The sequence below is a fragment of the Panicum virgatum genome, chromosome 5K, assembly GCF_016808335.1.
Source record: "Panicum virgatum strain AP13 chromosome 5K, P.virgatum_v5, whole genome shotgun sequence".
Lineage (NCBI taxonomy): Eukaryota > Viridiplantae > Streptophyta > Magnoliopsida > Poales > Poaceae > Panicum > Panicum virgatum.
In genome coordinates this window covers 57,823,084-57,961,436 of record NC_053140.1, presented here as the reverse complement: position 1 = coordinate 57,961,436, position 138,353 = coordinate 57,823,084, and the positions used below count along the sequence as shown (strand labels likewise).

General features: G+C 47.9%; 12 protein-coding genes, 2 long non-coding RNA genes and 1 pseudogene across 29 annotated transcripts; 6 read left to right on the top strand and 9 right to left on the bottom strand.

Moving 5' to 3' along the window:
- Window positions 1–14,183: 14,183 nt before the first annotated feature.
- LOC120710290 (phospholipase A1 EG1, chloroplastic/mitochondrial-like) lies at window positions 14,184–15,497 on the bottom strand. Its single transcript, XM_039995925.1, has one exon. It carries the CDS (start codon window positions 15,495–15,497, stop codon window positions 14,184–14,186), a length of 1,314 nt encoding a protein of 437 aa, XP_039851859.1.
- A 16,941-nt stretch (window positions 15,498–32,438) lies between these two features.
- On the bottom strand, window positions 32,439–34,106 carry LOC120710289 (phospholipase A1 EG1, chloroplastic/mitochondrial-like; the record flags this gene model as incomplete). Its single annotated transcript, XM_039995924.1, has 1 exon — window positions 32,439–34,106. A coding segment is annotated over one exon (1,170 nt), but the record flags the coding sequence as incomplete, so codon positions are not given.
- Window positions 34,107–43,386: 9,280 nt separating this feature from the next.
- LOC120710386 lies at window positions 43,387–49,996 on the bottom strand. Of its 4 annotated transcripts, none has more exons than XM_039996043.1 (13): window positions 49,601–49,996; window positions 48,611–48,749; window positions 48,214–48,433; window positions 48,027–48,127; window positions 47,593–47,714; window positions 47,429–47,520; window positions 46,985–47,090; window positions 46,730–46,884; window positions 46,273–46,400; window positions 45,891–46,042; window positions 45,274–45,371; window positions 44,393–45,172; window positions 43,387–43,998 (listed from the first exon to the last, which is right to left on the bottom strand). In XM_039996043.1, the coding sequence occupies exons 1-13, from the start codon at window positions 49,979–49,981 to the stop codon at window positions 43,911–43,913; spliced, it is 2,562 nt and encodes an 853-aa protein (XP_039851977.1). In that variant the 5' UTR covers window positions 49,982–49,996; the 3' UTR covers window positions 43,387–43,910. The 4 variants fall into 4 exon arrangements, with proteins under 4 accessions (XP_039851977.1, XP_039851978.1, XP_039851975.1 ...); XM_039996044.1 differs by having other exon boundaries at window positions 45,891–46,021; XM_039996041.1 differs by having other exon boundaries at window positions 47,429–47,714.
- Window positions 49,997–52,199: 2,203 nt separating this feature from the next.
- Window positions 52,200–53,076, top strand: LOC120710385 (annotated as a pseudogene).
- Window positions 53,077–62,676: 9,600 nt separating this feature from the next.
- LOC120710382 (AP2-like ethylene-responsive transcription factor BBM2) lies at window positions 62,677–67,157 on the top strand. The gene is made up of 9 exons (XM_039996038.1): window positions 62,677–63,022; window positions 63,120–63,816; window positions 64,136–64,218; window positions 64,373–64,381; window positions 64,499–64,587; window positions 64,755–64,828; window positions 64,949–64,999; window positions 65,135–65,211; window positions 65,839–67,157. The coding sequence occupies exons 1-9, from the start codon at window positions 62,887–62,889 to the stop codon at window positions 66,720–66,722; spliced, it is 2,100 nt and encodes a 699-aa protein (XP_039851972.1). The 5' UTR covers window positions 62,677–62,886; the 3' UTR covers window positions 66,723–67,157.
- Window positions 67,158–67,881: 724 nt separating this feature from the next.
- Window positions 67,882–71,152, bottom strand: LOC120710384. Its single transcript, XR_005689880.1, has 3 exons — window positions 70,998–71,152; window positions 68,396–68,484; window positions 67,882–68,218 (listed from the first exon to the last, which is right to left on the bottom strand). It is a non-coding gene; the product is annotated as an uncharacterized LOC120710384 (long non-coding RNA).
- Window positions 68,737–70,601, top strand: LOC120710383 (extensin-2-like). Its single transcript, XM_039996040.1, has 3 exons — window positions 68,737–69,003; window positions 69,156–70,158; window positions 70,354–70,601. Exons 1-2 carry the CDS (start codon window positions 68,775–68,777, stop codon window positions 70,133–70,135), a joined length of 1,209 nt encoding a protein of 402 aa, XP_039851974.1. The 5' UTR covers window positions 68,737–68,774; the 3' UTR covers window positions 70,136–70,158; window positions 70,354–70,601.
- A 1,856-nt stretch (window positions 71,153–73,008) lies between the features above and the next one.
- Window positions 73,009–78,326, top strand: LOC120710381 (uncharacterized protein At3g49140-like). 3 transcript variants are annotated; one of them, XM_039996036.1, is made up of 14 exons: window positions 73,062–73,332; window positions 73,654–73,775; window positions 74,007–74,116; window positions 74,200–74,425; window positions 74,636–74,738; window positions 74,827–74,891; window positions 75,403–75,522; window positions 75,631–75,726; window positions 76,358–76,514; window positions 76,599–76,661; window positions 76,745–76,854; window positions 76,944–77,096; window positions 77,430–77,525; window positions 77,610–78,326. In XM_039996036.1, the coding sequence occupies exons 3-14, from the start codon at window positions 74,040–74,042 to the stop codon at window positions 77,706–77,708; spliced, it is 1,365 nt and encodes a 454-aa protein (XP_039851970.1). In that variant the 5' UTR covers window positions 73,062–73,332; window positions 73,654–73,775; window positions 74,007–74,039; the 3' UTR covers window positions 77,709–78,326. The 3 variants fall into 3 exon arrangements, with proteins under 3 accessions (XP_039851971.1, XP_039851969.1, XP_039851970.1); XM_039996037.1 differs by lacking the exon at window positions 73,654–73,775 and having other exon boundaries at window positions 73,009–73,332; window positions 76,611–76,661; XM_039996035.1 differs by lacking the exon at window positions 73,654–73,775 and having other exon boundaries at window positions 73,047–73,332.
- Window positions 78,327–79,702: 1,376 nt separating this feature from the next.
- LOC120710380 (probable methyltransferase PMT19) lies at window positions 79,703–84,752 on the top strand. The gene is made up of 6 exons (XM_039996034.1): window positions 79,703–80,458; window positions 80,576–80,786; window positions 81,010–81,298; window positions 81,896–82,282; window positions 82,379–82,456; window positions 82,628–84,752. The coding sequence occupies exons 1-6, from the start codon at window positions 79,802–79,804 to the stop codon at window positions 82,839–82,841; spliced, it is 1,836 nt and encodes a 611-aa protein (XP_039851968.1). The 5' UTR covers window positions 79,703–79,801; the 3' UTR covers window positions 82,842–84,752.
- A 401-nt stretch (window positions 84,753–85,153) lies between these two features.
- Window positions 85,154–99,890, top strand: LOC120710378 (PTI1-like tyrosine-protein kinase 1). Of its 3 annotated transcripts, none has more exons than XM_039996032.1 (9): window positions 85,154–85,332; window positions 86,000–86,123; window positions 86,263–86,513; window positions 86,620–86,746; window positions 86,851–87,124; window positions 98,327–98,459; window positions 99,026–99,112; window positions 99,220–99,383; window positions 99,459–99,890. In XM_039996032.1, the coding sequence occupies exons 2-8, from the start codon at window positions 86,030–86,032 to the stop codon at window positions 99,370–99,372; spliced, it is 1,119 nt and encodes a 372-aa protein (XP_039851966.1). In that variant the 5' UTR covers window positions 85,154–85,332; window positions 86,000–86,029; the 3' UTR covers window positions 99,373–99,383; window positions 99,459–99,890. The 3 variants fall into 3 exon arrangements, with proteins under 3 accessions (XP_039851966.1, XP_039851963.1, XP_039851967.1); XM_039996029.1 differs by having other exon boundaries at window positions 85,167–85,322; window positions 99,459–99,867; XM_039996033.1 differs by having other exon boundaries at window positions 85,186–85,328; window positions 99,459–99,825.
- Window positions 92,088–97,213, bottom strand: LOC120710379. The gene is made up of 2 exons (XR_005689879.1): window positions 97,042–97,213; window positions 92,088–92,394 (listed from the first exon to the last, which is right to left on the bottom strand). It is a non-coding gene; the product is annotated as an uncharacterized LOC120710379 (long non-coding RNA).
- A 306-nt stretch (window positions 99,891–100,196) lies between the features above and the next one.
- On the bottom strand, window positions 100,197–111,232 carry LOC120710377 (CMP-sialic acid transporter 3). 4 transcript variants are annotated; one of them, XM_039996025.1, is made up of 16 exons: window positions 111,038–111,232; window positions 110,751–110,961; window positions 110,043–110,159; window positions 109,741–109,797; window positions 109,327–109,404; window positions 109,156–109,200; window positions 108,788–108,847; window positions 108,475–108,597; window positions 108,265–108,342; window positions 108,077–108,146; window positions 101,986–102,093; window positions 101,404–101,537; window positions 101,254–101,324; window positions 100,995–101,046; window positions 100,851–100,914; window positions 100,197–100,729 (listed from the first exon to the last, which is right to left on the bottom strand). In XM_039996025.1, exons 2-15 carry the CDS (start codon window positions 110,907–110,909, stop codon window positions 100,864–100,866), a joined length of 1,203 nt encoding a protein of 400 aa, XP_039851959.1. In that variant the 5' UTR covers window positions 110,910–110,961; window positions 111,038–111,232; the 3' UTR covers window positions 100,197–100,729; window positions 100,851–100,863. The 4 variants fall into 4 exon arrangements, with proteins under 4 accessions (XP_039851959.1, XP_039851960.1, XP_039851961.1 ...); XM_039996026.1 differs by having other exon boundaries at window positions 100,197–100,726; XM_039996027.1 differs by having other exon boundaries at window positions 100,995–101,043.
- Window positions 111,233–113,424: 2,192 nt separating this feature from the next.
- Window positions 113,425–116,137, bottom strand: LOC120710376. Of its 2 annotated transcripts, XM_039996024.1 has the most exons (3): window positions 115,504–116,137; window positions 114,074–114,096; window positions 113,425–113,988 (listed from the first exon to the last, which is right to left on the bottom strand). In XM_039996024.1, the coding sequence occupies exons 1-3, from the start codon at window positions 115,922–115,924 to the stop codon at window positions 113,977–113,979; spliced, it is 456 nt and encodes a 151-aa protein (XP_039851958.1). In that variant the 5' UTR covers window positions 115,925–116,137; the 3' UTR covers window positions 113,425–113,976. The 2 variants fall into 2 exon arrangements, with proteins under 2 accessions (XP_039851958.1, XP_039851957.1); XM_039996023.1 differs by having other exon boundaries at window positions 113,425–114,096; window positions 115,504–115,988.
- Window positions 116,138–119,651: 3,514 nt separating this feature from the next.
- Window positions 119,652–123,893, bottom strand: LOC120710375 (patatin-like protein 1). 2 transcript variants are annotated; one of them, XM_039996021.1, is made up of 7 exons: window positions 123,605–123,893; window positions 123,047–123,478; window positions 121,478–121,662; window positions 121,112–121,310; window positions 120,870–121,034; window positions 120,321–120,623; window positions 119,652–120,226 (listed from the first exon to the last, which is right to left on the bottom strand). In XM_039996021.1, exons 2-7 carry the CDS (start codon window positions 123,047–123,049, stop codon window positions 119,957–119,959), a joined length of 1,125 nt encoding a protein of 374 aa, XP_039851955.1. In that variant the 5' UTR covers window positions 123,050–123,478; window positions 123,605–123,893; the 3' UTR covers window positions 119,652–119,956. The 2 variants fall into 2 exon arrangements, with proteins under 2 accessions (XP_039851955.1, XP_039851956.1); XM_039996022.1 differs by having other exon boundaries at window positions 123,647–123,893.
- A 1,118-nt stretch (window positions 123,894–125,011) lies between these two features.
- Window positions 125,012–132,017, bottom strand: LOC120710374 (protein SEMI-ROLLED LEAF 2-like). 4 transcript variants are annotated; one of them, XM_039996017.1, is made up of 19 exons: window positions 130,975–132,017; window positions 130,805–130,879; window positions 130,407–130,522; window positions 130,209–130,323; window positions 130,000–130,128; window positions 129,630–129,677; window positions 129,038–129,195; window positions 128,758–128,954; window positions 128,322–128,614; window positions 128,086–128,235; window positions 127,617–128,000; window positions 127,350–127,499; window positions 126,937–127,012; window positions 126,655–126,782; window positions 126,312–126,500; window positions 126,090–126,227; window positions 125,844–125,978; window positions 125,564–125,755; window positions 125,012–125,435 (listed from the first exon to the last, which is right to left on the bottom strand). In XM_039996017.1, the coding sequence occupies exons 1-19, from the start codon at window positions 131,107–131,109 to the stop codon at window positions 125,289–125,291; spliced, it is 2,955 nt and encodes a 984-aa protein (XP_039851951.1). In that variant the 5' UTR covers window positions 131,110–132,017; the 3' UTR covers window positions 125,012–125,288. The 4 variants fall into 4 exon arrangements, with proteins under 4 accessions (XP_039851951.1, XP_039851950.1, XP_039851953.1 ...); XM_039996016.1 differs by having other exon boundaries at window positions 128,758–128,957; window positions 130,975–131,989; XM_039996019.1 differs by having other exon boundaries at window positions 130,407–130,556; window positions 130,975–131,988.
- Window positions 132,018–138,353: the final 6,336 nt, after the last annotated feature.

Below are 138,353 nucleotides of genomic sequence, written 5' to 3'. Positions count from 1 at the left end.
GCTCCGACAGGTGGTACCCACATATGGAATTGTCCATTTTACCCCTGATTCCATTTACCCAAGCAGGCGGCCAAGCGCCCAAGCTAAGCCAGAGCCAGACGACGCGATGCCCGACGCGATGCCGGCCTGTATCCGCGCCGCGGCGGCGCCGGGCGGCCGGGCGTCGGCCGCGGCGGCGTCGGGGTCCGGGTCGGCAGCCTCCTCGGGGGCGGGGACCAGCCTCGCCACGTCCGTCTAAAAGACGCGCCTCGGCCTGGCCGCGCTGTCCTGATCGCGCGCCGCGCTCGGGCTCAGCCTCCGCGCCGTGCTCCGCGTCTCCGCCGGCGCCTCGCCGTCCCCCTCCTCCGGCGGCTACGGGTGCGTCGCCGGCGACGGGATGGAGTACGGGGACGGGGATGGCGACAACGAGGACGGGGTGGAGGAGGCGACCGTGGCCATGCGCGTGTGCCCGTGGCTGCTGTGGCGGCGGCACGGGTCCAAGCGCTTCCGCATGCGGGACCGCCAGGTAGACCTGGCCAAGGACCTGTCGCGCGCGCTTCCCGCCCTCGTCGGGCTTCTTCGTCGCCGTCGTCGTGGACGGCGAGACAGCGGTCGTGGCGGGGGACATGGTGGAGGAGACCTACAAGAAGACCAGGGCGCGCCGCCCGCCGGGGCCGGGCCCATCCTCGTCTCGCGGCTGTAAGCATCTAGGCCCTCAAGGTATGTTTCGGTGATTAATGATAACCATTATTGTGACTAATGAGTTTGTGCAGCTTAATAGATCATTATCGCTCATTTGGTCATATGTCAAAAGAGGCCCCTCAATTTCATTATTCAAAAAGGCGATCTCGGTATTCAACTCAATTTTATGTCAAGACTAAGGATCTTTCTAGTCCTAAGTGTCATAAGGTTGAGAAGGACACTTAGGTTAGTATAGATTTTATAGTTTTGTAGTGATCGCACTATTAAGAGGGGTTAAGGCTAAGTAACTTGAGCATGGACATGATCATTTGAAAATGGATGCACACTATGGTCACTCAGGTTTCTAGAAGTTCAAATAAGTGGTTCTCAAACTATATCTCAAGAATATTTGGATTTCATTCAAGACTCAAATCAGAAAAGACAAAATCAGAAAAAGTCTATACACCGGTTTAACCGACGCTCTCAATTTTCTATACGTCGGTTAAACGAAGTCAGCAGAGTCTGGACAAATTCAATACACCGGTTAAACCGACGTGTTTGAAATTAACGTCGGTGCATTAGTCCAGAGTTGGTTTTTTCCAGGGTATTTCAAGTTCTATACACCGGTTAAACCGACGCTGTTTAAATCAAGACGTCGGTGCAATTGACCAGTGAGATGGTTTTTCAGAGGAATTCAAAAGTTGTACTCACCGGTTAAACCGACGATAGGTTTGAGTTAACGTCGGTGCAGTTGTCCAGAGACTTGGTTTTTCAGTTGATCAGTGGACAACTACACTCACCGGTTAAACCGATGATACGTCGGTTAATCTGCCCAAGTGGTAACGGCTAGTTTTCAGAAGTGGCAGTTTACATTCACCAGTTAAACTGACGCTGGCTATTGGAGGGACGTCGGATTAACCGGCGCTACGCAGTTTTCTGGCAGCTTTTCTCCAACGGCTCTATTTGTGTGAGCTGCCTATATATACTCCTCCAATGGGTCATTTCGCCCACTCTTGACACCAGGCAACATCCATACACTCATACTATAGTCAAGAGCCACCTTGAGCTTCATCATTCACATACTTGTGCATTCAATCAATCAAGAAGCAAGATTAAGGACTTGAGTAGAGAGAAGCTAGTGTGCATCCGTTCTTGGTGATCGGTTCTTGCTCAAGTGAAGGCCTTAGCTTGTTACTCTTGGTGATTGGCATCACCTAGGCGATCTTGGTGATCGAGGTGTTTTCTCGCGGAGCTTGCCAAGGATTGTGGGAGCCCGGAGAAGAAGATTGTATGTGGCTTGATCTCCACCACGCCGGGATGGTGAACGGAGACTCTTAGTGAGCGCCCTCGTCTCGGTGACTTGGGAGGTGACAAGACTCTTTGAGAGTGTCACAACGTGGATTAGGGGTGTGTGCCAACACATCGATACCACGGGAAAAAATCCGGTCGTCTCTTGTTCACTCTCTTTATTCAAGCATTTTCTTTCTTGCAATTTACTCATGTGCTTGACTTAGAGATCATAACTTAGCTCTACCTTGCTAGGCTTTACTTTGCTTTTATCTCTCTTAGCTTGTGTAGGTAGCTTAGTTATCCGGTTGGTGAATTGGTGCCCTACTAGCTTTGCATAGGTTAATGTTGCTTTACTTTGTTTTAGAAATTGAAAAAGGCCCAATTCACCCCCCCTCTTGGTCCATCGATCCTTACAGCGGCACGAGCACGTGTCCATGCGCAACGCAGGCGCCGGCCGCGGCCACCGGACCTGCCGCCGCCGCGTGGGCCGCGGGCGGTCGCTGCGGGCACCGGGCGCCGCCACCGCGGACGAGCCGCGGGCGCAGGGCGCCGCTGCCGCCACGTGCCGGAGCCGGCGACGAGCCCCTCCACGACGGAGCTGAACCCGGCATGGTTCACGGGCGGTCGGTGGCCTCGAGTCCGAGCAGGTTGCCATGGCGAGGATGGCCGGGGCGGGCCGCCGCTCCGGGACGGCCACGGCGAGGCACGGCGCAGCGCGAGCTCCACGGCTGGCGCGGGCCGCAGCACGCGCGAGCTCCGCGGCCGGCGCAGGCCGCCGCGTCTGTGCATGGGAGCTCTGCCTCGGGCGGGCCTCCGCCGCCGGCGCGGGCCGCCGTGGCTGCGCGGGTGCTGTCGCTGGCGCAAGCCTCCGCTCCGCGCCTGCGCGCGAACTCCGCCTCGGTTGGGCTGCCGCCGGCACGGGCCCCGCTGCGGGCAGGCCTCCCAACGCGCGCGAGCCGCCGGCGCCGCGCGCGCGAGCCAGGAAGAACCGGGACAGGGGGAGCAAGCGGAGCAACAAGTTCTCGGCGTCCCCGTCGCAGGCTCCGTGTCCGAGGACACCACCAGGGCCACCCCTGCGTCAAGCTATTGACGCAGCTCTCGATCGCCTAGTGGTGACTGCTGGGTTGTGTTGCGTTCTAACTTGACGAGGACCGCCGTCCGTGGCCTGCCACAACGCCACGCGCAACACCGCCGGCTGCGGCTCCATGGACCTCCCTGCCGGGGACGCGCGCCTCCGCCGCCACCCGAAGTTCCGCCTCGGCCGGGCCCCCACTGGCCGGGCCACCACCGCCGAGGTCCTCCGCTGCGTGCGAGTCAGGGAGAGAGAAGGAGAAGATGACAAGTGGGGCCCGCTAGTCATTGAGAGAGGGAGAGAGTTTAAGTAATTTTGAGCATCAAGGGTATAATGGTCTTTTTGCTGCTCTGATACCCTCTGTTAGCACCTCTTCCGTCCAGAATGGTATGGGGTCAATACGAAAAAACGCGATGATGTAGAGATATCTTCAAACTTTTTAGTGGTATAGATGTCGGAGTCATCTTTTGTGATGGTATATATGTAAAAGTCTCCCTCCTCCTCCTCCTCCTCTGCCGTGGGTCGGGCGCTCGGATTCCGTTTTTGTTTCCTTTCTCTTTTTTTCGGGGGAAAAAGGATCAGACCGGATTCTTCTTCCCGGTCGCTGTTGAGACGGCATTCCTCGCAGGGCAGGATTCATGGCCACAGGCAGATGCGAACTTTCTGTCGTTGCGGGCGGTCCGGTCATGCATGGAAGAACGCCGGGCGTTTTCGCAATTATGGACCGCAGTCCAACGTTGTTTCATCTGTCGGGGCTAGACTAGAAGGGTGGAGGACTAGCAAGGGAGATCCCAGATCCTCACCTCGGAAGGGAGAAGAATAGCTTTTCAAATTTCAAAAAAAAAAACAGAGAAGAATGCTGACGGTGGGGTGTGACGACATGATATTTAGATGTCTAGGGGCAAGTCATCGTTCAGCACATGCAACGGTATACCAGTTGTTTAATTCTTGTTGGTCCGCCGCCCTTGCATCACGCGCGGTAGGGTTGTTAGCCGGTTAAGTAAGGTAATTGGACGGAATGACGAGCTGCTGTCGGCTTATCTGAATCAGATATTATACTACTCCGTATTTGATTTGGCTTTTTTCTAGTGCCGGATCAGATAATATGCTAAAACTGTGGAATCCTTTATTTGACGACCACCCCTGCAGTGCGGCCTGCTCACAGTGTCACAGAAAGTGCATTCGTGTTTCACAGCTTCCAGTCTGGCGGCGCCTGCGGCCGCATGCCCCTGGCAGTGGCGCGCACGACGGCTGCGGGGGCAGATCACTCGCTCTCCCGCAGACAGACCAGGCGGTGGGTCATGGCTGTATTGGTCTCTTCATAGTTTGACAAAGTTTTTAAATATTTTAATTTAAAATTATATAAAATTAGAGCACAGCTCTTTTAGAGTCTAGCCTTTAAATTTTCTAGTTCAACTTTTGGTCACTTTACCATCACACCCCGCCCACAGGCCGCAGCCGGCAGCTCCCATGTGGGAAGAAAAGTGCGCGGCTGCCGGACTCGGAGGCAGACAGACCGAGCGGCAGCCGGCCGATCTAGCGAACAGTCAATGCGACGACGGCGGGCATGCTGTGGCCGTAGCGTGCGGGCTCCGGTGTGCACGCACGTGGCTGCCCAAGTTTTCTGTAGTACGTGCGTGGGTCGAGGTGAGGGAAACCGCAGCCAGTGCAAACTGGTGCGCGGCTGCCGTGCTCCATCCGTTTGCAATGCAAGCTGCGCTGCGAGCGCCAGCCAACTAACGCAAGTGGTGGAGATGGAACTGGATTAAACTGGCATCGTAACGCTAAACAAAGCCCTTGATCGCGATGCTCGCCGCGTTTAAAATTGGCTCTCAGCTGCCCCCAAATTGGCACGGCGGAGGCCACCACCAGCAGATAGACGCATGAGAGAGCGAGGCCCCCCCTTTTGCTGTCTCAAAAATTAGCCCGCCAGATCGATCTGTACGAAGTGCACAGGGCTATGCTGCTACGCTACTAGACAGCAGGCTTGCAAGTTGATCGATCGATCGATGAGTTGAACTCCTCCTCCGTCGTTTCTAAGAGTACGAGTCTTTTAGTTATTTATGTAATCACAACCTGTATGAATTTTGTATTTCTTCTTCTTTTTATATGATGCTCCTGCATTAAGTTCAAAAAAAAAAACTCCTCCTCTGCCCCATCCTCCTTGGCGGCCAACCGCCAAGTTGCTCCAGTCCCGCCTGCTTGCCTGGATGGCCGGGCGGGCGCATGTGGCGCGGCGCGCGGCATCGGATCCGGCGGCCGGGGAGCACGTCGGCGCATCTGCACCCTGGCACCTCTATCACGGGCCGCGGGGGTGAACGAGCAAGTGGTGAGGCGCCAGGCAATTATCGATGGTGGACTGGCGGTTCGACGTCGTCTAGTTGGAGAGGCTCATCATGGCGCGCCGCCGGCCACGTACGCACCACCATGGCCACGAAAAAGGTGTACGGCCGGGCTTAGATTTAGGCCCAGTTCCCACCTCGTAAACGCAAAAATACAAAAATTTACGAAGAAATCTTGCTAATTTAAAGTATTAAATGAAGTCCATTTATAAAACTTTTTGTATGGATGGTCTGTAAATCGCGAGATGAATATAATGAGCCTACTTTAATCTATGATTTGCAACAGTGATGCTACAGTACCATCTGCTAATTATTTATTAAATATAGATTAATTATCATCATTAGATTCGTCTCGCGATTTACAACGCATCTATGCAAAAAAAATTGTAAATAAACTTCATTTAGTACTTCAAATTAGTAAGATTCCGTCGCAAAAAAAATTTGCGTTTACACCTCAGGGAACTAAACAGGGCCTTAGATTGATAGATGGAGTAGTATTAGATAGATGGCCGGCTCAGCCTGCACCCACCCTGGGGTTTATCGAGTTCGAATCAAAGCTCGCAAAATTCGGTAGAAGCGTTTACTTGCTCATCAAAAGTCGTCTTGTCCTTGCATAAGTGTTCAGTACTGTTCAAAGTCAACCATCTCGCTCGAGATCAAAGGAAGTACTGTTGTTCCCAGTCGTTTATATGCGGTGGTCGGCTCGGCTCCCGAAGTTGACTTTGACAATTTGCCTTCCGTTCAAAGCTTAAAGTCAGCTCAGTTTTTCTTTTGCAAATAGAAAGAAAGTCAGCTTAACCTCAGCTAGGTGGCGACCTATCTGGTGGAGTACACGACTTCCGTGCCGACTTGGTGGAATTGATCTCTTCTTCTACTTTGGGCTGTGCCCGATAAAGATTCAAAGCCCAATACTCCAGGCTACGGCCCTTTAAAAAAGCCGAAAACTACAAGCCATTCAGGCCCATGAGGTCTTAGCTGTTGTCCTGCTGTCACCTCAGCTGCAGGTAAAAATGTCCGGCGCCCGGCCTGGCAGGAAGACAGAAGGGAAGGCCTCCCGAGTCGTAGCTTCGGCCCAATATCTTGCATGGGTTGGGCTCCGCCGGCTGGTTAGCCCAAGAAAGAGTAGACCGAAGCGCGCTGCCGTTCGTGCGTGCCCGCCAGTGCCAGATGTTCGGCGGCGAGCCGGCGAGCACCACCAGCGGCGGCGGCAAGTGAACCGCCGCCTTTCGCCGTTTAACCGCCGCGCACAGCGAGGTATTGTAACGCGTAACCCAGTTCAGTTCGGTTTTGGACCGTGCAACGAACACCGCCATGGCGCGAGGAGAGATCGGACATCAGAGCACGCACGCCGCCGGTCATCCTCGGCCGGTCGACCGCGACGCGCACATGAAACCGACATGTGTTATATTGTGATCCAAATTTTGATGGGAGAGTGTTGGAATTTGGGTTTGGCCCATTAAGGCTCATGTGGTGCAAACTTTTAATCCCACATTGCTAGTAGAAGTTGAAGAGACCACGTGACTCTCCTATATATCTAACCCATAGGCTTCACCGGAGAATATCAATCCTATTATTCCTCTTGTAAGCCGCCGCTAGGCGTTGTACACAAACACCCGATATAGTGAAGTTTTTGCTGGCTGGCGCCCGTGGTTTTTACCCTTCGCATTGGAGGGGTTTTCCACGTTAAATCTTCGTGTCTTTCTGCAGTTTGATCTCTTTCTATTTTTCATCGTTTTGTTCGCCGTCGCTTCTAACAAGTGGTATCAGAGCCGTGATTTCAAGTTTGGGTTTCGTGATGGCGTCGATGAAGTATGATCTACCGATGTTGGACTACAAGACAAGGTTCTCGCTGTGGCAAGTCAAGATGAGAGCTATTCTGGCGCAAACCAATGATCTTGATGAGGCGCTGGAAAAATTCGGGAAGAAAAAGAAGGATGAGTGGACCGATGAGGAGAAGCGCAAGGACCGTAAGGCTCTTTCTCTTATTCAGCTTCATCTATCTAATGATATTCTACAAGAAGTGCTGCAGGAAAAGACTGCTGCAGAATTGTGGCTAAAACTGGAATCGATCTGCATGTCGAAGGATCTTACCAGTAAATTGCATATGAAGTTGAAGCTGTACACGCTTAAGACGCAGGAGGGTGATTCGGTGATGGGTCACCTATCTGTCTTCAAGGAGATCGTTGCTGACCTAGGGTCGATGGAGGTTAAGTATGAAGATGAGGACTTAGGTCTTCTTTTATTATGCTCTTTGCCAAGTTCTTATGCAAGTTTCCGTGACACCATACTATTAAGCCGTGATGAACTAACCCTTGCGGAAGTTTGTGAGGCACTCCAGTCTAAAGAGAAGATGAAAGGCATGGTGCAGACAGATGGCTCGTCCTCTAGGGGCGACGCTTTGCATGTCAGAGGCAGATCAGAGCAAAGATCCTCAAGTGATAACAACGATCGTGGCAAGAGCAATGACGGTAGAGGCCGCTCCCAGTCCAAAGGTCCCAAGAAGAAATTCTGCAAGTATTGCAAGAAGAAATCTCATATGATTGAGAATTGCTGGAAATTGCAGAATAAGGAGAAGAAGAAAAATAAATCTGATGGTAAGGCTAGTGTTGCTTCTGCTGGTGAAAACTCTGAGTCATATTGTTTGGTTGTCTTTACTGGTTGTGTTGCTGGTCATGATGAGTGGATTCTTGATTCTGCATGTTCTTTTCATATCTGCACTAATAGAGATTGGTTCAGTTCCTATGAGTCTTTGCAGAACGGTGATTTTGTGCGCATGGGAGATGATAACCCGTGTGAGATTATTGGCATTGGCTCTGTTCAGATCAAGACCCATGATGGCATGATTCGCATACTGAAGAATGTAAGGCACATACCAGAGATGAAAAGAAATCTGATCTCGTTGAGCACACTTGATAAAGAAGGACTCAAATACACCGGTTCAGGTGGAGTTGTGAAGGTATCTAAAGGTTCTCTTGTATGTTTGCTGGGTGATCTCAATCCTTCAAATTTATATGTTCTCAGAGGTTGTACGTTGCATGGTTCTGTTTCTGCTGCTAATGTTGCTAATGCTGAACCTAGTAAGACTCACCTTTGGCATATGCGTCTTTGACACATGAGTGAACTCGGTATGGCAGAATTGATGAAGAGAAACCTGCTGGATGGCTGCATTCTGAGTGGCAAGAAGTTCTGTGAGCATTGTGTATTTGGTAAGCATAAGAGGGTCAAATTCAATACCTCTGTTCATACCACAAAAGGTACACTTGATTATGTTCATGCTGATTTGTGGGGGTCCTTCACGTAAGCCTTCATATGGTGGTGCTCGTTATATGCTTACTATTATTGATGATTACTCTAGAAGAGTCTGGCCTTATTTTCTGAAAAGCAAAGATGATACTTTTGCTGCTTTTATAGAATGGAAAGTTATGATAGAAAGGCAAACTGAGAAGAAGGTCAAGGTGCTTCGAACTGATAATGGTGGAGAGTTCTGTTCGGATGCTTTTGATGATTATTGCAGAAAAGAAGGCATTGTTAGGCATCACACCATACCATACACTCCTCAGCAGAATGGTGTGGCCGAGCGTATGAACAGGACTATCATCTCGAAGGCTCGTTGCATGCTGTCCAATGCCCATATGAACAAGCGTTTTTTGGCTGAGGCTGCTAATACAGCATGTTATTTGATCAACAGATCGCCTTCTATTCCACTCAACAAGAAGACTCCTATTGAGGTATGGTCTGGTACACCTGCAGATTATTCACACTTGAGAGTTTTTGGCTGCACTGCTTATGCTCATGTTGATAATGGAAAATTAGAGCCTAGAGCTATTAAATGTCTGTTTCTTGGTTATGGTTCGGGAGTCAAAGGATATAAATTGTGGAATCCTGAAACTAGAAAGACTTTTATGAGCAGAAGTGTTGTTTTCAATGAATCTGTGATGTTTACTGACAGTTTGTCCACAGATGATGCTTTAGTTGAGAAATTGCAGTCACAAGTTAGTGTGCAGGTGGAGCTTATGGATGACCAGGAAAATGAAGTTGTTGGTAATGATGTTTCAGATAGTGTTCCTGATACTGTTCAGCACTCACCTCCAGTTTCACAGTCTGATTTGCAGCATGAGGAGGATGTAGATTTACCTATTGCTCTTCGCAGATCAAAGAGGAGTTGTGGACCTCCAAACCGTTTAATTGAGGAGTGTAATCTGACTTATTATGCTTTGAGTTGTGCTGAACAGGTGGAGGATGCTAGTGAGCCAGCAACATATTCTGAAGCCATTGATTCAGTTGATAAGGAGAAGTGGATCTCAGCTATGCATGAGGAGATGCAGTCTCTTGAGAAGAATGGCACATGAGAGATTGTAAGCTTGCCTGAGAAAAAGAAGACTGTTCGCTGCAAATGAGTCTTCAAGAGAAAGGAGGGTTTGTCTTCTAGTGAGCCTCTAAGATTTAAGGCAAGGTTAGTTGCAAAAAGTTTCAGTCAGATTCCTGGTGTTGACTATAATGATGTGTTCTCTCCAGTTGTGAAGCATAGCTCAATTCGGACTTTCTTTAGTATTGTTGCTATGCATGATCTTGAGCTTGAGCAGTTAGATGTGAAGACTGCATTTTTACATGGAGAGCTTGAGGAGGAAATTTACATGGATCAGCCAGAAGGATTCATAGTGCCAAGCAAAGAGAATTATGTTTGCAAATTAAAGAAATCCTTGTATGGTTTGAAACAGTCTCCTCGTCAGTGGTATAAGAGGTTTGATTCATTTATGTTGTTACATGGTTTTAAAAGATCTGAATATGATAGCTGTGTTTACATTAAGATTGTTGAGGAATCACCTATATACTTGCTGTTATATGTTGATGACATGCTTATTGCTGCCAAGAGCAGAAAAGAAATCACTACAGTAAAGAAATTATTGAGTAGTGAATTTGATATGAAGGATCTTGGTGTTGCTAAGAAAATTCTAGGTATGGAGATTACTAGAGACAGAAAATCTGGTTTATTATTTCTTAGTCAGCATAATTACATTAACAAGGTTCTTCAGCGTTTCAATATGCATGATTCAAAGCCAGTTAGTACTCCTATTGCACCTCACTTTAAATTGTCAGCTGCTCAGTGCCCTAGTTCTGAGGAGGATGTTGAATACATGTCAAAAGTCCCATATTCTAGTGCTGTTGGTTTTTTGATGTATGCCATGGTTTGCTCTCGCCCAGATTTATCATATGCTATGAGTTTGGTTAGCAGATACATGTCTAATCCTGGTAAAGAACACTGGAAGGCAGTTCAGTGGATTTTCAGGTACCTCAGAGGAACGGCAGATTCTTGTTTGAAGTTTGGGAGAACTGATCAGGGACTCATTGGTTATGTGGATTCAGATTATGCTGCTGATTTGGATAGGCGCAGGTCACTCACAGGTTATGTGTTCACTGTTATCAGTTGTGCTGTGAGTTGAAAGGCTACTTTGCAGCCTGTTGTTGCTATGTCTACCACAGAAGCAGAATATATGGCTATTGCTGAAGCGTGCAAGGAGGCAGTTTGGCTGAAAGGTTTGTTTACTGAGCTGTGTGGAGTTGGTTCTTGCATTGATCTATTCTGTGACAGTTAAAGTGCTATTTGCCTCAATAAAGATCAGATGTTTCATGAAAGAACAAAGCATATTGATGTCAAGTACCATTATGTTCGTGATGTTATTTCACAAGGTAAATTGAAGGTATGCAAGATCAGTACTCATGATAATCCAGCTGATATGATGACTAAACCAGTTCCTGTAGCTAAGTTTGAGCTTTGCTCAAGCTTAGTTGGTTTGACAGTTTAGCCCAAGAGGCTATTTGGCGTCAGAAGTTCTGTTCTTTGTTGTGTTCAGGTGATGATTTTGATATGCTACAAGAAGGAATTTGTCTCAAGGTGGAGTATGTTATATTGTGATCCAAATTCTGATGGGAGAGTGTTGGAATTTGGGCTTGGCCCATTAAGGCCCATGTGGTGCAAACTTTTAATCCCACATTGCTAGTAGAAGTTGAGGAGACCACGTGACTCTCCTATATATCTAACCCATAGGCTTCACCGGAGAATATCAATCCTATTATTCCTCTTGTAAGCCGCCGCTAGGCGTTGTACACAAACACCCGATATAGTGAAGTTCTTGCTGGCTGGCGCCCGTGGTTTTTACCCTTCGCATTGGAGGGGTTTTCCACGTTAAATCTTCGTGTCTTTCTACAGTTTGATCTTTCTATTTTTCATCGTTTTATTCGCCGTCGCTTCTAACAACATGAACTCCGGCGGGGCCACCCAGCTCTCGACAGCGACACTGCGCGGGCTGCTCAACTTGAACATGAACCTGAACCGCGCCTACCCGCGCACGCCCCTGTCCGTCCATCCTTTCCGTTGCGGGTTGCCGTTTCCGGCAAAAGCGTTCCTGGCATCTCTAGCTAGGGGTAACCAAACCGGGGCCTTTCAGTGGATGACGCGGTGTCATGCCGTGTTCCGGGCAAGATCTAGTCTAGCGGCCAATTACTCGACCTATATTTTGGAACGAATGGAGATTAGTGGATGGAATGGAACTATTCCTGCCGAGGACCCCGCATGACGTGTGCGTCCATAGTGAAGTCAGAAGGCTCCTCCAACGACTGACATCTCCATCAGGCATGCCGATTTTGGGGGATCTGCCTTGTGGCCAAGGGAAAGCGCAGGTGGTGTGAGACTGACACTGACGAACACATCACCGAGCGGCGGGAGCTTCTGCTGGGACTTGCTCTGAGCACTCCACTGAACAACCACTTTGGTCTCACGCAACCGGGAGCTCGGGAGCTCGAAACCACACACTCTTTCCCACTAACGGCAAGCGAAACCGGCATGGCGGGTGCGCTGTCGGACGGGCTGATTTCATCGCGAGTCCCTCTTGGCCTAACTGAACTCTGAAACAACGCCGCCATCGCCAGCCCGTTCCATGGCCGATAAATATCAGAGGCAGGTTCGGGGCAGGGGATGTTGATCGACGTGATGTGGCCTGGGTGCGTGGATCTGGTGCTCGCTTTGTTATGGTTTTGCAGTTAGCCGAAAGCTGCCAACCTGAAGTACCCCTTCTTCCCAGATAAGAAGGCCACATATGATGGGAAGTTAGCTGGGAAATGTAGGTCATGCAATTAGGGAAAAAGATCTGGATGCTCTATGTTGGGCTGTTTGGCTGTGTTGTAATGATTTTGGTTGCTCTATGTCATTTTCATGTACCAGACCTGAGGATATTTATGCAAACACTGCGGTTTTCAAAGCACCAGTAAGACTGCCATGCAAATTTGGATTTTTTTCCCTCACGAATTTGTTGCTAATGGGATTTTATGTTTGATATTGGTTGAATACTTGAATATAACCGAGTTATAACAATCAATCAATTTGTGAACCAAATTTGACAGTAAAAAATGGCTATTTCGCAGTATGGCTAATGAGTTGACTTTATAAGAGCACAATGCTACCAGTACCTGTGTAGATGGACCAAGAACTTGATTAGATTCAGATACCTGAATATGAAACATTCATGCTTGATCAGTCTGATTTCCAATCTTTAACTATAAAACCAAATAACTAAGGTCATCCAACCATCAAAACCGGGCAACTGTCTTAGAAAATAAAAAAAATATAATTAGATCTAAAAAATTCAAATTTAAATCATTTAAATTAGAAAAATATGAAAGTAGTACCAACTTTTTTTCTAATAATGTAACCTATCTATTATTAATCTATTTGAATCTTAGTTATTAAAAAATAATAGGCATAACTACAAGCAACCAAATATTACGAACATAAGAAAATTAGATCCGAACAATGGACAAGTATCATGCCAATAGATAGGTTACATTTATAGAAAACTTTTGATACCTCTTAATTTTTTATTTAAATGAATTACTTATAATTTTTTAGTCTAAATTTGAATGTTTTTAGTTTAAATTTGCCCGATTTTAACTGTTGGATGACCTCTATTATATGGTTTCGTAGTTGAAGATTGAAAATTGGACTTCTGTTATAGTTCAGAAGTGTAAACCTAACTTTTCCCTTTTTTCTATCTTTTTTGTGGACACTTTTTTTATCGCCGCTGTCGTGTAATTGAAGCAAGATGTGGCAACTGCAGCGAGCCTAGATATGTTTGGTAGTTGAAGATTGAAAATGAGACTTTTGGTATAGTTTTTTTTAGAATATGGAGACTTTTGGTATAGTTGTGGAGTGTAAACCGTTTTTTCCCCCTTTTTTTATCTTCTTCGTGGACACTTTTTTGTCGGTGCTGCCGTGTAATTGAAGCAATTGAAGCAGGATTGTGGCAACTGCAGCGACCCTAGATATGTTTGGGCGCCCAATACAAATTTGGTGGCCGTTAGATAGGGGTCCAATGGCCATCTCGCTTTTTGATCCCGTGAGATAGGGATCCCAATACGAGTTGAGACCCTATAAAACAGTAACTTACCAAACCTTAAACAAAACAAGAAATACGTGCAACTCAAATTGTGGACCGCATCTGTCGGTCACAAAAGCGAGTGTTGAGTGGAGGAGTGCAAGGCTCCATCAAAACATATAGTTTTTCCGGAAAAAAGAAAGCACACTCGATGATCTATGAATTGGACATGGGAATCCGTCTTGCCTATTGTGTAGTATTTTATACATGGAAAAGAAGCATGTCTTTCCAACAAAAAGGGAGAAACTCTGGTTCTCACCAAAACTACGGCCTACTAGACGAAACAACAAAAAGGGACGTGACCGTGACTAACTGATTGTTAGCCCTCCAAAAATGATTGAGAAGAGGGTCAACATTCATTGGCCAGCAAAAAACACAAGCTCCTAGCCGTCAGATCAAGCCGAGGGTCTGCACCAGGCCGCCCATCTGCAGGGCGGCCTCCTTCCACACGAACGCGGCGGCGCGCTGACCCTCGACGAACTCCATCGCCCTGGCGAGAACGCCGCCGTCCGCCGCCGCATTCGGCGCCTTGCCGCAGGTTCCGGCCTTGATCGACGACACGTACGCGCCGAGGTCATGCACGCTCCCGAGGTCGCGGAGCCTGAGGAAGTCGAGGGCCAGCTCCACGCCGACGTGCGTGTAGCGGTCGCCGCCCCAGGCGGCGAGGAGCCCCTGCCTCGTGCCCTCGTTGAGGAGGGCGCCCGGGAGCATGGTGACCGGGTCGCGGACGTTGGCGACGCGCAGCACCTTCACGCCGAGCTCGTCGCAGCGGTCCTTGAAGGCCGCGTTGCCGACCCTCGGCCCGCCGAAGGAGAAGACGGTGACGGGCACGCGGCGCCCGGACGCGTCGCGGTTGAGGCCGAGCTCGGCGAGGTCGTACCCGAGCAGCGTCGCGAGGGCGCTGCCCATGCTGTGCCCGGCCAGCGTGACGCTCATGTCATCGCGGGGGTGGTCCCTACTGGAGAGAGACGTGACGAGGCGGGACACCTCGCGGAGGAGCTGGTCCCGGCAGCTCCCCATGCCGCCGGCGGACTCGGCGGAGGAGGTGTAGAGGTTGAGGAAGCCCGACTCGACCTTGACGTCCGGGTGCGCGCCGCGCGCGTCGAGGCGCGCCGGCTCGAGCGCGCTCATGAGGTTGGCCGCCCACTCCGCCCGCGTCACCGTGCCGCGGAGCGAAACGAGCACGTCGCGCCGGCCGAGCCGCCGGGTCATCTCGTCGGTGGACACGGCGACGTACCCGACCCAGCTCGAGCGGCGGCCGCTGGTGGACGGCGGCCCGGCCACGTCGGGCGTGGCGTAGATGTACCGCGTCACCTCGTACCCGGCCCCGGCCACGCCGGCCTCCTCGAGCACGCTCTCCTTGCCGTACTTGCAGCACATGTGCCGCGCCGACGACGGGTCCGCGTCCAGCACCTTGTAGCAGGCGCCGACGAGCTCGCCATACCGCGCCACCTCGTCGCGCACCACGGGGTGCAGCGGCTGGAGCAGGCCGTCCCAGTCGTGCGACCCCTGGACCTGCCTCCACATGCTTGCGACCGACGCCGTCCTCCGCGCGCACGCTCTATCGGCGGCGACCGGCGCCGCCGCCGCCGCGCTAGCCGTGGCGACCGCGAGGCGCGCGCGGCACGGTTTGGGACGCCGTGGGCTCGTGGCGTTGTGGTGAAGGCTGCTGCATCGCGGCTGGATCGTGGAAGTGGAGGCCATTTTTTCCTGGCTTCCTGCGCGCGATTGGTACTGGACCGGGAGTTCGGGCGCGCACATATTTAAAGCCAATTTGAATTGAGCATGGGCATGCGTGCCTCCTCCTCGTTGAGCCACGTCGGGGAGAAAGAAGAGCAGCAGCCAACCATGACAGTTGAGAGGTGCCAGCGCTGATACGCGCCTCCGCAGGTTGATGACGTACCTCATTTTGTTGCCGAACTATATAGATCTAGAAAAGATCCTGGACAACAACAGGAGCCAATGTAGTTCTTTTAGCAAAATAATAATAAACAAGGACTTTTACAAACTTGAAAGCATTTAACCTTCAACTTTAATTTCAACTTAGTAACCGGATTTACAAATTAGAAAATTACTAATGGAATTTTAAAAATAAAATAAAAAATTTTGGTATAGATTTAACTGACACGAGCTTATATACAAGTAACGTCCATACATCCCTTTCACCTTCGGTCATCCATGGTACATATTTTACTTCTAAATTAGCCATATGTAACAAAATAAAACTAACTTTATGATAAGAAGCTAGCGCGCACATATATCATATATAGTAGCGTCCATTTTTCGAATACACGCGTGCGGCCGTGTAGGTACATCTGGCACATCCGCACATGTCGAAACTAAACTATATATATTAAAGACAAACATCAAACCAGGCAAAGTTATTTAGGCCCTGTTTGGGACCGCGTCGGCTACGCTTAAACGCGAAACGCCAAAATAATCTCGCCAAACGAGTCGCGTCTGACGCGTGTTCGACAAACACCCCCGACGCAAAAAGCGAAAGTTTGAACTTGTAGGAAAAAATCACGTAAGTGACGTTCCAGCCGCGTTGGCGTTTTCGCGTCTCGCTTTGCTGACGTGGTCCCAAACAGGGCCTTAGTTAGATCTAGCATCGTCTCCTGTAAATGGGATATACTTTAGATATCTAGTTCAACTTCTCTACAAACAGGCCATTTCCATTCAGCCCACTTCGAAATTAATCTAAGGTCTTAATGTATCTAGCTCTCCTTTCCATTGCACTAATATACCAAAGATACAAGGCTTATTTCATTTTAGCCAGGTCTTAAAATTAGACTTTGACTGGGTTCTCACATAATGTATAATTTAATTTGCACCCACAGAGCAAACAATTGGTAAACTTTAAAATATGATGGGAGCTTTTTTTCCTGTGAAATAGATTTGAGCCTACGTGTCAACATAGAAAGGGCAATATTATTGGACACCATTAGGGATGCACAAGTTAGATATATTTTATATTCTGCGTAAATAATTTGCGAGGAGAAACAAACTAGAGTGGTATGCCATCGTAGTTAATTTGGGACCCAGCTGCATCCTTAGACACTATACGATGGCAGGCTCTTAATGCATGATTTCATTGCATAATTGCTTAGAGCAAAAACTAGATAACCGAGCCAGATGAGTGTTAGAATGAAACTATTCTTACATCCCGTGAAACTCTCCATTCCCTCTCTTATCCTACCACATCAGCAAACTTAATACTCATAAAACTCTCATAAAACTTCATAGATATTGGCCTAAATATCATCAAGTCCTACTTTTGTGCCAACGTATTATTATTGTAACCTTTTCCTTTTCAAAGAAAGAGTATGGAAACACTCTCTGCTCCGAATCGGCCTTTTCGCCCCCAAGAAGTAGAAGATGTTGGGCCCACCTGTCGACGCAAAAAGGAGGTGGCGTACTAAAGCAATGGGCCCTATGCATGGGCCTGCCGCCCGGGCTAACTAGCCCTTATATCTTATATGTAGTGTGAAAAGTTTGAGGAGGAGAGCACGCACGGCGACGGAGTTGAAGTGAGCTGCGCGCGTAGTAGTATTCAAGTAGGCGATGGGGATGGTTTCCTACGCGCGCCAACGGGGCAATCAATAGGGAAAGATTGATCGGAGCCGTATGATCTGAGCCCATGACGACGACCCCTGCCGCTTGTCCTGGCAACCCTACTCGGCTAGCTGTGACGGAACCGCCAAATTAAAACTCTAATTAAGCGTAATGGCCGTCATTTGAACACATCAGGCTCATTAGCTTAATGGCTTAATTTGGCGATCCTTTCGCAACCCACGTCCCGATCGAAACATCACCGATAGTCCCACGCGAAGGTGGGCGCAGATGGTACAAGCACGACACATAATTGAATATACAACAAATATACATAGAACTTGACCTTAAGTTTTACAAACCGAGTTTGAATAAATACATAATTCACAAACTTTTCAATACTGAAATCCTGGTTCGTCTAGAGGAACGGGGCCTACAGCTACCAAAAGTGAGCCCTAGAGAGATCCCTAACTAGACGTCCGGCTCCACGACCACCCATCCCTCTGCATCCCGGCGGATGAACTTGGCGCAGCAGGGACAGAAGTCTACGTCTGCGTGCCCTGAAATAATGTTGGCAACAAACCCTGAGTATTCTAATACTCAGCAAGGCTTACCCGACCAGTGGGTATAACTTAGCCCACATAGCTAGACATGCAAGGCTTTTGGCTGGTGGTTATTTTGCAGAAAAAGCAACTAAAGTAATTCCTTACTTTCATTATTTTAGCTTCAGATTCTATAAAAATTAACTCTCATCTCATATTCGCGAAGACCTACTATAGCAATCATGGTGATGCAAGCAAAATAATTTGGTGAGCTCAATATTTTATATAAACATTCCTAACTCATATTCTACATTTTTGCTACGGTGTGACAAAGAGACCAAGGCCCTCATAACCGCGAGACACGGCGAATCGATCCGATTTAACCTTGCAAGGTGGACCTAACCAACACGGCACGTATTTGCCCCGTCGGACTATACATACCAACCATTCCCCTCCCCGCCTCGAACTACAGGAACCAGCCCAACGACATATGGTCAGCCGAGCTCAACGTGAGACCACCAAAAGTAAACACATGCATCCCAATTCTCCGCGACTACTCGACTCGCCCCAGGAGTTGGGTGCGGGTTCCTGTACTTTCGAAGCAAGGCAGTACTCGGCTTACCGGTTTCGACTACCTCCTACTCCCGGCATGCGGTTAGTACAGTTCAATCCCCGATCAGCACTGCCACATCCACCGGTCCTTAATCGACACAGACGGGGCTAAGACACCCAGGAACCCTGTCCTGCTGCCATACCTATCCATCATCCCCGCCCGGTCTCACATTTCCATGTTCATTTCAAAACCAATCTCACATACTGAATCATATAAAGATAATAACGTATCTCGCGAGTAACCGGAAATTACTCGACTCCTAACATTCTACATCTCGCGAGTGCAGGAGACCACTCGTCTTCTACCGGTAACGCTAAGCTTAGCACAACTATCGTCCTATACATGCTAGTATAACTCCGGGAATCCTATGAATCATGCAACTAGGGTTCCAAACAATTCCTGAACTTAATGCACAAGTAGTAGAAACATACATAGGTGTCTTAATTTAAAATACTAGGATGTGCACCGGGGCTTGCCTTGCGCCTGCTGCTCAACACTGGGGCCAGACGGGCCTTGGGCCGGGTGCTCACACCTCTCCTCTTGGGCTTGCGTCGTTTGCTCTTGTGGTGCCGCGATCGCCTCAAAGACGGCTCCCTCAGATGCGGATGCTACACGTATGCATATGTATTAAATGAGTGCAGCCCAAGAATTGTAACTAGTTTACTTTAACTGAAATACCCTGCGGACTGTCCGCGCCCGAGTGGCGGACTGTCCGCCGCACTATCCTACCAACCCAGCAGAGGCAACAACGTCTCTGGAATTTTTTTTTCCCATTTTACCTGCGGACTGTCCGGCCACCCCTGGCGGACCGTCCGCAGTTCAAGTACTCAACCCACCAGAGACGAAAACGTCTCTGGACAATTTCCTAGACTCTACTGCGGACTGTCCGCGCCCTAGTAGCGGACCGTCCGCAGTTCACCCCTGCGAACCTCCAGAGACGACATCGTCTCTGGAACAAATTTGAGCCGCAATGGCGGACCGTCCGCTCCCCGATAGCGGACTGTCCGCAGTCAATCTTGCAAAAACAACCAGAGGCAACATCGTCTCTGGACAAAACTAACCTTACCTGCGGACCGTCCGCGCCCCCCAGGCGGACCGTCCGCGATAACTAATTCCTGACCCTCGCCCTAGGCGGCAGCAAGGGCGGCGGCGACGGCGGAGGCCGTGCTCCGGCGCCGGCGACACGCCATGGAAGGGGAAAAAGGCTGGGAAGCATAAGAAACTCACCACGAATCCATTCCCGCAGTCGGTTCGAGTGGAGGGCGACCGGAGAGGCGGATCGGCGGTGGAGCAAGCTTCAAGCACCCCCAATGGTGTCCGGCGGTGGTGGAAAGATTCCAGCCGGGGATAAGCCGGTTTAGGGGTTTGGGAAGGTGGAGGAGGTGACGAGGAAGGTTCCTGCGCGAGGAATCGAGGTCTGGTGGACGGAGGAGGGAGATCGAAGCAAGGGGCGACGATGGCGCGGGAGCTCGAGCTCCGCTCGGCTCTGGAAGGAAAGAGGAAGAAGAGAGGATTGACGAGTGGGTCCCACGCCCATCCAGATAAATATCTGGGCGACGCCTCGCGGACTGTCCGCCGTCACCTCGCGGACTGTCCGCGTGGTGGTTGTTACAATCCTACCCCCTAAAAGAAATCTCGCCCCGAGATTTAAGGAATAGCTAAAGGGAGAGTTATAAATTGGGGTGTACCTTGGTAGACTTGTAGCAATTCCGGACATTTAGTCCGAACAAATTCCTCCGTCTCCCAAGTAGCTTCCCGCTCAGAGTGATTGCTCCATTGCACTTTATAGAATTCACTGGTTTGATTCCGAGTGACCCTGGTTTTGTGATCAACAATTTTGATTGGGTATTCGGGATAGACAAGATCGGGTTCCACTTGTAGTTTCTCAATGTCAAGCACCTTCTCCGGAACACGGAGGCATTTCCTGAGCTGAGATACGTGGAATATATTATGAACCGCGGATAGGTGGGCAGGAAGCTCCAAACGGTATGCCACTGGCCCACATTGCTCAACAATAAGAAAAGGCCCAACATAGCGAGGTGCGAGCTTTCCCTTCACCCCGAACCGTTGAACCCCTTTCATTGGAGATACCCGCAGATAGACATGATCCCCTACTTGAAACAGGGTGGATTGACGCTTCTTGTCCGCATAACTCTTTTGTCGGGATTGGGCAATCTTCAAATTTTCCTGAATGACCCGAACCTGCTCTTCTGCTTCATTCACCATATCGGGCCCAAAGAAAGTTCTCTCCCCCGCTTCTGACCAATTCAAAGGCGTTCTGCATTTCCGTCCATACAAGGCCGCAAATGGAGCCATCTTGATGCTTTCTTGATAACTGTTGTTATAAGCAAACTCGGCCAATGGCAAGCACTCATCCCATTTCTGACTGTAGGTGAGCACGCAAGCTCTAAGCATGTCCTCTAATATTTGGTTTATTCTCTCTGTCTGACCGTCAGTCTGGGGATGATAAGCCGAGCTGCGGAGGAGCCGAGTGCCGAGGGCGGCATGAAAGTGCTCCCAGAACCGGGCAATGAACTGAGCACCCCGGTCCGAAATGATTGTTTTTGGAATTCCATGAAGACTCACAATGCGATCTATATATAGCTGAGCGTATTGCTTCGCCGCATGTGTGGTCTTTACCGGTAGAAAATGGGCCGACTTGGTGAGACGATCTACAATAACCCATATCGAGTCATACCCCTTGGAAGTTTTGGGTAGACCGACGATGAAATCCATACTAATGTCTTCCCACTTCCAGGATGGAATACTCAATGGCTGCAAGGGGCCGGCTGATCTCAAGTGGCTAGCCTTAACCCTCCGACAGGTGTCACATTCTGACACATAACTTGCGATTTCCCGCTTCATCCTTGTCCACCAAAACCGCTGTTTCAGATCCTGATACATCTTGTTGCTGCCAGGATGGATAGAATACCTAGAGAGGTGAGCCTCACCAAGAATTTGTTTCCGGAGTTCTAAATCCTTAGGTACCACCAGCCGGTTCTTAAACCATAACACACCCTCGCCATCTAGCTGAAAACATGCCACACGAGGGTCACTTTCCATGAGCCTCTGCCTAATCCTTTCCATGCCAATATTATCTCTTTGAGCGGCAATAATTTGATCCCGCAGTGTTGGAGTGAGGGTAATATGAGTAAATGTACCCTCAGCTACTATAGCCAAATTCAACTTCTCCATCTCTTGGCATAGAGTTGCATGCATAGGGGTTACTGAGATACAATTGCAACTTGCCTTTCTGCTCAATGCATCTGCTACCACATTAGCTTTGCCCGGGTGATAGTGGATTTCCAGATCATAATCCTTAATCAATTCCAACCACCGTCTCTGGCGCAAGTTTAGCTCATTCTGAGTAAAAATATACTTTAGACTCTTGTGGTCGGAGTATATATGCACAGGATTACCCAGAAGATAATGACGCCAAATCTTCAGAGCATGCACCACTGCTGCCAATTCCAAATCATGAGTGGCATAGTTCTCTTCGTGTCGCCTAAGTGCTCTGGAAGCATAAGCTATCACCCGCTGATCTTGCATAAGGACGCAGCCAAGGCCCGTACCTAATGCATCACATACAAACATCAAGGCCAGAATCATACCTGGCTAAGTCAAAGGCGGAAATGAGAATGCGGCCAAAACTCATACCTGATGCATCACAATAAACATCAAATGGTCGAGTGATATCTGGCTGAGCCAGGACAGGAGCAGACGTCAGAAGTCTTCTCAAGGTCTGGAAAGCCTGCTCACAATTGTTGCCCCAACTAAATCTCACTCCTTTCTTGAGTAATTCGGTCATGGGCCTAGCAATTTTTGAGAACTCCGGTACAAACCGGCGATAATATCCTGCTAGCCCAAGAAAACTTCGAATCTCAGGAACAGAGGTAGGAGCCTGCCAATCCAGGACATCCTGAATCTTGCTAGGATCAACCGAAATCCCTTTGTCCGAGATGATGTGGCCCAAGAACTGGACTTCCTTGAGCCAAAAATCGCATTTGCTAAATTTGGCATACAGCTTGTGCTCCCGCAGGGGCTGAAGCACAATGCGGAGATGCTCTGCATGCTCTTCTTCATTCTTGGAAAATATAAGAATGTCGTCGATGAAAACAACGACAAACTTATCTAGCTCGGGCATGAATACCGAGTTCATGAGGTACATGAAATGAGCAGGGGCATTGGTTAGCCCGAAAGACATGACCAGATATTCAAAAAGTCCGTATCTGGTGGAAAAAGCTGTCTTGGGAATATCCTCAGCTCTAATCTTTATCTGATAATAGCCAGAGCGGAGATCAATCTTGGAAAATACTTTGGCCCCGAATAGCTGATCAAACAGAATATCAATCCGGGGAAGGGGATATTTATTTTTGATTGTGACGGCATTCAGAAGTCTATAATCCACACACAGCCTGAGGCTCTCATCTTTCTTTTTCACAAAGAGTGCAGGACAGCCCCAAGGTGACTTGCTAGGACGGATATAGCCCTTATCAAGCAATTCCTGTAATTGTTTCTTTAACTCCGCCAGCTCATTGGGTGGCATCCGGTAAGGCCTCCTAGAAATCGGTGCCGTACCCGGTTGCAATTCAATGGTAAACTCCACGTCACGATCAGGCGGCATTCCAGGCAAATCATCCGGAAAGACGTCCGGATATTTACACACCACTGGTATGTCCTCTAGCTTCTTGCCCTCGGCGTGGTGCACCGCATGAGTCAAAGACGCTGGATCCCTCAAATTTAAAGTCATACTACCATGAATAGAGGAGTTGATGTGCACAGATTGTGAGGTCGTGTCCAGGGTAACTCCCTGACCCTCCATCCAGTTCATACCCAATATAATATCTATCCTTTGGGTTGGTAACATTATCAGGGCCATAGGGAAAATTTTTCCTTGCAACTGTAGGGGTACTTGCTTAACAAACTGATTGGTGATTAACTTCCCCCCAGGCGAATGAATGTGGTATGGCTTGGGCATGCTTTCAGTTTTTAATCCCAGTCTAACAATACACCCCTTGCTAATAAAGGTATGAGACGCCCCTGAATCAAATAATACTGTAACGGGTTGTTCATTTACTGAGAACGTACCCGCCATCACTGGAGCTCCCTCAGGAATACCCTCGAGGGTGGTGTAGTGCACTTGCCCCGGCTTGAAGTGGGCCACTTGCTGCTTCTGACCCTGCTGGCTCGACTGCTGGCCTTGCTTGGGTGGCATTGGGCAATTCCGTGCAAAGTGACCCGGCTGCCCGCAGTTGTAGCACGGAAACAGATTGGGGCGCACCCCCGGCTGCTGCACCCAGACCTTCTGCTCATTCTGCTGAGGAGCAGGAGGCCTGACCGTCCCCTGTGGCTGAGTGTACTGAGGGGGCCTGTATCCCCACTGCTGCTGTGGCTGGTGCTGAAAAGGAGCTCGCTGTGGGCCCGACTGCACCAAGCGAAACCTCTGAGGGGCACTGCTAGAGGACCCCGCTGCCGGCGCCTTTCTCTTCTTTTCTGCCTTGTGAGCTAGGTGGGCGTCCTCCTGTATGATAGCCCCGTTGACTAGCTCACTGAAACTGTCGAACCTGACCATCGCCAAGCGATCCTGGAGCTTGGTACTGAGCCCCTGCCTGAAACAGGCCTGCTTCTTCTCGTCAGTGTCCACATGGTACCCAGCATACTGTGAGAGAGTGTTGAATGCTTGGGAGTACTGTAGTACACTGTTATTGCCCTGCTTCAGGGCGAAGAACTCGGTGAGCTTCCTTCTAATCACCCCCGCTGGAATGTGATGTGCCCTGAAGGCTTCCCGGAACTGTGCCCAAGTGAAATGGGTGTCCGCAGGGAACATTGCCACATGATTGTCCCACCATGTGCGTGCTGGGCCCCTAAGCTGCTGAGCGGCAAATCCTGCCTTGTCCCCATCATTGTACTGGTGTAGGGTGAATTTGGACTCGATAGTCCGAAGCCAGCTGTCTGCCTCCAGCGGTTCATCCGCTTTATGGAAGAGCGGTGGTTGAGTAGCCAGAAACTCTGGATATCCAGGAGCAGGCGGCTGATGGTGAGGTCCAGGCTGCGGCGCTCTGCCCTGCGCCACGAGCTCACGGAGGAGTGCCGTCTGCTCATCGCGCCCAGTGAGCATGGCCGCAATGGCCTGGGCCAACTCAGGAGGGTTCGGTGGTTCTCCCATTCTGCATTCAACCATGACGAGGTTAGTTCCCTCATCCAGATAAATCAAGACAAAACCGATAGCAAATTAATCCTTGCAAGTCATGGCACAATGCAGAAGGTAGGGCTTCAAAACAATTCTGAAGGATACTAGCAGGCGGGGCCAGGCGATCGATCGGCGCCACCAATTGGTCTGACCGAGCTGCCCTGGTCCAGCCGAAATTAGTACGGCGGACCGTCCGCAGTACATGGGCGGACCGTCCGCTTCCCAAAATCCTAGTCGACCGGACTGTCCGCGGAGAGTCTGCGGACCGTCCGCCGTGCGCACTGTCAACCAGATTCAGTTCCACCCGGCTCTGGTAAATTTTTCTCAAGGTCTGGCGGACCGTCCGCGGGTCCTAACCGGACTGTCCGCTGAACATGCCTCGCGACAGTGCCTCCGGTCCGACCGACGATACTCTCGCAACCTTTTACGCCCCCCTACCAACCCTCTCGATCCGTACGTCATCTACAAAGGTCCTTAGGATCGTAGACTCACACCCCCACCAACTCCCACGGAAAAACCCCAAAAACCCTCCAAAAATGAGATGCATGCTCGCCCTACGCACAAAACCCATTTTTATATTTTTAGAAAAACTCGAAATTTAGTCATGCCTGTACCACCCTCGGTGCGTTTCGGCTCTGATACCAGCTGTGACGGAACCGCCAAATTAAAACTCTAATTAAGCGTAATGGCCGTCATTTGAACACATCAGGCTCATTAGCTTAATGGCTTAATTTGGCGATCCTTTCGCAACCCACGTCCCGATCGAAACATCACCGATAGTCCCACGCGAAGGTGGGCGCAGATGGTACAAGCACGACACATAATTGAATATACAACAAATATACATAGAACTTGACCTTAAGTTTTACAAACCGAGTTTGAATAAATACATAATTCACAAACTTTTCAATACTGAAATCCTGGTTCGTCTAGAGGAACGGGGCCTACAGCTACCAAAAGTGAGCCCTAGAGAGATCCCTAACTAGACGTCCGGCTGCACGACCACCCATCCCTCTGCATCCCGGCGGATGAACTTGGCGCAGCAGGGACAGAAGTCTACGTCTGCGTGCCCTGAAATAATGTTGGCAACAAACCCTGAGTATTCTAATACTCAGCAAGGCTTACCCGACCAGTGGGTATAACTTAGCCCACATAGCTAGACATGCAAGGCTTTTGGCTGGTGGTTATTTTGCAGAAAAAGCAACTAAAGTAATTCCTTACTTTCATTATTTTAGCTTCAGATTCTATAAAAATTAACTCTCATCTCATATTCGCGAAGACCTACTATAGCAATCATGGTGATGCAAGCAAAATAATTTGGTGAGCTCAATATTTTATATAAACATTCCTAACTCATATTCTACATTTTTGCTACGGTGTGACAAAGAGACCAAGGCCCTCATAACCGCGAGACACGGCGAATCGATCCGATTTAACCTTGCAAGGTGGACCTAACCAACACGGCACGTATTTGCCCCGTCGGACTATACATACCAACCATTCCCCTCCCCGCCTCGAACTACAGGAACCAGCCCAACGACATATGGTCAGCCGAGCTCAACGTGAGACCACCAAAAGTAAACACATGCATCCCAATTCTCCGCGACTACTCGACTCGCCCCAGGAGTTGGGTGCGGGTTCCTGTACTTTCGAAGCAAGGCAGTACTCGGCTTACCGGTTTCGACTACCTCCTACTCCCGGCATGCGGTTAGTACAGTTCAATCCCCGATCAGCACTGCCACATCCACCGGTCCTTAATCGACACAGACGGGGCTAAGACACCCAGGAACCCTGTCCTGCTGCCATACCTATCCATCATCCCCGCCCGGTCTCACATTTCCATGTTCATTTCAAAACCAATCTCACATACTGAATCATATAAAGATAATAACGTATCTCGCGAGTAACCGGAAATTACTCGACTCCTAACATTCTACATCTCGCGAGTGCAGGAGACCACTCGTCTTCTACCGGTAACGCTAAGCTTAGCACAACTATCGTCCTATACATGCTAGTATAACTCCGGGAATCCTATGAATCATGCAACTAGGGTTCCAAACAATTCCTGAACTTAATGCACAAGTAGTAGAAACATACATAGGTGTCTTAATTTAAAATACTAGGATGTGCACCGGGGCTTGCCTTGCGCCTGCTGCTCAACACTGGGGCCAGACGGGCCTTGGGCCGGGTGCTCACACCTCTCCTCTTGGGCTTGCGTCGTTTGCTCTTGTGGTGCCGCGATCGCCTCAAAGACGGCTCCCTCAGATGCGGATGCTACACGTATGCATATGTATTAAATGAGTGCAGCCCAAGAATTGTAACTAGTTTACTTTAACTGAAATACCCTGCGGACTGTCCGCGCCCGAGTGGCGGACTGTCCGCCGCACTATCCTACCAACCCAGCAGAGGCAACAACGTCTCTGGAATTTTTTTTTCCCATTTTACCTGCGGACTGTCCGGCCACCCCTGGCGGACCGTCCGCAGTTCAAGTACTCAACCCACCAGAGACGAAAACGTCTCTGGACAATTTCCTAGACTCTACTGCGGACTGTCCGCGCCCTAGTAGCGGACCGTCCGCAGTTCACCCCTGCGAACCTCCAGAGACGACATCGTCTCTGGAACAAATTTGAGCCGCAATGGCGGACCGTCCGCTCCCCGATAGCGGACTGTCCGCAGTCAATCTTGCAAAAACAACCAGAGGCAACATCGTCTCTGGACAAAACTAACCTGACCTGCGGACCGTCCGCGCCCCCCAGGCGGACCGTCCGCGATAACTAATTCCTGACCCTCGCCCTAGGCGGCAGCAAGGACGGCGGCGACGGCGGAGGCCGTGCTCCGGCGCCGGCGACACGCCATGGAAGGGGAAAAAGGCTGGGAAGCATAAGAAACTCACCACGAATCCATTCCCGCAGTCGGTTCGAGTGTAGGGCGACCGGAGAGGCGGATCGGCGGTGGAGCAAGCTTCAAGCACCCCCAATGGTGTCCGGCGGTGGTGGAAAGATTCCAGCCGGGGATAAGCCGGTTTAGGGGTTTGGGAAGGTGGAGGAGGTGACGAGGAAGGTTCCTGCGCGAGGAATCGAGGTCTGGTGGACGGAGGAGGGAGATCGAAGCAAGGGGCGACGATGGCGCGGGAGCTCGAGCTCCGCTCGGCTCTGGAAGGAAAGAGGAAGAAGAGAGGATTGACGAGTGGGTCCCACGCCCATCCAGATAAATATCTGGGCGACGCCTCGCGGACTGTCCGCCGTCACCTCGCGGACTGTCCGCGTGGTGGTTGTTACACTAGCTACGTGCACGAGCAACGGCCACGACCCCGGCCGGGGGTTACACTTCACTTACACGCCCCGCCCCATAACGACGACGGTACGGTGTGTATTGCATTGATTGCGGATCTAGTGGCGATCGGTATATGGTGCCGCCACCATCGTCGTCCAACGTAGGTAACGGACCTTCCTTTTGAGCTTTTGGGCTTTGATGATTGCATTGGGGGCGCGTTGGTTGGGGATCGATGATCATCGATGCGAGCTTCATTTGCTCGCGAAAAGTGGACCGAAAAGGACACGGAACCATACATTGATACATACATGCATACCCTCCGGATCAGATGTACTCCTACATGCATTACAGTATTATATACTTATAAGATCAGAGGGCATGTTTTGGTTGATGAACGCACCACCGATCAATCATCGATCGATGCCATAGAATGTCGTGGTGTGGTCGGTTTGTATGCAGTTGTTTTTCTAACTCTTTTTTCTTTTATTAAAAATTCGGCAAAACTCTTGCCGTCCTTTCGGAAAAAAAGCCATAGAATGTCGGTTGATGCACATGTCGTGCTCTCGCCTCTCGGCAATGCGGCATTCTCTGATTAACATGCATGGCTCGCTGGTTTCGGATCACCAGTGCTGCTACAGGCAACAGTAAATTGGAAAACCAGTCATGATCTCGACCGGTTGCGGAACCGTCTCTGAATGTACTCCCTCCTTCCCCATTTATAAGGCATGGTGGAACATGACACGGTCTTCTAAACAACACTTTGACCATTTATTTATCATATATTATATCACTTTTGATTATAAACTTATAATTATTGTAAACTATATTTGATTATGAATCCAATCATATGAAATTTGCATTATAAAAATAAAAATTTAATAGTCAAATTATTGGTCAAAGATGAGAAGGTTTGAATCTTGATATACGTGTATGCCTTATAAACGGGGAAGGAGGGAGTATATTCCTTCCAGAGAAGCCACTAGCATTGCCTATTTGGCTGGCTCAAATTGAGTAAACTATCGTGTTGGGCCGCATCACACACAGTAAAACGCAACAAAAACAATTTGGCATCCCATCAGTAGGCCGGAGAGGCAGGCTAGCTCGCCCTCGCTCTCGCGAGCCCTGATTGGAGTGGAGCACGCACTGGCCAATGGCGACCGCGGGGGACGCCGAGGGCCGAGAGATCGAGACGGCAGGATGCGTCGATCGAGTGAGAGCGAGAGTGAACAGTTGCTGCACCGAGCTGTCAGGGCCCGTCCCCCTCGACGGAGCTACCTACGCAGCTGACGGCTTCCCGGGCCGACCTGGCCTGCTATTGGCCACCCAGATTGCCGGCCGAGACCCCGTCGCGTCCTGTTCCGGCGACAGCCACGACCCGAAAAGGATCCCCCCATTGATTGCCGCGCATCCGTCGGCCTCGAATCCGATCCCCATGTGTGGGCCCGGACTGATTGGCTGATGACGACGACGACGACGACGACGACCGGCGCAATGGCAATCATACGCAGGCAGGGGCTAGCTCTGGCCTGGCTCGCCGGAAACCACCGACCGCAGCCGCCGTAACATCTCGCAACAGGGACGTGCCAATTGCCACCGGCGACGGCGATCCGTCCATCGCCGGCTGTCGCGTCGCGCGCGCTGGTGTTCGCGCTCCGCCGGGGTTTGTTCGGTCCGGCGGCGCGTCGTTGATCCCGGCTGGCAGAGATCGAACTGGACGTTCGGCACCGACGCTGACATGGTCAGTCCAGTGTACAGAACACTACCAAAAATATCCCCCGTGGTGTTGTCCAGCTGAATGCCTGGCTCTTCTTGGCTGTGTTTAGATCCCACGAAATACACTGTAGCGCGGGGTGAAAAACACTGTAGCGCACTGTAGCACGTTTTGTTTGTTTGTGGTAGATATTGTCCTACTATGACCTAACTAGGCTCAAAAGATTCGTCTCGCAACGTACATCAAAACTATGCAATTAGTTTTTTTATTTACCTACATTTAGTACTCCATGCATGGGTTATTTGCTACATTTAATGTTTCGATGTGATGGAGATGTGATGGGGATGTGATGGAAAGGGATGTTTTTGTGGGGGTTTTTGGTGGAACTAAACACACCCCTTGTCCTTTTTCTTTGACTGCCATTGCTGCGCTATGGAAGTATAGGCGGCAAGGGTCTACTCCCTTTTTCTTTTCATCAGCTTATAGCCCGATCGAGTAGTGGTTGTTGAGCTTGAATGCGGGAGCAGTGCCCACTGCGTACAACTGTATATGCAGCTGGATTGCATTGCAAGCCGAAAAGTTCACCTGCAACAAAAAAAATAGTGTCACGTCAACAATTTGACCAGATGTCGGGAGACTTTTCAAATACTAATTAAAAAAACTAATTTCAGAATTCATTTGGAAACCGTGAGACGAATCTTTTGAGGTCTTTCACTGCATCATTAGCACATGTGGGTTACTGTAGCACTTATGGCTAATTATGCACTAATTAGGCTCAAAAGATTCGTCTCGTCATGCACATCCAAACTATGTAATTAATTTTATTATTTAATTACATTTAGTGCTTCATACATGTATCAAAGAGAAAGTCACAAATTTCGAGATGAAAATTTTTGACGCGCCCATAGCAAAACAAAAAATGCCCCATGCCCCAAGCTGTCCCCTGCTAGCTAATAGTAGTTGAGAATCGGGACTCGGTGAAGGCTCTGCTGATATCGCTATCAACTCCAAAATTATCTCAGTTTTTTTATAAAAAAAAATCAAACTTTTAAAGATTTGCAATGGCGATGCGACTTGGATAGCACAAAGGATACGGAGAGTGCTGATCGACAAGGGGGTACTACAAAAAAAAACGAAGTCGCTGAACTGAATCGTCCCGGGTGGTGTGATGAGCAGAGGAGATCGGATTATCGCATTGTTTATTAGGCTTTTCCTGCATAGCTAGCTGGGATCGCAGGATTTTTGTCCTGCTCAATCAAGCATGCCACGCCAGGAGCGTGGCACGGATGCCTCCGAGATCCTGAGCATCGAAGGGGATCGCTGGTGGCGTGACCTGCTTCAGTTCGGATTTTGTGTTCTGTTGGATACGCAAACGTCCTGGCAATGCCTGCGTGTATGAACTGTCGGTCCGGATTAGAATAATTTTCTTCCTTAAGGTGCTCACTACTAAAACTCCAGTGGCATCTTCAAGATGAAAGCCCATCAGGACTAAGGATCACTTTTGCGGTTATGGAGCTAAATGGCCTCTCAGAGTCGAATTTTGATGACTTTTGGCCCCATCTGCGTCTGGAACACAGGGAAAAAATGTCCACTCTCTTCTGCTGGTTGTCAGCAACAGTATTTTTCTCTCACGTCAAATCAGCACCAGCCACCAGCCAACTAGCAGTATTTTTCTCTCACAGCAAATCAGCACTTGCCGCCAGCCAACCAGCACCTAGTAGAACAAATATGATAAGAATTTATGGTTCGTAAGTTATGGTATTTAAATACTCCCATAAAAGGAGAGCTGTGATATTTATGCAAGACATATCAGGTTAAAACGAAATGAAAATGTCGAAATATTCTGACATGACAGTACGATCTGTTGATAGGTGCCCAGTTAAATACTGACAACTTTGTTTGTCGTTTGCCGGTAAATATGCCGAGCTGGGTTTGGTGCAGACTGGTCGTTCGTTCTTGTGTCACATACCTATTTGTCATGTCAGTACCACGTCGATCACGATTCACGACAGAAAGGAACCTATGTGGCTCCCAGGGGGTGGACTATCATTATTGTGGACGCCTCCAATTCGAGTTACACATTATCATTTTCGACGACTTGGCATAAGATCCTCCTATGAAATGGGAAAACAAGCCGAAATGCGGCTGCGTGTTTGGTGAGAGCAGATGAGATGAAGCGATTGACCAGATAAGCTGCGAGATCCGCGTATGTTTTGGCTGCTCGTGCAGGTTCATGAGCTGCATTTCCTATGATTTTGTTCCCAGCGAATGCACCTAAAGAAACTGAAAAGGGCCAGGCAGTTTGCAAGAGCAGGACGAACAAATCCTGGTGGAAAGCAACTGGGAACTCCGGGATTGGATCGGCAGGAATCTAATCTCTCTCGGATAATTGAACAAGCAACTGGTGAAGATTAAATAGAATATTTGAAGTAAACCGCAAGTGGAAACAATAGGTGGTTCCCAATCGAAGCATGCCCGGATCCTGAAAAGCACAGCTTTCTCGAGGGGCCCAGGCGGGTTTAGGAGGCATGGCATCATATTTTCTGGTATTTCGAATTAATTTCCCGATTATGACAGTAATGCACTGGGAGCTTTTTTTTTTTTTTGGATCAAACTGGGTTGCAGGTTGGGTGTCCTTTTCCTGGAAAAGAACACCCCCCCCCCCCCCCCCCCCCCCCCGAAAAAATGAAGAACGAAAAGAAGCAAGAGCTCCATGAGCCGTCAACAAAATATACAGTGACGCACTTGGGACATGTCACCGCATCCTACTTTTAGCATCACAACCGAACGTGTCCCTCTCCCGAGCTATAGGACACTTGGGGTGGTGGTCATCATCCAGTTGCCGGATCGACGAACAAACTGGAGACCAGCGGCGACAGAGCAAGAAGCATGAGCAGAGGTCTGCTCTCCTGGATGAGTAATTGAACAGATCAGATGGGTTCTGTTGTGTAGTTGTCCACTCCGTTCGCTGGGCTGGAGCTGGAGCTGTTGACTGAAGTGGTGTGAGAGAAAAATACTATTGGCTATCTAGAGCTGGAGCTAGTGGCTGTAGTGGTGTGAGAGGAAAATACTGTCTAGGTGTTTAGCTGTACACGGTGTCTGTGCCAACAAAAAAAACGAAAGAATTCCTTTTTGATCGTGCTTCTACGACGACCAGGTTACGTTAATCGACGATCGATCGATCTACACAGAAGAAATCGGCTAAAAAAGCACCTGAAATCCTCCAAAAACTAAAGAGTATCCCTGGCCGGTTGGCTGATCCTCAGATAAGCCCCAGGGTCTGCACCAGGCCGCCCATCTGTAGGAGGGCGGCGTCCTGCCATGGCACGGCGCTCGCGCGCTGCCGCCCCACGAAGTCCATCACCTTGGCCAGCACGCCGCCGCCGTTGGACGCGGCGGCCTGCTGCTTGTCGCCGCCGCTCTTGAGCAATGCGACGTAGGTGCCGAGGTCGTGGACGCTGGCGAGGTCGCCGACCCTGATGAAGTCGAGCGGGAGCTCCACGCCGACGTGGGTGTAGCAGGAGGCGCGCCACAGGCGGAGCACGGGCACCCCCATGGTGGCCTCGTTGAGGAAGATGCCCGGGAGCTTGGTGATGGGGTCGTGGACGTTGGCCACGCGCAGCGCCTTGACGCCCAGCTCGTCGCAGCGGGCCTTGAAGGCGGCGTTCCCGACCCTGGGCCCGCCGAAGGAGAACATCGTCACGGGGGCGCCGCGGTTGAGGCCCAGCTCGGCGAGGTCGTAGGCGAAGAGCAGCGCCAGCGCGCTGCCCATGCTGTGGCCCGCCAGGGTGACGCTGACGTCCTCGCCGGGCCGGTCCCTGGCGCACGAGTCGATGAGGCGGGGCACCTCGCGGAGGAGCTGCTCCCGGCAGCTCCCGGCGCCGCCGAAGCGGCACGTCTTGTCCGCCGAGGTGTAGAGGCTGAGGAAGCCCGACTCGACCTTGACGTCCGGGCGCGGGTCGCAGGGGTCGAGGCGCGCCGGCTCCAGCGAGCTCATCAGGTTGGCCGCCCACTCGGCGGGGGTGACCGTGCCGCGGAACGAGACGAGCACGTCGCGCCGGCCCAGCCGCCGGGTCATCTCGTCGGTGGACACGGCGACGTAGCCGATCCACCGGCCGCGGCCGCTGGTGGACGGCTCCATGGTGGGCACCGTGACGTCGGGCGCCGCGTAGACGTAGCGCGTGATCTCATACCCGGCGCCGGGCATGCCCACCTCCTCCAGCATCCGCTCCCGGCCGTACTTGCAGTTGAGGTACCGCCGCGACGCCGGGTCGAGGTCGAACGCCTTGTAGCAGGCGCCCACCAGCTCGCCGTAGCGCGCCACCTCGGCCCGCAGCACCGGGTGCACGCCGGGCTCCAGCAGGCCTTCCCAGTCGTCGCAGCCCTGCACCTGCCGCCACATGCCCGCCACGCTCCTCCGCGCCGGCGCGCGCCGCTCCTCCGGCGGCGCCGTCGCCGCCGCGGCGACGCTGCCACCCGCCGCGCGGCACCGGACCCGCTGCTGCGCGCGCGGGGCCGTCGCGCCGCCGCATTGCCGATGGACCGCCGCCGCCGCCGCCGTCATTGCTGCTGCTCTGCTGGTGGTCGCGGCTGCTGCCAAGGCCATGAGCTAGCAACCTACGCGCGCTGGGCAGGCGGTGGGGACGCGAAGACCATAGATGGACGGCGATGAGGAGAAAATGATGGAAGAGTGCTGCATGGTGGCGCGCGGGGCGCGCGGCTTATATAAAGGAGAGCCCGCGAATTTCAATTGCGTTGCGGTGGCTTGCACGCATGTCCCAATCCCTCTCCCGTCACAGTGTCGCTGCGAGCCGAGCCGAGCTGCGGCCTTGGATGGAAGCTGCTGCGGCCGCGCGCGCTTTTGGCAATAACTTGCCGCCGCTGGAGCTGGGGGGCAGCGGCGCCACGGCGACCTGCCCTCGCCAAGCTGCCCCCCTCTGACATAATGGCGACTGGATATGCAAAACAAGGACTGGCAATCTGTGATTAGGAGGAGTAATCCACTGGGATTTCGATTGCTGGAGAGACCCGAAAGTGCTGCGATGATGTTGTTCGTCGGGAACGGAAAAGGTCGGGGGGCAAAAGAAAAGCAGGGTGAAGAAACTGGTTTGGCAAGTGATTGACCGGGGGACGGATGGATGAATTGCGCGGCCTGAATTCTTGAGATCTTTTTGGAGGGATTTGGTTGGGTTTGGTCGTGAGGCGAGATTGTGCTGGATTCTTCGTCGTGGGCGCGGGGATGGTCAGAGTCGGAGGTCGCGACTAGGGTCAGACCTGGGGGGATGGAATCTCAGGATTGCTGGATCCTGTCCTGCTGGTAACCGCAAGGGGAGCAGAGCAGGGATAGCTCTGCAGACCTCTGCTGCGTGCAAGCTGGTATTGTTCTGCTGGAGCTCTACGAGGAATTCTGCAAGAAGACACAGCAATTCCCAAAGCTAAAAGGCAGTTTTTTTTGTTCTGTTCTGAACTTCTGGATCGCAAAAGCGGAGTTCTGGTACGACGATCATGGCCGTACAATGAACATGCTTCGTTCGGAGGAGCATTCTGAAACTGTGGGATTCGCCAGTGCTACAACCTGCCTGCCTGCCGGGTCTGTACTGGCAGGTTCTGATAATAGGTTCTGATAATAGGCTACTGCCGGGTATTGTAGTTTGGATTTTGGACGCGGTCAGACAAGATCGATTGGGTGGAGTACTAACAGAGTAATTGGTGCATTCCGAGAAATAGCAGCAATCCATCAGTTTCAGAGAAGATGACAGTAACTGACAGTAACACAAACGGGTTGTCTCAACGCTCTCAGCTGAAAAGGACCACAACCTTCATTCAACATCAAAGAATCGAACCATGGCAGTACTTCGTTCAGATCAGATCTCAAATGCCAAAAGTTCAGTATAACACGGGTTTTCAGCACCTCATTATCGAGACAGAAAGAACTGATTTTTTTTTTAATCTGCAGAAGAAGAAGAGGAGGAAGAAGAAGAATCGCCTGCTCCGTAGCATTGGTTCCTGGCAGATCGGCACAGTATGGACGCCTTGAAATAGATTGGTACCTTCAATCAAAAATGAAAGAAGGGTACATACATGATCTATAGTACCATCGGCCCATACGTACAACATCAATACCCCTATACTCTTAGGAGCAGATATTTATGCCGAAAAGTTGAGCCAATCTGATGCCGATCAGCGGGCAATTAAGGGGGCTGGTTGGGGAACCAGGTCGGCCTCGGCCGCCCGCCCGTCCGTCCTCCCGCCGGCGCCGACGTGGCCGAACCCAGGCCGCGCCGCCCACGACGCGGCCGCCGGGAAGCGACGTGGCCGCCCCACGCCGCGCGCGCGCGAGCCCCGCCCCCTTTTGCTTTTGGGGACGGACTTGATCACGAGGGGGTGGCTGGTCTGGTCCTAGAGAGGGTGACGTGGGAAAAGCTCAGGCCCGGGCGCCCCGCAATTATGAGGGGTCGGACGGGCGGGCGGGCCCCACGGGGGACGTTTAGCGCCACTGATGCCGTCGTCGCTTTTATAATCCGGGGGGAGGAAGGGAGGGAGGGTCAACGCCCCGTCGTCTGTCGCTGCGCATAGTGTTTTTATTTTCGGCCATTAAATTGGGCGATGCCTGGATCCAACACAGGCCAACGCCATCAGGGCAGTGAAGATTTCTCACTCAGGTGCGGTTCGTAAAAAAGAAACTTCATCTTACAGTGTTTCGATTTGTTGAAAAAAAAGAGTGGTGACCGGGGAGCCCGTAAAACCCCTTTTAAGTAGTTGTTCCAATTTTAATCACTTAGAAATTATACAAGTTGTTGTACGTGCTACCAGCAAAAAAATAAATTAATTAAAAGATACGGTTCAGGGCCTGAATTTCTAATGTTTGAAAATTTGGAGCAGTTTGAATTTGAATCCTATCCTATATACATAGAGTAGTATATATGGTGTGTGTTTTTATCAGAGGCACAGTCCCGCGGATAATTAAGGCAACCGATCGACTGTGGGACGGTTGACCGGGCTCGCAGCAGGGGTAATAAAGAAGCGGAGGCATGCAGCTCGAGTGTTGACTTGGGCGCTTGCTCCTCGCTGTTACACCGCCGGCGTCCACACATCCAGCTCGCCGCTGCTGCAGTTGCGCTGTACGCATCGGTCATCAAGGCGTTGACGTATTCCTCTCTCTCTCTCTCTCTCTCTCTGCGCGTGCGTGCGGTCAGCACTGAACATTCCATGCCCTGATCACTGAAAGATACACACTACTCTTTTTTTAAACATTAATTTGAGAGTAGACGGGGCCAGGGCAGTACTGCCACTACAAGCCTACTGGGAGAGGAGCACGAGCAGGGTGACGTAGCGCTGCGTTTAGGAGGAAACCACTTCTGTGGCCCTCGTCTGTTGGCATGGGAACAGCACTAATTGAGCAAGCGCCATCTCTACTGCTCTTGCTTTGCTTGTCCAGTCGGTCCTCTTGTCTTGAGTGGCCAGTTTCTTCTTGGGGTGATCCGGATGATTCCTCCACTTTCCTGCCGGCCGCTTGCTTGACTCACCAAACCAGCAAGAAAAGGAGGCACATTCTAGCAAGAAATTGGCTGTAGCAAGTACTGTAGCGAAAATGATCTCTCATGGCATATTTCAATATATTGTTTTGGCGATTGATGACACACACAATACTTGGACTAATATGATTGTTAAGATGATCATTCTTAGGCTTTTAGGTTCAAGTGATGACAAAGAGAAGATAGGCAAAGTTAGGCACCGGAAGCACCGGAAGAACCGACGCATGGGCATCGGTGCATCCGATGGTTGTCGGAAGAACCGACGCCATGGTATTTTGGTGCAGAAGGGAATCGAAGCTAAGTCAGCTTATAGGCACCGGATGAACCGATGGTTCAAAAGAGGGCATCGGTGCATTGGGCGTACTGTGTTCCAGAGACGATGTAAGTCGCGCAAGAGCCAAGTCTTCAGCACCGGTTGAACCGGTGAAGCATCGATGCATACCATCGGTGTAATGACGTCAGCTGTCAGGAGTTCAACGGCTACTTCGGGTTATGAGTGACCGGATGAACCGACGCTACCCCAGCCAGAGGCATCGGTTCATCCGATGATACGCATATTTTCTGCTGACCGTTGGAGCAACGGCTACAAGACTTGGTGGCCTATATATACGCCTCACCCCGGCCATTTGAAGTTTGCTGGAGTTGCTGGACATCCCACACACACCCAAGAACATCTCCAAGCCATACAAGAGCATCAAGATCATATCCTTAGCCCTTAGCACACTTTGAGAGTGTTGTGTAAAGGTTAGCTCTTAGTGAGTGTGATTGCAAGGCCTAGAGCCTTTGTGCTGTGGTTCTCTAGTGAACCAAAATAAGAGCTTGGTGCGCCGGCACCTTGGAGCTTTGAAGCTCGCCGGCAACGTCATCAACCCTCCGACTTGGTGTGGAGCGGCGACGACACTTTGTGCGGGGGACGTGGAGACCCCATCCTTTGTGGAGAAGCTCCTTAGTGGAACCCGGGGCCAAGGTGACCATGATTGTGTTCACGGAAGAGACTTGGTGGCCGAGTAGCAATACTCTTAGTGAGTGCTACAACAATGTGGATGTAGGTGTACCTTTGTGGCTAACCGAACCACGAGATAAACACCCACGTCAAGAATTTGTTATCTCCTATCCCGCTCATTAAGTTTTCGTATTTCATACTAGCAATTTGTGTGCCATTACTTTCATAGAATAATTTATTGATAGGAAAGGCTATAGGTTGCTAAACTCTTTTGGGATAGTGGTTTCACACTAGAACAACCTAGTTGCACATCTAGATAGCATGTTTTAGTTTAAGTTTTGTGCAAACTAGTTGGAACCATAGGTCAAAGTTTTTATTAGTGCCTAATTCACCCACTCCTCCTCTTAGACTAGAGCACCCGATCCTTTCACGTACATACCTTAACTGAAAAGCGAGTAACCAGAGATTATATTATCTGCTTGACCAAAATATGGTGCTGCTCGTTGAATGTATAGGCACCACGGGCATTCTTTACTATAGGCAGCATGCTTGCAAGTTGCTGCAACGTAGTACGCATGCAGTGAGACATAAATATGTTAGCGCTAGCTGACTGTCTACACCATCACAAGTCAAGCTAGGTTAAAAAGGAGCAGTGCATGTTGTACGTGCCATCATCTGGTAATGTACTCCACATTAGTTAATACTAGTATATATCGAGAAATGACACGATGTACAACAACTCATTTTATGAACTATAATACTATATCATCTCTATCAATTGTAGTCTCCAGGGTGACGTGGCAAAAGCTTGTAGGCTGTTGCTATCTTACAGATTCAACTAAGCTCTTGCTGCTGTACCGCGCATGTCCTTGCTATCATAGTATAGTACTCCTACCTGCCTAGCTGCAGCCACGCTTACGCGATCGCCGGAGCTCGCGTTGCATGCGCGAAGGGTGAAGACCGGAGATGGCTGGGATTAATGGCATGACAGCGAGGTCGACGGGCAACGGGATCGGGAGAGGAGCAATGCAGGTCTCGGGCCGGACGTCGTGCTCAGCGCGCAGGGCCAGGACATTATTACATTAGGCCTTGTTTAGTTGGCGAAAATGGCTGGCTGACTTATCTGTGCGGAACTAAGGCTGACGCACAGCTATACAGACCCGTCGCCATGGCGTGCTGCTGGCCAGCCACTCGATCAAGCCCAGGAGGGCTCTGCCTCTCCCGCCCTAGCTAGCTCGCTATCATTAACTCCTCCCGCGGCGTCGTCAACCGAAAGCGACTGCCGCCGGCGACGCCGATCCATCATCCTTCTTCTCAACCGCAGCGCTCGCGCCCGCCGTCCTCAACACAACAGAGGAATGAATAGTCTCGCTCCCGCCGGCGCGCGCGGCGGTTGCCATCATCGACGGCGACGTGCGGCCGTGCGCGGTTATTTTCTATTTTCTTCCAAAGCGTATAATTAGGCGCGCCGGACAGGGGCGATTATTTCATTATTGACTACCAACACCGGCGGCGCCCCCTCCCCCCCCTCCCCCCCCCCCCCCCGGCCGGCAGATGGAGATGGAAAGAGGTCGTCGCCGACGACCACGACGGTCGTCTCCGGCCGGTCGAAGGTTGGCGCAACGCACACGGGGGCAGTGCGAACGAACGTTCATCATTCATTGGCGGCGCCGATGAGGAGTGCACCCATGCTGCATGCATGTCCGGCCGGCCGGTCATGGATGGGTGATATTCCGTGGCGTTGGACGACGACGAGGACCGCCTTTGGACCCGGCCGGCTGACGGGACCGGGTGCAATGTAACGTGGCCAGGCGCGGCCCCTGATAATTGTAAAGCGCTATACAAGGCAGGCTCCAATGCATGCACCATCCATCGTCCGGCCGGTCCTGCACGCATGCATGCCTCCTTTCCGGCGTGGCAAGCGGCGTGCGTCCAGCGTCCGGATCACGCATGCAACTTGAGGTGGGGTTTTAATTTGGACTCGATCGGCCGGACTCGACCGTGCGCTAACCGCAGCCGGCGGCCGGTGTCGCCCGGCCGGCCGGGGGTCCTGCGGCACGACCGCATGATCGAGTCAACTCGGCGACGGCCTGGTGCCGCCGCCGCCGCCGCACAAGTGGCTGGCGCGCGCACGCCTCGGCCGCGCGCTTTGTGCTGCTTCGCGGCGGGCACGTACATGTTGGCACCGCGTCCTGGGAACTTGGAAGCGGCGGGTGCTGCTTTACGGATGCGTACGTGTTGCATTTTATTGTTTGGTCGATTGCCTTATCGATCACCATGCATGCTACTCTAGCTGGGCACGTAAGCGTACCTAGCTGGCTTGCCAGCCGTAGAGTCCACGAGAGACGACGACCGAGATCCTCCGTCTGATCGGTGGCCGGGCTACCACGTTACGTTTACACGCCAGGTGTGCACGTTCCGTACACGAAACCGTCGCTGGTGACACTTGGCGATCCTGTCGGTGGAGCTGCTAGCTCCTGGTAGATACGCAGAGCGCACCGTCGGTGCCGCAGGTCGCCGGCCGGCGACAGCTAGCAAGCAGAAGATGCATGGAGTCCATGCAGCGCAGCGGCCTCCGACCCGATGAGCTTACTTTTTGGTCGTGGGCATCGTCGTCGTAGGCCACGTCGTCCGCGCCGCGCCGCACAGATGTGCGAGGCCGGACGGGCTGGCGGCCATTACGTACGTGGTGCAGCATCAGGCTGTCGCGACGACGAGATCCGGAAGGGAAAGCAGGCGCATTCAATTCATAATGCGGCGTGGCGGTGTCCGGCCGGCGAGCGCATTGAAGAAAGCAGCCTCCTTTGACTGCAATCTCTGCATGCTGGGTTCGGGGCGCCTACGCGCGTGCACAATGCAAGCAAGTCATCTTCCCGATCCATTTTTGAAGCAGCTGCAAGCTACGTACCATACGTATTGGGTTGGGTTTGGACTTTGGAGTGGATGCATGCACCGCATTGGAATGCGGCGAAGGATTGGACTCGGCGGAGACTTTCGGGGGCCACCGTACCGCAGACACTGCACTTTGGTCGGGAAGCAGCAGATAGAGGGTACCCAATAATGCCTGCACGAGAATGGCCGGCATTGGTGACACCGGCCAGTACTAGTAGTAGTTCTCTTGCTTGTCCTGTAGTACAATACGTGTGAATTACATTGTGCACAGATGATTGCCCTAACCTCGCCGTCGCGGTCATGGAGTATTTGTGGCATGTTCACCGGCCGCGCCGGGCTCCTCGCGTTCACGCGCACGCGATCTTGTTACTGCTACTGGCACTAGGAGTGCATGACAGACCTGTCCTGGGCGGCGGCCGGAGCCGATGGGCGATCGATGCGTGTCTGAACGGCGGCGACGGCGTGCGCGACCTCTCTCCCCTCCTGACACCTGGCCGCTGTCCGCCTACCTACCTGTGTGTCCGGCCCGGCTGCTACTCGCACGCCAGCGTGCGGTGGGACTCGCCTTTGCTTGGCTTACTTGCCTTTGCCTGCCTAGCATAAGTAGCTAGCTCGTAGTCCAGCACCGCCATCCTCCGGCGCGCCGCCTGCCGTGTGTGGAATTTCCGGCTTCAATTCGTCGCCGCGCCGGCCGAGGAAGATCCACCACCGATGCATCCATGTCACATTTGTATCCGATCCACCGGCGGCGGCGAGGCGATCAAAACGTACACACACGTCTCTCGCTTGACAAGCTAGCCATCGTCTCCGGCGGCCGACGTGAGGCGGTGCTCCATCGTCCCCGCCTTTCCTTGCCTCCTTCCCAGTATACGGTCAGTGATCAGACCACAGCGCATTGCCGGCCGGAAAGAAATAAAGCCAGGGGGGAAAAAGAACTGACGCGGAGATTTTTCTCCTCAGAAAAAAATTAAAAGGTGCGGAACCGTGAGCGTGGCGGTGGATTTCGTTTTGATTCTGGGATGCACGAGGCGGTGTTGGGTACGGGGAGCTAACCTTTGATGAAGCTTCGTACCGCCCTGCCGGTGCAGAAATTTTGAACGGAACGGGACGGGACGGGAGTACGGGAACCTGACCGGACCAGCTACTGAGACGAGAGAACGAGCAATGCGTGCAGGTGTCTCACTTTGCTACGTCAGATCCATTTGGAAAAAAAGAAGAAAGAAAATGGCTGGAGCGCATTGGCACATCAGATTCCGGCCTTACTAAATGAGCAAGCAATCGCTTAGCTAGGCCGCATTAGCAGTTCAGCAATTTGGATCAGCACTCACAAATTAATGAGATGTCATGGTGATCGCTCCATCGATCGCATCGCATCGAATCTATCCACCGACGCACCTTCCTTTTGGTTTGTGCTCATCCAAGCTTAGCATACTCCAAGCAAGTAGTGGTAGTTGGGTTCAGAGACCAAAAAACTGCTTACTTTTCCCGGGATGGATGCCTGGACCGGCCATCATCTGATCATCACCACAACCTTTAGCTTCCTCGGCGGGCGTCATCACGTACTACGATTCTATTCCTCCTTGCACTGGGTTCTTTCCAATCCAATCCGATCTGACGGCACGCATGTTGCCACACACAACCTTTCTGCACGACCACCGAATCATCTCTCATGTCCGCGCCCTTTTCCCGAGGAGATGATCAGATGACGACGGCGAGCGGGTCGACCGATCTCGATAGGTTTGTCAGAGTCGTAGCGTCCCATGGCGTGGGTCCCTGGCGCGGAAAGGGCCGCGGCAGCTTCGTTTGCTCGCTCGCTTTCCGGCTCTCCTCTCGCGTCCATGTCCATTCAAGTCACCGTAGTATGGGGGCTGTCTGTATCCTCATCACCTTCAGGTTGGCACACACCAGCGGTGTATACAGTACAACATACTTTTTTTTTCTTTTTTGCAAATGCAAGAGTACTTCATTGTCTCTACGTACGGTACGGGAGAGCATATCTGAATGTTGGAATTTTCTTTTCGAGATTAACCGATGTGAATTTAAAAGTGATCCTGACAGCAAGTCAATGGCTTGGAAAGTCTTGCGCTTAATTAAGTTACCTTTTTGACCCATTGGAGCGCCGATATCTTTCTGCACTTGCGAGTAAAACTCACCTTCAATCATGTAGACCTGCAGCTTCACAAGTCATGCCTGCGGCAACCGAGTCAAATTGCTCCTCGAGTCCTCGTAAATGAATGCAAATGCTCTAGCTACATGACCTTTGGTCGGAGCAGGAAGGCTGGAATTCTTTCAGACTTCCGGGCTCCGGCCAGCACGAAAGTAAAACGTAATGTGGAGGAAACTTCATCCAACACCCATGTTTTATTCAGTAAGCAGATGTTGTACAGCCGGGTGATGCTTCATATTGTACATTGGATCATAGCTACATACATGACCATACAATGATACAAAGGCATCAAAGGTACACCACTGTTTGAAACAGAATTTTGATGCTAATAGGCTAGAATCTAACTAATGGACTGATTATTATAATTTACTATACTGGTTGATCTCAGAGCAAGCCTATCCAAGTCTGTGTAACAAAATTTGATGCTATAAATAGGTTCTAATCTAATCTACGACACTGGTGGTTATAATCTACAACACTGGTTTCATAAATAACAGAGTCGATCTCGGTTGATCTCAGAGCAGGCTGTGTACAACAATGCTGAGATCTTCCAAGTAATCCTCATCAGAATGGTATTGCCTGTTTCTGCCATAAACTCTTCTACTTGCGGACAATAATGTAACCAGTAACCAATATTGCACATAGAGCATGCCGATAGATCCTAATGTACAAAAAAGAAGGCAAGCACCGCCAATAGATTTATACAGCATCCTCTGCAGCTGACGAATCATGGGTGAGCTGCTCCAATTTCCGTGTTTCTATAACCTTTTGCATGGCATACTGACACCTACAAACAAACCATAAAGGTCATTTTCTGTTAGTTCGAAAAATATATCAGACATTCTTTGCACCTTTCCTGTACAATTAAATAATTAATTTCGCAAATAAGGCTGCATGAGTGCACAACATTGCTATTCACTAGCTAAGTCATACAATTATTCTTGCCAGACCCTGCAATATATAATCCAAGGTGCCATTAAATGCCCATATGCTGCTCCATCAAAATATGCACAATTTCTGTTACTTAGATTGATTGAAGGGCTAACTGAAACTGGTGTGATTTCAACACTGCTAATATAGGATGGTCTGGAATTCATACTAATTTTTCATTTGGAATAGCACAGAAATATATCCCTTACATAAATAGAACTTCCGTGAGAGTGGAGTTTTTGAGGACGTACCTCCAAGGGAGATGATCAAGGAACATTTGAGGCGTCACAACAAGGTCCATAAAATCTTTCCGATTAGCGATAAATGCTTTGTAGCTCTTGTTCTTGCGACGAGTCACAGTTGTCTTCTGCAATGGAGAGGTACTCTTCTTTACTGGAACAACATGAACAACAAGGCCAGGAAGATAAACCTCTGGTGACTGTCCATCAGATGAGCTTATTGTACTGATGTGGTCATTTGAAGCAGATGTGAGTTCAGTACCATTATTGAAACGAGGCAGTCTGTACCCCTCATCGCGTTCATAGAAGTCACCTTCTCGAATCCCATTCTCTCTGTGTGCACTACTAGCTTCTCCAGAGCGTGAAACATCCGAAAAACCACGGGAAACAACAATACATTTCCTTCCATCACTGGCAGTAGTCATTCTAGATCTGCCCAACTCATAATTAATTTCTGCTGTGGAGCTAATTCGATATTTTGGGGTATTTACCAAGCAAGATATTGCTTTGCCAAAGAGAAATAAGCCACCTCTGATTGTATGCATTGGATTCTTTCCACGCATTTGATCATTACTTAGCTTAGCGTCGCTGACTGTCTGCAGAGCACCAATTGAAGCATAATGCTCTATTGCATTTTTCTCATCTGTTCTGGCATTCATGATTCCACCAACTAGTTTACCCACTTTACCAGAATTGGGCGAAGTCTTTGAGAGAGCCTTCACAGCCAAGCTACGCAATCTAATCACCGAATTCATGGATAATCGTGCAGAGAATTCATCATTGTGGACTATGCTGTGAGATGGAAAGCATATCAGAAATCACATGTTGCTGCCAACATTGGCAAACAAATAACTATATTGTAAATTCCATTTGTAAAGGATTTTAAATTTCACCTTGTAACAAATTGTGAGCATGCATCTGCTATCACATAATCCACACATGGTGCGGCTCCATATGCATACACATGTAATTTCGGGAAGCGCCTGTATAGCTGTGTTTTTGTAATACAAAAATAACTCAATTGCATGAAAATAAACATTACAGGAAACAATACAATAACTAAGCTTTGCATTCTGGAAAAAAAACCTTCAGCATTTCTTGCTTCATTTATCACCCAATCACCGAGCATTTTGCGTATTTTAACTCATATTGCAAAGCAAGGGGTTGTCTGTTCTGATAAGAAAGTTAGCTAATATAATTCCTAGATGTGATCTGACATTGTCCCAAAAATTTAGTGGATAAAACCCTACAGGACCCCTCTAAACTTCTCCTGTTCTGGTCGATAGGGGCTCATCACAGCACCCATGAATTCCCAAGATGAACTCAACAATCAATAGTTGAACAAAGGCAAACAACTAACTAGTTCAGAAATATTTAGTTCAGCATTACATGTATCCATATTTAAGTGAAACATCTAAAAGGACTCATGTTTATGACTAAATATGACAAATCAATATCATGAAGTAACTTGAAATAAAATTACTTGTAATTGAAAAATAAATAAACTTACCTTAATACCAAGAAGTGCAGCTACAGAACCTCCTAAAGAATGTCCAACAATTTCAATATTGTACCCATTGCACTCGCAACCATCCCCAAGAAGAGAAGATAAGAATCCAGTTGTCACTGTGTCTGACTTATCTTCAGGCAGTTCCATGGCAGCTGTTAATGTTATGACGCGTCAAATAATAAGGTGATAGAGTAAAAATATACTGTTAAAAATTTATCCATTGTAGCAATTGAGGAATTCGTGTTTGTAGTTAATACGATACTAGGTCCTGACCTAATAATACTTCAAAATTAATAAGAAAATGGGGAAAAAAAGAAACATATAAAGATAATCTAACATGCTCTGCACACAAAAGAGAAATAATGCATGTTCTCTTGTTGACCTTGGTGTATGGGCTGTCCCTCAAGTACTGCATACAGCTCTCGAGCTGATTCAACAATTCCTGCATGTCCATAGTGTGGAAAAGATGAGAGAACGGTGTTCTTCAGTCGAGGGGACAACTGATCAGAACTGCAATAAAACAAATCATCTCATCAGGCAAAAGGAAAGTTGAATTCATAATTGAGTTCATAGGACTTATATCAAGTTTCTAGTACATTCTGGCAGGTTCATTGAGCAAACTAGTATAGGGATAATACGGTCTAAAAAATCGTTAACCTATATATGTTCAGTCACCCTCCTGGTTTCAGAACATAAATGCAAAGGAGGTTCTCCGATTGTGTGAATGACAAATAAAGGTAATTTACTCATTCCTCTTTATCCATTTTCACAAAAGCGAAATCTAGGGTTAACCTAATAAGTTACAGTAGAACAAGTAAGGCAAAGTTACAGTGAGTTACTTGATCAACCCAACCAAGTCATCCACTGTAAGGTTACATTCCTTACACAAGCCATCGGTTATAACATCTTCTGGTGTCTCAGTTCCACGGATAGCAATGACTACTGTACTCAAATCATGTAAAACAACCACAAAATAGGCAGCCTCGCGTTTTGTCTGCAAGCAGAAAAGAAGGGAGCTCATCTAAAGAAAGGAAAAGAAATTGATCACAACAAAAATGTAACTAGAATTTAATGTAGAGGAAGAGCTGATTTACCTGGCTAACACGACCTTTTCGGAGGACTTCCGGGGCAACATTGGCATATTTTAGAAAAGCAGCTGCATGCCCTCGCCAGCAGTTATCACCTTCAAGTATTGGTCGTCTGCAGAAGTAAAGTTCTACAAGCATGATTATGCATCATTCAACAAATGAAACATCTTTTCGAGCCTCAACTTGTCGTTTTGGATACAAATGAAAATTTTCTTTCTTTCTTTGGTAAAGAATCTGTTTTACTTTTGAATCCAACGGAAAAAGTAAGGGCAGCTCCTATGAGTCATTCTATGCCATTGCCTATCATAAGTTCGTGACGCTAAGAAAGCATGTATTATCAAATTTTGCAGAGATTATCAGGCACCATGAAAACATCTCAATCTCTATGGTCGACACAACATAATCTAATCAGTGCCAGCAAAGCATTTTAAGGAGGAAAGCAATATTTACCTAAAACGACTCAATGGAGTCAAAACACCTTGCCTATTGAGCCACACACAGGGAAACATAACAGGATTCCTTCCAAAATCAAGCAGTGGGCCCTGAAAATTGAATACCATCAATGTGTCCGGCAAGAACTGAAAAGGAGAAACAGCAAGGATGTAGGGAATAACTGTATAGGCAGCTTCAGCAAATGGATGAAAGAGAACAGCCTCTTGGATGAGATCTTGAGGAGCCTCCACTAGTTCTTTCGAAATAACTGTGGACGACTTAGATTTCTGCAGTAGTGAAAGCCCTGAAGGAAAATCATTTGGGATACAGATGACTCTGGTGAACAGTAATATCATAAAACCACATCATCAGGCTTCGGTTTAAAAGAAGTTTCACCTTATTTTATTAGTCAAGGCAAATAATCAAAGTTCCAATATAGTTCCCTAAACTATTTTTGGCCATTAAAGGGTTCATGATGCAGAAACAACAGCTTCTGGATCATTTTAGCCGATTACTCGTTTAATGTAGCTCGACCTTAGTAACAGTGATGCTTGTGATTTTATCCATAGGCAAAGATAAATCACGTATATTTCGGATTGCAACGTAAACAACTAACCTGCTACGAGCTCAAGATGACCAGTTCCAGATGCACGATAAGCCATAAGGTCGCCCAATAACTTTGCCACGACACATATATCATCATCTTCCAATACACTCCTAGCAAGGTTAAGAGCAAAGTTACCGAGATTGTTCAAACATTAATGATATTAGCGCATAAGAACGTGGACCAGAGGGGAACATACGAATACTTAACCCGCCCTAGACAACACAAAACTTCACGGATTCCATGATCAAACACCTCTCGGTAGTGTGCTCTCCACGCAATATCATGGGATGCATAAAATGCTCTCCACCTTAGTACATCAGAACCAGTAGCACACTGAACTATAATTGCCACCCACATACTGACAAGAAAAATTATTAACAAGATACGCTTCGAGTCACTGTTTCCCTGATTTTGTCCTGACAAAATTCAGATAACATTACTCAATAGTTAGCATTAAAAGCCGCAGATCCTTATATGGCACATAGAATCTTCAAGTCATACACGCTATGTCAACATAATTGCAGGATGTAAAGGAAGATATATCAGAATTTGTTTCAACAAAAAGAATCTTAATTATGACATTGTGCATGAACCTGAAAAGCACTGTTTTAAAAAGCCTCCAGCTAAGATGTCCTTTATGATGATACACATCAAATAAATTGCCAACACAAATTGCAGCATCGTGATGACCATTCCAAATCGTGTCCACCAAAGCCATCTCTTGTACCGTAGCTGTTCACAAAAAAGAATAAATTCAGATACTACTACAGGGAATCTAATTCCAAGTCAGATATGCATTCTGTTAACACTTAAAATGCTACAACGCAGTTAGTTTAGGGAGAAAAAAAACAATACAAGGACAAACTATTGCTAATCAAGCTCTCTCTTGGATGAAGTAATTGTGACCATACCATGGTGCTGAAGGGAAAATTACCAAAAAAAGGAGAAAGAAATGAAGGAAAGTCAACAGCGTGGTTTTATTCAAGTTCAGTACACTTGCATTCATTAACCAAGAAGGAATAATTTAGACCACATAATTCTCAGTTCTCAACAAATAATGATCTTCTCTCATGAACTATGATGGAGACAGAGATGTCAAAGATTCAACTATGTTAATGCGGCAAGCTGCAGAGGAAGTGTGCATGAATGAGCAGCCATTATGCTCTGGTGTCTGGGCAGCTCCCCCACCAGTCTACAGAATGAAGTAAAGGTTCAAGTCTCACAATGCCATCTCCACGAATAGCTCGGTGACCCGATGTCTGAAACCGCCTCCCGCCAGGTCTGGAAACCCAATTTACAAGGTCGATAACTTGTCTTGTCTACATGAGAATAAAAGGCTGCTGTTTTGAGCATGGAATCGCTCCTATTCGGCCATGTACGCCGTTGTCACCGTTATCCCTGGGGTTCAGAACTTCAGATAACACTACCACAGTACCACACCACATGCTTTTTGAACGACCAATTTCATTGCATTTTAGGAATTAGTATAAATCTGCAATTTACGGCGGATTTTTTTGAAATAAAATTTACGGCCGATTAAATAGAACTCTAGGCTTCATTAAGCTGTGGAGGTTGGAGCATACCCTGGAGAGTTGGCGGAGGTCGCGCTCGCTGTCGACATGGGCCCCGATGGCACCGGCGGCAATAGCTGAGGCGGCGGCGCCCTGCGCGAACCCCGCCACCGCAGAAGCGAGGATCCTCGCCACCGACGCCGCGGAGGCGACGGCGGCGGCCGGGCCGAGGGCGCCACCCCCGCCGCAGCGGCGGAGCGCGACGGCCGCGACGGCGGCGCCCGCTGAGGCGGCGGCGGCGTTGAGCAGCGCCGCGCAGGCGGTGGACCACCGGACGGTGGACAGCACGCCGGCGGCCATGCGCGGGTCCCGCCTCGGCGCTGCGGCGGAGGCGACGAGGTGGAGACGTGGAGTGGAGGCGCACCGCGCACGAGGACCGCACTGGCTGGGCATGGACACTGCCTGGGTTTCTTAGGACCGGGGAGAGGCGGGGCCCGGCATCAGTGACGGCGCGGGCTGTACCGCCATTTGGTTGGTAGTTGAGCTGCTCGGTTTTGCTGCGCGCTTTCTCACAGGGAAGCTGGCCCGCGTGGACGAAGACGAAAGCAAATTACTTCGACGCGATTCCCGTGCTACATCACTGACCGCCGGACCCGGCATGGATCCAGGTAATTATTTGGCCCACTGGTCAGCAACTGATGGCAGCAGCCGCATGGAAGCCTTGGTTTGCACTCATCGCTTGCGTCTCCTTTTTCCAGGTTAGAAGAGAGTTCGTTGGAATCCGGTGCGACGACCTGCGTGGGCCACAACGGGCTGGTTCTCCCCCCGGGCCCCACGCGTAGTTGGAATTACTCCCTCCTTCCCCGTTTATAAGGCATGGTGGAACATGACACGGTCTTCTAAACAACACTTTGACCATTTATTTATCATATATTATATCACTTTTGATTATAAACTTATAATCATTGTAAAATATATTTGATTATGAATCCAATCATATGAAATTTGCATTATAAAAATAAAATTTTAATAGTCAAATTATTGGTCAAAGATGACAAGGTTTGAATCTTGATATACGTGTATGCCTTATAAACAGGGAAGGAGGGAGTAGGCCATTTCCGGTGGAGGTTTGATAAGAATTTCATACACATTAAATAAGGTGTTATGTTACTATTTTAAATGATGTGATACTGATTTAATGAGGAGTGAGATGAAATGAGTTTTATTTAGATAAAATCATGTATATACGGTTACCAACACTTGATGAGTCTTAGAATTAAATAGGATAAGAGTCTATGAAATAACAAATATAAAATAATGCATTGTGAGGTGAGTTTTATCCATAATTTCATTTGTGTTTAGTTGATGTGGCACTTTTGGAAACAACCAAAATGAAACCACTCATTAGGATCGGCCTTAGTGGTTGTCACGTGCACGTCGCGTAGCTTCTTTTTTTAATAATAACGTGGTGGTGGTACTAGAATGATGTTCTAGATAACTGGGTCAATGGCTGTGGTCAACGCGAAGGGTCCACTCCCACTTGGGCGACGTGTGGATGGATAAACATAGGCCCCGGGCTCCGGTATGTTGCTTGATGTTCACCGAGGCCCATAATACGTATGTAGACAGAATTTACGAAAAAATGGGACGGATGTTTGGGATCAAACCGGGTGCTCGAATGTGCGTCCGGCCCAAGTGCGCCGTCTTTTTCTTCGGAATTTTTATATATTTTTCGGAAGATTTTTTCTTCCCCACTTTCCAGTATTTGAGATTCGTGCAAATTATCTCATCTGTTGGATCTTCTCAACCCTATCTTCTTCCTCCTCCTGCCCCTTTCTCACCGCCACCGCCCGTCGTCGAGCGCTGCGTGCCTGCGCGTTGCGCTGCAGCGCTGCTGCTGCGCAGGCGGCTGCGCGCTGCTGCTCTGCCATGCTGCCGCGCCGCGCCGCTGCTGCTACACTACGGCTGCTGCGCCGCACGCCGCCGCTCCCGCTCCCCGCTCTAAATTTTGATTTGTTAAATCTATTTTTGTGAGATGTTGAAATGATCTGTAGAAAATATTGAATCTACTATTCTCAAATGTTGAACTATTTTTTTAAAATGTTGAAGCTAATTGAACCTAATGAATTTTATAGATAGATAGTTTATATATCTTTCGAAAGTTATATAGGAGCCCCTTTTTCTTTGCCCGTCCTCCAGTTTCCGTTTGTGCTAAAGTAATAAACCTTGAAAGAGGTCAAACGTAAGCTCATCAGTTACAGTTAGCAGAGATTTTCATTTTTCACGCGGGAAAAACACTGCATCGTACTGGATGCTACTACGGCATGAACAGGATACCTTAGTTCTTGATGTGTATCCCGTGCCCGGACCGCATCTCGCCATGCTCTCCGCCAGTAGTCCCGCGGTGTACGGCAGCGCCCACATTGTTTCACCGGATGCCGCTGGTCCCCTGCTCATTCTCCTGTGCGTAATCTCGAGATTAACAAAGTCATCATAAACGGGCGGTTGCTAATTAGCGGACGCGCTCCAGGAACGAAATCAGCGATCGATTTCGGACAACTCCGTACTTCCCTTTTCAGTAACTGACGTCATTCCATTTCCAGCTACTTCCCCTCACCCATTCCCTTTCCGTGCTTCCGGGCATGCACACGTATTCGGCTAATCCCTCCCGCGCACATACTCTTACTTCAGGGAGAGCTGAGAGCCCTCTGACGCTCTCCGATCGACACGCGGCGGAAGGAGACGCCCGACGCGAGCCCTGGGCTGCCGGCTCGGACGTTTCACCGCGGCGCTCTCGCTGAGGGGGGCCGCGGCGGGCTGCCGCACCACCTCCCCGCACTGCCTCACCTCGACTGGGTCCCACTGGGTCCCCTCGCTCAGTCTCCACGGGAGGACGTCGTCCCATCCCCTTTTCGAGGCGAAGATGGCGGACGTCAACGGCGACGGCTTCGGGGCCGGCGCCAGCTGGGGCTGCTGGCGAACGCAAGAAAGCGGGAGGACAGGTTCGTGCAGTTGTTCCTGATGGCGGGCGTCCTCATGATGAGCCTGCGGTCCCTGGGCCAGAAGCACCGTCTCCACGACCTCGCCGACGACCTCCGCCGCGAGCGCGATGACCTCTCCCTCTGCATGTGCGGCCTCCAGGATGCGCTCTGTTGTGAGGCCGACGCCGACACGTCCGGCGCCCTCGCGTACCACCTCCGCCGCATCTTCGCCGCCCACCCCGCCCCGGCACCGCCGCGGCCGAGGACCAGTAGGCCCCTCGCCCGCGCCCCGCCTTCCTGTTCCGTGGTGATGCCTTTGTCTGCTCACCCGTGAGGCCTCCGCGTGCGTTGTGTCGGCAGTGGACTCGCAATCCGCGGCAGCCCACGCGACGTGTTTGTGGAAATGCCGCACCGGATTTGCAGCGAGCTGGCTGAAATTGTTGCTACCTCGAGACACATTTTTTTTAATACTTTAAACTCGTTCATGTTTCAGCTCTCCCAAAGGTCTTTTACTTCGATCCCGCTCCTGTTAAGCTGCTATGGTGTTTAAGTTGTACGGTCTCCTTCGTGTGCTGTTTCAGGATTGCATTGATGCTAGATCGGTACTGTTAATATGTCAATGGCGCATATTATACACTCACATAGGTTGGTTTCGCACTCTGGTTTAGCATGTCGATTGCATGTTAACCAGCTGAACTACTCGGGCAATTTGCGCTTCATAAAGTGCGGTTTGAGAAATTTGCCAAGATTGAATTATTTGCCCTGTTTGGTTTGTGGTACGCTAGGGACTATAGCAATTTTGACTAATAATTAGGGGTACTAAACAATGACAGTTTATAAAACTAACTTCAGAACCCTGCGCTAGAAACCTTGAAGAATCTAATGAGACCTTTGAACACGTGATTTGAGAATGGTTATTGTAGCATCACTGTAGCCAATCATTGATTAATTACCGTCATTAGATTCGTCGCGAAAAGTTACACCCATCCCTAAAGAGGTTTTGCAAATAGACTTCATTTAGTACTCCATGTATGCAAAAAAAAATCGTTCTAGGAAGTAGCGCGGAGAAACCGAACAGGACCACTATGTGTTATGTCCTTCCCCTTCTTTTTCCGCTGAGCTTCCTGATCGGCGCGTCGTGGCGTAGCGCGCAGTCTACCTAGTTTAATTATGACGCGTGGATTCTCTTTTTCGCGCAAATATCATTCGGGATCGTTGGGAAACTCAGGGAGTAAAGTTGGGTGGGGGGTTTCATAATAAAAGCTAGTTTTAAATTTATTTTCAATTAAAAGTACATTTACTTATATATGAAAAATACACACAGAGCATGCGTGTAAACAATATATATACATAACTTGTCTATATAATTTTGGCCTCCTTTCATTAATACAAAATAATACTGATTTATGATAAGAAACAATATTAATATATAATCACATGGGAGCAGGATTGTTCTGTTTTTGCAGTAGAATCTCGTGGTTTTGCCCTGAAAAATAAAGAAATTATGAGTAATATTCAGTGAGTCTGCGTGTTGCCCTTTTCCGATACAAAGTTATAGACGTTCTCATATATAATAAAAAATAAAAAAATCACTCACCTACTTATTGATGCATATTTTAAAAAATAACTTGGCACGCAAAATATGTATGTCCCAGAAGATAAATTATGATGAAAGACTGTAAAAAATGTTCTATAAAGTTATATCTGATATGATCAATAAATAATTTATGTGTGTAACTTATACAATATGTAAAAATAATCTCTCAGCATATGTATCGATTGACCAGATTATCTACATAACTCATGCACGAAAAAAAATGTAAAAAGAATTTGTTGGCCTAACTTATTGACATGACATGAATGTATCTAAATAACTTATACACAAAAACTATATGCGATAATCTCTCTGCATAATTTATTGACATGCATAAAAGATTTGCACATAAGCTTATAACTAATATATAAGAGGTGACTTTTGTGTCTAACTTATGTAAATGATATATGTCGTGCAAAACTTTTGCAATGTAGAATTTAAACCGTGCAAAACTTGCAAAGGGAAAACTTATGAATTAATAAAAATATATAACTTCTTTGCATAATTCATGACTAGTGTATAACTTCTGGACACATATAACATTCATGTCTAACTTATGTGCATCACTTACACAGTACAAATAGTTTGGATAGGATTTTTTTTTGCATTATGAGGGAAAATTTTGACACAAAAAGTTGTTTCTACAAAATTTTCATAAAACTTATACTGATCCTTATGTATATAATTAAACTTGTGTTGACAAAAATCAAACAGTCCTGATCTGCATAATCACCTCAGATTCATCAATGAAGTTGTCTAGATAAAAGTTATGCTAGCTCCTGCAAGGGTCCTTTTCTCCATACTTAATTTGCTCTTTACAATAGAAGCAAAACAAAAACTCATCTCAGGTTCTCAGCTACTGACGGTGAATCATGGACAAAAGGGGGCTAGTGTACATTACATTACATTTTGATATGATCCATTCCTATACCTCTTAATATTAATGCAGACTTAAGCTTACATTACATTTATATAGAGGCTCGCTAATTAGCGAGCGCGCGCCAGCAACTGAACTGGCGAGCGATCTCGAACAGCTGCTGAATTTCCTTTTTAGTGGATCGGGTGCCATTCCCTTTACATATTCCCTTTCCCCGCGCCGCGAAAATTGAAGTGCAAGAGAGTGGCGCGTCCAGCACATCTCCTGGCGAACGATCAGACAACCCTTCCACAGTCCCACAGCTCCACGTTTCCTCTTTTGTCGTTTTCCTTTAAGATTAGGCAATTAATCTAATTAAACTGAGCCCCTCCCCCTCGGCACACCTGCCCTTGGCGTAGCAGCTTGTCGAGACCCCTTGCTGCAGCTGCAGGCCTACGCACTGTCCACGGGCACCCATTTTTTTCTCATTCAATATAAAAAATATTTGAACAAAAATTATTTAAAAAAGATATACAACAAAAAGTTATATATGACTTTGTTTATAAAAAACATAATTTATGTTCCAAATTTTTGTTTACAAATTGTGCATAAAGAGCAAAATATTTATCCATAAAATTTCTGACGAATAAGTTGTACGATAACAAAATTTAGATTCATAAGTTATGCATAAAATATTTGAATAAAAATTATGACAAAAAAGTTACAAGAAAAAATAATAAAACGAAATTTAGGTTCATAAGTTATGCATAAAATATTTGGATAAAAATATTATGATAAAAGTTTACAAGAAAAATATTAAAACAAAAATTTCGAATAAAAGGGAACTTGTTGCTGGCACACAGTAGCGCTGCTAACCGCTACGCTTAAGCTTGAGCTCACCGCCGGCGTACATCCAGCTGAACCACCTCGGCAAGCATGCGCCCTCCTTTTCGTCGGGTCGCGCGGCGCACGCGCGCCGAAGCTACTGGCCGCAGCGTGCAGGCCCCACAGCCAGCACGGTGCCAGCGGCCAGCTCGGCAGCTCCAACCTCGTCAGGAAAAGGGAATGAAAAATCGGGAGGACTCACGCCCGGAACGCGGTCGGAAATTCGACCGCTCGGACGCTCGCCAGCGCTCGCGCGCGAAACTGGATTTCCGCTTTAAAGGGGGGTGCCATCCATCACAGCAAGTTGTCCCTCCAGATTTTATGTTTTAGGCCTAAATCGGTCCAACAATCAGTTTATATGTGTAATTTAGTCAAATTTATTTCGAAACATTTTTTTGTTATGAAATAATTTTTTAATTATTCCAACAGTACAAAAAGTTATTCAAAATTCAAAAAATCGAAACAAAAGAGAGATATTAGACTTTGTATGATGATTTGATTGCCAGTCACACGGGCGTAGGGGTGGTAATGTGCCATGGCCCTATTGGCCTCTTCACAATCTAATAAGAGCCTTAAATTTTTTAGTTCAAAATTGTATAAGATTAGAGCCGATCTTTTAAGACTCGGCTTTTAGATTTTCAGTTCCCTCTACCACCCCTACACGGGCGACTGCGTTTTACTCAAGCCGGTCCCGGAGTTGGCCCAAAATCCGAGAGCCGTGGCCCAATTAAGGGAGACGTCGTGGTGATGATGTACAAGCCCGGTGCGCTAGTTGGTGTAGGCGACTGCGTTTTACTCAAGCCGGTCCCGGAGTTGGCCCAAAATCCGAGAGCCGTGGCCCAATTAAGGGAGACGTCGTGGTGATGATGTACAAGCCCGGTGCGCTAGTTGGCCTAATTAAGGGAGCCACGCTGAGCCCATCATCCCCTGGGCTGTACATCACCTCTTCCCGCGACTATTTGGGCCTCAGCGTATTCCAGCCCACCTAGGACCACGAGGCAATTGCACTGCGTATTCCGCATGCACAAAGCCCAAACGAGTGTCGGACTGTCAAAAAAAAAAAAGACAAGGAGTACTAGTAGCCTAGCTAGTACTAGGTGTGTACTCCAGGTAGGACCCACATGAGATGAGAGGCGAATCTGAGCCCCCTTTGTATTTGACCACGAACAACCGCGCTTTGTCCTCATCCCATCCGTGTCAAGGGAAACAACTAATCAGAGGGGACGAAGCATGCAGGAGCAAGAGGCCAAGGTCACGTGAGGTTACTGCATGCTTTCACTTTGAGAGAGAGAGGCTAGGCAAAGCCGGACCACGCGACGCCCATGGTCAAACGCTACACCGGCAGATACGTACAAGGCCCTGCTAATCACTCTCTTTTAGGCGGAGAGAAGAAAAGGTACGTTTTCTCTCCCGTCCGGCTCAATGGACCATTATTAATTAGTTATTCGATGATCTTTAAAGCATACGATGTAGTAGTACCATCCATATAAATAAAAATTGATGTAGTATACGATGTAGTAGTATACTATGATTTAGTAGAGCTAAAACCATAGTACCATCCACATAAATAAAAGTTGAGCCAGTAAACCTCTATTGATTTCCTGATGAATGCTACTAAAAAGCATGCATTGGAGCGTATTTTTCGCAACCTAGACATGCCGCAGCCAAACAAAAGTGCTCGGATCTGCACAAGACATGGCGTTCTAGAGCTGTCTGCATGCTCAGATTCCATGCCTGCATTGCGCTTGCATGCAACCAGCTGGGGCTTGTGTCAGAAAGGAGAGGTCGAGTAGCACGCGTACGGTCATCATCAGGAAATGCGGGTGTAGCCCCAATAGAGCATGCATAGACTTGGACTGTGACAGAGCTAGCTACGAATTGAAGCTACTCCTGCTCTGCTACTGCATTCAGGCTACACATTGTAGCCTGATCGAGGCACAGTATTGTATGTGATCCTTCAAACGGCTGAGCTAGCCCTACTCCCAGAAAAGCTGCCCAAATCAATGCAAGTGTTTTCAGTGGGATTGCCTCCCACAGTCTCTCTCTCTCTCTCTCTCTCTCTCTCTCTCTCTCTCTCTCTCTCTCTCTCTCTCATGCAGAGCAAATGAGCAGTGCAAACTGCAATAAGCTAGAGTAATTATGGAGTGCGCTAGTATTATACACACGGCCGGTTATCTTTACAGTGTTTACGAGGAGGCCTGCACGGGCGCTGCATGCTCTCTCCGTTGATTTCTCCTAGGCCAGTGCGTGCTGCTCGCTAGCCGCTAGGGTTTGAACGGCAATCCACGCCATGCATGCACGCAGGCCTTTACCATTGTTAATCTTAATCACCTCCGCCATCCATGCAGGTCGATCGGCCTCCGCTAGACAGGAGTAGTACTAACCTTTGGTTAGTTTGCATCTCAAACTATCCAAGCCAACTTGGAAGTAGCTAGTATTGCATTGTTAACTCAGAGTCCAATGAAAGGATTTTGTTATTTGTTGTATGCATGTAGTAGTATGTACGTAATCCCTGCACCTGTCCATTAATTGAGTCCACACTACGGTCGTCGCCGTACAAAGCTGCCATGCTGGAGTACACATGTTCTTGGATGGATGTAATAACACACAATCTTTTTTTTTGAAAAAAAGTTTGGTAATGACGGAATACTAATTGTGTGCATTCTTCAGTTTTGTTCTTCAGTTCTTCTAGTAGTGACTGTGAAGCACTTCGTCCCTTTACCCTGCCACATCAAGATTTATCAGGGTGATGAGATCTAACTGCAGTTCTCAGGCCCATACTCTACCTGAAGAAGTTTCTTGTTGGTTAGGGCGTCCGCAACGGCGGGCGATTTGAGCCAGCGATTTTATTTTTTAATCGATGAACAGTATACGCACAGTGCTTGCTAGCGAGGAGTTCGTCGCCGATCGATTTGAGCGACGGGAGAGCGCGCGCGGGCCCGGAGAGTAAATGCAGCCGGCGACGTCGCTAGCAGCTGGCGAGGACCGTAGCGGACGCCCTTATATGGGCACAAGAGAAGTACTTTTTCAAACCCTCCTCCCTCCATGATATTGTTTGTTCACCTTTTGTGTTGGTTTCTACTACGTGGAAGTTCATTCATATGCCACACACTTCACTAGCAGCAAGCCAAGCAAGCAGGTAGAGGGCCAAGCAGGTAGAGGATGGAGATTGGAGAGAGATCAGAGCAAAGTGGCGATCACGTGGCCTACTGCGAGGACTCATGGAGGAGAGACTCATCTACCATCTGCTGCCTGCGTTGCAACCAAGGAGACCCACACGTGTGAGTGTCCATACTAGCTAGCTTGCGATCGATCGACATCGACTTGATGAGTAGAAGCAAAGCATGCACGCACATGCCAGTGGACGCGCACATGCGCTTTATCGTTCCAAGAGAAGAATGGACAGCGACGGTGGACTATGATCAGTGTGTGCACGTGAGAAGCCATAAAATCTCGATTTCTATATACTCCAGTACCATATATCATATGTTGTGTGTTAGGCCGGCCGGCCGGTTTGCAAAAACTGAACAACGCATCATACACATGCTACAAGTACTCATGCCATCATATTTATATACGTATACACAGGCATATACGTACGTATAAATAAGAAGTTTAAACGACCATGTTTGCCCTTATTTATTATTCATATTTAGAACTAAATGCACATGCATTTTTTAAATAGGATAAAATGACTTATTTTTAGAAAAAAATTGAATCCTAAAGTGACTTATTTTTTAGAACGGGGGAGTATATCCTTTGGTATCTTTTGTAGAGTCTGGATAGGATTGCTACATACTTCTTCAATTTTTAATTCCAAATTCAGCTACTTAGTAATTGTATTTGGCATGGACTCTTCGGGTTATTTGGATCGTTAGATCTTCATAAAATCTGACGGTGAATATTCTTTTTCTGCGATTAATTTGGTAATTTTTAGCTCCTCTCGGTGAACGTGGTGGCTTCTTTTAATACTATTATATTAAAATAATAATAATAGATTATTGTGTGTCTCACAAATGCTTATATTATTAGTTGAAATAAACTCTAATACTATTACTTGCGGTAAATTCAAATTATAAATTTATTCAGCCCCCTCTAGCAAGCCTGTGATTAAATTTGCAAGGTATAGGTAGGCCTAGGACTGCGAAATAGTCAAACATGCCGTTTTAAAAGAAAACAAAATATAGTCAAACCTGTTAGAAAATTAAACGACGTAATGGATGCCTGTCAAGTTGACAATCGCGCAGCGGAACAATAGAACAACGAACAAGGGTTCCCACCCCGTAGAAAAGTTGAAAAATAATTCTCATGTAACAGAATGCATGAATTACATTTGACTTGAACTAGCAACATTATATATATTATTTTACCCGCAAAAAAACATTATATATATTATCGTTAGTAGTATTTCCTTCAAAAACATTATATGTATGAGTATTTCATCAATGAAAGCTAGTCTATTTTAGAACGACACAAAAACAAATTCATCAAAAGTAGTCCCAAGTCCCAACCTGTCAATACAGATCGACATTCTCACACTATCGAAAAATCAAGGTTAATTAACTGAACTCCAGTTAAAAAGCCGCACATCAGTCAGTAATTAACCCGCCTTAACCCGATAAGTAGTATGAATAGGCCGGTAACTAAAGATCCTCGTCAGTTTGAACCCGCCTCCAGCTAGAGCCCGCTAGCTTTGACGGTCAAAGTTTTAGGCGGGGGAAGGGGAGGCAAGCGGTGCAATTACCTAGATAAAAACACACGCGCCCTATCTTAACCTCCACTTCTCCTTCCCCCATAAAGAGAGAGAGGAAAAAAAACACTAGTTTTTCTGTACTGGGGTCTGGCGGGGAGAGAGAGAGAGAGAGAGAGAGAGAGCTCTTGTTAACAATTCATCGTCCTGGAGGAGAGGATCCTATGCGAGGTTTTTAGGGTGTTTTTTTGCCCACTTCTCTATGCGCGGAGTCTGGAGCTAGACGATGGACCTGCTTGGGAACGCCAAGCTTTTCTATGGCCGGAAGACAAGGGTTCGTGTCCTCTTCTAGGGTGCAGGTGGCGCGTCCTCTCCGTCGACCATGCATGAACTCGACCCTTTTCTTTTCATCTTTTCGGCCTGTCCTCCATCTTTTGAAGCAATTTAAAGAGTATTTTCTTGAAGCATGCATGCATGACAAGCAGCAACGGTTGTCGTGCGCACTCTCTGAAGAGCATACGCAAACCAATTTGGGCATGCATGTTTGATTGCAATTGATTGGATGAATCATGCATGCCTATCTCATCAGTACTATACGATTGGGACCGACTAATCCATTTTCCTATCTAGGGTTAATTAATTGCATACTTGCATGGGCTACCATTGATTCCAAATCAACGATCATTACTGTGTGTGCTAAATAGTTTGTTATATTTCTTTAAATCACTACTGCTCTTACTTATGATCAAGGAAAAAATTTAGGGTACATCATCACTGTAGTAATAATCTTTAAAATCACCACCAGTACATATGTATGTTACTCCTCCTTGTATGTACATGTGCGTGTATTTGTGTCAGAGGTGATCGAGTGCGTGAGCCTGCTAGGGCTTTGTAAAAAACCATGTCAGGCATTCAGAGCGTCCGCAATGGTTAACTATTTAGCTAGCTATTTCTGACATGGCAATAAAAAGTAGAAGAGGGAGTAGTCACTAGCGACGAGCAAATAGCTATCTATTTCACGTAGCCCAAGAACATGTGAGAGGAGCGTGTAGGTTCAATAGTATAAAATAATCTTTTCTTTTATCTCTCACCTCCACATCAACAGACTACGCAGCTAGTACTAGCTATTACCATTGCGGACGCACTGCTTCTGCAGGTGAGCTGTGAGTGGCTTTAGGGTTTCAGGAGAGACCCAGGCCTAATTGTCCACACGCACATTTCAGCAGGCTTGAACAATGTTTTGGCTCATAGCCACAACAATAATATACTAGTACTTAGGAGAAGCATATACATGCATACTCCTATATATGTCAACTGGATGCATAAATGTTCAGACACCTTGTACCCGTGCGTGCATGGGCACCATCCTGTGTATACTTGAAAAGATCATGCAATGCAAGCACATCTGCTCACGAATTGAGATCCTAGACAAATAGAATGTGTGAAGCTTAGATCTTGTGCCATTTCTTTTTTCCAAGAGGATTTGTTAATCATTCTTAACAACAACTTTCCGGTCAAATGACCATGACAGCTTAATACTATTACTCCCTCCTTCCCCGTTTATAAGGCATGGTGGAACATGACACGGTCTTCTAAACAACACTTTGACCATTTATTTATCATATATTATATCACTTTTGATTATAAACTTATAATCATTGTAAAATATATTTGATTATGAATCCAATCATATGAAATTTGCATTATAAAAATAAAAATTTAATAGTCAAATTATTGGTCAAAGATGACAAGGTTTGAATCTTGATATACGTGTATGCCTTATAAACAGGGAAGGAGGGAGTATCGAGTAAAAGGTCGTCACTTTAGTACTACATGTACATGCATGCGCAGATACATCATCAGGTACTGATAAAGGCACACATATAGACTTGTTTTGAGGAAAATGAGACAAAATATAGTGGAGACTTCCCCAGAAAGCCGAAGCAAAAAAGTGCTTTCTGTTCAGTTAAATCATGCCACACTGTTTTTTTAGTATTGCACACACAGTACTCCATTTTTTTTCTTATTAAAAAGAAACTTCTCCTACATGTATATATGCTTATATTATACTCCATCAACCTATATATACTATAGTAGTAGAGTGTCTTCACATAGTGCCATTGCTAATCTTATGGCGTGTACTGGTTGTATAAATATCTACCAGTACTAGCACTGTTTGCTTAATGCTCCAAAACTCTCTGCTTGACTTCCTCTTCCCTTCCCTAACCTTTGCACTCACCAAAATGGCTTCTTGATCTCCTCCTCTACTTCCCCTATCAATCTAACAAGAAGCCCAAGTAGTATCCATTAGGGGGCAAATTAATCGCAGCGAGCTCTTTCAGATAATCAACCATGGCTACTGTGAACAACTGGCTGGCTTTCTCCCTCTCCCCGCAGGATCTGCCGCCTTCCCAGACGGACTCCACCCTCATCTCCGCCGCCGCCACCGACGAGGTCTCCGGCGACGTCTGCTTCAACATCCCCCAAGGTTTTATATTGCTCGATCGAGACGATCATAACTTGCACATCTACAGCTAAACATGGCGCGCGTATGTGCTCAACTGCCTCATTACTGAACATTGCAGATTGGGGCATGAGGGGATCGGAGCTTTCAGCGCTCGTCTCCGAGCCCAAGCTGGAGGACTTCCTCGGCGGCATCAACTTCTCGGAGCAGCATCACAAGGCCAACCTCAACGTGATCCCCAGCAGTAGCAGCACTTGCTACGCGAGCTCAGGTGCTAGCTCCGCCGGCTACCACCAGCTGTACCACCACCCCAGCTCCGCGCTCCATTTCGCTGACTCCGTCATGGTGGCCTCATCCGCCGGCGTCCATGACGGCGGTGCCATGATCAGTGCGGCCACCGCCAGTGGTGGAGCTGGCGCTGCCGGCGCCAATGGCGGCAGCATCGGGCTGTCCATGATCAAGAACTGGCTGCGGAGCCAACCAGCTCCGGCGCCGCCGCAGCCGAGAGTGGCGGTGGCCGAGGGCGCGCAGGCGGCGCAGGGTCTCTCTTTGTCCATGAACATGGCGGGGACGCAAGGCGCTGGCATGCCGTTTCTCGCCGGTGAGCGAGGCCGGGCGCCCGAGAGCGCATCCACGTCGGCACAGGGTGGAGCCGTCGCCGCTCGGAAGGAGGACAGCGGTGGCAGCGGCGGTGCCGGCGCCCTAGTAACAGTGAGCACGGACACGGGTGGCAGCGGCGGCGCGTCTGCTGAGACGGCGGCGAGGAAGACGGTGGACACGTTCGGCCAGCGCACGTCGATTTACCGTGGCGTGACCAGGTAGGCCGGGCCGGGTGCAATGAATGAATCACTGTACTTATTATTAATAACTAGCACAAATCAGCAAGGAATCAAGTAGTAATCATGAATTTAAACAAAACATTACCAATGCAAGATGCTATGATACATTCGATTGCATCTAGATAAGTTCTCGTTTGATGCCTCTTTTTATATAGGAGTATGCATGAATAAAATGAGTTGGGGCCGATGCTAGCATTTGATGATTTAGGTGATTAGGATTTAGGAGTCTCATTATGTTGGGCATGATTGTGGTATAGTGGGAACTTAACAAAAAGCTTCTACTTTTGATTTGTTTTAGGCATAGATGGACGGGGAGGTACGAGGCTCACCTGTGGGACAACAGTTGCAGAAGGGAAGGACAAACTCGCAAGGGTCGTCAAGGTACTAATAATGCCGGATTATTGTGATATTCAAATCTGTTTCTGTGTTTGATCTTTCCCCCCAATGTTGTTAACTGACATTGTTACTTCTCATTGACTGATTCTGGATTGACTATCGTGATTTGCGGGATTGAACTCAACTCTTTATTCTACAGTCTATCTAGGTACGCGATTTCACTTGATTCGGGTTGGGCTACTTAATTTGTTTTTCTTGTCAAGTAGAAGAAAGCAGGTTCTTTCCTCGTCATTCACACTTTAGTTCCATCTTAATTGATATGTAGGTGGTTATGACAAAGAGGAGAAAGCTGCTAGGGCTTATGATTTGGCTGCTCTTAAGTATTGGGGTCCCACGACGACAACAAATTTTCCGGTATGTATATACAATATAATGTAGTTTACACTACTGAAGAACATGTAGTTGCTATTTCTCAATTCTGTTAAAATGGCTAGTGGTCTGGAGTGAAGGTTCTGTAAGTTTTTGTTAATTATGTACATTGCTGTAATTGTACTTAAAGGCATTTGTTTTTGTATTTCTAGGTGAGTAACTACGAAAAGGAGTTGGAGGAAATGAAGCACATGACAAGGCAGGAGTTTGTTGCTTCTCTGAGAAGGTCGGTCTCTATGATAATAATCTTTTACTAACATGAGACAACAAGAAATTACTCTATGTTGGGCAAGATTAATAGATCAAGACCATATTTGATTCTAACTATCTATATATGTGACTGCAGGAAGAGCAGTGGCTTCTCCAGAGGTGCATCCATTTACAGAGGAGTAACTAGGTATAAATTCATATATATATATATATATATATATATATATATATATATATATATATAGTGATGTTGCCAAATGCATTCTCAGGAACTTGATAGCAAAAGTTAGTGGTGTATAACTTGAACTCTATGCATTTTTAGGCATCACCAACATGGGAGATGGCAAGCACGGATTGGACGAGTTGCAGGGAACAAGGATCTCTACTTGGGCACCTTCAGTAAGTAGAGTTTTTTTTTCCTTCTTCTAATTGTTCACAAGCAAATTGCAGTCAACTAACCATCTCAGTGCAATGAGAAGTGCGTGCTAGCTATACAGCTGACGATATGATACTCACAAAGAGACCTGATGCACATGGATGCTATATATATATATATATATATATATATATATATATATATATATATATATATATATATATATATATATATATATATATATATGCTGACTCTTAAAAATGTGACCGTCAAGTCATGCCAAGTTGCATTGCAGTAGTACATCATTACTTAGTGCGTGCCCCTCAAGTGGCATTTTCAAATCTGATCCCATGTCTGGTGCTATTGTTGTCTCCCATTCACCCGTGCATCAGGTCAAAGTAGCACTAGTGCCTCAATAAGAAACAAGCGAGCATGCACAGTATCCAGTAGACTAATCAGGCTGGCATCGTCTCCCAGAGCTTAGATTAATTAATTAAGCTACAACCTTCAAAAGATTCTGATTAAGCTACATGCCACATGCATATCTTTGCAGTCATTTCGTTCATGGATACCATGCAGCAAAGTGCACGAATTAATGTGCTTGGACTGAGCTAAGCTGATGGCAATTCATTTTTGCGTGGATGATGCAGGCACGCAGGAGGAGGCAGCGGAGGCGTACGACATCGCGGCGATCAAGTTCCGCGGCCTCAACGCCGTCACCAACTTCGACATGAGCCGCTACGACGTGAAGAGCATCCTGGACAGCAGCGCGCTCCCCATCGGCAGCGCCGCCAAGCGCCTCAAGGAGGCCGAGGCCGCCGCGTCCGCGCAGCACCATGCCGGCGTGGTGAGCTACGACGTCGGCCGCATCGCCTCGCAGCTTGGCGACGGCGGCGCCCTGGCGGCCTACGGCGCGCACTACCACGCCGCCGCCGCCGCCTGGCCGACCATCGCGTTCCAGCCGGGCGCCGCCGCCGCCGGCCTGTACCACCCGTACGCGCAGCCTCTGCGCGGGTGGTGCAAGCAGGAGCAGGACTACGCCGTGATCGCGGCCGCGCACAGCCTGCAGGAGCTCAACCACCTGAACCTGGGCGCCGGCGCGCACGACTTCTTCTCGGCGGGGCAGGCGGCGATGCACGGCCTCGGCAGCATCGACAACTCCTCGCTCGAGCATAGCACCGGCTCCAACTCCGTCGTGTACAACGGGGTTGGGGACAGCAACGGTGGCGCCGTCGGCGGCGGCTACATGATGCCGACGAGCGCCGCCGCCGCGGCGACCACCACGGCGATGGTGAGCCACGAGCAGGTGCACGCACGGGCACAGGGGGACCACGACGAAGCCAGCAAACGGGCGGCGCATATGGGGTATGAGAGCTACCTAGTCAACGCAGAGGCGGCCTACGGTGGCGGGAGGATGCCTTCCTGGACGACGGCCTCGGCTCCACCGGTGGCGGCAGCGGCAAGCAGCAACGACAACATGGCCGGCGTTGGCCATGGCGGCGCGCAGCTCTTCAGTGTCTGGAATGACACTTAAGCTGCGTAGGCATCATGGCAAAACGTACGCTGACATAAGTAACACTTAGGGTTCCTGATGGAGGTGACCATTGAGTTGTTATTTGTCATTTACTTAAGTTCTTTGTAGCTGGAAGGAAAGCTAGGGTTGCTTCTGAACTGAAGGGAGGGTGATGGTTGTGAAGAGTGCCATGGGGTTTCCTCCATGAAGATACCTTCACTTGCTGACATTTTGGGGTTCAGGTTCAGAAGATGGATACCAACTAGTAGCATTAACCAAGTCATTAGATGGGTAGAAATCAAATGAAGCTTAGCTAGCAAGCCTGCTTGTAAATTGGGCAAATGTGGTAGCCACGGTGGATCACCTGACATGAGGTGAAGACTAACGCCATCCAAACTGTCTAGTGTTTCCATTCACATTATGATCAAGCTAAGCAGGGAAATCAAGCAAAGTTCAATATTACCTATCGTATCCAGCTGTGTTCATTGTCTTGTATGTTCTTATAGTTTTGAACTCTACATGGGCTCAATCCTCTTGTCTTGAAGATAGTACCCAGTTCAAGGCATCCGCAGATTGGGCCCAACCTGTTACTCTGCACCGGCCAAACCAAACGTACTCGCTTCTTTTCGGCACCGAAATGAGCTTCCCGTTTCCTCAAAAGCCAGCATTTCGCCTCTGAGGTCACGGTTCTGCTTTGATTCCCTGTCCCTGACGTCATTATGTGTCAAATTGAAGTATTAAGGGATGGGAAAAGATTATTAAATAGCATGCTAGTCAAACAATCCAAGTATTAAGGGATTGGCAAAGATTATTAAACAGCATGCTAGTGAAACAAACCAACAAGTGAACAATCATTTGTTAGTTAAACCTGCTCAACTCTTGAGTGGAGATGGAGCAGGACGGATTTGTTAGCCTGAACCATCTGAGCTGACCCCGGGCATGCGCCTTTTTGACTTGAGATTTGGTTGGCTGCTATCCTATCCTTTGGTCAGTGGGCTATGTCTGAGCAGTTGAATCAGCACATGCCAGACCTTTTGCTGGATGAAAATGAGGGCAATAGTTCTCTTGATCTCTAGTATAATCACCCAGGCGACTTACCAGCTGGACTTGATGAAAGGGTAGCTTCAAAGGTCCTTTGTGGCTTTTACGTACATGTTCAGGCCCTGGAACTGCAGTCAGGTGACCAGAAGCAATTTCTCACTATAAGGAAAAAGGGCAGCATAACGTAGCTTGGCATATGGTACATGTTTTCCAGAATAACTTCTATTTCTCTACGGCATTACTGCCAAGTGACAACTTTGCATAAAATGGAGAATCAGATGCCGGTGGTATTAACATTACAAAATACTGTACTTCCCATGTTGTCAGTCTGTCACATGGCCACTTTGGCCTACAAGGGGATGATGGCTAGGGCATCTCGGCAAATTTTTGTTTGGTATTGTGGCTTGCCACAGCCTATTTCTTCGTAGTAGACGAAATCTTGTCAGTTTTTATGTAAGACGATGTACCTTTCACACCTCAACCTGGTTATTAAAACGATGTTTAAACGTCGTGAAAACGACGTTTTCACGAGAAAAAGTTCTTGTGAAATCGACGTTTAAACGTTAAAACGTCCGTTTAAATGTTAAAACGTCCATCGTTTCGTTAAAATCTACCCTCTATTCGTTTCGTCGTTTTATCGTTTTAATAACCACCTCAATCTACTCTGGCCAGCTTATAAATGAGAGGACTTACAATACTGGGTTTGCTTAACTCAGATTGTGTTTGTATTCTCATATATTTCCTGCACAGTAGAAAATATACATAAGCATATTTATGCCATCTTAAAAGAGAAAATTGTAATTTCTACAGTTTGCTATCCACTACAAAAAAAAATGTAGGCATTGTATGTGCTCCTTTTAGAATCAAGTTAGATGAAGCAAAATAATGTTGACCCCCTACACTCCATCCCCTACCTGCTCTCTCTCCGTTCCTCAAACCTTGTGAACATGGCCATTATAAATAGCCATCCATACCAAAGCCAAAACCATTCACATCCTCTCCTGCTCTCACTTGACAAAGCACTATCTAGCCATGAAACTGAGCATGCCAGACCAGCCAAAGGGTCACCTATGGCTGGTCTTCACTATGCTGTTTGTCACTTTTGCAATCCACAGTGAGGGAGCGAGCAGCTTTACACCGCCTTCTCTTTCCACATCACCCACATATGCTCCTGTTATTAAGGCGATAGGAAAGGTTTACTGCTATAGATGCTTCAATGAGGCACACCCAGAAGAATCCCATAAGAAGAAGCACCTGGAAGGTGAAATTTTATCATCACCCATGTTCTTATGGTCATCGTTTCCTTTTGCTCATAGTTATCCTCCTTAAACATCAGTTGCTGGCTTATTGCGAATTATCCCTAAATGTCCTTCTGAGTTTCATACTTATTCATTAACAATGATCTGGGTGCAGGAGCCATGGTCAAGGTCACTTGCCAGGCCAATGACCAAGCAATCGTGTCATTTGGCTACACCAAAAGCAATGGCAAATACAGTGTGATCCTTAAGGGCTTGCCAATTAGCAACAACTATGGGGCTGACTCGTGTAAGGTTGAGCTCCATGGAGCACCAGGAGGATCGGACTGCAATGTGCCAATTGAGTTAAATATGTCTGGGCTCCGTGTTTACTCCAAATCAAGTGATGAGGTGGTTCTCCAAGCGAACCAGATAATGGCATTTGCATCAAAGAAGACCTCCGAATGTTCGAAACCTCACATGCCACCACCGGGACATCCCTACAATTTCCCGCCTCTCCCTTACCAGTATCACTCGCCTCCGGCTAGCCACAAGTCCCAACCATTGCCTTATCAATATTCACCACCTCCTTCTAACCAGTTTCCTCCTCCAGCTTACCAGTACCCATCACCTCCACTAAACAACTATGCTTCACCACCACCTTACCAACAGTCCATGCCTCCAAACAGCTACCAATCTCCACCACCTCTACAAGGCGTCAAATCTCCAGTACCATCCCACAAGTATTTACCACCTCCATACTACTACAACTCTCCACCACCACAATACCAGTACAACAATGTACCCCCACCGCTAGCTTACCAGTATCCCCCACCGCCATACATCCACAAGTCACCACTTCTACCATCATCACCGGCAACTCCGTACTACTATAACTCTCCACCTCCACACCAGTATTCACCACCTCCATATAGCTATCAAGTTTCACCGCCACCTGCCCAGTATTCCCCACAATTACCTCCAAATACTCCAGACCATCTACACCCAAAAGTCCCTCATGCAAAGTCTCCGCCAGTAACTTCAGCATCTCCACAGCCACTTTACCAGCACAACTCCCCACCACCTCCAATTGGAGCCCTGTCGTCGCCACCTCTGCACTCCGTTCAATTGCCACCGCCGATAGATCAGCTATCTTAAGTATCAACATTGGGTCTTTAAGTGTAAGTTTTCCTTTATGGTAAAGCGCACCATCTTAAACTTTACGCATTATGATATCGCACACTGTATCAGTTTCAATGTTCCAAGATGGCTCATACCCTAAATGCAGAACTAAAATTCGAAGAAAGCAATCATATTCCCAAAGTGTAGTGACATGCCATGCTAATAAATAATACTATGACTTGCTCTCCTTCCAGGGCCAGGCTTGAGAAGAATAACCGAAAGAGCTGAAGCCTATTTCGATTATCGACAGTAATCACAGCTGGAGGCTTGTGCTTTCATCTCAGCATTCTAGAGTTGTTTATTGCATTGTCTAGAGATGTTGCAGTTTACATTTTATTGCTTGTAGCTATTTCAGCAATGTAATCATAAGTTCGATGAGCTTTCTTAGTAGCTCTACCAATCCAATATATATGTGGTGTGTACTCCTTGCAGTTTTTTTTTATGACCTTTTGTGTTTCAGCCCTTACTTGTGAAGGAAAGGAAATGGAACAAATCAGAAATCACCCTCTGTTTCTGAAAAAAAAAAGAGAACACTACCTCTCTACCAGTACCAGAAATCACCCTCAAAGACTTGTTTCTGAAACGAGATTCAGAATCCAGAAGGGATATCTCCTCTCTATCAGTACCAGAAATAAAAAAGGGTTGAAAGCTGACTGAAATTAAAATATTTACCTCGCAGTAATAAAAATCGACGCAACACCGAGCAGATAGGCAACACAATCTTTACCAAAAATTTGAGCACACTACAATTGCATCTTTTTCCGCGGATGCACGCGAGGAAATGCTACGCGGCCGGCGGCCTATCGAGACGGACTAGTGAGTGGCTCCGAGAACTCACCGGAGGGAGGATCCTGGTGTCCGGCAGTCTACGCGCATTGTCCCCGCGTCGCCGGTGAGCCGATCCCGGCTTCGACGTCAGCGGCGCTCGGCGTCCGCGCCTCTTGGTCGGTCTGATTCGGAAGCAAGCCCCGCTTTGCCGCGCGACGGATCTGCCCGGCGCAGAAGATCCGGGCAGTTTGGGTGGGCCTGGGCCGTGCTGAACCGGCGTTTGTTGGGCCTACCTTTTGGGCTAGGCCGTCAGCCCGTCACTGGGCCAGTGACGTATCAGCCCCACTGAAAAAAAAAAGATTGAAAAAGCTCTGCCCCATCGAACTTTGAGGATCAAAGCGTGCAGCACCGCGATCAATGCGGCGGGGCGGCGCCTACCAACATGCCGCTCATGGAGCGATGGAGACATGATCGGTCGCACCAAAAACATGTTCTCCAAGAACAACAATTCTGCAATGCAACCACTTCACGTAAGAGCTGTTTCCAAGTACCTACGAGAAGGCTTGCGAACATCGCATCGCATGGGTAGTTCAGCTGTGAAGACTCCATGCGAAGATGGCTTCACAGTATGGAATTTCTTTTTTGAAAGACCAGTATGGAATTTCTTAGGAGCCCACACCCACACCATGCAGTGGTAGAAGCTGTCTTGCCATCGGTGTCGTAGTCTTTCTCGAGCACGTAGGCGAGAGAGAGAGAGAGAGAGAGAGAGAGAGAGAGAGAGAGAGAGAGAGAGGGGCTCTGGGCGTGCGGCGTGCCCATCGTTTTCCAGAAAAGCGACCAAAGTGAAAAGAAAAAAGCGGCATGCGTACGAGCCAGAACGGGCGGAAACAAACAGCCCGGCCTCGGGCGTTTTTTGTGAGCGGATCACGAGCCTGCGGCTGGCGTTGCAGTGCAGGATGGCCGGAAGCCCTGGAGCTTTGATGCCAACGGAATATGAGTGACATATTCCTTCCTTCCCTGCGCCGGCTGCTGCCTGCTCTGACTCTGAGGCTAGGATGGCACGCACATCCATTCAGATCATACAGGCTACTCCTATCCGGCTATCCCTTCTCTTTTCTGTTCTTTTCCCTCCCCCAAATGCCATCCATACGCCTCGAATCCTCCATCTGCTGACGGGATCGACTGTCACTATCCAACACTAGCTTTTCTAAAATCAAAATCCAACACTAGCTAGCTAGCAAATTCTGCCCAAAATGTCTCGGTAACTGCTGTTCTGAGCTAGTAATCCTGTATGATCTATCACAGCAGTAGTGGTTAAGTCTGCAGTAGTACACCTACACCAGCAGCTTCAAGACTGCAACCTACTGTAACCCGGCGCCGTATCCCTGGTGCAGTGTGCTGCATCGTGGATGCCGTTCCACATGTAAGGTGCGGCGGCCGTCGGTCGCTGCACGTGCTATTCAAAGCGGGAAGGAAGCCGCCCCCATCGTCGTCATCATCCTTGTTTTCGGTCATGGGGCGGGCCAACGAACACTAATTAATGCGGAATTTACCTCGAGATCCAATTCCAAGTCCCACCAACTCCGGTAATCCATATGCCGAGGGCAGTCCCAACCCAGACTCTACTATGGAGTCTAAGACTTCTATTTATTGTGTTTTGCTGATGTGCCAGTATATTTATGGAAGAGAGAGAAATCAAGACTCCAAGTCTTATTAAGAATCCAAGTCTTCACGCAAATCAAGAATGAATGTGAGAGAGATAAGTGGGCCATATAAACCAAAATAACACACTTTGCATTGGGAAGTATAGTTTCTTGTGATGGAGTTTTTGAGGCTTAGACTCTAATAATAAAGTCTGGGTTGGGACTGCCCTGATAGCCTCAGAGGTGGCCAGGTGGGGGTAGACCAAACCATGCTCTTGCTAATCGCCAAGTTTTTGCCTGTCTTAAGCTTTTTTTTAAAAGAAGTTGGTAGAATAATCTGCAATATAAAACGGGGATGGAGGTCAGAAACACTGTAGCAGAAGCAATAAACTGTACTACTATTTGTGGGCCACAAGTAGTACCCTTGCGCCGTGTGTGTATAGAGAGAGAGAGGAGCAAATTTACCAAAAGGGCCCTGCGTTCCTGGCGGCTCTCTCGTCCTCAGTCAGTCCCGAAGTGGAAGGGAAAAAAGGGAAGAGCGCAGCGCCGGCGCAGGAAGCCAGCCAGGGGGGGAGGAACTTAGGAAGGAGCAGCTCGCGACGGCAACTTCACGCGGTGATCCGTCTCGCCCGGGGTGTGCCGCCGCGCCGAGGCTGCCGCGTCGCGTCAGGCCGTCAGCTGCCGTTCTCGCCGCCCCGCACCCCCGCTTCCGCTTGATCCTGCGCCCCTGTTTTTCCTCGTTCCAGGTGGACGGTCTCATCGGTGAGTGCCGTTGATCCCGCCGTTTCCGTATCGAATTCGATTGCGTTCAGCACCAGCGGTGCCACTGTTGCGACTGGAACTATTCTGGTCATACAACGGTGGCGCCCGGAGATGTTTCCTTTTTTTGAAGTGTATGCTGTTCTGAATGCTTGGAGAACAGAGGGGACCTGTTCCTTGATCAGTGCAGCAGCTCTTTCGTAGCGCGACTGCTCACTGAATGATTTAGTTCCAATAATCAGTAGGAGAGTTTGGTTGAGTCGCTTTGGTGTTACTATTTTTTTTTTTAGAATGATGTTCGTAATGTTATGTTCATTGCAACAGCTGAAGTTGGTAAACTGCTCTGATCCACCGGGGCCCACCGTGATACATGGTGTTCAGGAATTAGGCTTACTGGATTAAAGATAGCATAATTTGGCATCGGTTTCGATGTGATCTCTTTGAGCGTGAGTGGCAATTCACACATTCAGAAAGAGCCGATGTTCTCATTTCTCAAGGAATTATCTCGGTTTATATGAATAGAACCTTTTTTACCCCTTATGTACAATTGTAGTTGAGAGACAAATACTATCTATGCAGAATCATCCATATTGCAAACATATTTCTTAATTAAGTACATGTGCCAACAGCATTTTCTTTGTTTCTTTTGTCTTGACAATTATATTTTACCTTTGTAGAGCACATTGAATTGTCCTCTGCTGGAGTGTGCAATGGTGGCAGGAGCCACATTAAACTGGGTCAAAACCCCATTTAACTCCCGGAGATTTCATGACCTATCTAGTTTAAGGTCCTTCCAACCCTCATTGGGAGTACTTCCTCTAAATGGCTTCCTTGCAGTTTGAAACTAACAGCTGCAACCATTTCTTGCAGTTTTGGATGCCGTAACCCTTTTGGACCAATTCAGCCCTGCTGGTTGCCAACTAATCAGGACTCATCCCTAACCAAGGTTCGTGTGGCTGCTGATTATTCAGACTCAGTGCCAGATTCGAAGTACACAAGGGATCGAGGTTATCATCCTCTTGAAGAAGTTAAAGAACGTCCAACGAAGAAGGACCTGCTACTGACAGATGTCGAAACAGCTAGAACAGTAGTAGAGGTAACCTGCTGTGACTAAAATTCTCCATTTAATATTGCATAAGGATACCCTGATACCAGAGTTTAAAGCTCCTCAAACTAATCCAAATGTATTCTCTAAAAACTTACACAAATTCCTCTAGCTGTATAACAAACAAAATGATGATTTATATCTGTGTGAGATATGTTGCTGAGAATCTGAGCTAGACGGTCCAATCCTCCATCTGTCTAGGCCAATGGCAAGGGATTGCTTGTATTTCCTGCAAGGGTGCACAATCAACCTCATGGACATGTTGCCTGGTCAGAGTTTCAATATGTTATTGATGACTATGGAGGTAATGCCTTAATGCATGAAAAAATGTATAATAGAGCCTTAGCAGCGCTTTTTTCAACTAAGCTAACCTGTTGAGAACGTATTTACAGACATATTCTTTGAAGTACCTGATAGCGAGAACCTCTTGGAGGATGATACTGCAAATAATCCTGTGGTAAGATGCTATTTTACTGTGTCTCCTTGTAGATATGTTTTATACTCCCTGTATTAGGGATAGCCATATAAGTTTGTGTAGTTCATATATTATTTATTAGGGCTCAAGTCAAGTAGTCCTGAATTGCTAACCTTGTACCCATTACGAATAAGGCAAAAATTTGAACCCTTCTTCTCTACCAAAAGTTATAGGAGTACAGTCATAGCATCTAGAGTCTATGTGCCTGGCGCCCTGGCATCATCGTTCTTTTGCATGTTAGTTGTTCCTTCAAGGACCAATCTTCACAACATAAGATCATTCTTTCCCTTCTGTTCTCTGTGTAAGCACATATGCATTCTATGGTCAGCAATGCAATGTTAATCGGTTGCACTCATTTTCAGTTTGCAAGTTTAGTGCTTCAGTCAACATGCCATTGTCTTGCTATAAAATAGTGTTACTCTCAAGTTGAAAATTTTGTGGATCAGTGCTTTGATGGGCTATTTTCTTACTTGAAATGACGTTTCGATTGCAGACAGTTTTGATTGGAATGGATGGACCAATTATTGGGGAAAGTAGTGTGGCGATTAATGATTTCAGTGATTACATGGATGGTGAAAATTTTATGGACGTTCCTGATGAACACTACAGCAAGGTTTGCTAAGAAAGTTAATTTTCCTGCTCTCAGCAGGTACTATTTGTCATTATTCTTGTTAGCAATAAGCCCTGTCATTATTAATGTTTCCATTGTCAAATGTCACAGATTGATACAGAAATAACTGATATTCTTATAGAATGGGGGATGCCAGCAACAATGCGTGCAATACATCCTGTTTACTTTGCTAAATGTTTGACAAAGGTAAGATATAAACAGTTATTGGAGAGTGCAGACACCACAAACAAGCAGCCCTTGAAATAGTGAAAATGGTCAACCTAACAAAGATCCTATAAATGATTAGTTTAATGAACATCTTGTGCTTCAGATTGGTCTAGTAATTTTGTGCTGTCATGAACAGTTGTAAGTGAACCATTTAACAGCCTAGACTACTCGATTTGGCACATTTCAAGAGTATGTTATCTCTCAATTGGGGCAGAAAGTATCAGTAAAATAATAGAAAGATCGCAGCAGTTTGATGTCTTTTTTTTTCCTCGAACACGCAGGAGAGCTGCGTATCTGTGTATTAAGAGGAAAAAAGCAGTTTGATGTCTTGCTCTGAATATTTCCCCCCATAAATTAGTATTGGATAAAAGCTCTTCCAAAATAGAATATATTTGAATAATACTGTGGCTTTTATAGATATGCAAACCTGAACTTCTTTTATTTATTCTGAACTTTCATGTATCAGTTTGTTGTAGAGTAAAAGCTTCAACAAAGCATGCCTCATAGTCATAGCATTAGCGATCAAGAGCACAACCCTAAATGTGTCACATCAAACCACACAAGCTGCAGAGAACTATGCAATCACATGACCTGCTCTTTTACTATACAGGCTGTTCATGAAAATCATGGGGAGAAGATGGATAGTCCATCAAATGGTGTTTCTATTGTAGGATATCTGAGACCTGCTTTTATAGAGGAAGAATCTTACTTGAGGACCTTGTTTCATGGCGGACGCAAGAGTGATGGTTATTCATCTGACTGGAAAGGTAATTACAAGAAAATTCAGATGCGAGGAGTCTTCTTTTCTTTTCTCGATGTTATTCTTCAATCCAATGCCACTTCTGATGCAGTAAATGAAACAGATGAATACAACAGAGAAACTCAGTCAATTTCTGAAACCGATCGCCTAGTTGGTAATTTAATTGGTTCATATCTTGCACCTCAGTTACCCACATTTCATCAACTTTTATTTGACTTATGCTAAGCAAATATTCAGATGATGATAAGTCAAGATTTGACTTCAGTGATACCAGAACTAGCACTGATTCAATGATCTACAAGCTGGAGATAATGACAATTGAGCTGTTTTCCGTGTATGGCAAGCAGGTGATGTTGCTTCAGAATAGAGCATAACTACTTGACATTTCTCAGTACTGTGTTCATTACAGTTTCTTATATTCCATGGATTTCTGCAGTTGATGATTGATCCACAAGAATTTCAAGATTCAGAACCAGACATTCTTGCAAACTCTGCTTCAGCGATTATAGAACGGATCGAAGAAAACAGTGATCAGTGTGCAGTGGCTCTCAGGTCACTCTGTCGCAGGAAAAAGAGTCTTACTGTCGAGGTGTGCTTGTTGTCATTGATGCCTTATTCATCTTATGCATGGAATGCTCTCCTTTTTATTATATGTCCAAATTCATCGTTTCATTGTGAAAAGGAGTAGGGTGCAGGTTTTTTTTTTCTTGTTTAGTTGCTGTGACTGACTTCTGCAATGACAGGACTTTAAATATATCTGCAGTATCACCTTTTGTTCAGAAGCACGTCATTTGCACTGTGATTATGATATTACCTGTTCGTATGTTGGTTAGGCATGGTGTTGTCTCTCACTATTGCATTTCCAATAAGACAAGTGCTCCTTTAGTGTAAGCTTTGTGTTGCGATCTGATATGTTCTGCAGGAGGCAAGCTTGATCGGCATTGACAGTCTTGGTATTGATGTAAGAGCCTTTTCTGGCTTGGAAGCTAGGACTGTTCGATTTTCATTTAATGCTCAGGTTAGTTATTGGGCTTATAATTTTCAAATCACCTTGGTTCTTTTAATGGAACCTAGAATAATCATTTGGAATATTTGGTTTCAGGCGCTCTCGGAACGTTCAGCTGAAAAGAAGATCAGGCGAATGCTTTTCCCTCGTTATCAGCGTAAAAGCGTGAAAACCTCCACTGAAGATGAGTCTTAACTTATCAGCTGATCCCCCCACCCCCACCCCCAAAAGCACCTGAATGGCTGGTCCGGCGACAAGAGTGCCAAGGGAATCAACAAAAGACTTTTTTCATTTGATCTTATGCGAGTTTGCTAGGATAGCGCACAACCTGTCGACTATGAGAGTGAGCTGAAGCATCAGGGCACATGATTGAGGTTTTGACTTCACCGATGCAGGAAGGTTGGCCATGTACGGTCTCTAACATGCCTCCAGGTCCAAGGATCCAACGATAGAGTTTGGTTTCTCACAAAGAAGATTAGTAGATTACAAATAAGGTGGCAGTTCTTGTTATAGATGCACTGCAATCTGATCCCTGCGGAAATCTGCAACCGAGTAGCTGACCGAGCTTTGTCAGCTGTAAATTCCCAGTAATAACGAGCTGCAAGATGAAAGCGCAGAGTAATAAGGTCTCTTTGGCCTGAACCAGTTCTTTGTTTCGTAAAAAAAAAATATCTTGTATTTCAATCAGTTCTTTTTACCGCAACTTGTAACTAATTTTGCTGTCGTCACTTTCATGCCTGAATAAATGTAAGGCAACTGAGATTATGTATCAATGAAAAAAAAAGATAAAGCCGGTGCCTTTTCTTGGTTGAAGCCTGAAAGCGTGTAATTTTTTTTTGCCCACGCAAATTTACCGACAAAGAAATTAAACCACCCTACAACACGAGCTATCTATACGGAGCCCACATGTTTTGTTGTGAATACCTTTTTGAAAAGGGGCCCTTTTCTTATGCCGCCATTGCTCTGATTAGACGGCGACTGAGCTCGGCGATAATGTTTGCACGCAGCTAGTGCCCGTCGCCGTCCGCGGTGACGCTCCAGCGAACCAGACGGCGCACGGCCAGTGGCCAGCCCCCACTCTCCTCGCCGGCACCACCTCTCGCCGCCCGGATTGGTGCCGTCAAAACTCACGCGGAGTCCTTCGGCGCCATCGTTCTCAGAGCAGACGCCACTCGCATGCCCCGAGAAGTGACAACCTAGTGCGGCAGAAAAGCCAGGAGAACACGTACAGGCACAGCAGACGTGCAGGCGACAGAGGACGTCGAAAGATCAGACCATGGAGGAAGAGGATGATGACCTCCTCTCCTCGTCTTTTCGTTGCGACCGTACGGCGGAGAAGGCGACGCGGCGCGGAAAAAAAGGAGAAGTGGCCGGATCACTGGCTCGTTCAGCCGAGAGCGCGCTGTCGCCTATCGCCGTCGCCGCCCCGCGCACGCAAGTCTCCGGCGCGACTCCGACCGGTCGGCCGCGCGCTCCAGCCCGTAACTCGCAAGCTAACAAAGCTAGCGGCCGCGCCGCGACGCGGAGAGCGCGCTCGGCCGCGCGACGGGGTCCTGCGTTTGCTTGCAAGCGATGCTACGATCATGGCGGGTCGCCGTCGAAAGCAACGGCCGTGGATCATCGGCTGATCGTCGTGGAGAACGAACGGAAGCAGGCGGCGCCGGGCGCGTGGTGTTTTCGACCCGGATCCTGCTCGGTGCCGTGGTAGAAGAAGATGCGTTAGGTACAGTGGGTTGGGGTTCGATCGTCGTGCAGTGCAGTACTGGATGAGACGTACCACGGCCTCCTTTTGGACTTGTCACTTTGGCAGTGTGTTGCGCGTACGGTTCAACGCGATTGATTCCCCTCCTAAAATCTAAAGCCGTGCAGTCACATCGTTGTTCGGGTACTACTAATTACCTTTTTGACCATTGCAGCTCGCTGCTTTAATTAAAACTTTTTAAACTCGTGCGGCAAACTTTTTAAACAGACAAGAATTTCACATGTCTAAAGATTTTCTTTTTTGAAAAAAACCATGTCTGAAGATCTCGCACCCATGGACTGATGGACAGACGCAACGCAAAGTGGCGGACTGAACGAGAGCACGTGCCACTGGTGGGCGGGTCCCACGAAATCCCCAACGGCCGGGGCCCGCGCGGCAGCAACCGCTCGCTCCCCTGCCTCTTCAAATACGAACACGGCGGCGCGGCCCCGGTGCCCAGTGCCCACCACTCCACTCTCGCCGCACGCGCTCACTTGGAGCATCCGATACTCAGCCAGGCCAGTGATACGCGGCGTCGGCGGCGGCCATGCCGCTGTCGTTGCCGTCTTCGGCCGCCGTGGTCGCGGCGCTGCCGCGGGCGCTCTCGCTCTCGGCCGCGGCCGTCGCGGCGGCCACCACGTCCCTCCTCCTCATATCCGCCGTCGTCCCCCGCTCCCACCTTGTCCCCTCATCCTCCTCATCACCGCCGCTCCCCCCGTCCGCCAGCGCATCCACAACCGCCTCCCAAGCCCCGGCGCCCGCTCCGGACCCCGAGCACCACCACCCCCCGCCGCCCCCGCCCGTTCCCCCGTGCCCGCCCAACGCCACCCACCTCGTCCCCTGCCACGAGGCCCCCTCCGGCGAGCGCCACTGCCCTCCTCGCCCGCCGCCTCCTCCGCACCCGCCCAAGGACCCCCCGCCGCACCCTCCGCCGCCCCCGCCGCAGTGCCGCGTCCCGCCGCCGCCGGGGTACCGCCCGCCCCCGCCGTGGCCCGCGCGGCGTGAGCGCGCGCGGTACGCGAACGTGGAGCTCCCGCTGCTGCCCTCGGCCAAGGTGGCGGCTGACCAGGACCCAGTCCGCGGTGCCGGGGAGTGGCTGGTGTTCAACAAGGGCAAGGGGTTGCGGAATTACGTCGACCAGCTGGCGCGCGTGGTGCCGCTCCGCGGCGGCGTGGTACGCACGGCTCTGGACATCGGCTGCGGGGTGAGGGCTTGCATCAGAGCTTTTCCTATTCGCAACTGAGACGCTGCTCGATTGAAGAGTGGATTAAAACTGTTTGATTGTGATGTTTTTCTCTCTGTTCATGTGAGTCACTGACAGGTTGCGAGCTTTGGGGACGACCTGCTGAACTATGGCGTACTGACCATGTCCATTGCTCCGAAGAATAGATATGGAGCACAAGTGCAGCTTGCGTTGGAGCGTGGACTGCCTGCGATGATCGGAGTGCTTGTCGCTCAGAGGCTACCATATCCATCACGGTCCTTCGACATGGTGCACTGCGCGGACTGCTTTGTTCCATGGACTGCTCATGGTAGGACATTCAAGATATCATGCTATGCCTGACAAAGCATACTTCTCACAGTGTCTAGTTTATTATTGCACTTATCACATCAGTAATTTTCTTCAAAGCGAATCTCCTATTGGTGAATGTTGACGTCAGTGAACACTGAACAGAACAGCTCCTAGTATGTCGATGTCAATAAAAGTTTTGTAGTGGAGTGCTCTTGTTCTCATTCACCTATAGCTGATTCCAGATGGCCTCTATATGCTGGAAATTGACCGCCTTCTCCAACCCGGTGGCTATTGGGTTTTCTCTAGGCCACCCGTCAGCTGGAAATATGGATACAATATTTCAAATCAAGCGACCAAAGACAAGGATAAGCAATTAACTATGGATGATATCGCGAATAAGCTTCATTGGACAAAGCTGTCTGAGAAGGGCACGATTACTGTTTGGAGAAAGCCAACTTGTCATCTCCACTGTGACCAATCAAAGCTCTTAGGATCATCACCACTCTGTAGAGAAGACCCAGATAGTGCTTGGTAAGGTCATCTTGTCTCCTTGTCACTTTATATTTCCAATCAATCGCAATGAAACAGAGTAATGCAGATTTTAGCTTTGGCTATCTTTTGCATTTGAAAGTTGAGGAGGGGTTGAACATGCACTGAAATTGAAATAGAATGCAAAAAGGTTGCAATGTTATTGCCTTATCAACAATGGCACCACCTCATCCTCTTTTTTTTGGCTTCATGGTATTCTTGTGATATGTGCACATGACTCTGGTACAAAGTAATTAGTTGTTTTCATTGATTCTTCTAAAGTTTGCCTTGCAGTACAAACTTATTTTAAAACCACATCATCATATGCATATGTTCTGTTGTGATTTCTGAACTTCATATGTAGTTGTAAAGTTTATTTTGTCAAAAATGTAGTTCCATGAATATTTTGTGAGAGTTAACAGTACAGATAATAAAAAATTAACACGAGTACAATACTAGTACAACACCATTGTGTTCCAATTTCTGCCAAACTGGGAGAAAAGCACTTTTGTGTTCCAAGGACTCTTGCATTGAAGTTTTCAGTCATTAAATTCTTCCAACATGAAAGTTTCATTAAATATAAGTTTTGTTACGTTGCAGGTATATGAATATTTCAATGTGTGTAACATGTCTTCCAAGGGCTGAACATGCTAATGGTTGTGCTGATGGTGCCATGGAAAAGTGGCCTAAAAGACTTGATGCAGTGCCACCAAGGATATCCAGTGGGGAAATGAAGTTGTCCATTCAGACATATAAGCATGACAGTTTGATTTGGGAGAAAAGGGTTAATTTCTATGTAACGTATCTAAAATATTTATCAAATGGAACATACAGAAATGTCATAGACATGAGTGCTGGTTTTGGTGGATTTGCAGCTGCTATGTCCAAGTATCCAGTTTGGGTCATGAATGTCATTCCTACTAATGTAACAGAAAATACTCTTGGTGCCATCTATGAGCGTGGATTGATTGGAACATACACAGACTGGTCATCTCAATGAAAACTCTTTTCTCTTGAAATAAATAATGCAGTATGGTATGAATAAGCATAACTCACCATCTTGATTTTTAATATATTTTTCAGGTGCGAGGCCTTCTCTACTTATCCACGGACATATGATCTAATACATGCTAATGGAATCTTCAGTTCACATATTCACAAGTAAGTGACCCACTGACCCCTCATGATTGGCCATGTTCAAGCCTCTGAAAGAGAAAAGAACGGCACAGAATGTTTTCACAAAGCACATGGACAGTTCTAGTATTAGTGTATTACATAGCACAGAGTTAAATTGATTCTAGCTCAGATCTCCCTCACCAAAGCTATTTTCAGATGCGGGATTATTGACATTCTGGTTGAGATGGACCGCATTCTCCAGCCAGGGGGCGCCGCTATAGTTCGGGACAGAGCTGATGTTGTTCTTCAAGTTAAGAAGGATGCAGACCGTCTACAATGGCATAGTCGAATCGTTGACACTGAAAATGGGCCCCTTGATCCTGAGAAGCTTCTCATCGTGGACAATTCCCTCCCACTACCAGGGAGCTAAGTGAGCAGCGAGAACCAGGGTCAGCAACCCCTTCATGTTCATGACAACGAGTTCTAGGTCTTATCATGTTAGAAGAAAAGTGGGCTGAGATCTTCATTACCTGTACAGAAGAAGATTATAAAGACGACTAGGGTGTTGTTACCTGTACATATGAAGGGTATAAGGCTATTCTACAGTCAGAGATTCAGAACTACAGATCCACATATGTCCAGTCCAATATATTTGAGCCACTGACTCCACTGGACCGTCTGGACGCCCTTTCTTCGCTCCAATATGCAGCCTGATTTTCCGAAGCTCTGACGACTAGCTGTGCATCTGGAACCAATCAATCTCGACTCTCTGTACAGATGTCTGTATTGACTCGCATTTGTATAGCAGCTGTACTTATCTTGTGAGCGGTGATGTACATGCGAGAGGAGTTAGACTTTTCTGTATTTGAATTTGCCTTGGTTTGGTCGCTAAGCAATCTACAGGTTGTACTGCATCGTGTAGAAAGGCCTTGATTGGCAGCTGCCAATTTTCACCTGGTCCTTGTAACTTTCCGAGTTCAGACCGGGGTTCCTGTTTGGATTGGGGTGTTGTACAAGCAAAGGGAAGGGGCAGGTCGAGTCGTGACATGATTTTCTTACGGCATAATCATAATACCGGTTATTATTTCCGCATGCGGGTCGTCTTCTCCTCACCGAAAGTAGTGATGGCTTGATGTTGATGGGATTCGAGGGCACAAGTTTGCTGTTCCCTCTTCTTTCCGGGGCAATATGTAATTTGCAAGTTGATGGCAGTGCGAATGGTGGTTGCTTTGCTTTGCTTTTAGCAGTTTCTGTAAATGTTCCAAAATGCAACGCAGCTTCGCTTTCATTCTTCCGATTCTCATTTCAGAGCTCCAGTTTTTTAGCTTAACTCCACAGCTGGCAGCTCTAGCTTCCCACATCCGTCTGTCCGCTAACTCGCTCGAGGCGCTGTCTCTCGACTTTTCCTCTCGCTACAGTAGAAGAGGTGAATTCGAGGTGACTTCCCCTCCGGCACCGGATCCGCCGCCTCTCCACCGCGTCAGGCTGCCTCTTAGGCGCCGGAGGTGATGGAGAGCGGTAGATCCGGTGGCCGGTGTACATATTCCTTCTATCTAGTCTCATCCTAGGTAGGGTAGGATGGTTTTCCCCTCCGGCATCGGTGTCGGATTGGGGCTTTTGCTCGCCGGGACTCAATCATGGCGGGGATTTCGAGTTCGTCGAGTTTCCTGCTGCGGTGGAGGCCAGGTGCATCTGCTCTACTCTAATAATGGGGGAGTCGACAGTTGTTCTCTTCCCCTGGTTAGAGTTTGCCTTGAGTTGGGTAGCCGGATGTTCTTCGGGGATGTTCTTGGGCGACGCCATCTCTGTGGTCTATCTTCTTGCGAAGGGGATGGATCTAATTTGCTCCCCCGTGAGCTTTTCCTTCTGCGTTGGCGGCTCTGTCGTCGGCGCCAGACTCCTGTTCCGGTCACTGGTGTCTTCACCAGTGATGGTGGATCGCTTGCTGCTCTTCCTCGATCTCGACGATGATGGCCGATGTGATTGGGAGACCGTTTACTCGGCATCGATGCCTGGCAGTAAGTCCTCCTCTGTGGTTTCTTCCACAAACTGGGGGTCTCGTCGGGTGGCTTGGGCGAGCTGCTCTTTTGGACGGTGTGCTTCTTCCCCGACGCTGGCGGATTCAGAAGAGGTGCGATGTCCAGGAGCTATGCATGAAGATCCAAGAACTTTATTCTTAAATTTGAATGATTTGAGGGTCTTGTACGCAAATTTGCATCTCTGGAGGATGGGGATGACGGATTTTATTGTAAATTTCTTTTCCTCCAGAGTGCTCGTTGTAAAAGCCGGGCTTTTATAAAATGGGATCCAGGCCCCTTGGCAAAAAAAATACTTGCTGAAATTTCTCCCATGTTTTTTCATCAAAAGGACATGAAGAAATCAACAGACGGATCAAGGTCCAATACGAACCACAGACAAGAAAACCCACACAGGACAGGCAAAATCTTCTCTGATTATGACAGCTGAAAACATCCGTTCCGTTTTCTGGTGAAATTTTGAAAAACAAAATGGCACTTCAGAACCAGCAACAGAAAACCAAAAAAAAATCCATAATCTCCCTCGCCGGGTCCCACCTGCAGCCGTTCAACTGACGCGGTGGCCCCAGCTGCTCGTGGGGCCCACGCGGGCGTTCCACTCGCTCGCTCGCCGCCTATACCGCCATACCGGCCGTTCCCACCACCAGCATCTTCAGCGCGTCCCCGAAAAACCGCGCAACAAAGTACAGCGCGACGTGCACTGCGCAAACGCGCAGAAAATTAAAGAAAACTTCTTCAAAAAGGACAGAGGCCAAAAAAACAGAGAAGGAAAACGCGCTATAAAATGCGGCCACCGCCCTCCGCCTCCCACCTCTCTCGCGTTCGAGGCGAAGCCGACGGCGAGCTCAGCAGCGCCGGCTGGCCCCTTCCTCGAGGTACAGGCAGGTACCCCCAGCTCCGGGCCCTTCCCCGAGCCCCTCCCTCCCCCGAGCTTGTGCGGCCCCTCCGCCGGAATGCGGGCGATCGGGGCGGCGGAACCGCCCGATTCGGCGGTAATTGCAGCTGGGTTTGTGGGGCGGCGCTTCCGGGTGTGATTAGGCGAGGCTTTTGCGGGAACCGTGCTTAGTATGGCTAGTCCGTTTAGCCGTTCCGGTGCCGTGGATTGGATCTCGGTGTCGCTACGTCTGTGCTCGGGATTTTGGTTGCGGTTGAGGCGTGCCATCGTGCGGGTCAGCGGGGATGTGTGTTGTGATGAGGTCGTAGATGATAAGGTTCTGGTAGTGAGGTGCTGGCTGTAGAGGTTTATCGGAGGTGATTTTTAGGGAATTTATTTATCTGAAGTTATTTCTACGGCCCAATTTTTTTAATATCTGAAATGGTTACGAGAATCCTCACTAGTAGTGCTACTGCATCGGGTGACCTTTGTAGCGTGAATTTCGAATTTGTATTAAGGTCAAGAGTACCTGTATCTGGAAGTTGCCACAGTGGTTAAACTATGTCTCTACTGGAACACAACTTTCTCTCAGTTTCGTCCATGTTAACTTGCATGGCGTTGGAATGCTTGCACTGCCATGTGAGAATTCTCCTGACAAATATTATTTGTGGTTTGCAGAATAGGTGTAAATTAGAGTAAAACATAGTGATGTGGCGTCACTGGGTTTGCTGCAATTGCCAAGTTGATGAGTCTGATAAGCGTGAAAATAGGCATATCAAGGCCACAACCAACAATGTCGATGGTATGTTCATTTCAATGTACTTGACTGTCCTTACACTCCTAACTCGTGTGGACCATGTATCTGCTGCTCTGTCTAAACTTTGCTTCTCAGCCACGGACCATCTACATAGATTTTAACGCTATTTTATCCTTCTCATCAGGTATGACAAAGGGGCTGAAAGATTCTGCTACTGGAAAAGTCGACCCACAAAATGCTGCTCCCCCTATCAATATTCCTGTTCTATCCTTGGATGAACTGATAGAAAAAACTGATGACTTTGGGTCAAAGGCTTTGATAGGTGAAGGTTCTTATGGGAGAGTGTACTATGCCGTCCTTGATAATGGAATGAAAATGGCAGTGAAAAAACTTGATTCTACTGAAAATGAAGCCACCAATGAATTCTTGACCCAGGTTGGCTTTGTTGTTTCTTATTAGTTAGGGTGATTTCTCTTTAGTTAATTCTTGGTGCTAATATTCTGTCGGCTCCTAATTATACAGTAACGCTTTCTGATGCTAGGTTTCGTTGGTTTCGAGGCTGAAGCATGAAAACTTTGTAGATATGTTGGGTTACTGTACAGAGCGTAATCTTCGCATTGTAGCCTTTGAATTTGCCACCATGGGTTCTCTGCATGATGTTTTACATGGTAAGATTATTCATATCCTCTATAGCTTGTTAGATAATTCATGTTATTTGAATGCTGTATCAACAACAGATAGTTTGCATTTTCTTTTTCTTCATTAATGACAGGAAGAAAAGGAGTTCAAGGTGCTCAACCTGGCCCAGCACTTGATTGGATGCAACGAGTGAAAATTGCTGTTGATGCTGCCAAAGGACTTGAATATCTGCATGAGAAAGTTCAGCCTTCGATTGTCCATAGGGATATTAGATCAAGTAACATCCTCTTATTTGAGGACTTCAAGGCAAAGATAGCAGACTTCAATCTCTCAAATCAGGCTCCAGATATGGCTGCCCGGTTGCATTCTACTCGTGTGCTGGGAACCTTTGGATATCACGCACCAGAGTAAATATCCTTTGTTCAATTCAATATAACTATTTGTTTACAATATGCTAATATATATGGATCACTACTTATACTTTTGTCATGCTTTGCTGCTCTGCAATTGTACTGTTATCTGATCGATTTTCCAATATATCAGCAAGCTAGATTGTTTTTGTAATCATGGACATATTACGTTCTGTTGAAATAGAAGCTGTATATGCCAAAAAAAAAATGTTGCTTGTTTTTCTAATTTGAGATTACTTTCGTATCTATAGTTAAGCTAATTTCTAAGTCATAAGGAAACATGAGCAATCAATTGTAATCTTTGTATTTCTCTTCTTACTCTCTGACACATCACATGAATATTTTAACCCCTTTAGCCATAGTCGATTAGGCCACTTTTTTAAGAAGGATAGACCAACCTGTGCACCATGTTGTTAGTCCTCAACAACTCCTTTTCTTCATACTGTAGTTCTACCCTAAAAAGTTACATGAAAACTGTCGGTACCCCAGGACTGGGGTACCCCCTCTTGCTGTGTCTAGGCAAGAGTCTCGTAGTTATCCTTAACTACGCTCTGACGGCCGAGCAGCCGGACCCCTGTGGTCCGGAGCCCTACTCTCCCGGCAAACAGCCCCGGACTCGCTCCCCGCTTGGGTGTGGCAGCCCCGCCCAAATTAATCCGGCTTAAGTGCGCTAACCATTACCGAAACAGTAACTAGGGTTAACACGCACTTAAAACGGAGTAATCCGGCAGTGCTGTCGGGTAAAATCCCGATTAAACCACTTGAACAGGATCGACAAAGCAGTCCAGAGAATGCAACATTCCACAAATTTTACAGCATAGAATATGAAATTAAATTATTATTACAAACCAAGTTTGAATTCATAAAAAGACAATAGAGTTTAAGTGCGGCGGAGAAATGAAAGATATTCTACCGACGAATCAAGACGTCGTGATGAAGCCCGTACATGACGTCAACCACATCCTCAGATATACCACCTGAAAAACAAAGCCACAAGCAAGGCTGAGTATTCTAATACTCAGCAAAGCTTACCCGACTGAGGGTATACTTAGCTCTTTATCTAGACATGCAAGGCTTTTGGCTGGAGGGGTTTGTTTTGCCGAAAAGCAGTAAAGAGTGGATCCTTAATTATAGGTTTTAGTTTTCAGGTTCTAGTTCAAATAACCATTCTAGGTGAGCATCTATCCAATAGCATCCATGGTGAAAACAATTATCTTTTACCATCCAATCAACCATATTCATCGTTCTCAACTTTCACTTCTTACTCTATGTGGCAAAAGGGTTAAGCAGTCCCAAACCGTGAGAAGCGGACGATTCGAATCGAATTTGTTAACCTTGCAAGGCAGACCTAAACACACGTCACGTGGTTACTCGCAGAGTCACACGTGCAACATTTCCCCTTTCTTTCCGGGTTGTGGATCAGGGTCACCGTCCTCGACTACAGAGTACGACGACTCTGCACCCGCATGTGCGCGCATGAGAAACGACGTTCAAAGAAGGTGAAAGTAAAGTCCACTTGCCGGTCCAATTAGGTACTTAAGCTTACCGATTACCATATTCTCGGCATGTGTCTAGTACGTTCAAACACTTAACCACCACTACCACACACTGCGGCCTTATCCATTTTCACTAAACAGACGGGGTATCACAAGTATCACAACCCCGCCCGTGAGCCTTATAGTTGCAGTATATAGTAGACATTCAACTCCTATAGTTCTCGCGAGTGACAGGAAATCACTCGACTTCTACCGAACCATTAGCCTAGCCAACTAGCGACCTACACATACTAGTGTTCAAGCATAGGTACCTGGATCATGCAGCTAAGGTTCCAAGCAACTCCTGTAAACTTAAATGCGCAAGTAGATAGAAACGGTAATAAGTTGCAAAAATTTAAAAATAGATAGGACATGCTCCGGGGCTTGCCTGGAATTAACACTAGGTTAGTGTTAGTTAGAGGAGAATTGCTCAACGAGCAGCTTCCTTCAGTCTTGTACATCGGGATCCACCCGTCCATCTTCTAAACGTGTCCACCATTCACCGTCTTCTGGCTCGGCTCCGATATCACGTCATTCACGCGATTCTTCTATCGTACCAAAATGAAATACGACAATGCATATGTATGAAATGTATATAATGCATTTATTTCTTGATATAGATGGAGGTCAACTAAACTCAAGTTGGAAGGTGCTACTACTGTCTTTTTTAGCCTGTTGGGCAGTCATTTATAGAGTAGGAATTTTATCTATACTAACTCATAAAAGAGCTGGGTGTGTCGCTTTTCTTTTATATTAGTTCAGAAAAAATGCAGAAAAAGTGTTTTTCATCATATTAACACATGGAAAACAAGAGAAAACTATAACTAAAGCTAAAAACATAGAATGGTGCTGATATTGTTATGAGAGATGCTTTACTGGTTCACTAGTGCACAGTAAAATTTTCAGGTCATTTGATGTAACAAATAAATCATAAAAACTCATGAATCTATTACTACTAGTGTGCAAAAACAAATCTCTAGGGTAAAGAATGCAAGTTCTGGTATTGAAATTGTATCAGTAGGTTAGATTCCTTAAGATGAGCTTGTGGTAAAGTTTTCATAATTTATTGAGCTATACAGCAAGCATAGCAATTTAGATTCCTTTCCTAGGCATTTGTCTAACTACAAATCTACAAAGTAAACTACTTAGTTTTAGTGCCTAAAATTGTACAGGCATGATCATGTTTTGAAAACCAAGCTCTAATAAAAATATGAGATTTTTCTAATGAAGGAAACTAGGGTTTTTGATTTACAAAGTTTATTCATGAATAAAACAAAAGGACTAGTGATACATTACTAAAAATTCCCAAAAATTTTCCATAGCATCTAGAAACTAAATTAAGGCTCCTGTAAAAATTTCAGCTCATGGAAACTAAAATAGAACCCTGTGTATTTAATTATATTTAACATAGGCATAAACCAAGATCTAATGAAACATACAGCTAGATTTGTCAAAATGTCATCAAATTTTTACAGTAAGCTACTCATCTAGGGTATAGCACACTGTCCAAAAACTAGCCTTAGTTCAGGACTACAACAGGAGATACATACAAAGGTATATAAAACTAATATTTAATATAGAGATAAAACTATTGGTCAAATGCAAAACTGGATGTAACAAAAGTTGTAGGTCTTGTTGCAAGGATTCCAAAACATTTGGATTTGTATTTTTCTGATTTTTCTACGATTTTCTAGGTATTTTCAAAGTTCGCTGTTTTGAGTTCATGGCGTTTTTGCGCTTGCCCCCCTGGACTTCTGTTTCTTCTCAGCGCGGGTCCTTGGACGGGGAAGGAACAGAGGAGGTAGGGCGCAGCTTTTTCCGGCGAGGAGAGGCTCCGGCGGTGGGGGCCCCACTGGGGAAAAGCGAGAGGGGCACAAGAGCTACCTTTGGAGGGGCTTGGGGCTCGAGATGGTGGCCTGTGGTGGCCTCGCCGCGGAGAGGGGCGGCCGGCGGTGGACTGGTCCGCGGCGGCGGCGTTCCCGGCGGGCCTGGGCGGCGGCGAGCAGGTCGGGGAGCACCAGCAGAGGCCAAGGGAGCTTGCTACGGGGTCCGTTTGGCGCGGGAAAGGGTGGAGGGGTGAGCTCCACGGTGAGCTAGGGGGCGGCGGCGCTGATGGCGGCGGCGGCGACCGTTCCCGGCAACAGGGGCTCGCGGGGCGTGGGGCTCGCGCTCAGGAAGGAAGGAGGGGAGGGTGAGGACGGCTCGGAGCTCGCGGAAATGGTCCAGGCGAGTCAAGGCGAGGAGGGAGGGCGTGACGCGGTCGGCCGGAGCGATACGGCGTCGCCGTGGCGCTTCGATGGCGGTCCTCGGCGTGCGCGCACGGGATGGCGCCGCGTGGCGATGTCGCGAAGCTTCAGGGAAACACCAGAGGCGCGGAGAGGGCTGGGGCGCGGCGCGTGGACGACGGCGAGGCGACGGCATTCGACGGCGAACGGCATCACTGCAGGAACAGAGAAGGGAAATGGAGCGAGGGCAAAATCGTAAATAAAGCGAAGTTCAAAACTCGTTTGTAAATTCAATTTTTCTCCTTTATCCCGAGGTCAAACGAAAAACTTTTGAATACCAAACTTGCTTAAAATTTCGAGATCTACAACTTTCGTTTTAGGCACTTTTTCATTTGAGACTTCGTTTCAAAGATAAAAATTGAAACTTGAGTGCATTCGAAAATATCCAATATACTTTGAAATTCAAATTTTTCTCCCACTTTTGTGTAGCAACTCGAAAAACTTTGAACACGAAAGTTGTTCGTCTTTTGAAAACCTATAACTTTGGTTTTGGACAAAAATTTATTTGAGCTATATTTTAGAAATTATTTTCAAAGCAGATTAGTTTGAAATTTAACAGATAAATTAAATCTTTGAACACTACGGTTCAAAGGACCTGTCATTTTATGTTTAAACTTTTATTTTCTCTCTTTGATTCAACAAGACTTTGATTTACATGTTTTTAGAGAGACGCCTATTTGTTTTCATATGTATACTTACATTAGTTTAAAAATTATTTACGGTTTCTGACATATGCAACTATACACATACACATGCATGCACACATAAATGTATTCGATTCCATTTTCTTGGTTGATTATGCATGATATCATATTTAATATTTCTTGCTTAGCATTTTAAAACTCTGGGATGTTACATTGGGGAGGGTCCGGTGGCACCACGTGTCCCGGAGGAGGTAGCCCTCAGCCAAAACAGCTGGGGCCCCCGGATCCCCGCCGGGTCCCGGACCCCCATATACTATCCGGACCTCTCAGCGGGGTGGAACCACCCCGCCTGGGGATGGTCCGGAGCCGCCACGTGTCCGCAGGTGCGGGAACGCGCGCGGGGCCGCGTGGCTTCCACTGGAAGACTCGCCTACCTACCGCATTCAATGCGGTAGGCGGTGTTAGATAATCACCATGCTCTAGCTTGCTCTCTTTCTTTATAGTAGTAGTAGCTCTACCTCTTTGACCTGCCGTGGCTTGCCACTTGATTTTGGGCGGCAAAGACTAGTGAGCATAGTTGCAGCTGCTAGTAGCAGCATGGCAGCAGTAGCAAGTAGTAGCAGCAGCAGTAGCAAGTAGTGTTAGAAGCTGCAAAGCACTGTAAGGCCATACCTTGTAAATGACTCACCTTGACTTGGTTGTGTATAAAGGAGAGAGTAGCTGCAGCTCAGTGGTTCAAGCAGCTCCACTGCCGTGTGTGCTCTTCCTGAGCTTCTTCTTCCTCTCCCCTTCTTCTTCTCCACCTGCAAGAGTGAGTGAGTGTGGTGAGGGAGTGCCAACAAGTGGTATTCAGAGCTTGAGTGTTCGAGCTTGGTGGCCATGACTTCCCTGGATCGTGAGCGTGGGCGCGGGCGTTCCCCGGAGCGGCGTGGTCGGCAGACGACGTACGTCGTGAAGAAGACGGTGCGGGAAGCCGGCAACGCGCAGTATCCCATGCTCACCCGCACGAACTACGCCGAGTGGGTGGTGCTGATGAAGGTGATGCTCAAGGCAAGGCGCCTGTGGGCGGCGGTGACAACGGGCACCACCGACGAAGAAGACGACCAGTCGGCCATGGAGGCCATCCTCAAGTCGGTGCCAACAGAGTACGTCGTCCCGCTCGGCGCCAAGGACTCCGCAAAGGAGGCCTGGGAGAGTTTGGAGACGATGCGGCTGGGAGGCGACCGCGTGCGCAAGGCGAAGGCGCAGCAGCTCAGGCGGGAGTACGAGGCAATCGCGTTCCGCGATGGAGAGGCCATCGAGGACTTCGCGCTGCGGCTCACCTCACTGGTGAGCCAGCTAGCGCAGGTCGGCGTCGCCATCGGCGAGGAGGAGGCGGTGGCGAAGTATCTCCGCGTCGTGCCGCCGCGATTCGCGCAGATTGCGCTCTCGATTGAGACGCTGCTCGACATGAGCACGCTCACAATCGAGGAGGTGACCGGGCGGCTCAAGGCGGTTGAAGATCGCGCGGAGGCAACCGCCCGCACGACCGCCGGCGGCCAGCTACTGCTCACGGAGGAGCAGTGGGCGGCGCGCCTGCGCGAGAGGAAGCAGGGGGAGGGCTCCTCTGTTTCGCGCGGAGGTGGCGGAAGCGGTGCGCGCGGCAGGCGGCGCGGCAAACCGCGGCGGAAGGCTGAGGGGACCGACAAGGACGGCGGCAATCGCGCCGCCGACAAGGATCGGTGCCACAATTGCGGCAAAATCGGGCACTGGGCCCGAAATTGCAAGGAGCCAAGGCGCCAGGAGAGGGCGCATCTCGCCCAGGATGACGAGGAAGAGCCTGCGCTGCTCATGGCGCAGGTCTGCGCCATCAACACCGAGGCAGAGGACCGCGGCGGGCACGTCGAGCTCGACGAACCGCGCGCGCGGGTCAACCTCGGGCGGGCGGAAGAGGAGGCGGAGGAGCAGTGGTACCTCGACACCGGCGCGAGCAACCACATGACCGGCAACCGCACGGCCTTCTCCGAGCTCGACACCGAAGTCGTCGGCACCGTGAAGTTCGGGGACAACTCCGGCGTTGGCATTCAGGGGCGCGGCACGGTCGTGTTCCAGTGCAAGGACGGCGAGCACAAGGCGCTCACGAACGTGTACTTCATCCCCAAGCTCCGGAGCAACATCATCAGCATTGGCCAGCTCGACGAGCGAGGCTGCCAGGTGCTGATTGACGGAGGCGTGCTCCGGATCAGAGATCGCGAGCGGAAGCTACTCGCCAAGGTCGCGCGGAGCAAGAACCGCCTCTACACCCTGGCGCTGCGCATTGCGCGCCCGGTGTGCTTGGCGGCACGCTGCGACGACGACGCATGGCGCTGGCACGCGCGCTACGGCCACCTGAGCTTTGACGCTCTGGCCAGGATGGCGAGGCGAGGCATGGTGAGAGGGCTGCCGCTGATCGAGCACGCGGGCGAGCTCTGCGACAGCTGCCTCGCTGGGAAGCAGAGGAGGCTGCCTTTCCCCAAGAAGGCGAGCTACCGCGCCGGCGACATCCTCGAGCTCGTCCACGGCGACCTCTGCGGGCCAATCACGCCAGCAACGCACGGCGGGCGGCGCTACTTCCTGCTTCTGGTGGACGACTGCAGCCGCTACATGTGGCTGCACCTCCTGTCAAGCAAGGATGAGGCGCCGGCGGCGATCAAGGAGTTCCAGGCGCGGGTGGAGACAGAATCGGGGAAGAAGCTGCGCGTGCTGCGGACGGATCGCGGCGGCGAGTTCACTTCGATCGAGTTCGGGCTCTACTGCGCCGGACAAGGCGTGGAACGCCATCTCACGGCGCCGTACTCGCCGCAGCAGAACGGCGTCGTGGAAAGGAGGAACCAGACGGTCGTCGGCATGGCGAGGAGCATGCTCAAGGCCAAGAGGATGCCGGCGGCGTTCTGGGGCGAGGCGGTGAGCACGGCGGTGTTCATTCTGAACCGCGCGCCCACCAAGAGCTTGGACGGCATGACGCCGTTCGAGGCATGGCACGGGAGGAAGCCGGACGTGTCCTTCCTCAGGACATTCGGCTGCATCGGGCATGTGAAGAAGACGAAGCCAAACCTCCCCAAGTTGGAGGATCGGAGCAGCCCGATGGTGTTCCTGGGTTACGAGCGCGGTAGCAAGGCGTACCGGCTCTACGATCCGCAGGCACGGCGCGTGGTGGTGTCCCGCGACGTGGTTTTTGATGAGGCGGCGTGTTGGAGTTGGGAGGAGGAGCAAGGTGATGGGGAAGCAGTGCGCGGAGCCTGGAGGGACTTCATCATCGAGCACGTGGAGGTCCAGGACGGGGAGGACGCCGACGGGGAAGCAGCGGCGAGCCCAGGAGTTGGCTCCCCTGCTTCAGGTGCGGCGGCAACGAGCCCAGGCGGCGGCTCCCCTGCTCCAGCCTCCCCTGTTTCGGAAACAGGGGAAGCGGAACCGGCTCCGTATTTGCCTGCGGGGTCGCCGGCCACACCTACGGCACCATCACCAGGCTCAGCATCGCCGATCCACTACGTCACGCCTCCTCCGAGCGCCTCCTCGAACGTCGATGCGGAGTACTCCGGCGAGCCGCTCCGGTTCCGCGCGGTGGATGATCTCGTCGGTGATTCCAGTCCACCAGGGCAGGCGGCCCGGGTGCTGGACGATCTCGAGCTGCACCTGGGCAGCGCAGAGGAGCCACCGAGCTTCGCCGCAGCAGAGCAGGAGGCTTGCTGGCGGGTGGCGATGCTGGAGGAGATGGCGGCGGTGGAAGAGAACCACACGTGGGAACTTGTGGACCCGCCGATCGGATGCCGGCCGATCGGATTGAAGTGGGTGTTCAAGGTGAAGAAGAACGAGCGCGGCGAGGTGGTGCGGCACAAGGCGCGGCTCGTGGCCAAAGGATTCGTGCAGCGCGAGGGCATCGACTTCGAAGAAGTCTTTGCGCCGGTGGCGCGCATGGAGTCTGTGCGCCTACTACTGGCGCTGGCGGCGTCAAGGAGCTGGGAGGTCCATCATCTGGACGTGAAATCGGCGTTCCTCAACGGGGAACTCGCTGAGGAAGTGTACGTGCAGCAGCCGCCGGGATTTGTCGTCGCCGGCGAGGAGCACAGGGTGTTCCGCCTGCGCAAGGCCTTGTACGGGCTGCGTCAGGCGCCGCGCGCATGGAACATCAAGCTCGACGCCAGCCTCACCACGCTCGGCTACACCAAGTGCGCCACCGAGCACGCCCTCTACACGCACCGGTCGAAGGGCGGACTGGTAATCGTCGGCGTGTACGTCGACGACCTCATCGTCACCGGCACAGAGCAGCGTGACATCGATGCGTTCAAGAAGAAGATGAAGGCGATGTTCCGCATGTCTGACCTCGGCCTGCTCACCTACTATCTCGGGATCGAGGTGGAGCAGGGGAGGGACGCCATCACGCTCCGCCAGAGCTCCTACGCCGAGAAGCTGCTGGAGCGGAGCGGGATGGGCGAGTGCAGGGCGTGCCAGACGCCCATGGAGGAGAAGATCAAGCTGTCAAAGGACAGCACTGCCCCCTTGGTGGACGCCACGAGCTACCGGAGCATCGTCGGCGGGCTACGCTACCTCACACACGCGGCCGGACATTGGGTTCGCCGTGGGGTACGTGAGCCGGTTCATGGCGGAACCGCGGGAGGATCACCTCGCCGCGGTCAAGCATCTGCTCCGCTATGTGGCGGGGACGCGCGGCTACGGGCTCATCTACCCAAGGAGGAGCAGGGGAGAGCTGGAGCTGATCGGTTTCAGCGACATGGCGGGCGACGTTGATGGACGGCGGAGCACGACTGGCGTGCTCTTCTTCCTTGGAGCGTGCCCGATCTCCTGGCAATCGACGAAGCAGAAGGTCGTCGCGCTAAGCACTTGCGAGGCAGAGTACATTGCGGCGGCGACGGCATGTTGCCAGGGAGTTTGGCTGGGGAGGCTGCTGGCAGAGCTCACCGGAGAAGACGCTCGGGCACCCGTCCTGATGGTGGACAACCAGTCCGCCATTGCCCTTGCCAAGAACCCCGTCCACCACGACCGGAGCAAGCACATCGACACCAAGTTCCACTACATCCGTGACTGCGTCGATGGTGGACAGATCAAGCTCGAGCATGTCGAGACTGCTCGACAGCTCGGTGACATCCTCACCAAGCCACTTGGGCGCGTTCGACTCACAGAGTTGAGGACCAAGATTGGAGTTGAGGAAATCAAGCAAGAGCAATGCGATTAGGGGAAGATTTGTTAGATAATCACCATGCTCTAGCTTGCTCTCTTTCTTTATAGTAGTAGTAGCTCTACCTCTTTGACCTGCCGTGGCTTGCCACTTGATTTTGGGCGGCAAAGACTAGTGAGCATAGTTGCAGCTGCTAGTAGCAGCATGGCAGCAGTAGCAAGTAGTAGCAGCAGCAGCAGTAGCAAGTAGTGTTAGAAGCTGCAAAGCACTGTAAGGCCATACCTTGTAAATGACTCACCTTGACTTGGTTGTGTATAAAGGAGAGAGTAGCTGCAGCTCAGTGGTTCAAGCAGCTCCACTGCCGTGTGTGCTCTTCCTGAGCTTCTTCTTCCTCTCCCCTTCTTCTTCTCCACCTGCAAGAGTGAGTGAGTGTGGTGAGGGAGTGCCAACAGGCGGAAGTGCACTCTGCCACAGCAGAGCCCGAGGCGGCTTTTGCCAGGTTGCACTGTTGGTCGCGTGTTATCAAGGCGCACAGTGCAGTCGCTGGCGCCGCCCACGCCGCGTATGTCAGTCTACTATGCCAGTTGAACACGACGGCTCGGCTTCGCCCATTATGACGCCTATACGGTAGCCTCGACAGTCTACGCCGCAAGCTACATTGCCCCAACGGGCGCCCCGCCGATGGGACAAATAAAGACTCCCCTCGGTCAGAGAGTCTACAGGGCGATGAAGTGTATCCGAGAAGAGATTCTCAACCGCTGTAGCTCCATTGAAGCTTTCTGCGCAGTATACTATACATCCACGTTAGACCCACCTGTCGGGGTCTGAACGCCTGCGTCCCCTTGGTCTATAAAAGGGAGACGCTCGCTAGAGAAGAAAAGACCCCCGGTTGGGCAGAGGATAGACTCATTCATACTAAGAGCAATACATCTCACAGTGGATGTAGGGTATTACGCTCCGGCGGCCCGAACCACTCTAAACCCGAGTTTTCTTGCGTTCTTGCCCCCAAGCTAGATCAGCCTAGTCGCTTAGCACCTTCCCGAGTACTCCCCCTCTGAGGCGGGTGCGTTCCGCCACCCGGCTGTGGGTACCCTAAAAAGCCCACGACAAAAACCATCTGCTTGAAGATGATCTTGCAACTTGTCCAGTTCCTCGGAAGTATGCTATAGACCTTACACCTGGACTAATTCATGACTCATGCCTGTTGTTGGGTGGCAAGCTGACAACTGCTGCCCAGTTTCACATTCTTTTTACAAGCAAACACAAATTTTTTTTTACCTCATTTGCATAGGGAAAGTTCACATAGAACTCATACAAGCAGGTTAGCAGAAAGTACACAATTTCTGCTTTAGTAATGGCTAATTACTTACTTTTGTGCTATTTCTGTACAAATCAATTATTTCTGTAGCTACAAGCAAGCTAGAATCCAATACCGTCCACCTAGCACTAGCAGTAATCACTTTGATAATCGGTGTTAGTTTTTAGATTCTCTCTTGATGTGATTCTGTTGTCTGATCAATCTACAAATTGACTTGTTTTGCATTACATTCTCTGATGCTGAGTACATTCTAAAACTTTTACAGGTATGCAATGACTGGTCAACTAACCCAGAAAAGTGATGTATATAGCTTTGGAGTAGTTCTCTTGGAGCTTTTGACAGGTAGAAAGCCAGTGGACCATACAATGCCTAGAGGACAGCAGAGTCTGGTAACCTGGGTATGCTCACTTGCTACCTTCTCATTTTCTTTGTGATTAGATGCAAATTATTCAATTAGTAGTGTATTGCAATTAGCAGCTTAGCACCTTATTTGGTCAAATAAGTTCCTGTGAAGCAATAGTTTGTGCCTGTATAATGGGGCTTTTAAAAATTTAATTTAATCCAGAGGGTTCAAGCTGTGGGTATTCATCAAGTAGATAATCATCTGTTCTGTGAATCCCTAATCTGGAACTGTTATTTCTTTGGGAAACAATAACTGACGACGATGGGCTTGAACTCTATGTGTTAAATACCTTAGAATTTCTCATACTCTCCAGAACTGTTTCCAGCACAACTATAGTTATTAGGAGTTTTTGTGATGCATAGCTTGTGCTTCATTGCTATTTGAAAAAGCATACGAGATCATCAGAGTGCAAAATGATGCCCTCAAACCTTGGATAATGAAATAGCCCTTTGTAGGTTCTTAAAAAGTATGATATGATGATAACATGACACAACCCCATCCTAAATGCGGAGATTATTTTTCACACTAGTTTTCTAAGAATGCATTTATTTGGCTCTGCAGGCTACACCAAGATTAACTGAAGACAAAGTGAAGCAGTGTGTAGATCCTCGGTTGATGGGTGAATATCCAGCAAAAGGACTCGCAAAGGTCCCCCTTACTCCTCTCAGCATGTGCCGTGTGCATAAGCTTGTAACAGCTAATAGCCTATTTTCTCTTTCCGCATTTTCTCATATCACTGTTTTCTCCTAATGCAGCTCGCTGCTGTAGCAGCTTTGTGTGTGCAATACGAAGCTGAGTTTCGCCCAAATATGAGCATTGTGGTCAAGGCTTTATCTGTGCTGCTCGTAAGTAAGCAGACTCAAACACCTGCACCACCAGTCCACTTGCCGTTGACAGTTGATGCATAGAATTAACCAAAGTAAGTTCTCTTCCTTAGATATCTTATCATATATATGGGCCAGGAAATTATATTTGATGAGTCGCAATCATGCAGAATGCCTGGAACATCCTGATTTGGACAGACAGTTCACTCTCTGCAATATCAGTTAGGCTGCAAATATGATAGGAACAACAGCTTGGATAATGCACACAAAGGCTCAATTCACCTCTCAGATTTCAACAACTAACTGCATGAAGGACGTCTTCAGTACTGCAAGGAGCATCTGCAGTTCTGTAACAATGTTCATATTTATCTTTCAGGAGACCTGAATTCTGATGCAAGTCGGCATTTTGGCTGGCTATAGGAACTTCATGCCTGTACTTGGGTCAAACATATAAACTGGAATGTACAAGTCACAGGAATTCGTTCAAAACAGCTTGGGTCTGTCATTTGACGTGCTCTCGTTGACAGATTTTACTCAGTGAGCTACATGTAATGTGGACTGCGAAACTGGCGCCTTAAATTGATTGCACATATCATTGGCAACGTTGATGTCACCGGCAGCTGGTGGCGCCCCTTCATCAGTAGTAAAAAGTGTAGTTCCTCCCGTTCAGTGATCCTCCAGTTTAGAAAACAATATTGTTGTTCTTTAAAAAAAGAAAAGCATATTTTTATTTAGAAAAGTCAAACTTTTTACTTACGAGTGTGTATACTATAAAAAAAAAATATTCTACTAGATTCAGATTTCAAAATATTACCACTATAATACATGAGAACTTAATAGTCACAGGACTGGCTAAAAAGAGTTAAAACAACTACTATTCTTGGCCGTGAGTAAATTGCGAACAGAAGTACAGAACGACAATGGCCGTGTCGACCACTAAGCGTAATGGAACCACCCAGAACGGCGGTACTCTTAGACAACGTTTTACCCGAAAATCAGAAATCGACCAGATAACCTGTGTCGTTCCTCTGTAAATCAAAAGACATGTTCAAAGCTTACCAAACACGCCATAACATCTCCTCATGCAACTCTCACATAACATGAAGACGAACTGCTATTTACATTGGTGCCGCAACTGGAAAAATATCACTCGATAGAACCACTTCTGATGGTTATGTAAGCTCTCATGAGGGCGAAAAATGATGAAATATGAGACTTTATTCCTCGCAAATCCTATCACATTAGTGTTACCGCCACTAGGCTAAAGGTATTGCCTCATTCATCTTTTACTCTTTCAGGAAGCTCGCCATTCTGCCGTGCAGCATGCATGTTCTTACTCGGCCAACAGCACGGCAGCAATGTGGCTTCACAGACATAGGTCAGAAACCCACTAAGGTAAGTCAGATGTCCGCTGCGCTCATCCAAGGAGACGGTGTGCCTGCTGTCAGAAATGAGAGAGTTCATAGAATGTTATGGAGGATGCAAACTCGTTAGAGAGTGTCAGCACATCTCTACAGCAATATAAAAAACAGAAACAGGAAAACGTAGAAAAAGAGGACAACCTCTGCTGTAAAATCATACAGGAAGGAGTGGCTGCCTCTCGTCAGATCCATGGCGGTGTTTAGCCTTCATGATAGGTAGAAAAACCATTAGGAAGCTACACAGCAGGAGAAAAAACCCCAGAAATTGTAGGCAGTAGCCGTTACCTCATTTGCCACTGAATCAGTTACATTGACGCAAATAGATTCCGTAACTCTGCTGAGCACCATAAAACATATTATAATGTTAACAAACTTAAAGTCCAGAAATAACATGAACTGTGCTGAGTTTTCAGCAACTACAACAACAAAAAAACAAGAAATAATGCCTGAATGTGGAATGGTTGATGATAGAATGGAACTTCAGGACTATGCCAATGGTCAACTAAGCAACTATAGTACAGTCAGACAATATGATAGGACAAACCTGTGATCATGAACTTGAGCCATTTCAACTTTGCTGCTAGGCACTTCGTCCTTAATTTGGTTCGAAAGATACTGAAAATAAATAAATAAAATTTAGTAGTTGCAAAATTTCAAAACTATTGAATCAATGCAGGGGAAAAAGGCAAATTACCTGATGCATAGATATGATTACTATTGAAATTCCAAGAACAAAATTTATTGTCAGAGTGTGTCCAAACAATACAGCAGAGGCAACTCCGGTGAAGATAGTTGCAATTGTTGACGAGTACTTCTTCAAAATAGTGTCTGCACTCATCAGAGATTTGCTTAGAAGATAACTACAGTTCACTTGGAAAAACTAGTATATGGCGGGAGCAACCAATATGCAAATGCCACTCATTTATTAGCCTCATGTGCATGTGAATCTTTTTTTCCTCATACATGCAGGAGAGCCGCGTGCCTTTGTATTAAGAAGAGAAATATGGTCCACTTACAACCCACACAAACAGAACACCCACACCCGGCCTGAATGGCCATAAGGACGTGCACCACAAACAGGTTAATCTGACCAACACACCAATAAAAGTGCAATCTTTCAACTCCTAAGATGAAGGCTAATCCAAGGTAATCTTTTCTGGGTATGCATAATAATCCAAGGTTAATCCAAGGTTAATCCAAGTTTTCAGATATAATGCCATTACAATTGCATATCGAACAAGAACTAACGTATTTTCTTTGTTTGCTGGTATTATACCTGCGTACTTGAAGAAAAATGATGACAGGATGCCTTGTGCGGCATTGTTGCAGATAAGGAACATTGTGGCCTTTGAATGTCCTTCCAGAATGTTAAAGCTACTGGGCCCTGAAAAAAAAAATGTACATAATAGCTGATTTGTTACAGCACCATCAGCATACTTAATCACACAAGAAATACTTGGGCAACAGTTTCAACAAAATTCTGATATTTTGATTCAAGGTTCACCAGTCTTTCTAAAAGGACCACAAGAGTTTCTAATGCATGCAGTCCAATGATGGTGTCCTAGAAGAGTAAGTGGATGAACATCTTGCCATGGAAGTGAAGATAAACAAAATGGGTTCAACCAGCAGAAGATTTTAGATATCTGAGATTTGGATATGTTACATTCTAGATACTATATTTACTGAACCAATACATAGGATCAAGCTGTAATTGTAAGGATAATCATGAATGTTGGTGTATATTGAGCCCATGTATAGAGGCCCATCTAGAGGCCCTTGTATAGGAACTATATATCCCACCCTTCTAGGGTTTGGAGGAATACAAGACAATTATTCTCTCCAATATGGTATCCAGCCTTCTCTTCCCTCTCCCACCCTCTCTAGCCGCCGGCGCCATGGCCGCCGGCCGGCCACCGGTGCTGCCCCTCTCCTCCTTCCCACCCCTCTCCTCTGCTGCTGGCGACCCCTCCTCTGTCCCGCGCGCTGGCGGCTCCTCTGCTCCGCGCGCCGCTGCGCCGCCGCTCCCTGGCCGCCCGCCGCAGCCCTCGCCGCCCTCGTGCCCATCCCCGACCCGGGAGCGCCGTCCATCGCCGCCGCCGGCGCGGATCCGGCCCCTGCAGCGCCGCCACCGCCTGCGGGCGCGAATCCGGCCCCTGCAGACGCATGCCGGCCGTCCCCGCCGCCCCTCCCCTCAATCTGGGCGCGGGGGGCGCGGCTGCCGTCGCTGCCGCCACCCTAGACGCCGCCGCCGCCACCGCCGCTGCCCTGGACGGGGGCGCGGGCGGCCCAAGAGCGGGCGCCGCGGGCACCGCCGCCACCCAGGCCGCCGCCGCCCTGGACGCCACCGCGACCGCCGCTGCCCTGCACGGGGGCGCCGGCGCGCGGGGGCGCCGCGAGCCCCGCCGCCGCCGCCCTCCGCGCCGGTGTCACCGCGGGCAAGCAGCCCCTTCCCGCCGACGTCGCCCTTCCCGCGCCGGCCGCGCCCGCGTTCGCATGGCCTAGGCTCGGGATGCCCCCCGCGGATGCGCCGTATGCCACCGCCGCCCTCCGTGGGCAGCAGGCCGACGCCTCGACCCTCCTCGCCGCCAAGTCCGAGTTTTCGGCGGCTCAGGAGCGGGTCCGTGCAGCGGCCCTCTCTTGGGAGCGCGAGCGCTCCGCGGCCGATGCTCTCACCCGTCGGGTCGCCGAGGCGGAACACTACCTCCTTGTCTCCTCCGGCAAGCAGCCTGTCGTCCTCTTTCCCGAGCACGGCGCTTCGTCCTACCACCAGACTCCGCTCTCTGGATCTGGACCCCGGATCGACCCGCACGACCCCCTCCCCCTCCTTGGTGCTCCTCTCACCAGCCAGACCGGGGGTGGGGGAGGCCGCGGGCGTCGACGGCGGAGTGGTGCTGACGGCACTACTCCGGCTCCGGGTTGTGTTGGTGGAGGCTGTCGGGGCACTCCGGACCCGACTCCGGCTCCCACTCCTGCTCCTGCCCCTGGAGGTTCACCCTGGCCATCCTTCAGCGCCCCTTGGTCCAGGCACATCCCGCTGTGGCCGTGTCAGGGTCGGGGGGGGGGGAGGGCTTGTCCTCAGCCCCAGTCGGCGGCCATGTTCACCGGTGCTGCTCCCCTGTTCGCGCCGTTCTGGACCCCGTCCGCTCAGCCCAGCTAGCAGCCGACTTGGCCTGGGGGGTGGGACTAGGCCGCACTGGCGCAGTCATTCAACGCCATGGGGCGGACGCCGCCGGTCAGCACCGAGTGGATCGCCGACTCGGGTGCCTCTTTCCACACCACCCCTGATACCGGTATCCTCTCTTCTGTCCGACCCCCACACCCCTCTTGTCCTTCTTCCATCATGGTTGGTGATGAGTCTTGCCTTCTTGTCACCGCCGTCGGTTCTGCTCCTGGTTCTTTTCGTCTTCCCAATGTCCTTGTTTCCAGCATCGGCTGAGATGGTTTGGACATGTCTAACGAAGGCCTCCTGAGGCGCCGGTGCGTAATGAGGTTCTTGAGCGGGTCGATAATGTAAAGAGGTATAGAGGTAGACATAAACTGACGTGGGATGAGTCGGTTAAGAGAGACCTTAAGGATTGGAATATCTCTAAAAAGATAGCTTTGGATATGAACGCTTGGAGACTAGCTATCAATGTGCCTGAACCTTGAACTTATTTCTTTCGGGTTTCATCTCTAACCTACCCCAACTTGCTTGGGAAAAAAGGCTATGTTGTTGTTGTAATGTCCTTGTTTCTCCTCGGATGGTTTATAACCTCCTTTCCATTCGTCAGTTTACAGCTGACAACTCTTGTTCCATCGAGTTTGACTCTTCTGGTCTCACTGTAAAGGATTCGGCCTCCCGGCGTCCGCTCCTCCGGTGTGACAGCACGGGCCCCTTTACATCCTTCGCCTTTCGTCTTCCGCTACACCACTCTCGCCTTCTTCGTCTGCCGCTTTTGCCGCGACGCCGTCTTCCACCACCTGGCACCGCCGTCTTGGTCACCCTGGCCGCGACGTTCTAGCTTAGCTCAGTCGTAGTATCGATGTTCCTGGTACTAGGGCTCCTGCTGAGCACCTCTGCCATGCGTGCCAGCTTGGTCGTCATGTTCGACTTCCTTTTTCCTCCTCTTCTTCGCATGCGATGCATGCCTTCGATCTTGTTCACTGTGACCTGTGGAACTCTCATGTTCTCAGCCTCTCTGGCTACAAATACTATCTGGTGGTGGTCGATGATTTCTCACACTACTCTTGGACTTTTCCTTTGCGCGCCAAGTCTGAGACCTTCCCCACCCTCCTCCACTTCTTTGCTTGGGTGTCCACTCAGTTCGGCCTCACCATTCAGACCGTCCAGTATGACAATGGGCGTGAGTTCGACAACTCTACCTCCCGTTCTTTCTTCCTCTCTCAGGGTGTTCAGCTGCGTATGTCTTGTCTGTATACCTCTCCCCAGAACGGCAAGGCTGAGCGGATGATTCGCACGACGAACGACGTCGTGCGCACCCTTCTGATCCAAGCCTCTCTGCCCCTGCGCTTCTGGACCGAGGGCCTCCACACCGCCACCTACTTGATTAACCGCCTTCCGTCCACTGCTTCGGTACCCCTTCTCGCTACGATCACCTTCGGGTGTGCGTGTTACCCTAACACCTCCACCACTGCTCCTCACAAGCTGGCGCCCCGCTCGACTCGTTGTGTGTTTCTTGGGTACTCTCCTGACCACAAGGGGTACCGATGCTTTAACCTCATCTCTCGTCGCGTCTTGATCTCCCGACACGTCGTGTTTGACGAGTCGGATTTCCCCTACTCCACCTCCTCCACACCTTCTCCTGACCCCGAGTTGGAGTCCCTGTTTCCGACTGACCCGGTGGTTCAGCCACCATTACCTGTCTGCCCTTTCCCTGCAGGTTTTCCCAGTGCACCGGCACCGCTTCCGGTGACCCCTGCTGTGCCACGCGCGGCCCCGGTGCCCGCTGTCGCGCCACGTGCGGCCCCGGTGCCTGCAGTCGCGCCACGCGCGGCCCCCGGACCTCCTGTCGCGCCGTGCGCGGCCCCGGGGTCCCCTACTGCGCCACGCGTGGCCCCGGTGCCTCCCCCTGCACCTGCGCGGTACGCTCAGCCGGTGCAGGTGTACCAGCGTCGTTCGGCGCCGGCACCGGCGCCGCAGCGGTACGCTCAGCCGGTGCAGGTGTACCGGTGCCGCCTCCGGCTCCGGAGGCTCCTGCGACGCCTACACCGGAGCCGCCGCCTCGCTCTCGAGTCGAGCCGGCGGTGTACCACCCGCCAGTCGTCCATCGGGATCCTCGACATATCCATCCCATGGTGACTCGGCGGATGGCGTCTCAGGCTGCGACTCTCTCCGCCACCGAGGGAGAGCCGCGGGTCTCTCCGGTACCCTCCTCTGTCCGCGACGCCTTGGCGGATCCTCACTGGCGTCGCGCGATGGAAGAGGAGTACTCGGCTCTTCTTGCTAACCAGACGTGGGACCTCGTGCCGCGTCCATCTGGTGGCAATGTGGTCACAGGCAAGTGAATGTGGACGCATAAGCGTCGGGCTGACGGCACGCTGGAGCGCTACAAGGCTCGCTGGGTTCTCCGGGGTTTCACCCAGCGGCCGGATGTGGACTATGATGAGACCTTCAGTCCAGTGGTGAAGCCTGCTACTGTGCGCACGGTCCTCTCGCTTGCGCTCTCTCGCTCTTGGCCTGTGCACCAGCTCGATGTGAAGAATGTGTTTCTTCATGGCACTCTGTCAAAGACAGTCTACTGCTCTCAGCCCGCGGGATTTGTGGACTCCAGTCGTCCGGACATGGTCTGCCGGCTCAACAAGTCTCTCTATGGTCTGAAGCAGGCTCCGCGGGCTTAGTATTCTCGGTTCGCCACGTTCTTGCTGACTTTGGGATTCACCGAGGCCAAGGCTGACACTTCTCTGTTCATCTACCGCCGTGGGGATGAGACTGCCTACCTACTGCTCTATGTTGATGATATTGTGCTCACCGCCTCCAGTCAGCTGTTGCTTGAGCGCATTATCTACTCTCTGCAGCAGGAGTTTGCTATGAAGGATCTTGGTCAGCTCCACCACTTCTTGGGCGTCACTGTTGAGCCTCACCCATCTGGCCTTCTCCTTCACCAGCGGCAGTACGCACTCGATATTCTGGAGCGGGCTGGGATGACTGATTGCAAGCCCTGCTCTACTCCTGTCGACACTCAGGCGAAGTTGTCTGCTGATCTGGGTGCTCCTGTGGCTGATCCTACTGCCTACCGGAGTCTGGCCGGTGCCTTGCAGTACCTTACCTTCACCAGGCCGGACATCACCTACGCTGTTCAGTAGGTCTGTCTCCATATGCATGATCCCCGGGAGTCACACCTTACTGCCCTGAAGCGTCTCCTCCGCTACGTCCGTGGCACTGTGGACCTCGGCCTGGTGCTTCACCGCTCGTCCTCTGCTGAGCTAGTGGTCTACACCGACGCTGACTGGGCTGGCTGCCCGGACACTCGCTGCTCCACTTCCGGTTACGCCGTCTTCCTGGGCGGCAACCTAGTCTCCTGGTCGTCCAAGCGGCAGCCGGTTGTCTCCCGCTCCAGTGCTGAGGCGGAGTACCGGGCTGTTGCTAACGGCGTGGCGGAGGCGTCCTGGCTCCGATAGCTCTTGGCGGAGCTCCACAGCCCGCTCGCCAAGAGCACGCTCGTCTACTGCGACAACGTCAGCGCCGTGTATCTCTCCACCAACCCCGTTCAGCATCAGCGGACGAAGCATGTGGAGATCGACTTGCACTTCGTGTGCGACAGGGTCGCCATCGGCGATGTTCGGGTACTCCATGTCTCGACCACCTCCCAGTTTGCCGACATCTTTACCAAGGGATTACCCTCCTCGACCTTCTCGGAGTTTCGCTCCAGCTTCAACGTACCTGGTGGCTAGTTGTGGCTGCGGGGGGGGGGGGGGGGGGGGTTGCCCTTTGTACTTTCTTCTTGTCCAGTCTTGAACACCGCTGCGACGGTAGTTCAGACTGCGGAGAGGTGTTGGCTTTCTTGTTGTCCAGTCTTGAACACCGCTGCGCTGGTTGTTCAGACTGCGGGGGGTGTTGGTGTATATTGAGCCCATGTATAGAGGCCCATCTAGAGGCCCTTGTATAGGAACTATATATCCCACCCTTCTAGGGTTTGGAGGAATACAAGACAATTATTCTCTCCAATAATGAACACCACAAACTTACTAGGACAAAGCAAAACAGCCTATAAAAAGCACAAAGCTGACATCGAAAAGCTACTAGTACTTAAAGAGCCTTGCATAATTGATAGCTCTGCCCAGCACAATAGAATAGTTTAAAACCACCTTATATTACCGTATGCAAAAAAACATGTTGCTTTCAAGTAGAATGCATTCTCAACAATTACCTTGGATGATAGCAGTGATTACAAGCCCCAGAAAATTGAATATTGCACCATACCCATACAGAAATAAGTTCTGAAAACATGAGATAAAATTTGAAATCAAAAGGTAGCTTCACACAGATCATAAAAGCACTAGCGAGATAGCTTAGAATAGAATGCCAGAGCAGAGAGCCATCAAAACAGATACAAACCTGAAGGTAAATACTGGTATCAAACTGGCTTTTGAGAGCCTTCTCATTGTAAACTGAAGCCAATGCAGGAACTGTTACCTGATTGTGAATAAAGTTAGTATGAAATGTCACATATCGCCTTTATTTCTTCTCTTTATGATTTCCAATTTCAACCAAATGAGCAAAATAAACTAGCAAATTAGTACGAGTGCTTAGAAAATCAGAACTTACAAAAAATAGTGTATATATGTAGGCTCCAGCTGCAACGGGAAGACCTAGCGCGCTAGAACCTTCGGGCAATGATTTCAGCTGATTAACAGATATTCCGATTAACAAAAGGGCAAGGGCCTCCCACTGTCAATATACAAAAGCATGATGTCAGCTACACAGTTCCTTCGAAATTACTGAAATATATTGCACTCAGAGACTAATTCCTAATGTCAGAGACACAAATTGTCAAATACCAATTGCAACAATTGAAATCGCACAGCTTCACTTTTCAAGTAGTGAATAATAGACACAGGACAATAAAGAACAAACTTACCTGGATTGTGGAAAATCGCCTCCTCATTATTATCTTCAGAAGCACAGCGATTACCAGAACCTGCAAATATCAGTTTTCCGTATAACATGAATGCATGATCAGTGCCATGTGCAGCCAAACTTCAAACAGATGTTGAACACCAAGGCGAAACATAGATCAAGCTGGTGTCTAACTCTAGCATATCCTTTTTAAACAGACTGACCAAAGGGAGTTTGCATGCCCACATGTATAAGCATGCACATAGAAGCATGGACAAGTTGGAGCATGCCCTAACATATGCACATATTTGCAGACCCTCAAATGCGCATATTACTAATAATACTAACATCTTTTTGCAGGAAATGCTAACATTATCCATAGTAGCATACCTTGAGATTACTGAGCATTTTCACGCTTGCAGGATTAAAATATAACTGCATAAATCATAGGAATAATAGTAGGAACACTGTTAGAATCCATTATATTGACTCCTACAAACAGATATAGAAGGGGAAAACCAGAGTACAACAAATTCTGACTCCAGGTGTGTGATGCTTTACCTGCATTATGAACTTCAAATAGTTGTTGATAGCATAGAGAAAAGCAGGAACTGCAAGAAGAACATTATTGCGAGCAGCCTGGCCAGCGGAGAAGGATGGTTAGTGTGGCAGACAAGATCACTAGCTTCATAGAGTAATATTCTATAACAAATAAAGGGAGACTTATGTGCAGCAGTCTAGTAAATGATCCACCATGCATTTTTCTGTAGAAGTTAGCATGAGCTTTCTAGTAAGATATGCTATCAAAATGACAGTGTATGGCCAGGTAGTCAGGATCCTATTCTCCTCAGAACTAGCATGCATTTCTCGGATGTGGGTTTACCGAGATAAAGATCAATAAATAAAATCAGGTAAGGAATTGACCATATCCAAATTATTAACATGGCACAGTTTCAGACTTACAGGTCATATTACCTGCATAAACGTTGATACTGTGAGAAGTGGCTTGTCCCCCACCTTTAGACGTCGAGCCTGTAAAAACCAAAACCAATTCAGTAAGGACAGCAAAGATATCAGTGAAAGTAGAAGTCTACAACACCCAGCGCTGAAATAAAACATGAAAAAATTACACATAACATTAATGCGCTAGTTTAGTAGCATACTCGACTGCATAAACAAAAGACATCACACCACACACAAAAAAAAAACATAATGGATATGAAATTGAATTATGGAAAGCAAAACGTTAAACCGGAATGATAGAGAATTTCACATACCTGGATGGATAGCATGATGATGGCAAAGATAATTTTTGTAATCTCCGTCAAGAAATTCACGCTGATCGGGCTAAATTTGAATTTCCCATCCACCTTTGACATGTACACTAGTATAGGCTACAGAAAAAAGATGTAAAACTGTGTTAAGCAAATAAAAATTGAAAGAACATGCTCAGGATGCAATATGACTTTGCAACAAATACTAGGGCAGAAGTAATCCATCGCAATGCTCTAACATTAGCGCTCGCAATTTAAGAAGGGGGCTGAAATGAATTCACTAGAATGATTCATCATGTTTGATCATGATAATTAAATCCTCTCTGGCAGTTGGCGAATGCAATTAAGACTGCTGCTAACAGCAGTGGAGGGGGTGCACCTGTACTTACAAATTTGCATGTGCACTCTACCAAATTCAGAAAATGTAAAAAAAAAAGCAGGTCTCTGACCTCAGCACTGTCTGCAGCATCCACGGTCTAGTACAATCGTTAGTTCTGGTTCATAGTCCTGAAGCTCTAGTACAGCTAATTAAATTCACCAGGCTACAAACGTTCGTGGCATTATGTTTCCACCTTGCTACTCAGTTCGCTTCCTCATGCTGTAATCACACCCATCAGCTACAGTTCAACAATCCCTATACCACACTTGGGCGATTCGACACTGAGCGCACTGATCAAAACTGATCAAATGTAGAAGGGAAGCAGACTTCACCTGGAGGCCCGCGAGGACGCAGTCGCCGGAGACGAGGAGCACGTTGAGCGCGCGCTGTCGCGACGACACGGTGCTCCGGTGGCTGTCGTACGCCTTGGACACCGCCGCCGGCACCGGCACCTTCGCGTGGCACACGCTGCATTCCACCTCCCCGTTCATCTCCGCCTCCACCACCGCCACAGGCTCGCCGAAACACTGTGGTTCCAATCAGCTGCGCCAAAACGGCAGGAAAATCAGGGGGAAATCGGCAACAATCGAGGGAAAATCAGGAGCGAACCGGGACGAACCAGGAGAATGGTGGGAACTGGGAACCCTAGGCTCCGACGCGCGCGCCCACCATGTGAGCTCGCGGGGACCGGAGCGATCGCGATTCGAAGCTCCTCGAAGGCGCGGTGGGCGAGGCCGCGACGGGGAGGAGGGCAATGCCGCAAGGGGGAGCGGAGGAGCGGAGCGAGAAAAAAAATTAATTATTCTTGTGGAATATGCCACGAGAACGAAAGAGGACTTTTATGTAAGACCCTAGTTCTCATAAAAGTCCCTATCTTTTACAAGTTTTCAAAAATATTACATATCCATCACTGCGGGACAAAAGCAATATTTTTGTTAAAGAAAAATTGCATATTTATACGAACTTAACCATAGCGTATTACGTACCGGTTGTACCTTAATCTCACAATATTTCTATTGTATCGTAGCCTCTGCGCTTTCTCTTTGTTGCAAAATACATATGTTAGAATTATGCAAATCACTACAGACAGTGGCAGACCTAGGATTGAAATTTAGGGTATGCCATGTCAAAATTTCAATATGCAATTTGGTATTCGGTACACAATAAAAAAAATCTACAAGCAATTTGGTACACGCCGCTTGAGTAACAGCTGGCTTCAGCATTTCCACAAACATCCTGCGGTCGTCTAACATGAACGAGACCATCATGCTACACGCCGCTGCATGGGGAGAGTACTAGTCTCCATCATTGATTGCAACCACGGCAATGCACCGTCCGTGGCTGGAGGTGAATTCCTGCCCAGCTTCCGACTTCAGTGAGACCATTGTCGCATCTAGGGGACGCCACATGGCCACCCCGGCCGCTAGGCTCCTCGCTTGCTGACGAACTATTCCGATGCGGGAATGATGGGTGAGAAGGTACTCTGTGCTCCGGGCGAACGGAGGCTGGTGGCAAGCCACGAGCGGCGTCGCTGGGCGAGACACGCCGAGAGCCGAGGAGAGGGAGTCGTGGGGCGCAGCGAGCGGGCTCCGGCGAGGAGCCGACAAGGCGACATCGCGCTCCGTGTCAGGTCGAGTTCGGGTGAGCTAGGGTGTGCCAGATCTTAGGGTATGCCATGGCATACCCGGACCACCCCTAGGTCCGTCAGTGACTACAGAGAACAAGACTCAAACACTCGAGGTATGTGCGAACCGATTTTTAAAGAAAACTAGATGGGAAACTATACAAACATCTATCATCATGCAAATTTGGAGCCGAACAACTTGTGTGAGAAGGAAAAAAATAGCATATAAATAGTTGTGGGTTGAGGCTCCAACTGTTCATGTTTCATCCATGGTTCGCCGAAAAAATGTTTCATGGCAGCTCGCAACAAAAGTTTTTTTTTTTGGACTTTAGATTGATTCACAGTAAAAACACAACCCAAAATCCTATGCCCACTACATCCTCAAATAAACAGGAAAACCAGGGTTCAAACTGAAAACTTGCCACGGCCATTTCTGCTTGCGCACCGGCCACCATCGGCACCGCGGAGGAGATCGCTGGTCGCTGACTTGCTGAGGATAGCGACGACGAAAAGTGGAGACCAACCAGACAATGGCTGGAACTCCAAAATTACCCCGACCCCTTGGCCATATTTGCTCGCCGCCCCTGCAGGTGTTCGAAGAGAGGAGGGGTGTTCCCGGTATTTGACATGGCCCTGGTGTGGCCGTACCAAACTGGTTAGCGGAAATCAGTTGTTGCAGGACGAGAGCGGGATGCAGTCAAGGCTCCACATGGAAGCTTCGGAATCGTCGGGAGCCGTGCGCGCGGCTCGTGTGCTGCGTGTGCGGGCCCGCACTCACCGTCACCGACTGTTTTTCTTTTCTCCTCCTATGCACTCACCGTCACTGTGTAGCAGAGGAAGAGGAAAGGCATAAACGTATGAGCTTATGTGATCCGTAACAAAAAGAAATCACATCATGGGACTTGTGTGTTACCAGCAGTAGATCATATGCGATTTCAGTTTGACACTGTTAGAGAATATGTAGCGTCAAACTGAATGGCCCTGTTGGTTTATGCTAGGAAGTTCATGCTAGACACTTTGACCATTAATTAATAGTATTAAGTAAAAGCAGTAGAACCTCAGCGCTAGGAATCTGAAGAATTTAATGAGGTGGTTGACCGCGTGGTTTGAGGATGGTTACTGTAGCATCACTGTAGCTAGTTATCAATTAATTATCGTCATTAGATTCATCGCGAAAAGTTACACCCATTTCTAAAAAAGTTTTGCAAATAGACTTCATTTAGTACTCCATGCATGCGAGATTCTTTTTTTTGGGAGATGTGCGCGCTAAGATCCTATCGCGATCCAAACATGGCTAATATATAGACCATTTTACATGTTCAGTTTGGCCTATATGTAGCGTCAAACTGAACATATAGATCATTTTATATATGCATATAGAGTTTCATAGAATTTCATTCCGTTTGCAGCCAGGCTGAACATATAGATCGTTTTACATGACTGAACCTTGCCAAGCAACCAAGCACTTTCTGCCTGTTGTAAATTTGTAAAACAGTGTAATCAACATATCTGTTCATGTAAATGGCACGACCAAAGTAGCACAGAATGAAGCATCATTGGAACTAACCAACCCTTGGATTAGAACCTAAAACCCCACCGAGTTCATTATTACAGGTGTAAAACAATTAGAGCACCTGATGATCGTTACAAGGGAAAGGCAAAAAAGAACCAGCAGGTTCTGCATTTGCAAACGCTGCATTATGCAGACCACCCTGAGGAATGATGAGCTTCCGAATCTTTCAGAAAAGCTCAGACCATGGATCGCATCGAGTCTCGTCGCTGCAATCCCAAGGTCATGATTCCTCCTTTCCAAACTTTTGCAGAAGCAGTTATCACTTATGTTGCTTCAATACCACGAAGCAGAAGCAGGACCTGAGGAGTATGTGCCCCCATATCCCAAACCCACATAAGCAGATTCTTCAACCTCCAGCCCGTCATAGCACACACTGCCAGAAAACAGGTAGCCAGCCTCCATTAGCTGCAGAGCTTGACAGTGCATGCTACTGCTTGAGCCCAATACTTCAATCTCACCTTCACTTCCTCTGGATCGTCACCTGTCAGAGCCAATACTGATCAGCAAAGAACAATAGGGTCTTTTACAGAAGAAAATCAATAACAAACAGAACATAATCCCAGGATTCAAAGGGGCAATATACAGTCTCATGGAGGTCATGGGCTCCCTGCTGTTTTTCCTATTACAAAAGTGAGCCCTTTTTTGCGACTTACAAAAACGGACCTTTGGTAAAGGTAGAATAATGCTTCTTCAAATTTACGTTACTTCTTTTGAGGAGGAAACGTGTGCTGGAAAGGGGATAGCATAATTCAGTGGAGCCTAGTTTTGCTTTGCTTTGTCGTGAAGATTGTCGTGAAGAAGACAGTTAGCACTAGCACTTGTACTAAAGAAAAGTGACATCCATGCGAAAATGTTTGCTCAGTCTCATTGCTTCTATACAGTGATGCAACCAATAATGCAACTATCGTTTTCCTCTTCCTCATCCACTATGAATAAAAAATGATGGAAATTTTCTTTCTTTTCATTCGGTATCAAATTTAGATGCCACAAAAACCATGGAACGGATGACAACAAAAAAGTAGGTAGAATCTTGGAGCGTCTACCATCCCTGTTCCTTTTATGAAATGGAGTTGAAGAAAAGGGTTTTCTTAAACTCATCCAACAGTCATCAAAGCAAAATGAAAAACAACCCATAATAAAAAAATAAAAGGGCTGAATCAATATGGCAGTGTGCAAGCATCCTCCTGATAATTTGAGGTCTGAAGAAGGCAGTTCTTAAAGAGACACACTAATCCACTCTCCAACACATCTACAGTTCGTAAAAAAACAAATTGCTGTTGCAAAGTATTCCTGAAAAAAGAATTCATTGTGAACTATTATGAGGTATTTAGAGCTCTACATAGATTTCTTTTTTAACAAGAATGATGCATCAATTGAATGGAGAAAATCTTATATAGAATCTAAAAGAGCATTTCATTCATCAGAAAACCGGACAACTGAAATTATATATCCAACCATACACCACGTCAGTAATCTACCAACAGGTAATTAATACTTTTCCGGATTCTTTCTATTCTACGACGATCTGAATAATCCTACAAAACAAAAAAGATGCTGGCCTAATCTTCGTGGCCTTCAATTTTAGTTTTCCTGACGAGCCATCCCATGCTTCAATATACGAGCAGTATTCAGCATGAATATCCTGATTATTGGTACAGCGTATTTTCGCGCACAATGAAGTATCCTTTGTCAGAAGCATCTCAATCGGACCAGAAGTTTAAATGGTACGTAATAAAATTGACCCTAATCCTCTAAAAAATCACAAAACAATTGAAAACCCCTGCTTTTCACCGCCAAAACCGACAAACTGTCGATGCACAACATCTCTATGGTTCTTTTTTTTTTTTGACAAATCGAAACCTGGGGAGAGAGAAAAAAAATGATTTACCAGGTCCAGAGATCCTCCAATTCGGGAGGGGCGTCGCCGCGTTCTCCTGCTCCTTGCCCGGCGCCCTCTGCTCGTCGAGGAACCTCCGGGTCATGGAGTAGCAGAGCTCGAGCGCGGGCAGCGTCCCACAGAGCTCGGGGATCTCGCTGTACGCGAAGCCGAAGCCGAGGTCGAGGCAGCCCTTGAGCTCCTCCAGGTCGTCCTCCGTGAGGCTTCTCGTCCTGACCACCCCGGTGAGGCTTCTCGTCCTGACCACCCCGCCGCCGGTGCCGGAGGACGCCTCGACCATCACGAAGCTGCAACTCCGGCGCGGCTGCCGCGCCAGCCCGCTGCTTGCGGTGGTGGCGGCGTCACGGTCCGCGGTGGAGCCCGGGAGCTGCGGCTGCGAGGAGAAGTAGGCGGTGGAGGAGATCGCCGCCATTTTCTCTGCTCGGTTCGGTTGGGGGTGATGGCGCCTCAGGTACCCCGGTCAGGTTCGGCGCGTCGGGCCTATTTATAAACAGGATGCGTATTTCTCGGTAAAACAATGGTATTTTTTGTGGGGCATCTTTTCAGATTATTTTTTTGGCTAACTACTGTATACTCATGAAGTCATGATTGTATTAGTTGGAACTAATTTAGTTGTAGCAAAAGAAACTAATTTTAGTCGTATAGCCTAATAATTTCATGTAGACGCATTTTATTTCTGAAAGAAGGAAGTAGCGTTCATGTTCATTTTAAAACAGAGCACTCGACGCTCCCTTCACGAAACTGTCGTTCGTGCACGATTCGACTCAACACAGCTGCCGACCTTTTATTTCCTCGCCCAAATGCGTATCAGCAGTGTCGGTATCATGAATGAAAACTTAGGATAAGATCGACCTGTCTGCGGCACAATACTGCCTGAAACCTTGATGATGGTTCAGTAAACTGAAGATGCAGGTTGGCACGGACCGGGTGCTGATCGATGCTGCAGCTAGCTGTTAGCGCAACTAGCACTGTCAGTTACCACCACTCGCCATCCAGTCAGCCGAGTCAGGAGGGAGCTGGAGAAGCGGCGGCGTTCCCCCGTGGCACGCAGGCCTCAACAGCCGCCAGTGGTTTATTTATTCATCGAGCTGACCAGAGGCTTAATTTACCACTCGATTAACAATGTCCAGCAGGGTGCCGCGCGTCGCGCGAAAGGACTTTACTCCACTTGTGCGCGCGCGTCGCTGCCGTGCATGCTGCGCGCGGATGCCTTCGTTGGGGGCGGGAGGCCGGAGGACATGGCGGGGCCCCGGGCACGCCGGCGGTGGGGGCGGGCGCCGACGTGGCCGGATAAGCGAGGGCCCGGGAGCTTGTGGCGGAGGAGCGGCGAGCGCCGGGGGACAGTGCGTCCCCTCGCGGCGTGGCGAGGCGCGCGTCGTCCGCCGCGGACTCGCCGGAACCCGGTGCCCCCTGGCGCGGCGAGTGCATGTGGCGCATGGAGCCCAGCGGCTGTTCCTGGCGAGTTCCGCTTGGGCAGGCAGCCCCTGGCCACGACTATGCAACTGACCGTATCGGCCAGATCGAGCTGCGCTGGACGTGCAGCTGCTCATGCATGTAACCAACGCAACGCCAAACGTGTCTCGCTATCGATCGACCACGTGGCAACGTATGCCGATGCCAACTAAGTTAACGATGTGGCAAAGAAGTGGAGAGACGACGATCGAGAAACAACACGACGTACGGCCGCAATGCAAAGCACGTAGGGATGATCCAAGCAAGGAGACAAACAATAACAGTGTGCAAACATGCTGCACACTGTATCATTTGTGGACTCGCAGCAGGCAAAAGCTCAGGCGCTCCAAGCATCGCGCCACACGAGCACTCGTTCCTCCTCAAGTCGCAGTCGATCCCGAGAACAATATTTGACCCACATTCCCCACGGGCGATGGACCACGCATAAAACCAGCTAGCTAGTGTGGATTCGGCCCCACAGGCAACGACCTTCTCCGTGGCCTAGCTACCTGAAAGCTACCCCGGCAAACAAATTTTCTTTTGGTAGTTTAAAGAAATGGATAAACTTTTGAACAAGCCAAATTTGCCGGGTCATTGTCCTGTCCAGTCCGCCGAATTCAAATTAAAGATGGCGAGTTTATTTTCTAACTGGAGACCACCACTAGCCCGGGCACACCACACAGGACTAGAGTCGTTTTCGAATTGAGACGACGACAGATGCGCGCGCGTCGTGATGTGATTGCTTTTGGACGTCGATTTGTGCACGCCCTTTGTGTTCAAAACAGATAAGTAGATAAAACCCTCCGACGTCTCACGTCTGTAAAAGTTTTCCCCACCGATGTTACATGTCATTAGCTAGCACAAGATGCAGCCTCCCACAACACGCCCTGCACTGCAGCTACACCACACATTATCATTATTGCTGCTTGCGATAGTTAGCAGTAATGATGACCCTAACTTATTATTCAAGCCCTGGGATGAGTTGTGCCGAATGACCAGTGGAGAGATTAATTATAATAATACTGTACTGAAATTAGATTTCCAGAGGTTGAACTAACTATTAATAAGAACAGAAGGTCCGCGGCACCTAGCCACACTAATCATGCACGAGCTAGCGACCGATCGACCCAGGGCCCCTCAATGTTTTTTTTTTCAAAAAAAAAGAAAGAAGAAAAGCTAATCCAGCACCATTACCAAATCTAACGACTAATTATGACCCCTCGATCATTGCGCTCCTCCGCGGCGCATGCTGGATGCAGGCGCAGCTGATGATTGCACGGCGCTCCAGGCACCTGATTTCGCCCGGCGGCGATAGACAAAGCTCGCTCTCCACTCCGTGCTCGTCGTCGTCGTGTTCTATCTGTTGCGTGCACCTGTTTCGAGCTAGAGAGCTGTTGAGAAGCGGGACTCGAGGCCATGGCCACCGTAGTGCAGGCCGGCCGTTATTATAGGTCGACTGGGCAATTTTTCAGCTCCCCTGATCAGTGATCAGTCTAGCTCCGATCGAGACCAACAGTCCAACACCAACGTACGCCAATGCGATAACACCGTTGCATAGACACTACTGTTACAGTGGGATTATTCCCAGGAGTTGGTCCAGCTATTTGCACTGTAATAAACGAAACTTGCAGGAATAATAATTTCACAACATCAGACACAACTGAAACTCTGAAAAGTAATACTGTAGACAAAAAAGGCAAATGAAAGATCCTGCAATATAATAATCCAACTACCGGGTACTTGCTTCATGTATCATCAGGCAACTGAAACCCCTGCTTGAGACCCTGGAGCAGACATGTGCTCACCAAGATTGAAGGCTCAAACAGACTGACGGACTAGCTAGTTCAGACTTCAGAGCATGATCAGCCAGCTAGCTACGGCGTTGCTAGAGTCTAGATCAGTTAGGTTGCATGCTGCTAGTACCCAGTACGCTTCCTACCCAGGATTGGTATGGCACCTGTCTTGGTTTGAATCATGTGTCGAGCTCGAGCCAGCTGTGGTTAGGTGTAACCATGGTAAGATAGGTGATCGATGGAGCACTTGCACGATGATGATATACACGAGAGATCAGTTGTGGTGAGTATGTGACGTGCAAGCCAAGAGGTTTCCGCAATGAGCATGCAGAATTATAGATAAAATAAGCTATTAGGATAATACGGTTAATTAGGACTAGGAGTGCTTCTGCATCATTGAGGACAGGGTGTTCTGCAAAGGTGTAGCTGGATGGATGTGGCTGATGAGAGGCAGTTGATAGGTGTAGAAGCTTAGCAATGGCCAGAAGGAAAGCCTACTAACTGGAAAGGGGACGCGTAGGACAATCATGTTTGAGCTGTAGACATTATATATTAAAGGAACAAAAACAATTCAAACATGTATTAAAAAGGAATTTTTTTGACACATTCACAATGACAGGGACCCGGCGGAGGAAGAGGGAAGAAAGAGGAATCTAATGGCCCCGTTGGTATGTAATAATTAGAAGTGCAGTTCGATTTTTTTTTTCCTGAAAGAGGGAAGTTTGGGATACCAGAGGGTTCAAAGCCAATAATTCGTAGCGTGTACTCTGCTTTTAAAAGGAAAAGTATCACAACCTGATATTCTAGGAATAACCTCTGCAATTTCTATGCAAACCTTCAAGATTCTTTTTTTTAAATGATAAAATGATCAACAATCCGGCGTTCCAAGGCCAATTAGAGAGCTGGACTGCTGGAATAATCACAGCATACTTTATTTTCAATACGAGCAACAGATAGTAATTTACAGCCTAGGATGCTGATCCACCAGTTCACCACACCATGACATAGTTTCACACTCACGTTACACACAGCTAGATAGCCCGGCGTGCCAAGGCATTACAGTTTGTCCAATTATAAAGGGCTCTGAGCTAACACATCACTTTACCATTTACACACTCAAGAACATGTAATACACACAACTGCTTATAGTAATCGACACGAATTGCTAAGATGGGCATGGACCATGTGTTCTGAAGAGCTCACGTTTCATGGTTCGCTAAGACCCTCGCATCCAGTTCTATGTTCTGGAGCCTAAACTTCCTCTCATCAGAAAGGAGCTTTGCAAACCGTGTGAGCAGATCAGCATAGGTTAGAGTGCAGCTATCTTTTGGTATTGGCTCGAGGTTGATCTTGCAATCATCCTTGCTTAGTGGCCTTTGCAGGAGGTTTTCTCCAATTTTAACTAGCCCTTGAAGATTCTTCTCTGTTGTGAGGTCAGCTGACACAGACGCTATTGGTATGTTGTGGTCCTGCAAAACAGTAGATGAATATAGATTTCAGCATGCATTCGCAGGACAAGAACTGGGAGTGTTGACATTGGCTTGTAACACATGGTATATCTACCTGAATGCGCAACAGTTGGTCTGAGCATCCGATTGATTTGAAAAGGTTCGCAACATGACTGTCAGTCATGTCTGAGCTAGCATGTAAGAACATGAGCAGCAAAGGCATGGTAAAGTGCCGGCCAAGCCATTCAAAAAATCCCCACTTGGCAACATGCAATGCATCAAACTTGATGTCTTGCTCTGGAAGACCTGTGCCTAATGATATTACCAGATACCTATGGTAATCCAAGGGTTTGGTTTCAGGGAATTCCTTGCTCCTCAGCCGGATCTGCTCTGTTATCTCACTGATTGCCACTAGAGTCTGTCAACTTAGAGAACAAGGTGGTCTGTTAGAATTTACATTCTCTTATGTCTGTTTTGGCAAATAAAGGTTGATGCGCAGAGGATATAGAAGATCATAAGGGGGAAAAAACTAATATTCTGCCCAAAAAATTAGTAGTGATAAAAATGTACAATTAAATTAAAGAAATTGAGCATATAGGAACTTTATAGAAAAATCCAATCACAAATTGTAACATCGATATCAACACCAAAGAATTTAGTATACCGGATTGTTTGCGACAAGGCCCCCATCAATAATGTTGAAACTGCGTGATGCACCAGTGTGATAATCCACAGTTTCAAAATAGTGTGCAGGGAGAATGGTTGGTGCTGCAGATGTGCCAATACACACATCAGCAAGACGAGCATCCATCAAGGAACTAGATCTTGCCTACACCATAACAAAAATATTAGTTCACCGTTAACAATCAATGAAGGCATCACGTACACTAAGTTTAGAATTTGAACCTTAAATGTGCTGAATATTGTTGGCTTTACACATTTAACATCATAAGTAGGAATCACAACATTTGTCAATGTTTCCTTCACTCTCGTCTCACCAAGCAGATCATTGATTATTTTGTGGAGGTACTTACCGTTGTATTTCGGCCCAATGATCAGCTTAATTATGTGTACGATCTTCCATAACCAACAGAAAAATCCGGTCCTGGTTGGCATATGAGATAAAGGAATAAGTCAAAGTATTCCCATGTATTCTTCTCCAATAACAGATAAAATATAATTCACTTCAGACATAATCTATTTATACAAACATTTAAATATCCTCCAAGAAGCAATAAATATGATTAATAGCAGCCTCTAGAACATACAAACCTGCATGTAAAGATGTGAGGACAATGCTTGAGATAAAATGGCACAATATCCTTGGCCTCATAGCATGGTTGCTTAGCATTGCTCAGTGATGGAGTAGCTAGCATAGCAGTAATGAGGCCACCTGTGCTTGTACCAGCGATGATGTCAAAGTAGTTAGCAATGCGTGCATTGCTGCCATCAAGATCCTAAAAATGGCAAAAACATACGAGCAAATAAATAACCCTCAAACATGAACGTGTGCAGAGAACAAGATGTTGGTCACCAAAACAGATCAGATTTTTAACTTTCACTAATCAAAGGCTACAGCTAGGGTCAACATTCAAACATAGTTATGACAAAAATATTGATGTGATAAAAGTTGCTAAGCTATATATGCAACAGGGGAACATAGGATCAACCTGAAGTTTAGACTCAAGGAATGCGAGGAATTGCTATGCTATGTCTTCTCAGTTGTTCTTAAAAGCTACTTATGAATTCTGACATAGGAATTGCTATTTTTATAGGCGTTGGAGGCAAAAGATAACTCACGTTGAACATGCAAAACGTTTTGATTGTAGCACAAGTAATGGCTGTATCTATTTTGCGCATGCTAAACTGCTGGCAAGCTTATCTAAGATCATTTTTGTATTGTTTCTCTATATGTGTATTTATGCATTTGTTTAATAAGATATGTAATTACACATCACAGATTGCTCATATGTTATGCACCTTTGAGACCCTGTTTTTTTTCTATATTAGCTTTACTTCCAAGCTTGGTTATCCCACATCAGTCATGTAGGCACACAACTTCCGTGAGTACTATGCCCTTTATGCTTCAGATGTGCTACTTTATTGAGCTTTTAGTTGTCTTATCTTATCTTTCACTTGAAAAAACATTGAGCAAGAAAACTGAATAGAGGATTGAGTATCTGGAATCTCTGAGTCCTCCAAAAGTCATGGCGTGCTTTTTTATTTCTAGATAAACTCATAACCCTGACGCTTGGACGTTAACCTAGAGTCCTCTATTGTCTTTCATGCCAGTTGTTATCCATGTAGGATGTACCAAAGAAACATGATGTGTGCCGCATAACATAAAGGAGGTTCAGATTATCATTATCCAGAAGCAAAGGGTGTCAGGAATTGTATAAAGACAATTCCAACATTTTAGCAATTACAAAGAAGTTTGTGATGGTGAGTGAAAAAAGAAAACTCTTACCATTGGCATTTATGTAAAGGTACAGCAAAATAAATTTAAAATAACATGTGCCAAAATTCCAAAGATTGAAGCCATCTTTAAAATCAATAACTTGTAGGTCAGGATCTCAGATCATTGGTTGCTTAATCTAATATCATAACACCATATACCACAGCGTGTGTCATACTGGCATGTCAACAAGTAGCTAGCCTATAAGTAATTAAATTATTAAACAATCAGGGGCCAGAGCAAATCAAAATCTTTGTAGGTTTGTTCAGGCATTGGTCCTCATTTTTGTAGCTCACCAAGACTATTAGACTAAATTAATTAAAAACTTACGAAAGCATTCCAAATTTAGCAAAGCAAAAAATATAACTGATGTGGTAAATCAATACCATATATATAGTCCGTGGATCATTGGGAGGCGTCGATTTGACTGCCTTTTCCCCCACCTCCTGTACACCTTCGCCTGCCTATCATACACTCTTCTCATGCATTGCCTTGCAGTCTCTGCAAAATTCAGCTCCACCACCCCTAATTACTCGGATGGCTAGGCTTCACGGCATTGTCACATTCCAGAATCCGCTGCTGAAGTAGCTTTCCCTCCTGCTCTGGCGCTTTCCCAATGTGCTGACATCCCCTTATTGCTCCCATCAACGCCTTCACGTCAACAAGGAATCCGCAATGGATTAGCACATGATCAAACCTTCAAAGCACAGAGGATTTGACGTAAATTCTCGGAGGTAGGGGATCAATATCTCCAACGATAGGCGAGGTCTCGGCTTTGAATGATGGCGAGAGCCCACAGATTATATCCATCGAGTCACCTGTTTGCAGAATAAAAAGGTAAAAATTCAACGATTTTGCTACATTATTTACCAGCGAAGCCTCAAATAAAAAACGCGCGAATCAAAATGTGGGAGCGAAATGCCGCATTAATAAAAAAAACCTACGCAAACAAGATAGACAAGACTCGCTCGCTCAGCAGTTAGCACCCAAATCAGTTGAAGCTATTCCGCAGTAGAGCGACTGGATCTCGTATTCTCGTGGCCGCCGCCGCCGCCGCCTCCATCTCGTCTCGTACCTCCTCGTTCGAGTGCGGAGGCTTTGGTGTTGGGAAAACACGCGAGCTCTCTGGTCAGCGGGGCATGGATGCGGCCTGGGCGATGGAGCGGATTCGCGGTGGCCGGCGGAGATGTAGCTCGTTGACGGGTTTTCCTCTTTTCCAAGAGACCCCTGAATATAACTTTTACATAAATCCCCCGCGATCCTAGTTTTTACATAAAACCCTTAAATCAGATCATGATTTTCTACTCGCGATCCAGTGTTTTACATAAAAACCCCTGATCGTGGTTAATGGCCCTGTTTGGTTTGTTCTTGTGCTATTGTGCTAGGAACAGTAACATTTTGACCACTAATTACGGTGTCAAATAAAGCATATTTACAAAATCAACTTCAAAACCCCTGCGCTAGGAATCCTAAAGAATATAATGAGACCTTTGACCGCGTGATTAGAGAATGATTATTGTAACATCACTGTAGCCAATCATCGATTAATTATCGTGATTAGATTCGTCGCAAAAAGTTACACTCATTTTTTAAAAAAATTCACAAATAGACTTCATTTAATACTCCATGCATGCGAATTTTTTTTTCAAAAAACGTGGGCGTTAGATTTCTAGTAGGAACCCAAACAAGGCCAATAGTCATGAACTCACGATCCAAATATTTACAGAAACCCCCTCCTTGCTAAATAGCACTCTACCGTCCTCCGCGTTCCCATCGTCGTCTTCCCCTTTCCTTCCGGCAACGACGACGGTTGGCTAACTGCCTCGACGTCACCAGTGGAATTGCGCTCCTCATCCGGTCAGAGTCACGGGCGCGACAGCCTCTTCAGCGTCCTCCATCTTGCGCGCCGCCGGTCTCTCGTCATTCTGTGCAGTTGTGATTCTCAAACTCTGTTAACTTTGCTTTTTTACCTCGAAATTTCAGCACCTGCATGTCTTAGCGTTCTCGTTTTGACGATGACAAAATCTTTTCAAAATTCAGGAACATAGTCCCAGTCCGATTGCATTGCAGCGCTTCTCTTCTTACATTGGAGTTTAGAGAGAGCACAACGCTCCTAGCTGAAGAGAAAACTTAAAAAAAAAAGGCCTCACCGTTCATCAGTTGCTGATTGATCCCATCTCTCAAGAATACATCCGTCAAGGTCGCTGAACTGAAACTGAACGAAGCCAAGGAAATGTGAATCTGCAGCCGTAGAGGTTTACAAGCTGCAACGAGTATGCAAGATACAGGGACGGCGTGGATATTGCGAACAATGAAGCAAATGGAAAGGCCTTCATTCTTCAACAGCAACAAGGCAAGCATTTGGGTAAAATTTATTCCTTTCACGTCGAACAAATGAACAAATATTGTATGATACAAGAACTTGTGTGATTACCTATACATTTCCGTTTATTATGAGTCTCCAACAGTAATAAAATTTTGTACACCTTGCCGAGGAATGTCAATGTACACTTGAAAGAAAACTCCCAGAAAGGGGAGTAAGAACAAGGCGCAGGGAACGGCATGAAAATCTTGTAAACTCTCTTGTATACAGAAGTGAAGCGCCAAGCTTCACGAAGCCGTGCCAAGCTACCGTCCAGCCGCTTTCAGGAACTTGTCGTATGGGCTTGCAGGTGGCAGCCTGAACGAACAGTCAGATTCGCTGGATAATGAATCGCTGCGGCGCATGCGCCCCTTCCTAGTTGATTGCATCTCAGGCTCTGATCGCAGGGATGACTGCAACAGATGACAATTGATGAGAGTGATGTTAAGATCTGAACAGCATTTTCCTCACGAAAAAAAAAACAGATCTGAAATCTGAATGAATGATACGTGTGATGGCTATATTTTGAAGATATACATGCCTCGTTCATTTCAAGCCCATCCACCCTGGTTGAGCCATGGGAATCAGCCCTCGAATGCTTGAAGCTCAAGAGAACAGACATCTTCTGTTGCTTTTCCATAACCAGGGCTTCACATTGGCTCTTCATTTGGTCATAAGGTACAGGGTTGGCAGAAACTGGAACATTAGCGACTTGCCTGGCTGTCTCATGAACCTGCATGGTAAACAGTTATGTATAAAAACTGATGGACCCGCACATGGTCAAAGTAACAGGTGCGGAGGTTAGTAGAGATGGCACATACAGATTCTATTAGTTGATTGACGGTTAGAACATCTGATGAAGCCATAGAACCAGATGTTTTCCTGTCAGATTGAGATCCACTGTGTTCGAAGATGATGTCGTCGTCGTCATCGTCTAGCTCAGAAGGAACACCATCCTGAGGGCAGAAGACAAGCGGCAAAAAGGACAAGTTAGAACATCAATAATGCAACTGTCATTACGAACACTGTAGTGCAAGATCAACTGTTTGTGAAGGATCAGTAGGGACCTCATCAAAACAGTGGTCATCCTTTTCAGCATATATCGAACAAGAGTGTGGTGTCTCCATGAATAGTGGAGCGCCAAGAGGAAATGAATCATCGAGGCAAAACTCTTGAAGAAGTTGTTCTTCTATCCCGCTAAACTTCTGCAGATCACAAGTAAAGACACTAAATAAGTCATTTGTTCTACACAAACAAGTAAATAAAATGCTAAGAAAATCTATATGCACCTCTGGTAAATTTTCAAACTTCTTCTTAAAATGGGATATCACAGTTTCTATCAACTCCACATCATCCTTGTTTATGGCTGAAAGAAAGGCCTGAGCATTACTTTCATCTTCCTCAGAACCAAAAACCATCTGAGACTCTGCAGAGGTATTAACGAGGCAATCATCCATCACACAAAAATGTGGATCAACCTGCAAAATCAACAGAAGAGTAAATGCAACTTGAACATTAATACATTATATGTTCATTGCATTGGTTATAAGGCTCCAAGGGCTAGATAATGTTTTTTTTTCTTTTTTGTTGATTTAAGAACATGTAATATACACATGATCAGAACCAACAAACCATTTTCTCTGGTGCTGCTGATTTGACGACAGGAATTATCTGGTGAAGATCAGCTATTTTTGCTGAAAAGATGAGCATTGCTGATGCTATTGTATACAAACACCTTCTCCGAGATGGCTGCAAATCATCTTCATTACAGTGAAAAGGGTAAGCGAGGAAATCAAGCCATACACGTAACTGCAACTTTGGTGAAATCCTAGAAGGGTACAAGTTATTGAAACATAATTTACTTATGTAAAAGTGGAAAAAGGGAATTAATCAGACAATGGTGAAGGAACTTACTTTCGTGACTAAGAGACTTTCTCCTGAGAGAGAGTGCTAACTGGAAACAGCGAACTAGTGCCACATGACTGGAGCTCTGCCACGAAAAAACCTCAGTCACACACATATTAAACTACTTCCAAGTCTTAAGAACATAAAGATATCGATCGGCCCTATTAGCCTGGGAATCTAAAAAGTAACATAATAGATAAATTTTAAATGGAGGGCATAACACAAACAGTGTGAATCATTCTATTCTCTGCTCTGTATTTATTTCAGGGCTTTCTGTCAGAATAAAACAGTAGCTTCTAACCTCAGATATCTTAGTAACATATGTTCCATCTATCTATTTAAAGAAACCTACATTTGATATCACAAAACAGTAGCCTTGGCTATGGGATAACAATAGTAACATATACTGAAACTTGACTTACTTTTGATTTCGAACAAAATAAAGCAATGTTGTAGGTATGGCACATTGCTTCAAAATTTGCAGGTGAGTTATCCTCCAGAGATACTTGACTCCAAATAGATGAAAGAAGAAGAACAATCTGGTGGGTGTTCAGCTTCATGAACTTCATATTCTGCTTGGATGGAAGAAAATAAGACGATACATCAGTTGGACACTAACATGCAATGCCAAAAATAATTAAAAAACAGAGAGAATAAGGTAGTATACATATGCCAGCTGGATTTCATACTTCATCGTTAAATGCTGTAAGATGATGTTCATTCAGACATGGGCTCCCTAGATACTGCCTTGCATTTGATTCTGTCCGTGTGCATCCATTCCCAGCACCAAGTATAGCTTCTGATTTGTCGTTTTTCTGCAAGGATTCTTGGATCTTGTTTTGGGTCCTAATTTCATTCATTATGGATTCAGAAGAGAAAGCTGAGAGAGCCAACAAACGTAAGTTCTGCAAATCATCGTTCTTCACTGGGATTGGAAAGCTCATGGCTGACCATGGACACAGCAGCGAAGGTGCAACAATGGTGGATAGAACACGATGTGAACCGATCCTTGTTTTATTGTCTGGATGCAACATTGCTAAGAGAAGCTGGTGAAATAAAGCTTCAGGAAATGCCTGAGATATGCACAACAAATTTCCAGTTACTATTTTTAAAGCAAAAATTACTTCTCAAGCAGTAGTGGGCATGCCAGGAACTTGCCTTCTGATGGTAAGATGACTTGTAGACTGAAGCTGCTATTTGTGATGTGCGATAAACAGATGAAATTGTTGATCTTGCGATGGTAGCAGTATGAGAGAGATTCTCAAGAATTACCCCAATCATGTCAAGAATAGGACTAACATCCCCAACCTATGAAGTGAAATGAGCAACTTAAAGATCTCTGTGGTGAGAGCAAATGGGTAGTTAGTAATAAGGAACCAAAACAACATGATAACCTTTTCTGTCAACTGCACAAGGCAATCCTCCAAGGCCACATGAAGTGAGCTATTCCATTTGCCATCATCGGCGTGAGCATTAGATGCTTCAATAGCAAAATGCATACATCTGCGCAAGTGCTTTATTAAGTCACTGATTGCACTTGCTATTGTCACTGAAGCCTTCAACTTTGCATGTCTTGCAAGATTTGAAGCAACTTTTACAACGCTGATTTGCTTGGCAGTTTCCTTGGCAATAACCTTATGATCTATGTGCTTTATAGTGAAAGATAACAACAAATGGCCATGTTGCCCTGGCAATATGAGGGAGAACAGTAAGTTAACAAAGTATTTAATTTGTCTGCTGTTGAACGATAATGATTGAAAAGCATAATGAGATGGGGGGTGGGGGGGGGGGGAGGATAAACAGAAATTACATGGGTGGAAATTGCTGCACCTGATTTGTCCATGAGTTTCTGCATTTCTTGCAGAACAGAAAGGGCAATCCCATTTTCCGGAGACCAATAGCCATGGCTATCAAAAAGGCGGAAGAGAGGATCAAGAACACAACGCACTGTTGTTGCCTCCTTTGCAATATTAGCCATATTACGCAAGCAAACTCTTGCCCAATGTGCTGGATTTTCAGATACAGACCTGCTGACACATTAAACCATTATAGCACTGAAAGATGCACAAGGATTTAGAAATGGGCTTTTCACACTGGCAGGATAGCTCACATTGTATCAGATGCCACTTTGGCACTATTTTGCCCAGACACTGGTACCACAGCCAAGTTCCCATTAGTGACCAAATCATCATCATCTTGAAGTCTGACAACCTCCTTTATTGAGAGAGTTTGATTAACCTCATAACAGCTTATGATCACTGAGACAACCTGTGTTCAAGAATGAATACAGAATTTAGACACAGCACTCCTAATTTCAATGCTGCTATTTTTTTGTTTCATAAAGTATTATTTCTCAGCAGTTATCGATTAAAACTACTGTTGAACTCGTTTCTACATTGAGTAGTCTATATCTACAATTTTCAGAAGTCACCAAGGTAAAAATATTCTCTTGCATGTATTTGGTCATCCTGTTTCTGATACAAAATGAATCCATTGATTCATATTCCAGATGATTGCAACTAATCATATACAATGCGAATAAGAAAATCAAGAACATCTCCGAGAAGTTATCCAGCAATCTTGTAGCAATATAAAACAAAATAAAAACTTACTTCATCAAATTCGATTAAAATATGAAAGTGATAAATATTTACAGAATTAATTATGCACCATGTAAAAATAGAAAAGCAATAAAGACTTACTTCATCGAGTTCCATTGAAATGTGAGAATGATCACCCATGTATTGGACCTGATTACAGGAGTTAGCAGTGAGATGGTATGCACAAAGAGTGAATACAAGCAACACTGCAAATAAAAAAAAATAGAAGGCCATGTTTTGTTGTTACCCAACTTGATTGTGCTAGTACATTGGTGATATTATTTTTGCTAAGCAAAAAAAAAAAGGAATCAGCAATGCAAAGCAACCAGGAAAACTTAAAGTTACAATCTAAGGGTAGCGTAAATGTTAGACCTAAAAATCTCCAAGTTAGACCAATGTAGTTGATACAATATATCTGTGAAGAATGCCTTGTACTATTCATAGGAACAATTTAGTTAAAAAGAAGTGTCACCATAGAAGCAAGAGCCTGAAGTGCAGCAGATCGAAGACGGAGCCCTTCATCATCTTCCCTTAGCTCATGACCAATTTTGCAAAGTTTTGGTATCAGACCTTCCAAATTAAACATATGCGTGCTGTCAACCTACAAAACATATCTAATTCAGTTAAATAGATGGCAATATCTATCAGCAAATGCTGATTGTTGCAAGTTGTGTAACCAACCTGGCCATTGAGAAAGTCAACAAGCATTAGACAACCCAGAACCTGTAGATCATCATGCGCTTTCTGATCAAGAAGAGTGCGGATGGTGCATAATGAGCTTGTGGCTAGAAATGGCCTGAATTAAGAATAATATGATCAGCACGAGAGCAACAGATGAGTATGGATGTGTCATTGGTAGACGAGAACCTTAACACCTACCTGTGATCCTTGCATGAGCAGAGAAGTTTTCTATAGATGCATGGCACAACTTTGGCCAAAGTGAAATTCTCATGCCTCAGATCTTTGTAGAATCTCTGCTCAAGATACTCTGTGATCTGCCCACAAAAGGTTTGAGTGTGACCATGAATCCTGGTTTACAGAACTCATTCATTCATTTCTTGACATAGCATTACAAGTACATATCAAATACACCAGCTTCAGAATTTTCCATTAGGGTGATTATTCAGTTAAACTCAAAAACATTCCCTTTTTTTTCAGTTTGCTTGCACTATTGCATTTGATTTTCTTACTGCCTAGAGTCCAGTCTCAACTCTTGGAAACGAACAATGATTGTGTCTCCATTCTGTGAAAAAAAGGGTGGATGTTGAAAGCATTACCTTTGGTATGCGTGTTGGATTTCTCGAGACATAATCACAGAGTTTCCCAATTCTTCTATCATTTGGTTCTCCGTTCTATAACGCCAAAAATTCAATTGCCATCAAATTCCCTCACAGTTTTGACCACACATCCAGTTGCAGAATAAAAAAAACAGCAGAATCGGACATACCGGTGGCAGCTGGTAGATCTCCGAGATGATCTTCTTGTACCGCTTGACAGGCTGCCGGGAGCGCGCCCGCAGCGAGGGGCAGAAGTAGCAGAGGCTACTGCAGGCGGGCAGCACCCGCCTCGACATCACCCCCATTTCCCTCCGGTTCTAGTCTCCGATCCCACCAACAAAAGAACGAGCTGAACAGGTCGAAGCACCAGGGAGTCCTGAATCCTGATGCCCCGGAATACTCTCGCGGCCCCAAAAATCCAATTTTGGGCACGATTGGGCTCAAACAACCAAAAACCAGCACTTCCCGCAGAGCTCCTACGGTAACCCTCTTGCTCTGCTATTCTTGGGACGGCACAGTGAACTGCTCCTCGATCCAACTGGGCTCGAACAGCAGAAAGTTCAGCGGCGGCGGTTTAATGGCCAACCGCCTTCCAGCCTTTGTCGAAGCCAGATCCAAACCGAACCAGAAAAAATTCCCCTCCCGTCGGTCAGACACTCAGACTTTGACCAAATCCGCTTCGACACGAGTTGAAGAAAACCGATTCCTCGAGTCAAATCCGACGTGAGGAGCCGGGACAGAAAAAGGCGCGCCTGCACCCCGTCGCGCAAACCGAATCAAGATCCTCGACTCCGAGAACGGCCGCCCGCCCGATCAGATCAAATTCCCGCGGAAGATGACGCAGCTTCCTCGACGCCGGCGGCCCAGATCAGACCCCGAACGGGAGCGCGAGCGGCGACAAGCAGTCCGGGCGGGGAACCCGGAGCGAGGACGGATCCACCCACCTGGAGGCCGGAACCGAGGCGGCTGAACTCAACTCTGCTGAACCCGCTGGACGGACCGCCGGACCTGCGCGGCGGCGTGGAGCGGGGGTGGGGCGTGGGGGGCGGCAGGGTAGTTTAATGCGAGGCGCCGCAACGGTCGCCTCACTCCGCTGTAATTCACCGGCTCGGCTGCTGCTGCTGCCGGTGGAAGCTGGATACTGGCAGCCGGCGTGTGGCGCGATTGGCGCAAGCAAGCGCGTGGGCGATTTCTCTCGGCAGCTGGAAGGGGGAGAACATTTCGGGGGGAGGGCTTTTTGGGAAAGTTTTGTTGCGCCTTTCCGGACCGAGCCTCTGACAGATCTCGGCTCAAGGCTCAAGGCTCAAGGCTGGCTGCCAGCTCGGGCTCGGCGCTTCGGTTCGGCCTGCCGGCCAGAGAGTGGAAACACCCTGCATGCCCTCCAGCTGTTCCGCTTCCTTGCTGTCTCTTCCCTGTGTAGCGAGGCGACACGCGGAGCGAGCGAGGGCAGGGTGGACATTCCCCCGCTGTGCTCGCCCGTGCTTGTCCATTCTCCTCCCGATCGATGGCTGGCTCCAAAAGCTGCGCCGCCGAGCGAATGTGCGATCCGAGCCCGGAGCGAGCGGCGGCAAGAATGGAAAGGAATATGTCTCGCGTCGCGTTCCATACAGTTGAGCTGAGCTGGACCAGCACCTGTCCTTTCCTGTCCCACCCGCACACCTACCAGTAGCGGCGGTCGTGGCCTTGTTTGGATGAGCTAGAAATCTAGCACCCACGCATCCCGAAAAAAGAATTTCGCATGCATGAAACATTAAATGAAGTCTATTTGCAAAAAAATTTTAGAGATGGGTGTAACTTTTCGCGACAAATCTAATGACGGTAATTAATCGATGATTTGCTACAGTGATGCTACAGTACTCATCCTCTAAACGCGCGATCAAAGACCTCGTTAGATTCTTTATAGTCACAAGCGCAGGAGTTCTGAAATTGATTTTATAAACTGACTTCGTTTGACACAGTAATTAGTAGTCAAAAACTTTTACTATTCACTAGCGCTAGAAATCTAACACCAACCAGACAAGGCCGGTGTCCTCATCCTCGTCGTGGCGTGATTGCCCGGTCCGGGGATGCCGCGGTGGTGGTTGTTAGTTGGTGATTAGCCGGAGTGGCGAGAGCCGAGAGCTTCCTGTTCATCGCTCAACCGCAATTAGTACCGTAATTAGCTGGACCATCCTTTGTGAAACCAAGATTAAGTATGGTACTGTATGACCTGCTACCAACTCAAGTCTCAACGTTTGCTAGCTGAAAGCCGGGCAGGCATGGGCAGTCCGGAAAGCTACAGCCCGGCGCTCGACAGACGAGGGCCACAGGGGCACTTGCCGTTGCCAAAGCTTTCGTGTCTTTTGATGATGCGTGGAGATGCAGCCCAGCCCGGCCGGCCGTAGAAAGAGATGTTTCACGCAGCAGCCAGGACATGCTGCAGGTGTGATTCCGCTGCGTGCGCTAGCGCGGGATGCACCTAAAAGCGATTAGCGATCTGATGCACCTCAAACAAAAAATCTTCCGTGGACCTTGGATGCCAACAGCACAAGTATGCCCCGGAGGAATATCTGTACCGAGTCCCACCCACTGAAACGTGGCGCGCAGTTTTTTTTCTCCATTTTCCGGGTGATGAACGTGGCCACGTGGGTTGGGTGTGCTCCTTGATCTTCTCGTAGGGGAAACAGTGAAACACGTGTTGGCTCTTAGACTAGTCTCGGTGGAGGTTTTATGAAGAGTTTTATGACATTACATATCATTAATTTTACTGACGTGGCAAGAAAAGAGAAGGATGGAGTTTTATGAGATGTGAAGAGAGTTTCATCACCTAGTTTCCAGTTTAGGTATCTGTGTCCATAAAATTTTCACTGAGACCCGCCTTATCGCCATTCGCCAACGCAGAGGGAGTGGCAGACCGACTGGGTATCGGGCCCATAACGTGCCGGCGTTGATAAACTTGTGCAGTTGTGCCCAGTGGCGGACCTAGGATTGGAACTTAGGGTATGTCATGTCAAAACTTCAACATATAATTCGGTATTCGGTATAATCTAAAAAAATCGATACACAACAAAAAATTCCACAAGCAATTCGGTATATAAGCACTTAGATTCAATACTTACATAGATTACAATATAAGTAGTAGAAGCACACTAAGTCCTAGAAAAACATAAAATAAGCTTACAAGTCTATAATAGTTCAAAGAGATTACCTAATTTCTTCTTATCAACTTACGCTTCTTAACTATTAAGTTGTATGCATCAATCAATTCAACCCAAAAACTTAAATTGATGAGAAGAGATGGGCATTTCACTTATACTTTAACACTCTCCCTCGCGTGTAGGCTCTGCTATGCCTCAAACGTGAAAATAAGAGTCGGTTGCAATTATTTTATTTAATCGCACCTGCTGAGGTTCGAACTCGAGACTGTCAGACCAGGGCAGCGGGACTGCTCACAGACGTGGAATATTCTAGAGTAAGGAATAGCACATGGATACACCTTACCTCTCTTATAACTATTCGTACGACAGTAGAACTAGTTGATGTACATGGAAACTACTCGAACTCGTTGTAGTAGGACTCTAGTAGTACTTGGCTAGTACTTTCCATATAACTCTGTCCTCCCAGACTATATAAGAGCGGGCAAGGATCCTTCCAAAACATCTCAACACCTAAGGCAATACAAACGACCACACAGAACGTATGGTATGAAAAGGCAATACAAACGACCACACAGAACGTATGGTATGACGGTCTGAACATGTCTAAATCTTTGTGTTCTTTGTACCATCGCGTTCTGATCTCGACGAGTCTGTGCCTACAAACAATCTCCTCGAAATATACCTCGGAGATCTTGGCAGTAAAACACCAACAGAGACCTCTGACCCTGATACCATATTGAGTTGCATGTATCAACCAATTCAACCCAAAACCTTAAGTTCATGGGAAGAGGTGGACAATTCATTTATGCTTCAACATTAAAGTCCATGAAGTATTAATTATATCATCTTCATCCACTCGAAGAAGATATCTCGCTTGATGAATGTGTGTAGACAATCATCCAAAAGACTCTCCCATCTTATTTCTTAGCTTAATTTTTGCTAAAATTAATGACCAATTTTAAAAGATTATAAATCATATCATAAATCTTATTTCTCTCGATTTGAACTAGCTTAACTGAGAGATAACTATGATTGGCCAGACATTTGAAGTTGTTCCCATGTTTACTATGATCAATATAATTGTTAAGTTGCAATTTTAATTTGACCAAATCTAAGTTAAAAAAGTCATTAAGGTAAAAGAGGGCTGGCTTAGGGTATGCCAGTGGTAGGATGCTGGCGATCTTGACGAAGTTCCGGGTAGCGTCGCTCACCCCCTGCCTGACCCTCGTTTGTTTCGGCGGTGCCGGGGCCGGGGCGTACAGTCCTTCCTCCACCCTGGGGTACGCGAGGTCCCCGGCCGCCGGCGGTGCAGAGGACCGGGGGATGAAGCCGATGGCCGCCATGGATCCCTGCTTGTGATTCGTGGAACCTAGCTAGCTAACAAACACGCGGAGAGCAAAGCCCGATGCCCGTCTCGATCGGCTTGTGAACGAGGACGTGTTGTTATGTATATATGTGCGTATATATGTGCGTTTATTTGGCGTGGCGTGTCCGGTCACGACGTGACCTTTGCTTTGCTAATCTTCGGCCTGTTTGGATTCTAAGTGAGTTAGAGTTTAGAATTAATTTTTAGCTTATGACTAATTCTGAACTAACTCTAATTAAAATGATATTTGGATGTAAGAGTTAGACTGACAATAAATACATTTCCCAATTATTTGGCTTCTTTAGATCCTCTTTCTAGACAGATCTGGTGTGATTAGTTCTTGTGCGATCTCCTCCCGCTCACAAATGACACAAACAAATCATCTCAACAAATATATTATACATTGTTAGTTGCATCCATATCACGAACAAAATATATCCATACCGCGAACTAGTTAGCTTAAAAACTAAATAAGTCTATTTACTTCACTAACTAACAAAAAAGATATGTAAAGATAAGAAATAAATTTGGACATAGCTAACTTACGGCTGGCCGTAATTTAATCCATCTATACGGCCTACCCTTTTACAGAAAGACAACCAGCTGTACGGGATTATTTTTCCTTTTCTAGGAAAGAAATTGGTTTTTGCTCGGATTTCGATGCACTTACATGCATATGACACCGGATAGAAATGAACAAAACATGCACGTGAGAGGGAGAAACGAATTTTGGATGACATCAGCGCACATAAGCAATTTTAAAAATTTAAAAAACCATAGCCTCACAATGGAGCGTCCAAATCAAAATCTGATTGCACCATAGCGTTCGTGTCAACAAGAGCTTCAAAACTAGACCTCACATCAATATGTTTTAGTGATATTTTTTCTTGCTAAGAAAATGCTTTTTATTATATTCTAATTTGCTCATGACTTTTAAAATAGTTGCTCATGATGTTTTAAAAAATTGCTTCACTCATCTTATTTCAATTAAGTTGATATTGATGTTCATATCGTGATGATAGATTGTTTGGTGTTATTAGTACACGTGGGTAAACAACTTTGTTGGGTAGTAGGTGAAGATATATAACATGATTAATAATAGGCAACTTTAATAGATTAATTGAGCATTTTAACTAATTTATTTTGGTATTTTTCCATTATACACAAAGCAATTTAGGTGTCTTCAAAAAATATCATCGAAACATATACATGTGGGGTCTTATTTTGAAGGTCTCTTCGAAAGAAATATAACTGTGCAATCGGAATTTGAAATTGGTTACATGTGCTACAGCGCGTGGGTTAATAGAAAAGAACAAACAAAAGAGAAGAACATAATAAAAAGGGAGAAGAAGAAAAATGAGCGCACCTGCTCCTTTCTCATTGCTGGCATGCAAGAGTGGACCTTCTTACCTTGGGCTAATAGATTTCCTGATTGCATTGGCTCAAATCGCCCCATTGACCCGCTCGATTTGCATCAGGTGATAAGTATATCGGGCCGCCGTGGCCCGTCAAGCGTGCACCTACACTAACCCACGGCCCACGAGCATGGATCCGAGCGGGGACCAGGTGCGGGCGGCCTGTTCTCAAGTCCGAAAGAACGCACGACGCATGCATGACTACAATATGCATCAGCATCGAGTCTGTAATCCATCTATAATAATTAATAACAGTATTTTAGCCTGAAATAAGACAGCCGCCCCCGCCCCCCCCCCGACGTGGATGGCATGCTCTGCAACTCCACTAGTCTTAGTGGGAGTGTCATCGACATAGACTGTAATTTTAAGAATTGTGCCAGTGAATATAACACTTCTCTCATATTTCATAACACTACCCTCTTCTCTCTCCTCATACTATTAGTACATGTTAGCAAATTTAATGTCCATGACACTCTTATGACATTCCCACTAAAACCGGACTCAATGGGAGTTTTATGGAGGGTTTAATGATATTAAATACCATCATTTTTACTGACATGGCAAGAAGAGAGAAGGATGAAGTTTCATGGGATGTGAGGAGAATTTCATCACTATGAAATTCATCTGGCACGATTATTTAGTTCTCAATCTAGGTAACTGTGTCCATAAAACTCTCACTAAGACAGGTGTAAGATTGACCTAAAAAATTAACCAGCTGCCACCGCCACCGGTGATAAAAGGAAAGCCACCGTTCCAAATTTCCAATGAACATGATGGTCAGGAAGGACTGCAAAAAGGTACAGCAGGGGCGTGAGAACGGCCGGAGATGGGGGGGGGGGGGCGTGAGACCCACTCCTCCTCCCGGGCGTCCGCAGGAATGGGCCCCACTTCTCTCATCCGGGGCAAGCTTGGTGGCTGGCGGCCGCGCGCCTGGTGGCCAGTGGCACTTCCTCGCCGGCGCACCGCACCGCTGTTCTGCTTGGATTCGAAGATGAAGGACTTGAGCGGCGTGCTTGGCTAGCTTGTTGTTGGAGCGAATCGAACTGGAAAGAGGTAACTGGAAGGGAGATTGTGGTGCCCTGCTGATTTGCTCGGCAAGGAAAGGGATACGGCCACTGCCGCTGGTTGCTTCAGAGGATTATCTGCTTGCCTATTTGGAAATAAGCAGAAGCGAGATGGCGCTGCTAGTGCATGTTCTTGCGATGAAAAATAAGAGGTGGGACATAACAGATGGTGCTCTGGTGTTAGAGCCTTGTTTAGATGCATAAAGTTTTGGGTGTAAAGCACTGTAGTACTTTTGTTTGTATTTGATAATTATTGTTCTGTCATAGATTAACTAGACTCAAAAGATTCATCTCGCAAATTATAGACAAATTGTGTAATTAATTATTTTATTTAGCTACATTTAATACTTCATACATGCGTTAAAAGATTCGATGTGATGGGAAATCTCGTAAAGTTTTGGAATTTTGAAGAGAACTAAACAAGGGCCATGTTTGGTTACAAAATTCCAAATTCCAAATTTTTTTTCCGGCACCTACATGGAGACTTAAATCTAGACGAAATAAAAAACGCATTGCGACTGCTGTCTGTAAATAGCGAGACGAATCTAATGAACCTAATTAGGCTGT

Bases quoted from the DNA above. Each gene is read 5' to 3' on its own strand.
- LOC120710378 (XM_039996032.1), top strand. From the start codon at position 86,030: ATGTGGCGTCACTGGGTTTGCTGCAATTGCCAAGTTGATGAGTCTGAT. The intron at 86,514-86,619 runs GTTGGCTTTGTT...TTCTGATGCTAG, and splicing joins CCAATGAATTCTTGACCCAG to GTTTCGTTGGTTTCGAGGCT. The intron at 99,113-99,219 runs GTCCCCCTTACT...CTCCTAATGCAG, and splicing joins CAGCAAAAGGACTCGCAAAG to CTCGCTGCTGTAGCAGCTTT.
- LOC120710377 (XM_039996025.1), bottom strand. From the start codon at position 110,909: ATGAACGGGGAGGTGGAATGCAGCGTGTGCCACGCGAAGGTGCCGGTG. The intron at 109,201-109,326 runs GTAAAGCATCAC...TGATTTATGCAG, and splicing joins ATTTGAAGTTCATAATGCAG to TTATATTTTAATCCTGCAAG. The intron at 102,094-108,076 runs GTAATTGTTGAG...TTTTTTTTTCAG, and splicing joins AATCACTGCTATCATCCAAG to GGCCCAGTAGCTTTAACATT.
- LOC120710381 (XM_039996035.1), top strand. From the start codon at position 74,040: ATGGTGGCAGGAGCCACATTAAACTGGGTCAAAACCCCATTTAACTCC. The intron at 75,523-75,630 runs GTTTGCTAAGAA...CAAATGTCACAG, and splicing joins CTGATGAACACTACAGCAAG to ATTGATACAGAAATAACTGA. The intron at 76,662-76,744 runs GTAATTTAATTG...GCAAATATTCAG, and splicing joins TGAAACCGATCGCCTAGTTG to ATGATGATAAGTCAAGATTT.
- LOC120710376 (XM_039996023.1), bottom strand. From the start codon at position 115,924: ATGGCGGCGATCTCCTCCACCGCCTACTTCTCCTCGCAGCCGCAGCTC. The intron at 114,097-115,503 runs GTAAATCATTTT...TGGCTCTGACAG, and splicing joins TTGGAGGATCTCTGGACCTG to GTGACGATCCAGAGGAAGTG.
- LOC120710375 (XM_039996021.1), bottom strand. The intron at 121,035-121,111 runs GTTCAAATTCTA...GTTATGGTGTAG, and splicing joins CAATATTCAGCACATTTAAG to GCAAGATCTAGTTCCTTGAT. The intron at 120,227-120,320 runs GTAGATATACCA...ACTGTTTTGCAG, and splicing joins ACCAACTGTTGCGCATTCAG to GACCACAACATACCAATAGC.
- LOC120710386 (XM_039996041.1), bottom strand. From the start codon at position 49,981: ATGCCCAGCCAGTGCGGTCCTCGTGCGCGGTGCGCCTCCACTCCACGT. The intron at 46,885-46,984 runs GTAAATCAGCTC...TTCTGCTTGCAG, and splicing joins GAAAAGGTCGTGTTAGCCAG to ACAAAACGCGAGGCTGCCTA. The intron at 45,173-45,273 runs GTGAAATTTAAA...TCCATCTCACAG, and splicing joins TGCTCACAATTTGTTACAAG to CATAGTCCACAATGATGAAT.
- LOC120710382 (XM_039996038.1), top strand. From the start codon at position 62,887: ATGGCTACTGTGAACAACTGGCTGGCTTTCTCCCTCTCCCCGCAGGAT. The intron at 64,588-64,754 runs GTATGTATATAC...TTGTATTTCTAG, and splicing joins CGACGACAACAAATTTTCCG to GTGAGTAACTACGAAAAGGA. The intron at 65,212-65,838 runs GTAAGTAGAGTT...TGGATGATGCAG, and splicing joins TCTCTACTTGGGCACCTTCA to GCACGCAGGAGGAGGCAGCG.
- LOC120710374 (XM_039996016.1), bottom strand. From the start codon at position 131,109: ATGGGGGTGATGTCGAGGCGGGTGCTGCCCGCCTGCAGTAGCCTCTGC. The intron at 130,129-130,208 runs GTTGGTTACACA...TATGTTTTGTAG, and splicing joins TTGACTTTCTCAATGGCCAG to GTTGACAGCACGCATATGTT. The intron at 125,979-126,089 runs GTCCCTACTGAT...TTCTGCCCTCAG, and splicing joins ATGACCACTGTTTTGATGAG to GATGGTGTTCCTTCTGAGCT.
- LOC120710290 (XM_039995925.1), bottom strand. From the start codon at position 15,497: ATGGCCTCCACTTCCACGATCCAGCCGCGATGCAGCAGCCTTCACCAC.
- LOC120710383 (XM_039996040.1), top strand. From the start codon at position 68,775: ATGAAACTGAGCATGCCAGACCAGCCAAAGGGTCACCTATGGCTGGTC. The intron at 69,004-69,155 runs GTGAAATTTTAT...ATCTGGGTGCAG, and splicing joins TAAGAAGAAGCACCTGGAAG to GAGCCATGGTCAAGGTCACT.
- LOC120710380 (XM_039996034.1), top strand. From the start codon at position 79,802: ATGCCGCTGTCGTTGCCGTCTTCGGCCGCCGTGGTCGCGGCGCTGCCG. The intron at 82,283-82,378 runs GTCATCTCAATG...TATATTTTTCAG, and splicing joins ATTGGAACATACACAGACTG to GTGCGAGGCCTTCTCTACTT. The intron at 82,457-82,627 runs GTAAGTGACCCA...AGCTATTTTCAG, and splicing joins TTCAGTTCACATATTCACAA to ATGCGGGATTATTGACATTC.